The 118,486-nt window shown below is 33.2% G+C and overlaps 9 protein-coding genes, 1 long non-coding RNA gene and 2 pseudogenes across 12 annotated transcripts; 8 read left to right on the top strand and 4 right to left on the bottom strand.

The window, feature by feature from the left end:
* Positions 1 to 6,288: 6,288 nt before the first annotated feature.
* LOC112792070 (DExH-box ATP-dependent RNA helicase DExH3) lies at positions 6,289 to 15,303 on the bottom strand. 2 transcript variants are annotated; one of them, XM_025835154.3, is made up of 19 exons: positions 14,762 to 15,303; positions 14,256 to 14,410; positions 14,092 to 14,179; positions 13,670 to 13,915; positions 13,042 to 13,137; positions 12,316 to 12,504; positions 12,059 to 12,218; positions 11,850 to 11,980; positions 11,464 to 11,637; positions 11,107 to 11,379; positions 10,437 to 10,631; positions 9,818 to 10,021; positions 9,583 to 9,652; positions 9,261 to 9,409; positions 8,592 to 8,900; positions 8,085 to 8,144; positions 7,787 to 7,939; positions 7,548 to 7,658; positions 6,289 to 7,383 (listed from the first exon to the last, which is right to left on the bottom strand). In XM_025835154.3, the coding sequence occupies exons 1-19, from the start codon at positions 15,119 to 15,121 to the stop codon at positions 6,907 to 6,909; spliced, it is 3,600 nt and encodes a 1,199-aa protein (XP_025690939.1). In that variant the 5' UTR covers positions 15,122 to 15,303; the 3' UTR covers positions 6,289 to 6,906. The 2 variants fall into 2 exon arrangements, with proteins under 2 accessions (XP_025690939.1, XP_072068912.1); XM_072212811.1 differs by having other exon boundaries at positions 14,256 to 14,543; positions 14,762 to 15,220.
* A 5,769-nt stretch (positions 15,304 to 21,072) lies between these two features.
* LOC112792067 (T-complex protein 1 subunit delta) lies at positions 21,073 to 23,053 on the top strand. The gene has a single exon (XM_025835152.3). The coding sequence runs from the start codon at positions 21,267 to 21,269 to the stop codon at positions 22,869 to 22,871; it is 1,605 nt and encodes a 534-aa protein (XP_025690937.1). The 5' UTR covers positions 21,073 to 21,266; the 3' UTR covers positions 22,872 to 23,053.
* A 1,126-nt stretch (positions 23,054 to 24,179) lies between these two features.
* Positions 24,180 to 25,956, bottom strand: LOC112792068 (WAT1-related protein At3g18200-like; annotated as a pseudogene).
* Positions 25,957 to 31,048: 5,092 nt separating this feature from the next.
* On the top strand, positions 31,049 to 32,385 carry LOC112792065 (peroxiredoxin-2E, chloroplastic-like). The gene has a single exon (XM_025835151.3). It carries the CDS (start codon positions 31,412 to 31,414, stop codon positions 32,105 to 32,107), a length of 696 nt encoding a protein of 231 aa, XP_025690936.1. The 5' UTR covers positions 31,049 to 31,411; the 3' UTR covers positions 32,108 to 32,385.
* Positions 32,386 to 49,064: 16,679 nt separating this feature from the next.
* LOC112792064 (protein DETOXIFICATION 44, chloroplastic) lies at positions 49,065 to 56,076 on the top strand. The gene is made up of 13 exons (XM_025835149.2): positions 49,065 to 49,422; positions 49,987 to 50,111; positions 50,521 to 50,673; positions 50,794 to 50,936; positions 51,846 to 51,981; positions 52,480 to 52,576; positions 52,682 to 52,782; positions 53,444 to 53,607; positions 53,939 to 54,010; positions 54,130 to 54,246; positions 54,932 to 55,027; positions 55,157 to 55,278; positions 55,600 to 56,076. The coding sequence occupies exons 1-13, from the start codon at positions 49,142 to 49,144 to the stop codon at positions 55,658 to 55,660; spliced, it is 1,668 nt and encodes a 555-aa protein (XP_025690934.1). The 5' UTR covers positions 49,065 to 49,141; the 3' UTR covers positions 55,661 to 56,076.
* A 4,414-nt stretch (positions 56,077 to 60,490) lies between these two features.
* On the bottom strand, positions 60,491 to 64,419 carry LOC112783403 (uncharacterized; annotated as a pseudogene).
* Positions 64,420 to 67,969: 3,550 nt separating this feature from the next.
* Positions 67,970 to 71,971, top strand: LOC112792062 (2-oxoglutarate and iron-dependent oxygenase domain-containing protein CP2). 2 transcript variants are annotated; one of them, XM_072213243.1, is made up of 10 exons: positions 67,970 to 68,101; positions 68,202 to 68,517; positions 69,243 to 69,290; positions 69,681 to 69,857; positions 69,978 to 70,128; positions 70,264 to 70,350; positions 70,591 to 70,715; positions 70,870 to 70,988; positions 71,206 to 71,317; positions 71,631 to 71,971. In XM_072213243.1, exons 2-10 carry the CDS (start codon positions 68,212 to 68,214, stop codon positions 71,664 to 71,666), a joined length of 1,161 nt encoding a protein of 386 aa, XP_072069344.1. In that variant the 5' UTR covers positions 67,970 to 68,101; positions 68,202 to 68,211; the 3' UTR covers positions 71,667 to 71,971. The 2 variants fall into 2 exon arrangements, with proteins under 2 accessions (XP_072069344.1, XP_025690932.1); XM_025835147.3 differs by lacking the exon at positions 67,970 to 68,101 and having other exon boundaries at positions 68,104 to 68,517.
* A 529-nt stretch (positions 71,972 to 72,500) lies between these two features.
* Positions 72,501 to 74,478, top strand: LOC112792063 (uncharacterized). Its single transcript, XM_025835148.3, has 3 exons — positions 72,501 to 73,658; positions 73,741 to 73,926; positions 74,014 to 74,478. Exons 1-3 carry the CDS (start codon positions 73,236 to 73,238, stop codon positions 74,296 to 74,298), a joined length of 894 nt encoding a protein of 297 aa, XP_025690933.1. The 5' UTR covers positions 72,501 to 73,235; the 3' UTR covers positions 74,299 to 74,478.
* An 11,677-nt stretch (positions 74,479 to 86,155) lies between these two features.
* Positions 86,156 to 91,264, top strand: LOC112792061 (nuclear poly(A) polymerase 1). Its single transcript, XM_025835146.3, has 13 exons — positions 86,156 to 86,342; positions 86,469 to 87,139; positions 87,230 to 87,307; positions 87,491 to 87,598; positions 87,890 to 87,952; positions 88,045 to 88,206; positions 88,413 to 88,526; positions 88,619 to 88,681; positions 88,764 to 89,093; positions 89,504 to 89,668; positions 89,813 to 90,760; positions 90,866 to 90,936; positions 91,029 to 91,264. Exons 2-13 carry the CDS (start codon positions 87,017 to 87,019, stop codon positions 91,072 to 91,074), a joined length of 2,271 nt encoding a protein of 756 aa, XP_025690931.1. The 5' UTR covers positions 86,156 to 86,342; positions 86,469 to 87,016; the 3' UTR covers positions 91,075 to 91,264.
* Positions 91,265 to 92,673: 1,409 nt separating this feature from the next.
* LOC112792060 (uncharacterized) lies at positions 92,674 to 94,566 on the top strand. The gene is made up of 2 exons (XM_025835145.3): positions 92,674 to 93,219; positions 93,777 to 94,566. Exons 1-2 carry the CDS (start codon positions 93,046 to 93,048, stop codon positions 94,398 to 94,400), a joined length of 798 nt encoding a protein of 265 aa, XP_025690930.1. The 5' UTR covers positions 92,674 to 93,045; the 3' UTR covers positions 94,401 to 94,566.
* A 1,381-nt stretch (positions 94,567 to 95,947) lies between these two features.
* On the top strand, positions 95,948 to 97,324 carry LOC112792059 (uncharacterized). Its single transcript, XM_025835142.3, has 2 exons — positions 95,948 to 96,245; positions 96,321 to 97,324. The coding sequence occupies exons 1-2, from the start codon at positions 96,084 to 96,086 to the stop codon at positions 96,861 to 96,863; spliced, it is 705 nt and encodes a 234-aa protein (XP_025690927.1). The 5' UTR covers positions 95,948 to 96,083; the 3' UTR covers positions 96,864 to 97,324.
* Positions 97,325 to 103,935: 6,611 nt separating this feature from the next.
* LOC140178033 (uncharacterized) lies at positions 103,936 to 105,637 on the bottom strand. The gene is made up of 3 exons (XR_011870048.1): positions 104,499 to 105,637; positions 104,146 to 104,240; positions 103,936 to 104,051 (listed from the first exon to the last, which is right to left on the bottom strand). It is a non-coding gene; the product is annotated as an uncharacterized lncRNA (long non-coding RNA).
* Positions 105,638 to 118,486: the final 12,849 nt, after the last annotated feature.

Genomic DNA, 118,486 nt, shown 5'->3' with positions numbered 1-118,486 from the left:
CAGGGACAGGCTTGTACTCTTTTTCCTACTACCAAGATTTTATCCCAAAGGGTTTTGTTTGGAGAGGTTTTAACGAGGCTAGCCTACCTGCACCTTTGTATTTAAAAGGTCCAAAAAGACTCCGAGTATACAGGAGACGAATATTATCTTATTCTTTATCAAATAACTATATGGATGATCTTATCAATCAAATATAACTCTATCAATACAGCTCAGACAAGTGCCAATACTCGTCTAAGCTACAAACTACGATTATCAGATAACATCATCAACCACAACGCCAATAAAATCGGAACACTTTCCGAACAATCACAAACAGCTTTTATAAAAAGCATCACATTCAAAATTCAAACAAGTCAATTCAAAAAAGTTCAAAACACACGAACTAACTATTACATATGCAAAACAAATTCAAAAAAGTTTCTAAAAAACACATTAAGCATTATCCGCTTCATCTTCTGCGTCACCATCATCCTCGATCAGCTGACCATCTCGCACTATCTTTCCAGGATCCATACCAGAGAGATCGGCATCTGGTACCAAAAACTTTACTTGCAACCTTGCCTTTCAAAACCTTCAACAAAGGAATCCAATATCTCATCCGCCTTTTTCTTCTCCATATTCTTAAATTGAGCATTGACCTCAATAAGCCGAGTTTGCATGTTCGCCAGATCACTCTCTTTCTTCTTCAAATCTTCCACATCTCTAACATAACTTTCCTTTGTCTCTTTTAATAATTTCTCTATCTCACTAAGCCGATTCTGAAGTCCAGAAGAAACAGCTTTCTCCTTGCTCAGCTCTTCCTTTAACAAAGAAATTTCACTCTTCTCCAGAGAAGCCTTCTTACACTTCAACTCTTGGCTCCGTCCAAGACTGGCAAGACGAAGTCCGACAACCTAAGACAGAACAAACAACATCAATATTACAAAAAATCAGAACATAAATACAGAAACAAATTCGGCAATTACCTGCATATACTGCCCAATAGCCATATCACCAACTTCCTTGGCAAGCGAAATATCAGCAGAAGACTGGCAGTATTCATCAACCACAGCCATGTATGGGTACTCTTTTCCCCACACAAAAGCCCTCACTATGCTCGGAAATCTCATGAAGTTTTTTATGGTTACCCATAAAAGCTTGTATCTCTTCCAAAGGAACTACATGTTCCTTCTCATCAGAATTCTCAGAAAGCTCTACAACATCCGATTTCCTCTTTTCTACAATTACCTTAGTCCGACCACGGGAAGGTTGAGTAACCTCCCCGGTTCCAGCTCCTTTATTAGAATTAGAAGAAGACACCTCTTTGTCCAAATTTTTAGTCTTAAAATGAGACCTTAAAGATGCCGCAGAGACACCAGGATACTTCCCACCTACAAAGAACAATTCATGTTAGATTCTTAAGAAAATAACACAGACATCAACGCAAGCCCTAAACACTCACCCAAATACTCTACAACAGCACCTTTATCCTCCTCCCACTTCAGCAACTCATACATCGATATCAAATTTTTACGATCAACATTCTCCACCAAAAACTCTATCAGACACTCGTTCCTCGGTGATATCACCTCTGGGCCGAGTATATTTTGAGGCTCCGAGCACCAAAACAGGAGAAACTTCTCAGCAAGATTTTCATCAATAAAAAACGGGAAATCCTTCTCCGAACCCTTGACTTTAAAATACATCTCCTTAAAGTCTTTAAAAGAAGACTTGTAAAGTTTGAAAATCCCAAAATCCGGAGTACTATTGAAATTCACCCAACCCCCCTTCACACCCCTTTAGCTTGAAATAAAGAAAAGAATAGATCAACAGACGGCACCTCCTCAAGAAATTCCATCAAAACCTTAAAAGATCGAAGAAAAGCCCACCCATTAGGATGAAGCTGTGATGGAGCACAGTTGAGCTGCTTCAGAATCTGACACTCAAACTCCGTAAACGGTAGCCTAACCTGCAATTTTTCAAGCACACAACTATGCATATAGAAGAACCCAAACCCCCACTCCCGGTGATAAACTCTATCATCAACACTACATGGTAACAACTCTACCTTAACTCCAGAACCCACCCTCACTATTTTATTCACATCAACCTCCCTCACCGCCGCTTCGTCAGAGAACAGTGACACCCGCGATTTCACATCCTCCCCTACCCAATCATAAGACCAATCCACCTTATCCTTTTTCTCTTTCTCAAAATCCATCAGTTCACCAAACAGAATCAGAATAACAGAAACAAGAAGAAACAGAGAGGAAGATGAAGAAACGGATCAGAAATGAAGAAGCAGAATCATACCTCTCTTACTCATTCTTCAAAGAAGCAAACATATAACCAAACGCCAACAACAACCAACAAATATCTCCAAGGATTAAAGCTATTAAAGGAACAAAACGTTCCAAATGATAACTCCCACTCCCAAAGCCACATCAAACAGTGAACCCAACATTGGGAACCAGCAAAAATTAAATAAAACCATTACTTCTCTCTCTCATCAGAAACTAACGGATACGACTCCCCACGTACAAAAATATAAAACACAAAACCCTCTTTTAATGAAGTAAGTTGATCTGGGGGCTCATCTACTAACCCACGCAAGCCGAGTTATAACTCATCCAAAAAAGCTCAATCTGCTTCATTAAAATCCTCCTCAGGCTAAGCTTGGGGGCTGTGATATGGTCATCATTATCTCATAATAATGGTCGTCATTACTGTACGTTATAACTCGGCCCCATAACCATTAGCAACACATAATATACCTCGTCATTTTCTGTTACTATTCGAAATTATGAGCTATAACTCGGAGACATTAACATTTTCATCATAACCGACGTTCCAACGACAAAATAAAGTCGGTTACGATATCACTCAGTCAAACGTTAATACCGAGAATATAACGGACAGGGAACTCATCACATATAAAAGGGAAGTAGACTATTTCTAAAGACCTAAGTTTTTCTAAATAAGCTAGAATATACACTGACTTAAGTTTCGGAGTGCCTTTGCAGGTACACTCCACCCCCTTTGTATTGCTCGTGCTCTCACACCTACAACGAACATAAGGAATTCGGATTCTAAGAGACGGACGTTCAACTTTGCAGCACATAGCTCGGCTGGCTTCGAGGAGTTGAAGCCGATCTATTTCCCAGACAAGATCATTGTGTATTGCTTGGAAGGAGTCTTTGTCCCTTTTCTATGCATGCATGTTCTTATTCCACTTGTCTTCATTGTCTCCTTTATTGTTAGCTTTTGGACTTTTGATCGCCTAAAATATAGCGTATAGTCGAACTTATTTCCAATTTGGTCTTTGAAATTCCCAACTCCCATTAAATAGTTTCAACTTTAAAATATGATTGAATTGGTCACTGAATTTGTAAAATTGTGAATCTCTTACCTCTCTAATTCAACTGTCATCTGTAACAGTAAAGTGACATAGTTTAAAGTTTAAATTTCAATACAATTAAATAGTTGTCCCAAATTAATTAATTGAATTTATTTAGTCTTTCTGTCAAATACCAGTATAAAATCAATTAACTAAAATGGTTTAATTAATCAATTTAGAATACATATTTGAATAATTTGATCATGCTGAAATTTTAGTCATATCACTTTATTGTTGAAACTATCACACAAACATTTTAACGCTACATGTCTACGTTATCGACAATTGAATCAAGGATGAAGGAGATTCATAATTTATAAATTCAGGAGCCAGTTTTTTATTTTCAAAAGTCATAGACTCCTTTAATGACCAAAGTAAGCATTACTTCATTTATACTTCTTAAATTTTATATTTTATTCTTGAATAGTAAATTATTTAACATTCATTTTGTGCACCACAAGGATAGCAACACTAGTTTTGAACTAAAATATGGACATAATGACGTAATTATTTTAACATTAGTGCTCATACAATATAATATACGATTAAAAATTCATATTAGTTCAACGTAATGTTAGTCTGTTACATTGGAGAACGACATGTAAGTGCGATTATACTAAGCTTTGGTTTAAGCAACTATATACTAATTGCCTATTAATCTATTTTCTTTATTTAGGGAATGGTTTAAAAATAACTAACGTATAATAATACTCTCTGAGATTGTCTTTTTCTTCATTTGTTCTTCATCCAAAAGTATAGGGATGGCAACGGGTCCCCATGGGGGCGGGGACATGCCCCCTGCCCCCGCCCCCGCCTCCATTATCCGTCCCCATCCCCGCCCCGTCCCCGCGACGGGTAACGGGGGCCCCGTATCCGCCGGGGATCCGGGTCTCCGTGGATATCCGCGGATTTTTATAAAAAATAATAAAAATTGAAAAAAAATTAGAAAAAAATTAAAAAATAGTGTATTGTATATAATTTAGTATTTTACTTACATCAATATCTACTTTAATATTATGAATTACATGTATAGCACTCAAATACTTAACCAAAAATTCAAAATCAAAGTAAAATAATAAAAATTTCAAAATAATTATAACAAATGCTTAACCAAATCATAATAATTATAACAGAAAAAGCAAACAAAGATAATGAAGATGATAACAAATGCTTAATTATAATCATATAAATTATACTTAACAAAATCACAATACACACAAATGGGGTATTCTAGTCTTTTTACATAAACGGGGTTTAAACGGGTCTCCACGGGGCGGGGACCTCTATCCCCGCCCCCGCCCCGTTTAATATACGGGGCCCCGTCCCCCATCCCCGCGGGTACAAAATCGTCCCCATATCCGCCCCGTGACGGGTAAATCCCCGCGGATACCCGCCCCGCTGGGGATTTTTGCCATCCCTACAAAAGTAAACAGCAATGCCACCTCATTATATTAATAATATGGTATAAGAATTGCATTTTCCCTTTACATTTCTCAGTTCACTACTACATCTTTCAATATAAAGACGAAAGGAATTATAAGTAAAAAATTATTTGTAGGTGTACCAAGTCCCTTAGTATATATACTACATTTCATTCAAATGGACGATCGGCTTACTTGATTAATGTAAACCTGTTTCCTAAGCAGCTACAATATACTTTAAAGAATAGTGGACAGAAATGCCTTCCAACTTCCACATCAAAAACAATGAATTGGAAGAATGCATGATCAGCATAGATTAGTGTCCTTAGTCTGAACGGTAGCTGCTCAGCCTGCCAATCTAGAGCTGTTTTCCGTTTTGCTTTGAAACTCGGTGGATTCTGGATGGAATCACCCCTTACAAGAACAAGGACTCCCAGATCTTAAAAAAGGGCACAAGGCTCAGATTTATAATTAGATTCTAGTTCCCTCATTATTAGTAGCTCCATACACTTACCGTTGAAATTGTGACTGGAAAGACGAAACCAGTGCCTTGAAAATGAACATGTTCTTCCTCGGTGAAAAACCATGTAAAAATGATCTATCCAGGATAGAGATCTATTAATCTTTATCTTGTTGATGGCTATGCTATAGGAAGTTTAGCACCGTCTTTTTTAATAATAATTTTTAAAAATTTTAAAAATTAATTAGGGTACTCATAATTAACTATACTATTACAAGTATATTTATTTTATTGGATTAAATTAAATTAAATTAAATCGTTAATTTAAAGAGCAATGCTAGAAAACCAAAAGGGTATTAGTCAAAAATCAGCCAAATACTTCTGGGTGAATCTAAAATTTCTAAAAGTTAATATATATAGATGTTTCTTTTGCTAAGTATCAGAATGTTTCTTTTTCATACTAAATGAATGTTCTTTAATATATTTTTTAAATTTTTTTGTAATACAAATGTGAATGTCTCTATTTCTTTAATTATTTTTGCTCAAATATAATTGGATGTTTCTTTTGTTAAGTATTAGAATGTTGTTTTTTCATATTAAATGAATATTTTTTTATATTTTTGTAATTGTTCAAGAATTCTTTTTGGCTAAGATTAAGTGTGTAGTTTGCAGTCTTTTTAATCATCAAAACAGAAAGTCTCTGTCGAAGGAACTGCTTCAATTTGCCACAAGGATAGCAACACTAGTTTTGAACTAAAATGTGGACATAATGACGTAATTATTTAACATTAGTGCTCATACAAGATAATATTCGATTAAAAATTCATATTAGTTCAACGTAATGTTAGTCTGTTACATTGGAGAACGACATGTAAGTTCTGCGATTATACTAAGCTTTGGTTTAAGCAACTATAGACTAATTGCCTATTAATCTATTTTCTTTATTTAGGAAATGGTTTAAAAATAACTAATGTATGATAATACTCTCTGAGATTATCTTTTTCTTTATTTGTTCTTCATCCAAAAAGTAAACACCAATGCCACCTCATATTAATAATATGGTATAAGAATTGCATTTTCCCTTTACATTTCTCACTTCACTGCTACATCTTTCAATATAAAGACGAAAGAACTTATAAGTAAAAGTTGTTTGTAGGTGTACCAAGTCCCTTAGTATATATACTACATTTCATTCAAATGGATGATCGGCTAACTTGATTAATGTAAACCTATTTCCTAAGCAGCTACAATATACTTTAAAGAATAGTGGACAGATATGCCTTCCAACTTCCACATCAAAAACAATGAGTTGGAAGAATGCATGATCAGCATAGATTAGTGTCCTTAGTCTGAACAGTAGCTGCTCAGCCTCCCAATCTAGAGCTGTTTTCCATTTTGCATTGAAACTTTCTGGATGGAATCACCCTTTACAAGGACAAGGACTCCCATATCTTAAAAAAAGAGCATAAGGGCTCAGATTTGTAACATTTAGATTCTAGTTCCCTCACCATTAGTAGCTCCATACACTTACTGTTGAAATTGTGACTGGAAAGATGAAACCAGTGCCTTGAAAATGAACATGTTCTTCCTTGGTGAAAAACCATGTAAAAATGATCTATCCAGGATAGAGATCTTGTAGATTTGAGTCAGCTCCATTTAGCACGTTTTGATGAAGTTTTCTTATCTTTCTTGTTGCTCTTTTTCAAAAGCACAGACATATGGCTGGCAACATCACGTGAAGAATGCATATCACCCTTCAGCCATAGAAGAGCCTCGGCAGCAGCAGATTTTTCTGCTTGTTTCTTGTTGCTGCAAGGCTGGCCAACAAAATCCAAGCCATTAAAAATGACAGTGGAACGGAATTGGTTGTTCTTCAGTTGCCTTGTTTTGTAAGTTGGTACTTCATGTCCAGCTCTGTTAAGTAATGACTGAAGCTGGTTTTTAAAATTCTCAGCCTCTACTCCAGCACTACTTTTGGAGTTTGTTGCCTCTTTTACTTTGGGTGCAGGTGTGGCCCGACGACCAAATACGAATCTGCCATCACAGTGGTCCTCAGATATCACCAATCTAACAGCTGAAAGAAGCTCGTCATGCGATTGTGTATCGAACATGGGATCCAGAAGCTGGCAAAACATGCAAAGCGTAAAGTAAATTATAAGTATGTCATGGACTTGGAGATTCTGAAAATTGAACGAAGAATAAGTCTTTACACAAATGAATAATGGCTAGAAGAATTTGAGAAGTGCAGGAATATAATAAAAACTATGATCAATTGGATTGAACATACTTTTTTCTGTATCAGTTCCTCCAGCTCCCCCTTCAACCGCAAGTAAGTGTTAGCTAATTCAGGTTTCATGAAAAATTCCAAATAACCTCCCAACATTTTTAGGTGACCATCCTGTCAAAAGAATCATATGCTCACCAAAAATTGCACCACAATAAATAGTCAAAAGGAAACAATTGGTACATATACGATCAAGAACAACTGATCTGTGAAAAGTGTTGAGGAAATAAGCCATAACTTACCAATCCACCTCTGGATATATTCCCACCAAATAAGAGCAGCACTGAATCAGATATACCAGTCGAATCCCTAAGGAATACAGCATTCACTTTCACCTTTTCATTAAACACCAACCATGGGTATGGAATCTTGGGTACACTACCATTTACAGAGTTCTAGACAGCACAGAACCAAGAGATAAAAGAAACCCAAAATTAAACTATTAGAACTTGGGTGGATTATACTTTAATCCAATAAAAAAACTGGGTTACAAGAAAATGAGAATTGGTAAAACAACATATATTTGAATGAGAAACTTACACCATACAGAAGAACCTGGCCATCCTCCATTGTTTTCAGTGCTATTGACTTATCTTTGTTCTGCAAAACACAATTTGCACAACTTCACGTCAACAACATTTACAAAATAAAATGACAACTAAAATATAAATAAGATAGTATTATTCCACATCACAAGTTTTTGAATTGATGGAATCAACTCCCCGTGCTATTGTCTGTTGTTTATATGTCCTTGAAACAATAGCCCATGTCAACAGGAAAACTGAGTACAAACTAAGGGGAGCACAATTGTAAGGAAGCCCATACGCCTCCTACTTGTGTATGTGTGTGTCACTCAGGCATGTTTGTTTAATGAAATACCATTAGTAGAATTAGAAAATGGATTCTGCAGATGTAGGAGCAGTACAATACACACACTGATGCATATGGATGTACCAAAGTAAACACTGACACACACAGAAAGAGAGGGGGGAAAAAGAAGAGTGAAAATTGGAAACTGAAGTAGAATTAGCATAAACAAAAGATTACCACAACAGATGATACTCCAGGAAACAAACCCGCACAGATGACAGCTCGGACAAGATGCTCCTCCTGACTCCATCTACTGTAGGTCTCAGAATTGTGATCAACCAACCCAATATCTTTAAGCAAGTAAAAAAATTGCTTTCGAAGAGAGTCAATGGCCCTAAGTGTTTGAGAAGAAAGAAAATTTCGCCAACAGTACTCGTAGCCAGCTTGCTGAGCTTCAGCCTCTTTCCAACCCTCATAAGCTCGGACAAGTGCAAGATGATCACTATAGTCACGAGCAGAAAACTGGGCCTTAGCAGACTCTGCAAGCTGTATGAAACATGCATATAAAACAATTAAATACATAGTTAAGCCTTTTCTGCCTCACACATAGCATATTGATTATTTTAATCCTGCTTGATAAATTAGTGATAATATTTGTGCGCTAAAAAGGAATCAATAGAAGCCATTTTTTCTCAACATTAATATGCTCTACCAGAGAGCATGCTTGATACTTGATAGGCCCAACATACTTAATCAGGTGATATTGTTAAACTTTAGTTCCAATATTAATATTCCAAAAAACAAGTGATGTCATCACATGATAACATAAAAAATGATAAAATCCACTATTTTTCTAGCAAGATTTACATCCAATGTCAAGGGAAAACGATAGTCATGGTGACTTACATCCTTCTTGTCAGCCGGCATCACAAAAGGATCCCTTACACTAAGACCAGCAACAACAGTCATTATGGGATCCAAACAGTTGAAGATAGCGCCCAGAATGAGCATTTTGCCGAGTTTGGGCTCCACAGGAAGCATTGACAACTTGCGCCCTGGAAAGTAACAAATCATTATGACAATATCAGCAGTTGTTCTCTCTTATATAGCTAAATGTAATATTGAAAAAGAAGAGCTTGGATAAACCCATGACAGGAGAAACTTTGTTGGAAGAAAAAATGGGAAGGGAAGTTGAGAGCAAGAAACAATAAAGTACTAGTTCTTCTACCTAGAACTGTCAAATTTTCATTGTCATCCAAGGCCCCAATTATCTTCAGATAATCAACAGCATTTTGAACCTGCAGAATCAAATTAATTGACAATACAATTAATTAAATAAAATAAAACTTATATAAGTTGAACATGTGTTAAAATTTAGTGTATACAAGTCACTGGTAACGGACTTAATTAACAACCGTCGTATTTCAGCACAAGTTCCAAAAATATGCACAATGAATTTTTACCGATAGCGCCTCTGGTGGCTGGAGAGCTCTAGCTAAGAATTCAGATATGCTTCCAAGTTGTAAACTTTTGATTTGCAAACATAAGGACTGCAAAGGTGTTCTCAAAAGTTCGGGCAATTGATAATCAGCAAAAGCATCATAAACACATCTGGGATATAGATGGTAGCATTCACCAGGTTGAACACGACCAGCCCTTCCTCTTCTCTAAAGAAAAGAAATTGAAACCTTTGAAGCAACAAAAATAAGCAAATCCATATACTTCATGACAAGAAGTAATTTGGAAAGTATCAAACATTGTGAATCTATATACATCTGTATGTTAGCTAAACTATACAAGAATGTCTGTGCATGTGACAGCAACAATTCCATCTGTTCCAGTTGACACATTATTTACAATCTAAAATTATTAGGTTTTTGTTGTAAAGAAAATACAGCTGATCCTGATCCCATTACCTGATGAAAAACCAAAATTTCAGGAAGAAATTACGGATCAACGGTTTTTCTAACATTGTTCTCAATTTTTCTAGGTCTTCCTTAACCAGTTTAATTTGACAATGTTCAACCTCAAAGGGGTAAATAATCAATATCCACAAAATTAAATAAACAATAAAAAAAATACCTGCCGGGCAGCAGCTTTTGATATCCAAGATGGAAGTAAACAAGGAGTGTTGTTTAGTGCATCATATGATGTCTCTTTAGCTTTACCACAATCAACCACAAAGACAACATCATTGATGGTAATACTAGTCTCAGCCATATTAGTTGCCAGAACAATTTTCCTCACCCCACCTTCAGGGTTTTCAAATATCAACCTCTGCAGAAGAAAAGAAAAAACAGGAAAGCAAACAAAATTTATAAGAAAATACATTGCGATGCGTAAATATGACTAGAAATATAAGGTGAGAAACAGATGTTATTCAGTTAATCGCTTCAATATGACAAGAAATCCAACACTCCCCCATCTTCCGCAGCAAAATAAATGCAAGCGTAACAAAGTAAGTCCCTTAGATACGCAATTGCAGCAGTAAATGGATGAGATTAAATTCATGCTCTACAAGACTCTTGATTCCAAGTTGCATTTTAAAATATCTCCCTTCTACAATCTAATAATCTGAAAAAAAATGTTCCCCGAAGCCAGTAAAAAACAAGCCATTTTTAATACCATATTTACCCTCAATAAGCTTAAGAGGGGAACTATATAGCACTTTGATATCTTGAATTAAATCGCAAACTAGACTGTGGCAACTGTTTTTGCTGGCTTCTTTCCAGCCTATTACTATGAACATTACCTGCTCAGTGCTGGCCATGGATCCATGACATGCAAGAAGCAAGACACGGCTGGGATCTCCTAACAAAGGATGAGTTTGGAGCTTATCCTTCAAGGAGTTTATGTCATCCCACCCAGTCATAAAAACCAAAACAGCACCTGGCCTTTCATTCTTGACAATGTGAGAAAGCACATGTTCAATAAGGTTAAAACCAAGTGAGTCAGGGCACCAGCAGGACAATGACTCCCGAGTGCGTAGACTATATCCATGGAAGTCTGCAACTTCTAGCGCATCCTATACAAACTCATAGAGAAATGAACAGAATTAGACCCAAAAAGAATAGCTATAAAAGCAACAATGTTACAGCAAGTTACGCACCTCAACAGCAGAAGCAATTTGGCTCTTTCTTTTCCGGAAAGCTAGAGCCTGTTTCTGCATTTTCCATGTTTTTTCTTGACCATAGTCATCAATTTGATTATAAGGATTCAACCGATATCCAGTCATTTCCAGAATATCCTCCAGAAAACGTGCTCGGACTGGATATGTAAAACCCTATAATTTCACAGGCCATAAGATCAAACAGAGAAGGGTATTTTTAAAGACAACTATAAGCAAAATGAGAAATCTATGCATGACACTTTGTGAAATATTTAACAAGCAACTACTACTGAGACCTGACTGAAAAAAGAGCTGTCTTTATTTTACAAAAGAAAATTTTTTAGAGAAAGTGAATATGCTATAAGCTGTTTGTGTCTGGAGCTTACAGGAATGTGCATAGTTGGAGCACCATCAAAGTAGGAAGAGAAAAGCTCAGCATTTAAGGTTGCACTCATCAAAATTAATCTCAAATCAGGACGGCGAGGAAGAAGCTCCTTCAGGACAATCAAAAGAAAATCTGACAAAAGTGAAAACCAGTGGTAAGTAAACTTGTATTGCAATCAACAACACTGGAATACATGTTATATATGACTACCTTCATTCATTCCACGTTCATGAATTTCATCAACAACAACATGAGTTACACCATTTAAAGTCCTATCCACTAGTAGTCTCCTCAATAATACACCTGTGGTACAAAAAAGAAGACGAGTATCCCTTCCTTTCATACCCTCCAACCGAACTTTGTAGCCAACCTTCAGAAGGACAAATTAGATAATATAAGTTAATAAGTAGTCATAAGTATAACAGATACTTCAAGAACCAGAAAGCCCAAAAGATTGACAAACTAACAGATTCTCCCAATTTCTCCCCACGTTCTGCTGCAACTCTTTCAGAAACAGACATAGCAGATATTCTTCTAGGCTGAGTACAAATTATGTTACATCCAGCACCACGTCCAGCTTCAATCTCAGATTCTAGTATGTACTGGGGAAGTTGTGTGGTCTTACCACAACCAGTTTCACCTGAGACAACAATGACCTGCAAATTTTCATTAATGACACGAATTAATATAAACTATCATTCAATAAAAGCATATCAGGATTCATAGTCTCAGCAATAAATGGTCCTACATAAGAAAAAAATTTGCAACTTATGCCACGAATTCTGAATTATAGCTTGCTAAGAAATTATAACATGTGCCAATTTGATAACTAACCTCTATAACATTAAAAAAAAAACATGATTCAGAGTATTTTATTGTGGTAAATTTTGCTGATCAGATTGAATATCATCCATTCATGATCTGATTGATAGCACCTTATACAACTAAATTAGTCTCTATTATGTATGTTGTCCAGAAATGTATGTTCCAGTGTCTATGCCTCTCCAAACGTGTCACAGTCATACAATCGATCACGGATAGCTGCATTGTTACAAGTCATTACTCACTTCACATCCCTTAACTAAATTTGTAACTGTGGTTCCAGTGCTAACAAAGCATGAATCTCAGAAAGAATTGTAATATTGACAGTGACAGCATTACATAACACATGGGACACATTTTTCCCTTTTCACCTGATTATTTGAAATGACTTTCAAAAATGCATCTTTCTCTTTGAATGCAGGAAGACTTCTACGAAATTCGAGCATCCTTTGCCCTTCAGGAGACCCCTACAGATAAACCAGCATCTGTTATAAATTTCTAATAGCTAAAATTGTACAAGGACATGTATACACACAAATTTTCACAGATAGAGAAGATCAACAAACATCTCAAATCATAAGTCATCAAGCTCAGAAACCAGATAACATGAATCAAAACTCACAAACATCTAGAATATTCAACTATTGCTGATTACACTCCAGTCAAAAGAACTACAATGAAACAAACAACTTTTTAAATTTGTTAATATAAGAACTATTACTCATTAAAAGTGTATTCAAACATAACAGATATAACTATTACAATAACGATCAGGGCTAGACCAATAAGGTCGTTAATTGTACTTAGATTTCATAAAGTTGCACTCACAATACGAATGAGACTTGAATTGAACCAGCAATAAAAATGTTTTTATTGCCGGAACCCAAAAACCACAAATTAAATACTGGTAGATATTCAAAAAAGAACACGCAACACTCTTTAAATGCCAACTAAGAATATAATGGCAAATAAGATGCAATTTAGATAGGGTTAATAAACCTGCCAATCTTCTTGCTTATTACGCAGTTCCAAACTTCTTCGCTGAAGGATTTTCTCCTTGACAACAGAATTATGGATCCTAGGCACTGGCTTCTCATAAATCCCGTCATTGGTGTGAATACTTCCAGCGTCACTTGATCTATGCAAAGTATCATCAAAAGAACCTAGCCTTTTGGTAGGCTTTTGTGAAAGATGGGCACGGAGATGAGTATCTACTTCTCTATGAATACCAAAGGGTAAGATTACCTGCAAGGGCACAGAAAAATCAGTCAATCAGAGCATGAACATGCAAGGGGATAAAGAATTTACCAACCACCACAATTTTTAAAGTGTTAAAACATTTAATAAGGCTGGTGTTTGTTAATAACTCTTAGTGCAGAAATAAAAGGAAAAGAACAGAAAACATCAATGCAATGTGATACCTCTCTTTGTGGACGCTTATCATCCAAATCAGGGCGGTAATTTGGCAGAGGTGCTTTACTAAAGACAACAACTCTTGCATATTGTCGGCTGCCCAGGGTAATTTTGTTCAGAATTTAACAAACAGAATTGAGAAAACCTATAAATAATGATAACATCAAGGTACCTGTATAGATCCATTCTGGTAGCTAAAGCTGAAAGTTGCTCATAATCACGCCGGTCCTTTTTCTCCCTGGACACAACTTCTTGCTCCTCGTTATTGCGGAGAAGCATGGTCAGCTTCCATCTCCACTCATCAATGTTTTCAAGAGTCGACTCTCCCTAACAACCAGCAAGCAACTTCCTTTGTCAGGCAAAACAATATATCCATAAATTAAAAATTACCCCTTGCAAAGTATCAGATTATCCAAATTGAAGTCCACCAGCAAAGCAAATAGATGCACTCTCTCTCTCTCTGTAAGCATAAAATAAGCTTTTCCATCACTTTGAGAATTGCGGAAAATCTTTGTATTCAACCGAGGAATTTCAAGACTCAAGTACAGAGAATACACACGGCTGCAACAAATTCAATTCACCTGAATTTTTTCTAAAATAAAATATCACAACTCTTATTAAGTGGCTTTCATGTATCGCAATGAAAAACAGATAGTCGCCTTGTGAATGGAAACAAACCATTTGTTGCTGAGCCGGAGAGCGTGGAGAGGCAAGTTCCACGTCGGATTCATCATCACTGGAGAAGTCTTGGTAGGCAAAACGGCCGTAATTGGAGTTGCGTTGACGCCAAAACGGCAGAGCAACGGTCCTCTGCTTGAAGCGCTGCCTGTCGTTCCATTCCAGCTCAACCGCCCCGGTTGGCGCCGCGGAGCATGGGTGGAGACGAAGATGAGAGGCTATGGTGGGGCGGAGGTGAAAGGCCCTGAGGCCAATTAAGTGGGAGGTGGCGGAAGGAAGAGAGGGCCTGAGAGGCCTGAGAGGCCTGAGGGACATGGCGGTTGTGGTTGTGAGTCTGAATCTGAAGTAGCTCTGTAACATGGTTGCAGAGACAGTTGAAGTGAGCTCCGCTGTAACGCCCCCAACTCGCTTCAGGACTTTTTGGGGGTTTTAGCTTCGCCCTTCATCCCTACTACCTTCCGCGATATTTACACATTATTTTTAATATATATTTTAAGAGGTAATGTCTTAAATGGTTCTCAAATTTCTAATTCGTTCCAATTAAGTTTTTTACTTTTTAAAATCACTAAATATACTCCTCATTTTATAAAATGTAAGTCTCTGTTAGTTCAAATGTTATAAGTCATTTTAAAGTTATTAACGTGTATAGTTAAATGTCAATTTAGCAGTTTATTACAAATTGATATAGACAAACAAATGAATTTTATTCAAATTAGTATCTCAAGTCTGATTAAAATGTTTAAATTAGTCTCTACACCATTATAAAATTCTAACTCTCAAATTTTCATCTTCAACATATTTTTCTTTTTCTCATTTTCATCATTTGTTCTTCCTTCTTCTCATTTTTATCATGCATCTCTTCTTTCACTCATTCATTTTTTTATTTCAATTGTTTTCTCACTTTTTTATTTCCATTGTTTTCTCTCTTTTTCTCATTTGGTTGTTGGTGAGGATCTATGATGGCTTCAATAGCCTCGACGCACCAAAGTTCTTGATGGGTCACCTTTACTATTGTTGTTTGAGGGAGCTTCAAGATTTGTTCTGGAAAATCGAATTTCTTACCTTAAATTTTATTATTGATTTTATACATAGGAGTGTTGACTTTCAGAGTGATAATACAACAACTACACAAATTAGCAACTATTTTAATATTATGAACAACAATAACAACAACAACAACAAAGCTTTGTCCCACTAAGTGGGATTGGCTATATGAATCAAACGACATCATTGTGCTCTGTCATGTATCATGTCTACAGAGGGACCGTTTACATGTAGATCTCATTTGACCACCTCATGGATGGTCTTCTTAAGTCTTTCTCTGCCTTTCGTCCTTTGTCCATCTTCCATCTCATCTACCCTCCTAACTGGATGTTCTATCGATCTTCTTCTCACATGTCCAAACCACCTGAGACGCGATTCAACCATCTTTTCCACAATGGGTGCTACTCCAACTCTCTCACTTATATCTTCATTCCTTATTTTATCCAATCGCGTATGACCACTCATCCATCTCAACATCTTCATCTCTGCCACACTCAACTTATGTTCGTACTTCCCTTTAGCCGCCCAACACTCCGTACCATACAGTATAGCCGTTCTTATACCGGTGCGATAGAATTTACCTTTAAGTTTTAAATGCACTTTTTTGTCGCATATAAAACCAGATGCACTCCGCCATTTTGACCAACCTGCTTGGATCCTATGATTTACATCATGTTCAATCTCTCCATTATCATGTATGATGTACCAAGATACTTAAAACTTTTAACTTTTCCTATGATGTTTTCTCCAATCTTCACCTCTATTTTGGGGTTTTCCCTTCTCAGACTGAACTTATATTCTATATATTCCGTCTTGCTACGGCTTATGCGCAGACCATACACTTCTAAAGCTTCTCTTCATAACTCCAACTTCTTATTTAGGTCTTCTCTTGACTCTCCCATAAGGACGATATCATCAGCAAAAAGCATGCACCATGGCACAAGCTCTTGGATGTACTGTGTGAGTACTTCAAAGACTAATGTGAAAATGTATGGACTTAAGGATGATCCCTGGTGTAATCCTATACCAATAGGGAATTCCTCCGTCACACCACCTTGAGTATTCATACTAGTTGTGACCCCATCATACATGTCTTTAATTACCCGAATAAATGCGATCCTTACTCTCCTCTTTTCTAAAACCTTCCATAAGACCTCCCTTGGTACCCTATCATACGCTTTTTCTAAATCAATAAACACCATATGTAGATCCCTTTTATTACTACGATATCTCTCCATCATCCTTCTTAATAGGTATATCGCTTCAGTGGTAGATCTTCCTGGCATAAATCCAAATTGGTTCTCTGTTACTTGTGTATCTTTTTTCAACCTCTGTTCTATCACCCTTTCCCATAACTTTATAGTATGACTCATAAGCTTAATCCCTCTATAGTTTTCGCAACTTGTATATCCCCCTTATTCTTGTAGATAGGTACCAAGGTGCTCTTTCTCCACTCATCAGGCATCTTCTTTGACCTTAAAATCTCATTAAAAAGCTTGGTTAATCAGTTGATGCCTTTTTCTCCAAGACCCTTCCAAACCTCAATCGGGATATTATCAGGTCCTACTGCCCTGCCATTTTTCATCTGCTTTAGAGCCTCTTTTACCTCGAAGTCTCGAATCCTTCGATAGTAGTCAAAATTTTGATCTTCTTCCCTTGTGCATAATCGACCAAGGTTCGGAAGAGTCTTCTGTCCCTCATTAAATAACTCGTAGAAGTAACTATTCCACCTTTCATTAATCTTCTCCTCTTGAGCCAACACATATCCATCCTTATCCTTTATGCACTTAACCTGATCCAAATTTCTCGTTCTTCTTTTCTGACTCTTTGCGATTCTATATATACCTTTTTCTCCTTCTTTCGTGCCCAAAGACTGGTAGAGACCCTCATATGCTCTTGTTTTTGCTTCACTTACTGCCACTTTTGTCTCTTTCTTAGCCACCTTATATTTTTCCAGTTATCTGCATTGCGGCATAAAGACCACTCTTTAAAGCATTCCCTTTTTATCTTTATCTTTTATTGTATACTCGCATTCCACCACTAGGACTCCTTGTCTCTTGGTCCTATTCCTTTAGATTCACCAAAACTTTCTTTTGCTGTTCTTCTAATAACTTCTGCCATCTCCCTCCACATCTCTTCCGTGCTTCCATTCCCATTCCCTTTGCCTCTTTTCCTACCCGTCTTAGGAAGCTTCTTTGTTCCTCATCTTTCATCCTCCACCACCTCGTCCTTGGGTTCTTCGTATGATGTCTTTTCTTCAACTTTTGCTCAACGCGAAAATCCATGACGAGCACCCTATGTTGTGTTGTCAAACTCTCTCCCGGGATAATTTTACAGTTAATGCAAAATTTCCGGTCGACTCTCCTCAACAAGAAGAAGTCGATTTGAGAGCTTGTCATACCACTCTTATAGGTTATAAGATGTTCGTCTCTCTTTTTAAAACATGTATTTGCGATGAGAAGATCAAAGGTTGAGGAAAAGTCCAAAATAGTTTTACCCTCGGCATTGATCACCCCGAAACCATGGCCTCCGTGAATACTCCCATATCCAGTCACTTCTCTCCCAACATGGCCATTTAAATCTCCTCATAAGAAAATCTTATCTCCCAAAGGTATGCCTTGAACCAAACTCTCTAGATCTTCCCAAAACCTTATCTTGTGTTGTTCGTCCGAACCTACTTGCGGTGCATAGGCGCTAATCACATGGAAAACACCTCCCTCCACCACAAGTTTGATAGAGATAATCCGATCTCCCACCCTCTTGACATCCACTACGTCCTTCTTCCACTACTTATCCACAATTATTCCAACTTCATTCCTATTCTTCACCTTTCCTGTATACCAAAGTTTGAAACGAGAAGTATCCAACTCCCTAGCCTTTGCACCAACCCATTTCATTTCTTGTAGGCACATAATATTAATCTTCCTCCTTGTCATGGTGTTCACCACCTCCATGGACTTTCCTGTTAGAGTGCATATGTTCCATGTTCCTGTTAATATTATCAAAGTAAGTTTTTTGCTGCCAACTTCTACATGCAACTTTTAAATTTAGATGTATTTTTTGTGGTTTACCATAATAATTTAGGATAAAATATTATTTTAATTTATAATATTTGGATCAAATTCTAAGTTAATTTTTAACGTTTCAAACATTTTATTTATATATCAAAAAGTTTTTAAATTTGACATGACAAAAATAAGTAATATGAACATTATAACGTTATTAGTTAAGTCATATAATTGTCTGTGTATAAAAAAAATACAATTTAATTTTTTATATAACAATTTTTTTCAATTATTTAAATCTTAACAATCAATTGATTAATGCTCTAAAATTTAAAAAAATCTTTACATTAATGATATTTGGTAAATCAATTTATTTATAAATTAAAATAAAATATTATTAGCTATTTAATATACAAATTGTTCATGTTAAATTTAAAAAAATAAAAAATTAATTACAACATAAATCAACTCAATCCAACTTTTTGTATTTGTAGTTTTGAAATTTAAAAAATTAGATTTGTGGATGGTTATTATTTTTTGGGGAAAATTCTACGTACAAGCGATTAGGGCTTGTAAGTATTACAAGCCAATTAAACTCTAATCCCCAAAATTCGCTACAAGTGCTACGTTCCTTACACGCGCTACATCCCTTCTTCTTCTCCTTCTTTTTCGATCGTTCTTTTCTCCTCCTTTCTCACTGGTTTGTTCTTCGTCGTTGACGTTAGTTCCTCCACATACTGTTACGGTACGTTTTCATTGCACCTTCTTCTTCTTCTTGCTGCACGTTCTTCTTCCTCTTCTTCTTCTTCTTCTTCTTCTTTTCTTTTGTTTCTTGCCTTCTCTTTCTCCTTCTTCATTTACGTGTTTTTCTCTCTGTTTTCTTTTTTCGTTATTCTCGATTTCTATTGTTTGTTGACATCAAGCTCTGAAATCGTTTTTGAAGAAGAAGAAGTAGCAGAAGATGAGGAGGAGAAAGAGAAAGAGTTCTGAATTATGCATGATTTTGGGTGTATTTCTTAAATCCTTTGGGTGTATTTTCTGTAATCTTTTTGGTGTATTTCTATAATCGTTTGAGTGAATTCCTGTAACCGTTTGGGTGTATTTCTGTAATCTCTTGGGTGTATTTTATGTAATCGTTTGGGTGTATTTCTGTAATGCTTGCCATTTTTTCTGAAATGAAAAATACACCCATAGATATCAGTAAGATACACCCATAGATATGAGTTAGATACACCCATAGATATCAGTTAGATATCACTCAAATACACCCAAATGATTACAGAAATGCACCCAAAGGATTACAGAAAATACACCCAAACGATTATAGGAATACACCCAAAGGGTTACAGAAAATACACCCAAAGAATTTTAAAAAATACACCCAAAATTCGTTGAAGTACATCTTATGCATAATTCAGAACTCTTTCTCTTTCTCCTCCTCATCTTCTGCTGCTTCTTCTTCTTCAAAAACGATTTTACCATGAAAAATCGAAAAAAAAGAGAAAACAGAGAGAAAAGATGTAAATGAAGAAGAAGAAGAGGAAAACGAGGAAGAAGAACGTGCAGCAAGAAGAAGAAGAAGAATTTCAAAAACCATGAAAATCGAAAAAAAAACGAAGAAGAAGAGGAAGAGGAAGAGGAAGAGGAAGAGGAAGAGGAAGAGGAAGACGAAGACGAAGACGAAGACGAAGACGAAGACGAAGAAGAAGAAGAAGAGAAGAAGAAAAAAAAAAAGACGAAGAGGAACCGTTTGAGTGGGACGCGTGTAGTTACGCTCCATTCAAAATGAGTTAATGCGCGTGTTAATGAAGTTTGGGCTGATAAGTTGTAAAACTTGTACAGCCTTTTTACTTGTATGTGTAGCAGGCCCCTTATTTTTTTAACTAATTGACTATTTTTATAGTTAGTTCTCTAACAGAGGAGCAGTAAATTTAATAATATGATAATATTAAAATCGTTTAAAATTTTTTAAAATAAAATATAATATCCAAAATATTTTATGATTAAAATAAAATGTTTCAAATATTAAAAACTAAATTAAAATTTAGTCCAAGATCAAATAATATTACACCCTAATCATTTGTTTAATATTAAACATTGAGTTGTCCGAAATTTTTTTACGAGGATAATTTAGCTGAAGTGTTTAGTTTTTACAAAGTTAAAAAAATAGATAGGAAAAAAAATGAAAGAAAAATTAATCAAAGTCTTAAAACTTTTATCCAGATTTTATATATACAATAATCAATATTCAATAATCATTAAAATGATGAAGTGAAACTGAAAGAGTCTAGAAAAAGTGAAAAACCAAATAAATCACGGCTCCCAGAAGAGTGAAGACATAAACCCCGCTCAACAGAAGAAAAAAGAGTCTGAATCCCAAATCTAGGGTTTTCACTTTTTCCCCATTTCATCCCTCTCACACTAGGGTTCCCACTCACTCGCTCGCTCACTCAACAATGGCGGCAGTCACAGCCCCTCAGCAGCACCGTTCCTCCAAGACGGAGTCCTACGTCGACAACAAGCGCAAGGAGGACATCCGACATGCTAACATTGTCGCTGCACGCGCCGTCGCCAGTGCCGTCAGGACCTCCCTTGGCCCCAAAGGCATGGACAAGATGATCTCCACTTCCTCCGATGAGGTGATCATCACCAACGACGGCGCCACCATCCTGAACAAGATGCAGGTCCTCCAGCCCGCCGCGAAGATGCTTGTCGAGCTCTCCAAGTCACAGGACTCTGCCGCCGGAGACGGCACTACCACCGTCGTCGTCATCGCCGGCGCACTCCTTGAGCAGTGTCTAATCCTTCTCTCACACGGCATCCACCCCACGGTCATCTCAGATTCCCTCCACAAGGCCTCGCTGAAGGCCCTCGACGTTCTCTCCGCCATGGCCGTCCCCGTTGAGCTCTCTGACAAGGACTCCCTCGTCAAGTCTGCCAGCACTTCGCTAAACAGTAAGGTCGTCAGCCAGTACTCGACGCTCCTCGCCCCTCTCGCCGTCGACTCCGTGCTCTCCGTTGTAGACCCTGCCACCCCTGACATGGTCGATCTCCGCGACATCAAGATCGTCAAGAAGCTTGGCGGAACAGTCGACGATACTGAACTTGTGAGGGGTCTCGTTTTTGACAAGAAGGTCAGCCATGCTGCCGGTGGACCTACCCGCATGGAGAATGCCAAGATTGCTGTCATTCAGTTCCAGATTTCGCCCCCTAAGACCGACATTGAGCAGAGTATAGTGGTGAGTGATTATTCTCAGATGGATAGGATTCTGAAGGAAGAGAGGAGCTATATTTTGGGCATGATTAAGAAGATTAAGGCCACTGGCTGTAATGTGTTGTTAATTCAGAAGAGTATTCTGAGAGATGCTGTTACTGATTTGTCTTTGCATTACCTTGCTAAAGCTAAGATTTTGGTGATTAAGGATGTTGAGAGGGATGACATTGAGTTTATTACCAAAACTTTGAATTGCTTGCCCATTGCCAACATTGAGCACTTCCGTGCTGAAAAGTTGGGCCATGCTGACCTTGTGGAGGAGGTTTCGCTTGGGGATGGTAAGATTGTGAAGATTACTGGGATTAAGGATATGGGGAAGACCACTACCGTGCTTGTCCGCGGGTCCAACCAGCTGGTGCTGGATGAGGCGGACAGGAGTCTGCATGATGCCTTGTGTGTTGTTAGGTGTTTGGTTGCGAAGAGGTTTCTGATTGCTGGTGGCGGTGCTCCCGAGATTGAGCTTTCAAGGCAACTTGGTGCCTGGGCTAAGGTTTTGCATGGGATGGAGGGTTACTGTGTTAGAGCTTTTGCTGAGGCGCTCGAAGTCATTCCTTATACTTTGGCTGAGAATGCAGGTTTGAACCCCATTGCAATTGTGACTGAGCTGAGGAATCGGCACGCGCAGGGAGAGATCAATGCCGGAATCAATGTGAGGAAGGGTCAGATTACCAACATCTTGGAGGAGAATGTGGTGCAGCCACTGCTGGTAAGCACGAGTGCAATCACCTTGGCTACAGAGTGTGTGCGGATGATTCTGAAGATTGATGATATTGTAACTGTGAGGTAGATTTGAGTGAATAGTTACAGAAATTGAGCCGTCATCCTTTTTTTAAATGATTAAAGAGTCATCATCTTACGCCTTTCTTTGTTTTAATTAAATTCCTAGTGTATGTGCTTGCTAGTGACTTTGATTATGTAATTTCAACTTGCTTTTGCTTCTATATCTAAAATTTTGGATGCCCTTCTGAATTGTGGTGCTTTCTGGTGTCACCAGCAATATTTTTACTTGATGTTATCCATTTAGAGTCTATTAATATTAATTCATTTCTTCTGTTGATGTAGCAAGTCTCTAGGTGTGTTATGTCTAACCATTTTCACTTTCTTTAGTAATCAGAAAATACGATAGGGATGTGTATATATATATATATCATTAGAATGGCTTCTTACAAGAGGGAAGGAGAACTATTTTCAGCATCTACTTCTGAGTAAACTCTTGTAAAACTGGGCTAGGGTTACCAGTGATATTTGGTGTTGCCTTTTTTACTGATGAGGGGGTTGTCCACCCCTTTGATTGCTGCGGTGGGAATAGCAGGTTGGTACTCATGCAGAAACTTTAGATCTCTGCTGCAGTGATGTCATCCACTTGGATATGACGAGACTTTATTGAAAAGCACCAGGAAGGTTTTTTCTCTTGTCAGCCCTTGGATTGAATAGTTTTAGCAGTTGTGTGAATTGTGGATTCGGTTGATGTATCACTGAGTGGTTGATTGGCTGCGGTGGCCATTGAGTGTGCTGACTGCCTCTTAGTTGCTGTTGTTCTCGGTTGGGTTTGAGTTCTGGACCCCTTGTTAATAGTTGCGTGGTAAGTTCTTTCTTTTTGCTGGCATGCTGTTTATAAAATTGTAAAAGGAACGGTAAACTTAACATTCATGTATAGAGAACTCATCTATTTAGACACATCATTCATCTAAAGTGGGTTTTTAAATGTTCATAGTGAGTATGACCTTTCATACATAAATTCAGATGTACATGTCAGTGGGTAAAGGAAAAGCACATGGATTCTAACGGACAGTTTTATCTTGTCGTTTAAACTAACATTAGCCAGGCCTTTTGCCTCAGAGTCCTTGACTCGAATATCTAGTATATGATTTACTAGGTGAAAATAAGCATAAAGATACATTAATGAAAAATAGCTGATTCTTGCACAAGTTGCAATGCTGCAAAGAGCTGGACTACTTCAGTGGTTGTGTTGTGCTGATACCACACCAGAAACTAGATGCCATGGTATGCATGATTGCATGTATTTGTCAATGTCAATGGAACGAGATGTCAAGGTATGCCTTTAGGTGCTGCATCAGTATGTTTATTCTCTTCCTCATCGTTGAGCAAGGCTTCTGTTAGTAATCACTTTTTTGCATTGGTCGCATTTTTCTCTTTGCTCTTGCTCTTCCCCCATAGGACTAAGTAGAGGCCAACGCCGATAATCCTGTCCCCCCCCCCCCCCCCCCCAATATTCAGTGTTAATAAATTGTTCTACATACCCTCCAGAGTATAACTGATCACCAAGAATGAGGGCTGCCATTATAGCAACTAAAAAGGTTTGCAATGGCTGAAAGACAGCAACACATACAGGGCCACCCTTTTTTGAATACACCATGTTTGCAGAGATATTACAACCCCAGACGATACAATTCCCTGGAATCATCAAGACATAAATGAATTCAGTTGACTTACACCAAGTTGCATGATTTGAGATTAGATAAGAATGAATCACATATTCACGTGACTTTTTCAATTAAGATGATCAACATCCGAACTATATTTCTTGATGAAGTGAAGAGTATTACAGCATATAGGATGGTAAGAAGCTCTTCTTTTGATATTATCTTCCAACGTTCCATATCAGTTTCTAAAAAGGCTGCTATAATCAAGAACTGAACTAATCCAAAGAAGAATGTAAAGGAAGTGAGTGATAGTTTTGCTGGATACTTCTTCACCACAGGAGCCTGAAAAAAGGGTTTAACCACTTTGGTTTAACATAAGAAAACAATTAAGCAAATAGAGTCAGTGCAACATTATTAAGAATGAAGCCAGGCGTTCACTAATTTGCAGTTTCATGCATGTAGCTCATGATCAATGATGATTATGACGAAGATACCTGAAAAACCATCCAAGCAGCCCAAGATAAACAATGTCCAAGTAAGTATACGCAACCCCATGTCCAATTCTGAACTTTGGTTGATGACTGATGTATGTAGCTATCGTCTTGCATCTGAGGTGTCTGCAGGTGGAGAAGAGGAGGGCCTTTGTATAGAGTGATCACAGTTGCACCTCCAACACTTGCAATGGTTCCTAGAATTTTTGCCAATCCATCTATTCTTGCAATGTTGACTTCCTCAAGTCTATAAAAAACAACGATCAGATGACAAAAATGTTCAAACTCAGAAGGAGATGTGAAATGAAATACCCTAGAGCTGAGGCCATGACAAAAGTGATTGCAGGAACTGAGTTCTGCATTGCAGAAGCTAAAGTTGGAGAAGCATAATATAATCCCAACAAGTAAAACCCTTGGTTTGCAGTGATGCTAGCACAGCCAATGAAAAATAATGTTAGAAGAATAAAACGGAAACAAATAACTCGAAAATTGCAGGTTTTTTTTTATTGCTTACCCTAGCAATGCTAATAGGAAAAACTGAAACAGCAAAAAAAAGTAAGAGGTGGTCTTTCGTTCCTGTTCATTGTTTCATGTTAAAATCTTGCCAGCATAAAAAGTGACAAGAGACTATAGGAAACTATAATATGCATGTTTAATCATGAAACTTACTTCTCTAAGAAACAAGCAAGTGGACTCAACAAAAGAAGGGCAATTATATTTCGATAAACAGGGTAAACAACTTTACTGACACCAATATTAAGTGCAAGTCTAGAGACAATGTGGTATCCTGCAAAACAAAACTGAAGGGACATTAATGCCACAAGAAGCTTCACTTTTTTTGTCATAACACTTTCCATTCCTGTGTTCTTGTTCAGCAACTTAGACTTGGGTATGGAGATAAAGGAAATACTTAAAGAGATGTGCTTATATAGAGAGGGAACAATCCGAAGGAACGTTCAAAATTGTTCATTTTTTTTATAAAGTGATTATCGGCAGCTACCGATATTATTACAAAGGCATATAAGCGTTTAACATATATGCTAAGTTATCTCTAGATCAGACTACAAAATCTTATTTATATACAATTTGTTGTGCTTGTTGACTTTTAAATGTAATATTTTAGGGAGACAAATTGAAGGTGGATCACGTTAGCCAGGTAGTTAGAGAGTGGCCAACCTCTATGATTTGCATGGAAATGGATTCTCTCCAGTAGAAAAAATACTTGAGAGAATAAAATGTGATTTTTCATCTTTAATTCTATAAGTGAGACCAAAATTAAATAGAAAAGAGAAAGTAATAAAAGATTAGATTAAACACTTGATAGTATCCAATTTTTTTACCATTGGAAATGATCCACTTCCGATTTGCATGACCATGTTCCCACCATCTCCTTTGTAATGATTTTAGTGACATTATTATTTGTATTGATTTTCTATCATCGTAGAGTAATTTCTTCAATTTTTACTATGAATTCAATTTAACGTAGGATTTGGCATGCAATTTAATAACAATAATATGAAATTGTTCTATTCTTAAAAGATAAAATATTTTATTGGTTTTCAAAGAAAATCGATACAAATTATATGGCATGTGAAAATATATTTTGGTGCTTAAAGGATCAAGATAGATAATAAAATTAGTAATAATTTGGGGGTGGAAACTCACGTGCAATCGACTTCACGTGAAGTTGATACTTGAGAGCCTTAGATGATTTGACTGATTTGACTAAATTTTCATTTAACGGCTTTCAGATATCAACTTTACGTAAAGTCGACTTCACCTGAGTTTTCACCTAATTTAGGAGGTTCTTTTGTAAATATAAGTTTTAAGCATATGAACTCATCTCGATCATCATTTGCAATGGCTGTCGAAAATTAAGATAAAACATAACAATAATAAAATATCACTACCAAATTCAACGTTCCCATACCATAAATCAAAGATTTCTTGAAAGGAATTGTTCAAAAATAACATTAAGATCAACCGCAAATTGCAAAAACAAAATAAAAAGATGAAAATGAAAATTGAAATGAGCATGCTCATAAATAAATTGGCACATTTGGAAATGGTCCATTGCTCAGCAAGCTTTTCCAGAGACATTGCTTTCCTCCATGATCTCCAAACACCCCCCTAAAAACCGTTCACGGAGTTAATATGTCGGTGCCTCGGCCTAGCTCCTCCGGCGCTGGTGCTATCGGCGCTTTTGCAATTTATACCCCTTTGTACAACATCAATCAAAGTCACTAGAATAAAATATTCTAGTCTGGTCTTTTAACATCTTGTTACTACTTTCCTCACGATAGACAACACCTAGTAGTATTTTAACATTTTAGTTGCATGTAAAATGAATATTCTAAATGAGTAATTGATGGTGACAATATATTGTTTGGGTGTTGTGCTAGCAAACGAGAGAAAACAAGATTTGTTAACTCAAACTACATAATCATTACTTAATATTGGATTTGATTTCGGGCAATGATCTTAACTCTTAGTTCTATAGTTCTTCAAAAGTTGACTAGAGGCCTATGGGTGTTCAAGATTCAAAACCCCTGAATTGCAATTTTTTATATTCGAATTTGTCATTTTATCTTGTATAATTTTGCATCGGGTTAAGTCATGTTTTAACTTTTAAGTAGATTCGACTCATTCGCAATTTATAGGGGTGTACACGGATCGGATTGGATATGGCCAAACATTCGATTCGATCTGCACAATTTCCATCGGATTGGATCGAATATGATATTCACATCTTTTAGTGTTGAATCCGATCCGATCCGATCTGCAAATATGCAGATCGGATCGGATATCGAATATATCCGCGTAATTGAACATTCTCTTTTTAATTATATTTCTATGTAAAAAATTCAATAAAAATATTTCTTTCATATTTTTAAACTTATTTATTCCTAAAATATTTTTTATCAAATTTTTTCTAAAAACAAAAATAAAATAATACAATATATGAATAATAATTACTAACAAAAACATACAAACAAGTAAATATAATACCAAACATATATATATATATATATATATATATATATATATATATATATATATATATATTATTGTGCGGATCTGCAGATCCGCAAATCGGATATGCGAATGTAGAACAAATTCGATCCATGAACATCCCTAGTACAATTTAATTAAATTATATACTTTACATTGAAATTGATAATAAAATATCATAATTAAATGTCTTTATATTAAGTCATTTTATATCATGTTTTTTTCTTTTTGCCTTTCGGTATCTCTTTTATGTTCTATGGCTAATCTAGTAGGAGTTTTCTTCCTAGAGTGAATTTCATGTAGTTGCTTTGGGTGTTCTTTCACCCCATTGTTTATATAAAAAAAAATACTCTAATAAAAATATCGGATAGCTAGTAAGCATTCTATATTTTACACGTATTTTTAAAGGTAATTTATCAAAATAAAATAAAAGGAAGAAATGCTTATCTAATTACAAAGAATTGTTTATCTCCATGTTCTATTACTATTCTATGTAATTCGTAAAATTCTTTCACATTTTAGCATTATACAAATAAATTGTGGTACCCTACCACGATTTATGAAAAGAGCAGTATAAAAAGAAACTGTGATACCTATCACGATTTATGAAGAAAATATATGCATAATGTGGTATCTCTTTTACAGGTTATGAGTAATAAAAATTTGGGTAGTACTAAAAGACCAATGGTCTAAGCGTACAATGTGTACAATGGGCTAAATCTTTGGTCCATGAATAAAATGAACATCACCCATACTATCCAGAATAACCATCCGGATACCAAGGATAATAAACAAGTTGATTTTAGAGTTCACCAAGAATCAAACCCTTGACCTTTCAGATCTAGAACTCTAATACCATGTCATGAATCCACTCATCCCAACAGCGTAACCTAACAAGACAATGTAGCACTAATGGTCATATCTCTAATACTTCCTAAACCTCCATTGTACACATTGTATACTTAGACCATTGGCTCCCTATACTTTTCCTAAAAATTTTATATATACACTATGAAAATCATTGTGTTAAAGGAGAGCATTTTCACAATGGCAAGTGAGGATAAGAGTTTTATTGTTCTAGAAACTCAAAGAAGTCAGAAATATGGTGTGAAGTATCGTTCATTAACGAAAATATTAATTCGCAAAAAATCAAATTATTTTGATAAGTATCAATTTTTAAAAGTTATGGCTCACTAACGAAAAATTAATTCGCCAAAAATTAAATTTCAACAAACTTTGGTTCTCTAACGAAACAGTCAATTCCATACTTCTCAGTTTTTATATAAACACGATAGATTAACAAAAAGAATAATTTAATACTAATCAAAATTTAACGTACAAATCACTATATAAATTACTTACGAATTGCACAAAACACACGTAACATTCTACAAAATAAATCAACAAAAAAAATTAACTACTTACTAACAAAATTTTAGCATATTAAAAATTAATCTTTTGATTGATGTTTCCAGACATGTGCGCAACGCTATTCAATCAGTACATGCGAACTTCGTTTTTCATGACTCCATCGCGCCATAGTCTTAATGGCCCCGAATTCTCTCTCAACTACTCATCACAAAATCTTTAACCCCCAACAATGAAATCCATCTATAGGTTTCGCACACATTTTATATATATATATATATATAGAGGTACTCATAAACCGTTGGAGACTACCACAATTTATACCCAAAATAATCTCTTCATAAACCGTAGAAAAATTACACGGTTTATGGCTACAGTGTTCACTTCAGTGAAAGTTTTTCCCTATTTATGTTTTTTTATGCTTCTTTTGTAAACCGTTAAAACTTACCACGATTTAGTAATAAAACGTGAAAGGGTTCAACATTTTTTCTATTTATTTTATATAGATAAATTACCCTACTTTTAACATAGTATAAGCAATAAAATCATGTGTTACATAAATAAAATTATGTTGTATCTAGTGCACTTAAAATTCTTCCTATGAATAAAAATAAAAAAGTGGTATATTATGTGTTACATGAACAAAGGAAGGGTGGTTTAAGTAATTTTTAAATTTGAAATACTAATTTAGCAATTTTAATAGGTGAAATTACGCGAATTTTTTATATTAAATAAAAAAAATATTTATTTAAATATGTAATATGTAAATAATTTATTATTTTAAAATTACGTACATATTTGTACTGATGCAAATAACATGTATATCAAATATGTATATTATCGTATTAATTTAACTAAATATTTTTCGTATTATTTTATTTATATGGTTAATTAATTAATTAAATATTTGATTTAAAAAAATAATTTAAATTTTTTAAATAAAAAAATTAACCATTTAAAAAGAATTAGTATAAAAATAATATACAATAATACGAATATAAGTATATTTATTTTATTAGATTAAATTAAATTATTAATCTAAATTATATTCATCTAAATTTTAAATTAAAAATTTTATAATTTTAAAAGTTTAAATTATTTAAAAAATATTGTATGAAATAAAGAACTTAAAATCAAACCGCTATAATACTGTCCAAAATATTATAGCACCGTATAAAAGAAGCTTTGCAGATATATTAGATAATTTTTAAAATTTTAAATGGTTAATTTTTTAATTTAAAAAAATTTAAATTATTATTATTTTTTTAAATCAAATATTTAATTAACCATATAAATACAATAATACGAGTATATAATATTTAATTAAATTAATACATTAATGTACATGTATCTCTAATAACATGTATATAGAATAGGAAAGTTTTTAAATGTCCTGTCGTACCAGTGTTTCAGTAATTTTTAATCGTTTATCTTAATTATATATATTATATATATTTTTTATAATTAAAATCAATAATTAAAAATTAATAAAATACCGGTATCACCATATACTTAAAAATTTTTCTATAAGATACACATTAAGTAGTATCCTTTAGCCTCTGTACGAATATGTACGCATTCTTAAAATGATAAATTGTCTACCAATTACATATTTTGTTTAATATTTTATTTATTTAATTTAAATATAAAAATGCGCATAATTTCATCCTTTAAAATTATTAAATTAGTATTTAAAATTTGGAATTTACTTAAACCACCATTCCTTTATTTATTTTAACATATAATGTACAATTTTTCTTTTATTCATATAATATACTATAGGAAGAATTCTAAATGTACTAAGTATCGTCAATTTAGTACAACAACTACGAAATGAAATCCAAACTTAGGCCCAAACCCGAAAAAAGACAGTAACAGTAACAATTCACAATTGCACACCACACCACGAAGTCACAAACTGAGCCAATCCCTACCACAACCATTCATTCACCCAACTCACTCTCCTAACGACTTTCCTACCTACCTTTTTCGCACTACACACACAAACACCTAACACTAACACATTACACTTCTCGTTTTCTTAGTGCCACGTAGCTCCTCCTCCTTCTTCAATGGCCGCATCTCTCACCTTCTCCAGACTCCTCGCCTCTCCCACCACCACCCACTATCTCTCCTCCACCGCCCTCTTCCCACCCAAATCCCTCTCTTCTAAACTCCCCCTCTCCCCTTTTTCCCTCAAATTCAACCACTCCAAACCCTTCAAACCCTGCACCTTTCACACTCCCTCCTACGCCACCAAATCCACCACAATCTCTGCCACTATCGCCGTCGGCGACAAGCTCCCGGAAGCGACCTTCTCCTACTTAGACGACGCCGGCGAGGTTCAAACCACCACCATCTCCGACCTGACGAAAGGCAAAAAGGCCATCCTCTTCGCAGTCCCGGGAGCCTTCACACCAACCTGCTCGCAGAAGCACGTTCCAGGATTCGTGGAGAAGTCAGCGGAACTGAAGGCGAAAGGCGTGGACACAATCGCATGTATTTCGGTCAACGATGCATTCGTGATGAAGGCATGGAAGAAGGACCTGAAAGTCAACGACGAGGTTCTGTTACTTTCTGACGGTAACGGAACGTTCACGAAGGCCATTGGGTGCGAGTTGGATCTGAGCGATAAGCCCGTTGGGCTTGGTGTTAGGTCAAGGAGGTACGCACTCTTAGCGGAAGACGGTGTCGTTAAGGTCTTCAATTTGGAAGAAGGTGGTGCCTTCACTTTCAGTGGCGCTGATGATTTGCTCAAATTGCTTTGAATTTGTCTTCTTTTTCTGGAATTTTCGACATAACCGAGGGGTTCTGCTGTTTACGAGTTTTTTTTTTTTCTGTTCTTTTCATGATGTGAGTTCTTCCTGTTTCTTAGGATAAAGGCTAATAATGTGAATTGAAACCCCCACCAGACAAATTTTTATCTTTCAACCCTAATACAGGGTGAAAACACAGGGAAATTTTGGGTTTTATCGTTATTTTTGTTTTGTTTCGCAATGTTTGGCTTGTAATTTTGAGTGCGTTTAAAGAACAGTGTTACCCCAAATACGCTGACACGCTGTGGCGACTGCGGAGAAGCCGGAGATGGGTTTAGCCCATAGCGCTTTATGTGATAAAACGTTGATTATACCTGTACATGTTTTAGACAACAACATTAGGGGTGTGTTTGAATTTGCGTTGGGGAAGAGAGAAGCGCGTTCGAGCTTCTTGAACGCTTCATCTTTATGTTTGGCAACATTTTTATCCTCTAAACGCAGAAGTGATTTTTATGTTAAACCCACGTTTACCAAAAGTTATAAAATCTAGTTTTTTCGTTTAGCTTTTTACGTTGGATTAAAAATTATGTTGTATGTACCAATTATATCCTTTATTATTCATATGTTTATTTTTTTTATAATATTTTTTCTAATACTCTCTTATGCGTATTATTATTTTTTATAAAATTTTTGTTTTTTTTATTTATATGAGTTTTTTTATTGTTATTGTTATTTCTTTTTTACATGAAATATTTTTTTATTTTGTATTATGATTCTATTAATCTTATTAAACTACTAAACAATATTAAAAATACTAAAAAAATATTAAAATTTATTTAAATATTTAAAATAAAATTATAAAATAACATAAAATAATTATTTAAATTCATGTCCTTTTCTGTAATTTTTCACCTAAAAGTGATTTTGAATAATGTAATCCAAACAATATTTAGTTTACTATAATCCATTTTGAATAAAAATTACCAAATATAAACCACGTTAACACTAACTCACTTTTGATCAAAATCAATTTTACAAAATCAATTTTATACAAACCCCAATTTACAAACTGTAATCCAAACACACACTAGGTGTGTTTGGCAAACGCCAGAGAAGAGAAAATGTTATATCTTTATGTTTCGCAATTTTTTATTTTTCCAAAGGAAGAAGCGATTCCACCTCCGCCAGGAAGTAATATCACGCGAAGTTAAAATGTGTTGTTTCAGCGTTCATGTTCATGGTGATTGGTTACCGATCAAAAATTAGTTGAAAATTTTTTTTCTTTTACCAATTTTACATTTTATTTTTTTTTATAAAAAGATAACAGTAACTATTACTTAATTTTACAGTAATTATTTCTAATTTTTTGCATTTTTTGTTCTAATTTTTTTAAAATAGGTCAGGAAAATCCAAAGGACTTTAAAAAAGTGAAAGTGTTTGAAGTTTGAAAAAAACCTTCACTGTGAATTATACTTGCCAAAAACATATCTTCTTACCTTCTGCTTATCTTCCCAGAAGTTTTAATTTAAGAATATATAAATTAGTCCATAGAAGAATAATACAGAATAATATCAGTATAAAATATAGAATATTTATTAGACATACAATATTTTTATTAGAGTATGGCTTTTATTAGTCATTTAATATTTGGACTCATTTTAAAAAAAATTAAAAATAATTAAAGTACTCATAATTAATCAAACGAATATAAATATATTTATCTTATTAAATTAAATTAAATCATTAATTTAAAGTATTTAAAAAATTAATATAATAAAAATAATAATTAGATTGCTTGTTATTTTTAAAATATAGGTAGGGATGTCAATGGGGCGGAGCGGGACAGGGCGGGGCAGGGCGGAGGATGCTTTCCTGCTCTTCATCCCTGCCTCTAGATTTACTCCCCGTCCCCACTTCTGTTTTTCACCGTGGGAGAATATTGCTCTCCATCCTCATTCACCGCGGGAACCTTATTCCTCATCTATATGATAGTTCTAACTAATTATTAATTTCTATATGAATAGAGATGTAAGTATCCATTCTATACAAAAATAACAAGATTTTATACAAAAAAATCTAAGCGACAAGATGGTGACTTCTTTCGAAATGACGTAGTGGGGGAACGAGAAGTGGACAAGGTGGGAGACGCGGCAACAGAGAGGAGAATGGACACAACGAGAAAGTTACGGAAAGGAACGCCGCAAATAGAGAGCACAACGCAGTGAGGATCATGGCACAGTGAAGTGCGACGATGCAGTGAGAAGGGAAAGCGGCGAGAGGTGACTGCAGAGAAGTTGGATGGAGAAGTTGGATGGAGTATGGACAGCGCTAGGAATTTCTGAATTGAAAACGAGTTATGCAAACGGGGATTAAGAGTTTTGGGTTTATATATATATATATATATATATATATATATATATATATATATATAGTGTGTATGTGTGTGTGAAATGACTAAAAAATATATATGAGAAATAAATTATTAAGAACAATTCAGTAAATTTATGAATTTCGTCTGCCTCGGAAAAATTTTGTCGCCCATCCTCATTGTCACAGAAAAAATTCTCCATAGTCGGATCCCTATTCGGGACAGTCCGGCAGGGATGTTTACTAGCCATCCAATATCTTTATTAGAGTACATTTATTACTAACGATCTAATATTTAAATTTATTTAAAAAAATTAATTAAACAGTGCTCATAATTAATTATACAAATACAAGTACATTTATTTTATTAGACATTAATTTTATATTATGTTTGATAAATTAAATAGGACAAAAAATTATAAAAAAATTAGTATCTTTCAACATTTGTGTTTTAATATTTTAGAAAAACACAAAATATAATTTTAATTAGTATCTATATATGGCCGTATCTTTCATAATTGTTAATAATATAAATACTCTCGTATAATCTCTTATTTATATTTTAATAGATATATCTACTAAAAACAAACGCTGCGTTATGGCCTTTTTAATGTTAAACAACCTCAATTCTAAACATTAAAATATCACTCGCACAGGCTTATGCATACAATATTTTTAAGTTTTTTTTATCTGGATGCAGTTTTAACTAAAATTTGAAATTAGGTGTAATTACTTGTGAGACAAATGAATTGTCACTATGGTCTTAAATTCTATTTTCTTTTTTAATTTTTTTGTATAGTTGGCATTGATATTAGAATCGAATCATATCTGCCAATAGTAAAGTTGCACATGGATTGGATAATATCGTATATTCGCGGTAATTATCCGTATTCGATCTAAATTTTTGCGGATATTATCTGATCTACAAAATTATCGGATTGGATTGGATCCGATCCACAATATGATAGGATCGGATTGCGGATTTGACAGTGATATCCGCGGATCCGATTTGCAAATTCGTATATCCGCACATCACATATAAATAGCATAATTTAGTCACCAAAAAAAATATAAATAGCATAATTTAAGAAAATAAATCATAATGTGATATGAATTTTAGTGTGTTGTTTTATAAATTTTATGATATCTTGTTTTTTATTTTTTATATTATACTTCGACCTAGAATAATTAAACTTAAATCTTGTGTTATTATTTTTTTATTCAAAAGAACTTTTATTGATAATATTTTAGAATTAAATATACTTAAACGCGTGAAAAATGATTTTTTTTTGTAAAAATAGCCAAATGGAATTTGAAAACATTTTTTCTTAAATTATGCGGATATATCTGATATCCGATCTAATTCGCATATTTACGGATTAGATCGGATCGAATTCGACATAAAATTGCGGATATCGTATCTGATCCGATCCGATGAGTACAGTGCAGATCTAATAGAATTTTAGACTATATTCCATTCGATCCAATACGGCCTATTCTGTGTAAAAGTTATGCGGCACTAAAGTACTAAAGAAACTTCTAGTAGACTAGTATAGTGGTAAAGATTTTGGAATTAATTTCAAAATATCCTTGACAAATGATAAACTTGATTTTTTTGCTATTAAACTAAGTTTACCTTTGCTAATATATATGCTAATTAAATATATATACTTTAAAATTTTTTATTTTTATATTTATTTAATTTTATATTTATATTTATTTCTATTAAATTAATTTAACTTTTTATTATATACTATTCTTAAAATAAATATTAAATTTTATTGAACATTTATAAATTATAAAAACACAAAAATACTTTCATTGGTCATAACGTAGTTTTTCTATTCATCATAGTTATATGATATTTTTAATATCTAAAAGTATGCTTAAAAAATATAATACTAACTAATTAGTAACTTAATCTAACAGATGATCCAATGATTGAGTGTGTGTTTGGATTATGGTTGGTCAAATTGGAGTTTGAATAAAAGTGATTTTATAGAATTGATTTTGGATAGAAGTAAATTTGTATCAACATAATTTATGTTTGGCAACTCTTTACCAAAATTAATTTTGATAAAATAAAAATTGTTTGGATAATATTAATTAAAATCACTTTTAGATAGATAATTACTTAAAAAGACATGATATTAAATTATAATATTATTTTTTTTATACATGTTTAATTTTTTTATATACTTTTTTATATGTTTTTTATATAGTATATTTTTAATACTCTTAATACTCTTTTTTAATACATTATAATTTTTAACTATTATTATTATTTATGATTAATTTTTTTATTTAATTTATTTTACCTAATAAGATTAATAAATTCTATTATAAAAATATAATAATAAATATAATACACAAAAATTATAAATATAAAAATAAAAGAATGTAGAGAAAACATATAGAGTGCATGTAGAGAGTATTAAAATGAGAAAAGAATTTTATTTCTATTAAAAAGTAAAATTCTAATTCTATTTTAAATTCAAATTCATAATTTAGAATAACTTATTGCATGGATAAGATAAATAATTTTGTGTTCTTTGTTGTTTTATTTTTGTGGTTTTTTTATCTGTTTATTAGGAATAATTTAAACATTTTAATTTTTAATAATAATAAAATTGTAAATAAGATTTTTTTATTCTGACTTAGTTTGAACATTAATATAAAAATTAATTTTTTTAAAAAATTAAAAATTACATTTTTATTGTATTTCATGACAATTTTCTTTTGTGTGTGTGAAAATTCTATTCTTATTTCTTAAGGTGTTTCAACATATTTATAGTAATTAGAACCAATTTACCTTTGAAAACAGAAGTGGAAGAAAAACGTAAAATTTTAGAAGCATTGTTAAGCACACACTGTGAGCAGGGATGGCAAGCGGAGAAATCCGTCCCGTCTCGTCCTACCAAAAGTTCACTCCAACTTATTTAACAGTGGATTGGCAGGTTAAGCCCGTCAAATATTATTTTTTTATTATTAAGTATTAAATAATATATATAATTTCACAACTATTTTAATAAATTTATAATTTCTAAAGGCGTAAAAAATTATAATTTCTAAATTCACAAATATTAAAGTCTTTATAATTATAAATATGTAATAAATATAATTATAAACTAAGTCTTTTGAAACAAAATTATAAAACTAACATTGTCAAAGTAAAATAAATATTGTCCAAAATATATATTATTAAAATATCTACAAGTTTAGAATATAATCAACCAAACGTAAAACATAATTCAAAACACTGAATTAGAATATCTTCAAAAAAGCTGAGCTCAGCGAGAAAGCCCGTCCCGCCCTGGCAAAATTCGCGGTTGGGGTGGAAAAAGGTCAGGCAGCCTGTCAGGGGCTTGTAGTCTAGCCTGTGTTTGGCCTGGCCTGGCCTTGTCTGTTATAAAATAGGCATAGGCTTAGGCTCTTATAAAAACCTTATTATGATAATAGGCCAGACCTAAGTTCACTAATTAGCCTTATTGGCCTGTCAAGCCTGCTTGGCTCTGTTAACACATAATTATATATATATAAATAATTTTTTTATTATTAACAAAATTATGAGATATTTTAAATTTATTATATTTAATTATAAATAGTTTTGTATATTTTAAATATTTTAAAATTTAAATTTTTTTATAAATATTAAATATAACATATTACATATAAATATGTTTATTAAAAATAATTTTTTAAATAATATTTTTATTTTTATAAAAAAAATTATCAGGCATTTTAACAAGTTTCAGGCCAGGCCAGACTGAATAACATGCTAGATTTAGTACTTTAAAATAAGCCTAAAACAGGCTGCAACCATGCTCAGGCCAATTGATTACATGATAGGCCAGACCTGTTAGGAGTAAAGTCTGGCCCGATCCAACCTGTTTCCACCTCTACCCACAGTTTAAGTGGTGCGAATTAGGCGAACTTTTGATGTATGACTGTCTTAATTTTCTAGCCCGTCCACCTTTTTAACAAGTTACGCTAGCTGGCCTGACTAGGTCCCTTTATTACCCCTAACTATAAGTTACACACACAGGGACAGATTCACTCCTGGGTGTGGGGGCAAGTGCCCCACTATAATTTGGAATTTTATTAAGTAGTATATAATAATAATATTTATTTGCTCCCATTAAATTATTAAATTTGACCTCACAATAATTTTTTATTCAACTTTCGACACTTGATAGTCAATTTGAGAACTTCGTATTAGAAGTCTATTATAATGATCAATTTTCAAATTTAAATAAGATTGATATTCTTTCTTAGAAATTGACTTGAAAGAATATTATCTATTCATTTGTGTTTTTTCTTTTAAAATTAGCTTTAGTTTTTTTCATAATAACTACACTAATTGAATAAACTTTTTTAACTATGAATATCATCAAGAGCTAATTGTATGAAAGTTGAGTTTTAAATAATTGTTTTACGACATATACAAAAAAAGATATTTTAATTATATTATCAAGGTTTCAAAATATGAAATATAAAAAAATTAAATTTAAATTATATGTTATTATTTAAATTACTATTTTAGTATTTTAATTTGTAATTAGATATTTTGGAACCTAATCATATTTTACAATCACAAAATATAATTATAACAATAATTATGTTATATTTACATAAAATAATCACTTATATAAAATAAATCTTAAAATATAAATTTGGAAATACGAAATACATATTAAAAATAAGTTAAACGATATATGTATTTATACACAAATTTATAATAGATTATTTGATAGCTAATTTTTTATATAAACATAATATTTTTATTATGAAAATTATTATAACATTATATATATTTTGTCCTCATTATCAAAATTTTTTGGTTCTGTCACTATATATATATTGTATGCGCCTACTCCCACAATTTACTACCTAATGTTGACTTATAATCTATAATTATAAAGATCAGAATTGGCATGTGATGTAACAAAATATAGAGGAGCTGCGATATCAAATTAAGTTTTCTCCCTTAAGTTTTTCTTTTCTCTCCTTCGTTAAAGCCTTCTTCTTTTCCTTCTTCTCCAGACTCCCTGCGTGGAAACATTGTTCTTTCTTTTAAGGACTGTAAAGAGCGTGGAGCATTTGGGAAGACTTCTTTGCTGCTCTTACCACGCCGTTATCTTCCTTTGACTCCTTCGAGAAAAGGTTGGATTTCTTACTTTATGTAGTATTTCACTGCCTTAGGAATCATTGTTTGTATGCAAAATTTTTATCAGTGAACCTATGACTGTTGATAGTTTTATGGCGGTTACGGCAATTTCATTGTATTTTTGCCGTGATCTTCTTTGTGTGTTAAGATATCCCTAAATGAGATTGTTGTGGCTTTTTTAGAACAATATCATTTACGTTTCCACAAAGATACTCCCTCTGTGTTTGTTTGTTGTTTTGTTATGTAAAAGGTATTTCTTTTGTTTGAGATTGGTAGTAACGCTTTCTTTTTCTATAATGTAGGTATATCTTTTCCAAATGTCTCGCCCACTATTTTAAAAATGTCTTCGAGGGTTCCTGAGGAGCTGTTGAGATGGGTAGATTCTTCGGTTCTCTGTGCGGTTCCTATGGTAGATAGTGGTTTTGTAGATGAGTTTCACAAGTACCATAGGCTTTGTAGTTGTAATGGTGATGAGGTGAAGTATGAGTTAGTTGCCCCTAACCCTGAAGACCAAGTTTGCTTTGGCCGAGTTGTTAATTCAGAATCACAGTTTATTTTCATGTATGATTGTCTTTTCACCCGACTGAGGGTGACATTTCCTTTTTCCGATTTTGAAACTGAGGTTTTGTCTTGTTGTAAAGTCGCTCTTTCCCAATTGCACCCAAATTTATGGGGCTTTATGAAGACCTACCAGCTTGTGAGTCGCGAGCCTGATTTTCCGATTTCTTTGAAGATCTTTTTCTTTTTATTTCATCTTAACAAACCCTTCAGCGCCACTTCGAATAAAAATAAACAACAGTGGGTTTCCTTCCGAGTTATCCAAGGTTGAAAAGTTTTTTCCATTTTTGACGAGTCATTCTATGATTTTAAGAACTTCTTTTTTAAAGTCCATGCTGTTGAGGGTTACCATCCCTTCTTTCTGAAGGGGAATAATGAACACCATTTCCCATTGTACTGGGTAGAAGCAGCCCCTGTCGAGAAATATAATTTGATAGACTTGAATGAGGTTGAGGAGGCTATAGTTGAGTTCTTCCGAGAGGCTTGGGGACGGGCTCCAAACCTTGATACCAAAAAGTTCCTTCTCGGGACTCCGAGTTATGTTCATACCGAGCTAGGTAGTTTTTATCATTATTTTATGTATACCTTGCTCGTTTTTTCGACTTGTGGGTTGACGTCTATTATTCTTTTTGTAGAAAAAATGAAAAGCTGTTCCAAGGCTTACCAAAAAGTCCAAAAGGCCAAGAGGAACACCCGAGCTCGAGCTGCTCAGCTGCAGGAGAGTGGCAAGTCGGATACCCCTTCCCCAAGCAAGTCCGACACGAGTACTTCTTCTCAGGACAAATCGGAAAACATTCTTCCTCCTCCTCCTCCTTTTGCTTCCACCCCCTGTTCCTCCCTTTTCAAAGCCGAGTTCTAAGAAAAGAAAGACCTCGGAATCTAGTGGCTCCATTGTTTATGATACTGTGTTTGATGGACTAAGCTTTGTAAGAAAAACATCCTTCCTCATAGCTTTGTTGCCATGGATGATGTTTCGATTAAAAACCATCTCCGAGTCTTGATCCGAGGGGGGATCTGAACTGCTTGGGTTTGCTCTACTTTTCTGAAAGAATTGGAGAGGACTCCTTTGAATGCTACTTAGCATTCTTTCGACGCCCTTTAGGCCAAGGTGGCTTCTCTTTGGGAGAGAGAGAAGGGACTGAAGGAGGAGAAGTTGTCCTGGAAACCGAGCTCTCTAAAGCTCGGGAAAAAGAAAAACAATCCTCAGTTTCCTGTGTTCGGGCCGAATGTTTACTGAAGAAGGCCGAACAAAACTATGACTGAATTTTTTGGGAGAACCTGGATTTAAAGGAGGAGGTGAAGCAACTTAGGGAGGACTATGTTGATTTGGAGGAGTCAATTGCTGAGGGAACAGAAGAGGTGTTTGAAATTTCAAAAAAGCATGTTCAGGTTCTTGCTCCCGACTTGGACTTATCCCCTCTTCATCCTGACAAGATCGTAGTTGACGGGAAGATCGTCTCTCCTCCCCATCCACCTACTGACTCCGAGCTGAAGACTGCTGGTCAGCGCTTGGTTGAGTCTCCTCCTCAAGAAGTCGTTGCTCCCGAGGAGGTGATGCTGAGTTCCTCCCTTCAGCCAAAAGCAACTCCAACAGAAGAGAATCCTCCGACTTCCTCCGCCGAACCTGATTCTTCTCCAGCTCATGATCAGAATCCTTTAATTGGCCATGTTTAATATTTCAGTTAAGGCCTGACTTGTGGGTCCTCTTTACGAACACTTCCATTTTGTGTAGTTTTTATATGCTTTTGTTGACTTTGGTCCTTTATAAAAGGACTTTTAACAACAATTTCCCTTTATTTGAGGATATTAGTCCTTTCGGATAGGACTCCAACAACTTTTGTTTTTTGCTCTAAGAAGTCATAATTGTTTCTTTAGAAAAAGGTCCCTATATCTATGAGTTACCTTTTATCTTAGGATTTTTAATATGCTTGATTGCATGTCGAATTTCTCATCTGTTGTTGAGCTGTTCTTGAGGCTTTTGTGGAAGCCTTTAATGAGTATCCTTTACTTTGGGATTTTTAAAGAGAAGTTTTGTTTTCCATTACTTCGGTGCGAACGACCAATTTGTTTTGTTATTGAATTGTTTTCGTAAGTTAGGTTATTTTTGTGATGCATTTTATTCTGCTCGGGTGCTTTTCGACTTATAAGTCGGTTTATTCTCCGAGTTCATATAATCATCCTTCATAGCCTCTTTACACCGACTTGCACCTCGTCACTTTATCTTTGTCGACCATGTAGGTCGGGCAATAGATTTTTGCAATTTTTCGAGCTTAAGTCAGTGTGTACCGTAGAAAAACAGTAATGAAATAAAAAGAGATATTGTTATTGATGACTTGTCATTTACAAGAATGGCTTGCTACTAAGGGATAACTTTCTTGCCCCTAGTCCCCGCTTTAATGCCTCATTAAAACCCCCTTCAGGAAAACCCTTCTCGGAAAAAAATCGTGAAGTCGGAAAAAAGACTACATCAGGGAGCGAGGTGCGCTTCTAGCTGTAATATCTCTTCAAATTGCAAGCATGCCATGACCTTTGGAGCTCAGCTCCATTTAAGTCAGAAACTCTGTAATAGCCTTTTCTCAAGACTTCAGTTATCTTGAAAGGTCCTTTCCAGTTTGCAGCAAGCTTCCCTTTGCCCGACTTGTTTGTCTCAATGTCATTTCTCATCAGGACTAGGTCATTTTTGGCAAAGCTTCTTCGTATGACGTTTCTATTATATCTGGCCGACGTCCTTTGCTTTAGTGTTGCTTTTCTTATCTGGGCTTATTCTCAGATTTTTGGGAAGAGTTCAAATTTTTCTTTGTGGGCCTGAACATTCCCGACCTCATCATAAAATCTTATCCTTGGACTTTGTTCATTGACCTCTACTGGGATCATGGCTTCTATTTTGTATGCAAGTCAGAAGAGTATTTCTCCAGTCATGGAAAGAGGTGTTGTTCGGTAAGCCCATAATACTTGTGGGAGCTCTTCTGTCCGAGCTCCCTTTGCATACTGCAACTTTTTCTTCAACCCAGCTAATATAACTTTATTGGCTGCTTCAACTTGCCCATTATCTTGGGGATGTTCCACTGACATGAACTAGCGCTTGATCTTCATACTTGCCACTAAATTTCTGAATGTAGAGTCGGTGAATTGTGTACCATTATCTGTGGGGATGGAGCAAGGAAATCCAAACCGTGTAATGATATTCTTATATAGGAAGTTAGGAACTTCCGACTTCTTTGTGCTGTGATGGTAGCTAATGGTTCATCTTCTATCCACTTAGTGAAGTAATCCACTCCCACAATTAGGTACTTAACCTGTATAGGGGCTTGAGGAAAATGTTCGAGTAGGTCCAACCTCCATTTTGCAAAAGGCCATGGAGAGGTTACACTGATAAGCTTTTCGGGTGGAGCGATGTCGAAGTTGGCATGCATCTGGCATGACAGACACTTTTTGACAAAGTCAATTGCGTCCTTTTGCAAAGTCGGCCAGAAGAATCCTGCTCGGATTACCTTTCTAGCCAAGGATCGGGCTCCGAGATGGTTTTCGCAAATGCCATTATGTATTTCCTCCAGGTCTTCATCAGTTCTACAAGTCGAAACACATTTCAGTAAGGGTGCAGAAACTCCTCTTCTATAAAGGACATTTTGTACTTTGTGCTTCCCTTCGAATTTTCTTGGCTTCCTTTTATTCCTTGGGAAGGATGTCGAATTTTAGATATTCGACATAAGTAGTCAACTATTCGAGGTTTTAGTCGGAGACGGGTAGAATGTTTGTCTTGTTGTTCGACTTGAAAACTGAAGGCTCCTGGAGAGTTTATTGTATGAGACTTCTATTATTTCCCCCGGATTTAGTACTTGCCAACTTAGGAAGGACATCTTCTCTGCTGTTAAGTTTCCAAGTTATATGTCGAACCTCGGTATCAGGGAATTATTGTAGATGCTCAAGCATTTTTTCTAAGTATCTCCTCATGTTGGAATCTTTTGCCTAGTAATCTCCATTGATTTGGGAAGTTACTATCTGAGAATCACTAAAGACTACTACTTTAGTCGCGCCGACTTCTTTTGTAGTTTCAAGCCTACAATTAGGGCTTCATACTTAGCCTGATTGTTTGAAGCAAAGAACTTAAATTTCAAGGAAACCTCTATTTGAGTTCCTTCTTCATTGACCAGGATGATGCCGGCACCACTGCCGACTTTATTGGAGGACCCATCTACATAGATGTCCCAGGTCGTAGAAGTTTCAGTTTTATCACCTATATATTTTTCTACGAAGTCGGTGAGGCACTGAGCTTTAATGGCTGTCCGAGTTTCATACCTGAGGTCAAACTCGGATAGTTCTATAGGCCACTGTACCATCCGATCCGCTATGTCTGTCTTCTGAAGGATCTATGTTGATGGGTTGATTTGTCTGGACTCTTATAGTGTGTGCCTGGAAGTAAGGTTGGAGTCTTCTAGAGGCCATGATTAAGGCGTATGCAAATTTCTCTATTTTTTTATACCTTAATTCTGGCCCATGTAAGACTTTACTAGTAAAATAAATGTGATGCTGTCTGACCTCATCTTCTCGTATTAGTGCTGATGCTACTGCCTTCTTAGTGACAGCTAGGTACAACACTAGTTCTTAACCCATTTCTGGCCGGGTAAGGATGGGTAGTTGACTTAAGAATTTTTTGAATTCCTGAAAGGCTTCTTCCTATTCAAAAGTCTACTCAAATTGGCATCCTTTTCTAAGTAGTGAAAAAAGTGGCAAGGATCTCAAGGCTGATCCTGCCAAAAAATCTGGATAAGGCTGCAAGTCGGCCATTCAACTGTTGGCCTTCCTTCAAACAAGTCGAACTTCTCATTTCTAAGATTGTTCTACACTTGTCAAGGTTGGCCTCACTTCCCCTCTACGTGAGCATGAACCCTGGAAATTTTCCTGCTTCCATTGCAAAAGTGCATTTGGTGAGATTTAACCTCATCCCATGTCTTCTTATGGTGCTGAAGACATGTGAGAGGTCGGACAAGAGGTTTGCCTTATCCTTGGTTTTCACTAACATGTCGTCCACGTATAACTCCATTAGGTTTCCGAAGTGAGGTGCGAACATCTTATTAATATTTGATATGTGGCTCCTGCATTTTTCAATCCAAATGACATGACCACGTAGCAGTAGTTTACTCTAGCTGTGATGAACGACATTTTCTCCTGGTCCGACTTGTCCATCGGGATTTGATTATATCCCGAGTAGGCGTCCATGAACGATAGGTACTGGGATCATGAAGAGGAATCTACGAAGGCGTCAATATTGGGTAGGGGACATGGGTCCTTTGGACAGCCTTAGTTGAGGTCGGTATAATCAACGCATATCCTTCAGTTCCCATTTTGCTTTTTTACCAGCACCACATTTGCTAACGATGTCAGATACTTGACTTCCCTGATAAATCCAGCCTCTAGGGCTTGAGCCTGTTCTTCAACTACTTGAGCTCGTTCTGGTCCGAGCTTACGTCATCTTTGTTGGATAGATATGATCATTGAAAGTTGGGGCCTGAAATCTGAATTCTGTGAATTCTGCAGAATTTGTGATTTCTGGTTTGTGTGTACACGCACACTCTGTGGATTTTTGAACTTGTGCGCACGCACAGCCTTGAGCGTACGCACGCACAGGGATATGGCTGCTGCTGGGAGCGTTAGCACGCTTTGTGCGCGCACACAACCAACGAAGTTTTGCAAGTTGTGCGCACACACACGTTGGGAAGCATATTCAGTTGAGGGCATTCGCACGCCTTGTGCAAGCGAACAGAATTGGAAAATTTTACTCCTGTGCGTACGCACACTGCCCTGTTTTTTTTAAAACCTTGTTTTTAAATGTTTCACCTTTCCAGCAAGCTTATAATCTTTTGTGACCCTATTTTCAGCAAATATGACTTTTGTGTTTATTAAAACCGAATTTTAAACTTCTAAACCTCCATTTTCATTCGTTTAGTCCTAAATCCTTATAGTATGCCTAGTAATGAGAGGAAGCTAGGAAGAGTGGTAGCTTGAGGGTGAAGTAAGGGGAGAGTTAATGATGAATTATGATTAATGATGATTGTATGAGTTGCTGAGGATGATGATGGAAGTGCGGTGTATGCCATGAGTCGAAGGGCTGTATTTAATAATGATTATTGGCTGGTTATGGATTATGTTATGAGCCAGATGGCTATGATAAATTATGATTTATGGTTGGAAATAAAAATGTGAATGATTATTTTATCTTAAGTTCTCTTTCTCGAAAGTGCGACCCCAGAGAGACGGTGGAAGGTGAGGATCTCCTTCCTTATTCCCCCTGGTATTGTAAAATCTCCCCCAACGAGATGGTGGGAGGTTAGGATCCCCTCCTTGGTTCTTCCTGGGCATATGAGAACGTACCTCCTGGGTAGATGCAAGGATTGTGGTTTCGCCCCACTTGCTCCAGGTTGGTTAGTATAGAGGTTCCCCGGGTGAGCGCAAGAGTTGTGGTTTTGCCCCCACTTGCCCCGGGTTATGATGTGTGATGATATGGTCAGAATGAATGATTATGGAATGTTATGAATGAAAATGTGAAATGATTATCTGAGATACGAGTTTCCCTGGATGAAAGCAGTGACTAGCCACCACGTGCTCCAGGTTGAGACTCGATACTCTGCTGATCCTATGTCACAAGGGTGGCCAGACACTGTGAAAGTTTCGGATGAGCTCGCCCCCATAGATAAACACCAGTGTGGGTGTTGTATGATTATGATTATGATTATGTTTATGATTGAGAATTACTCGAGTTGGGGATGCTCGACCGATGGACAGTCCAATGGTTAGCTACTAGGACTTGTCGGGTTGGCTCTATAACCGACTGATGGGACTCATCAACCACTAGGACAGGCATGCATCATATGCATTTATATGTCTTATTTTTATTGCCTAAGTGATTGCATAACTAAATGCTACTTGATTATTTGCTATATTGAATCCTATTTGTGATTTTTCTGTTTGTAATAATGGTGTTTGTTGCATTTGGTTCCGCAGGCAGTTGGGAGGTTCGGAGGAGTTGGAAAGGGGAGTTTTAGATAGCTCTGAAGACCCTTAGCTAGTTGCATATTTTAATTTCATGGTTTAGTTCTATTTTAAGTTTTAATTATCTGTTGGAAGTTCTAGGATTGTCTTTGACTTTCCCAGGACATTATATGTTAGATATGTGGGTACTGTTACCATTCTGAGAACCTCCGGTTCTCACCCATGCGAATTTTGTGGTTTTCAGATACAGGACGTGAGGCTCCTCGCTGAGGCATGCTGGAAGCTTCTGATGTTGTGAAGATCTTTATCTCTTGGGTTTATTTTGGTTAATTGTATTTGCTTAGATACTTATTATCTCCACCTATTATACATATACATATATATATATATATATATATATATATATATATATATATATATATGTTGTATGGATTCCTTTTAAAGGTTATTTTGGAGAAACAGGTTCTGTAACTTGTCTTTTCTTTTGGGTTCTCCTACTTCATATATGTATGTATACTTCTATGTTCGGACCGGTTATCTTCGCAAACCGAGTCTTGAGTCTTGATATCTGTATTTTTGGCATTTTCTTGTATATCTTCTCGCGCTAGCTTATTCTTTATCTGTTTCGTTTACGTTATCAATCAGAGTATTGTACTTTTTGATTTAACGGTTTTGATTTATCCCTTTTTCCTCAGAGGCTCCTAGTTATAAACCTTTCTCATTATATTATATATTAAATTTTTATTTTTAGAGGTCGTAGCGCCTCGCCACCTCTGTTTTACATTCTAAGTGTAAAGCTCTGTGTGGTAGGGTGTTGCATCTTTGTTGCAATTTTATAAAATTTGATGATGTGAATGGTGATGCTTTTATAAAAGATGGCTTTTCAAATTAAAAAAAGAAGGAGCGATTACAAACACATGTTAAAAACCATGATAGTGCTCATAATCATGTTTAGAATGAAACAATCATTCAACATTTTTAAAATATGAAAACAAGAAGAGACCTTCAATATTTGAAGAGAACAAAGTTAGTGGCTAATGTAATTTTTATTTGATTTTTTCGTATTCGAATAACTAATGTGCACTTTTATTTTTTTATATATATTTTAGATTAATATATCTTTTGAAAGTAATGTGCATTATTTTTTTCTCTTAACATAAATTTTTTGAGTCCATCACTACATCGAAGGTCTTTGAGTGATGATGGAGTAGTACTTGTAAGGGACTCCAATGGTTAAATTAGCTAGAATTTTGAATAGATTTAAGTGAATTGAGATTGAAAAATACCTAAGATTGATGGGATATATTTATACAATAGAAAATATAATTTTGCTATCTTTCTGCAACTTATTCACCTATAATAATGGATAGTTATTTCCTTTTGGTTTAGAAATTTGTTGAGATTCTTTAATGAATTTTAGTCAAATTCATAAATGTAGTTAAGATTCTATACGTAAAGTCAGGCACAGAAACCAATAAATCTATTCTTTATGTAGGTTGGATAGACAAAAAAATATTGTTTGAATCTTTTCTCTTTATAAAATTAGACTTGTCCACTTTAGATCTAACTTTATTATTGAGTTAAAAAATGAACAATAATTAACCCTTAAATGTTTCAAATGATAGTTTATTCTTTATAAAAAAAAAATTTCCCACAAAATTCATATTTTAAATTTGTGATTCATATTTTACCACTACCAATTTGAAAATCTCAGAATATGAGGCCGAAACCATTAACAATCATTTGAGGCCCAAGCAGTACATGGCCCCACCAAATACATATTTATTATTGCTTTTATTTATTTTTTGTGACAGAGTAAAATTACGTGTCCATTAAAATGAAAAAAAAGAAGGAAAATAAATAAAATGAAAATGAAAATAAATATATGGTTATGTTACTTATGCCGTTATTCAGTACGTTACATTTCCGTCACCTTTCATTCTCCACTGTGTGGTGCAGGTGCTTCAATGGCATCTTCTCAATGTCACCGCTTTCTTTGCATTCACTCTCTGCAACTTCAACCTCACCATTGCTGTCATCCACCATTCAAATCTCCTACTTTAATCCCAAAGCCTTATCATTGCTTTTCTCGCATTCGAATCCGAATCGCACCAAAAGCTTCTTTGAAAAACAACGGTGCCACCACCACCACCACCAATGATTCCGTTGAAACTAGCTCCCTTGAAGATGAATCTTCTCGCAATTCGTCTTCTTCGGATGATTCCTTTGCTTTTCTTCGTCGATTCGGGTAATGCTTCAATTGAGTTACTATCAGAGCTGGATTTTTTTCCTTTTCTTTTTTCTATTTTTTTTGGGCTTAGTTTATGCGTAATTGGGGCTTAAAAGTGGGTTTCTTGGGGTTTCAGCTGAAATGTGTGGCTTTAACTTGATCATGATTGAGCTTTGTTTGAATTTAATTTGATGCAGAATTTGGGATTTGAGTTGAAGTTAGTTTCTTCGTTTTTGAAGAGATTTGAGTTGAAGTTAGTTTCTTCGTTTTGAAAGAGATTTAAAATTAATGAAGCTATTGTTAGCTCAATCGTACATGTAAATGGAACTTTTGAAATTAGTCTATGGCTTTATTCTTATGTTATTTATTTGTGATTTGGGATTTTGAAGTTTGTTTCTTCGATTTTAATTAAGATTGAACTTTGAGGATTTAATTTGATAAAGTTTCTGCCTTCTCTTTCTTTGAATCTGATTTAATGTGTGACTGAGAATTTTCAGTTAAAAAGTTTGTCTTTCTTTTCTATTTTTAGGTTATTTGCATGTAAATTGGAGTTTTGAAGTTTAATATACCTGCTTTGAACAGAGATGGGTGGCTTAAATTCGATGAACTGGGGAAGGAAATACTGTCCATTGCACTACCTGCAACTTTGGCATTGGCAGCTGATCCACTTACCTCACTGATCGACACAGCGTTTGTTGGCCACATAGGTACTTATTATTACAGATGGTGAATTAGTTAGTTAGTTATTAGTAACTTTCTGTTAATAGTCACTTAAATCATTAACTCAAACATACTCTTGTATAAAGTAAGCTAATTTGATTAAATTAATTTTATTTATTGGTTTGCATTTTCTTGTTTTAAACTGTTCGAAAGTATGGAATTGTAATTTATCTGCCTGCAGCTTATTTGGCTTAAGTTTATTCTCACCCTGGAAGCCAACCATTCTGAATTGCTAGTTTGTTGTTTATTTAATAGATAGTTGTATTCTTGTAATTGTAGTTGGTGATGATGGTTACAAGTATTTGCTTGTCTTAGGTTCTGTTTGGTTGGACATACATTTGATTGATGATTGTTGTTGTAGTGAGAAATCCCTCTTAATTATATTTATATATGCAGGGCCTGCTGAATTGGCTGCAGTTGGGGTTTCAACTTCTGTGTTTAATTTGGTGTCAAAAATATTTAACATTCCTTTACTTAATATTACCACATCCTTTGTTGCCGAGGAACAGGCACTGATCAGCAAGGATTCCAGTCAAACTGATGAAAGTAGTAAGCTTTATAAGAAAGCTACACCTCTTTAATAATCTGACTAGTTTTCCAGACATGGTCATAGGTTCCCTTCTTTAGATGCCTCTACTGACGGTTTTGTTCCACTTTGGTATCATCTAGATTTTGGTGGCAAATACCAAAGCAAGAGGCGTATTCCTTCAGTATCAACTTCTTTAGCACTTGCTGCTACTCTTGGAATTGCTGAAACTCTGCTTCTTTCCCTTGGTTCTGGCATCATTATGAACATCATGGGTATACCTGCTGTATGTCAACCTTGGCTGATTATTGATCAATAATTACCTTGTATATTTATTTTGTGTCAGCATGTTATTTTCTTCAGAGTCTACACTTGGTTGTCCAAGACAACACCACCCGGCCAACCATATGAATAGGAAAAAAAAGAGAGGGAAGGGAAGGGGGGGAGGGTGGAAGAATGGATTTTTTTTCCATGTAATATAAATCAGTGAATGCTTTTTTACAACTTCTCTGTAGAACTATTGTGTAAAATCTCAGTTGGAAGCAATCTTACTTTAGGTTGAATCATGAAAGTTCAATTTGCTTCTCATAGGCTTGTTCCCTGTTACACAGTTGCAGATTCATTACTTTTCTTTTTCTTAATCTATTTTGAAAAGTAGTCATTGCATTTTTCTTTTAAGCCATTCTTTTTATTCTATATAGTGGTGCATAACTTTTTTGATGAATTAACGTCAATATTGCACAATAATAAAAGGATCTGAATTTCATTTCCAAATCCATGTTCAATTCTAATAGACATGTGATAGTTCTTGTTACTAATTCTTATATTTAAGGGTGAGAACCTTATTATAACACCAATATCATTATGTACTAGTTACCTTTCAGTTAATTAATTATGTTGCCATCCACTTCAAGAAATATATTGACAATTAGTCAATCAATGTAAACTTACTTTTTCTTGCTTCAAATTCTCTGTCATCAATCATTATATGCATAACAAGAGATTTTTCTATGGCCCAGTATTTCTTTTCCCCTTTTAGTTGGTCTGAGCTTAATAGAAATAAACATTGCATTTTTGGAAAACCATTTCACGGAACATTTCATTATCTATAATTGAACCTTACTTCTGTCTCCTTAGACTTGATAAAAATCTTATTAATATCATCTACTCCATAATCCATTTATTTTTTGTACAGGATTCTCCTATGCGTGGACCTGCTGAGAACTTTCTTATGCTAAGGGCCTTTGGCGCTCCAGCAATTGTGATTGCATTAGCTGCTCAAGGCACTTTTCGTGGATTTAAGGATACAAAGACGCCTCTATATGCTGTTGGCAAGTACTGCATCAGCATCCTATACCTTTATCTTTTCTCACTCAAATTTGATTGAAAATTAGAAATATTACCCCCCCCAAAATCCTCCCCGCGTGTGATACTAGAATTCCATCCTCTTCCCGTGGCATTTTCTGTGGTTTACTCCATCCTTTTTAACTCCATGGTTTCTTTTCTTTTTGTAACGGGCCTGTTTTCCTCCTCTTTTCAACAGTCTGCACTCTTAGTAAAGGCTGTGTTTTCCTATTATACTCAATCCAGAAAGAATGGAATCTTACAACACAGGCTAATAAATGAATGACAAAGCAAATAGCTTATATGGAATATCTGTTCTCATTTTCATTCCTTGACTCTTTACTGCATAGAAGAAGCACAAGCAGATTCTCAAATTATTTCTTCGAGTATATTTAGTTTTTGTAGACTTACGTCTGCACTTTAGTCTTGTTGATGTGAAAAATTTGTGGATGTATTGATGGAGATTGCTTCGCTTGAATTTTCAGGTGCTGGCAATGTTCTTAATGCGATATTGGATCCAATATTAATATTCTTTTTTGGTCTTGGCATTAGTGGTGCTGCAGCTGCTACAGTGATCTCTGAGTACGTCAACAATGTGGTAAACTTAGTTTTATCTGTGCATTTTGCACATGCCCCTGAATTTATGTAATCTTCTGCATTTGACGCAATTTTTCTTTTGCTCACCAGATACTTAATTGCTTTTATTCTTCTATGGAAATTGACCGGCAATGTGCTCCTAACGCCTTTTCACATTGATGGGAGAAAAATTTTCAGCTATCTGAAATCTGGTACCTCTTTCTAAATTAAGTCGTAGTGTTGCTAAGTCTGTCCATATACAGAGGAAGCTTTTTGTTTCGGTAATGATAATAAAATTATCAGAGTGGATTGGAAAAATTGTTACTAGTTCTTTCTGTACAAATGCATTGAAAATTTCAAGATGAACTTCAAATTTGCATGATTATTAGCTTTATAACTAATCAGATTAACATGAGTTCAGGGATCAATAGTTTCAGTTTTTCTTGATTTCATGCTTTGAATGGATAGTGTATTCTATTTGTGGTTTTGTATTTATTGCTACTGTTGGCTATAGATTTTACATGTAGCTTCAAGTTGGATTGCGCATTTTAGTAACTAGTAAACTGGAATGAGAATTTCGAGAAACTGGAAGGATTTGCTGATAGGATCAGATATGATTGACTGATTTAAAAATTACGATCCCATAGAGTTCATTTTTCAAGAATATTATGATCGCATTGTTCCTGAAAGGGGAATTTGATTGAATAGATCATTTTAACAGGGCTTTTGTGTCTGTTCACACATTATAATGTGTATTTTGTACTTTTAGTCACGAAATATGGTTTTTGTTTTCTTAACTCTAACTGGGTCGAAGACATAACCTAGCTAATTAGGCAGTTAGTTTTACTTTGACTGTTGCATTTTGTATTGTAGGTGGTCTTCTTATCGGCAGGACTGTGGCTGTGTTTCTGACTTTGACACTGTCAACCTCTATGGCAGCTAAGCAGGGCCCTATACCTATGGCTGGTCATCAAATTTGCATGCAAGTTTGGCTGCCGATATCTTTGCTCACTGATGCTCTGGCACTTGCTGGTCAGGTTAGATCTTGCATTCATAAATGACTATGAAGTAACAAAGTACCGCAGAGAACATGATCAAAACATATCTCTCGTTAGTTTATCATATTCAGTTTCCAAGACACAAATGAATCCAGTCGAATAAAGTTTTATTTTATAATTATGAACTGCATTTGTTTATTTTATGGACATTTGGGGGCTTTCCCGACCAAGTAAACAAGCAGGTTGGGTATGGTCAAGTTTTAAGACTTTTTGCTCATAAGCCAAAGTCTTTTCAAAATTTTAAGTGGGGCTCAAAATGATGTCCTGTTATTGTGTAATATTGTAATGAGTAATGACATTTATTTTACAGACACTTCTTGCCAGCAGTTACTCACAGGGAAATTACGAGCAAGCACGCCTCATTACATATAGAGTATTACAGGTGCTTGATTATTGCCTCCAGTAACTTACTTTGTTCTTACTTTCTTAGTTGAATGATATAACTTGTACACAGATCCATCCAGAATTCGTTTCACCTACTCTCTTTTATGTGTCAAGCAGATTGGTTTAGGAACAGGAATTACTTTGTCCGTGATCTTATTCTTTGGGTTTGGATCATTTTCAAGCTTATTTACCACAGACTTGGACGTTCTTAGTGTTGCTCGGTCAGGCATATTGGTAAGAAATAACAATTCTTGTTGACTTGGATTGATATAAAAGTCAAAGCAACGAGACTGCAGAAGTTGAAGTTTGTGTGTCGGGTCCTTAACACCAACTAAAAATTGAAATCCAGTTCAAGACATTAATTGGAGAGCATCTTTTTCTAGCGACATCATTTTCATGCAAAGCATAAGAATCAACTCTTTTTTGTTTCCCTTCTTTTCCTCCCAAATAATGGAGCGTCACAAACAATTTATCTTTTCAAGGTTACTTAGTGATGATGAATGTATAATCTTATATCTTAGCTAGATTATCTTCAGGAATTTTTTTCTTTTTTCTTTTTGGGAGGTTAGACTTGACATTAACTAACCAGTATAAATTGTTGTGAAGTGTTGAGCTCCATTTAAATAAGCAAATGGTTTACTGTTGGTTGGCTAATAACTGAAGGTTCATTTTGTTGTATGTTTATATATTTGTAACATCAGACTATCGCGACTCTAGTACTGATGAATCATACCTTGCATGACAAAAGCTTCTTGGACTGATTGAAATATAATATCTTATTTTTAGCTAGGCTAAGTTTCAGCGTGGCTATTAAATGTCTACTCAGCTATTATATTATGCATGATCCTCCTTTCTGACTGTGAACGCATGTACGTATCAGTAATGTTTGAAATATCTGAAATTTAATCATATTGTGCAGTTTGTGGCTGGAACTCAACCAGTGAATGCTTTGGCATTTGTCATTGATGGGCTTTACTATGGGGTATCAGACTATGGTTATGCTGCGTACTCAACGGTAATTGTGCAACCTGATGATTAAAAATACTTAAAAAGTCTCATGACTAATTTTGCTTTAATCTTTTTCTCGTCGTTTGTTCCCTCCTTTATCCTTACATTTTGTTTCTTGGGTTTCGTTATTGGGTAGATGCTGGTTGGACTAGTTTCTTCAATGTTCTTGCTGGTAGCTGCTCCAGAACTTGGACTTCCTGGAGTCTGGGCAGGGTTGTTTCTCTTCATGACTATGCGTGTTCTCGCCGGAACATGGAGGTAGATATTTGGCATTGACACATCTAATTCATTATTATGGTGACAACTGGGACACTTTTTGTTGGTTGTTATGACTCACTATACCTTCCATATTGGCAACCTTGCACCAAAAAGAATCCCAGCATGAAACTGGACATGCTTGTCAGCATGTGATATGGCATGCTGTTACATGTATGAAAATGTATTGCAACTTTATTTTGGAGTTAATCTTTTTCATAGTCCTACTCCTATAGCTAGAGCTATAAGCAGACTTGAGAAAACTTTAGAGGGAATTATGGAAAGTGATTTAAATCTACATAATTTAAACACATGTTTTGACAGGTTGAGCAGCAAAAATGGCCCGTGGAGTATGGTCTGGTATAAAGATGGTGGTGGAAACTGACCGACATTATTTTGAAGTCATCCAATAAAGGCAAACTTTTTGAATGGCCAGAGCATGATCAAGAGCTCTATGTTGTGAAAAATAGGCCTGATTTCCATACCCTTGCAATTGGATAGAATACATAACAGTGTAGGACTAGAGCAAGTTATTGGAATGTTGCAGTACTTGCTGCAAACCAGTTTTTCAAAATGAAAATGTTGCTGATACAGCTAGATAGAATTTATATAGTTTCCAAAGAAGTACACAGAGAGGGAGAGAACAAGTCATAGAAGAAATTTGTATTTATTAGGAGATTGCACAGTCTTTTGTTTAGCATTCGTAGGGAAAGGCAACCTTGCATATTTGACAATTTGTGCATTCTTTTTCTTTTGACATGTGATTCTTCTAAATGGAATATAGTCCTTTGCATTGTTCAAGTCAGTAGTTTTCACATTACTAAACAATTCTGGAAATATAGAAGAAAGAAGTGATTTGCAATTTTACATGTTTTATGTTTGAGGTTGAAGTACATACATGTTCAAACTCTCAATTAACACGAGAGATCTCTAATTTTCACATAAAATGGCACCACAGCTCAACATTTATAGCTTAATGCATAGTTTTTACGTAGTATATAATTATATATAGTGATTGAGATGTGAAAAAAGATAATGCAAACTAGGCCTTATTTGAATCATTATAGTGGGGGCAAAAACAACATACTGCAATAACCCCTACCGAAATAAAAAAAAAAAAAAACTAAAAGCAGATCACGCATTAATCCTATCATTATGAAATAGCACATCTCAAGTAACTTCTTCTCTTCCAATAGACCAAAGTCATAGTCTGAACTCAAGAACCTATAATCATAACTTACTTCCATGTCTGCAAACTGTGTATTATTCAAGTGTTAAGGCAAGTAACCACCCAGTGGACTCAAGAAACTATAATCATGACATATTTCCATGCCTGCAAACTGGACTGTATATTATTCAAGTGTTCAGACAAGTTGCTCTTTCACCAACACAGTGATTCAATTCAATCTCCTTTACTGATTAGTTGTTGTTGCTGCTTATTGTACTGAATGTACTCTTTCCACTTCTCAAGAGTACTCTCTGATGAAGTACTTCCTCCACTGCATCAACTTCGGTCAAACAAAATCAAAATTCCGTCAACTTCGTTTAGCTCCTTAAAAGGGTTTGTTAATAAAGCACGGCAATTCATGAAAGATAAAATTCATATACAGAAACATGTAAGAATTATAGAAAGAAAATTCTCCAACCACAACGAAACAACAATTAAAAAGAAGACAAAAAAAGAATGATGGAACAAAAAGCACAGCTAAAATAATTCAACAAAGAGAAGAATTAGTTAAGTGTAATGAAAACATTGCTACTAAAATATATAATTCAAAGGTTTTTTTTGTTGTTGAAGATGCATGACATTCTCATGTAACAGTGTGTAAGGATTTTTGAGGGGTTTTGAGTATTTGTATTGGATGTAGTCGATTTGTATGGGATGATAAGTACGTTCTTAGAATTCAGTGCTGTATTCAGCAACGTCATGAGTAATTTGAAGACTAAAGAGTTTGTTTGATTTAGCCATTCGGTGGTGTAATCAGCAACATCATTGGTGACTTCGAGATTAAGAATTTGCTTAGTTTAACAATTGAGTCAGAAAATGCAGGTTCAATTTTAAACTCTTCAAATTTTTTTTGTTTATTTTTTCTATCTGGATGTATATGTGATATGTATAAATTATCATTCACTTGAAATAGAATTATAATTTTTCTTCCATAGTTAAGTTACGTATAATTATCTTTATATAAAATTGATAATTAAAAATTATAAGATAATTTAAATTTTTTAACTAAATTGATAATTTTTTTAATTATCAATTTCACAATTGTACATCAATTTTCATCAATAATTTATTTTTTTTACTAATTTTATCGTTTAGTCTCATCTATAAAAAAAAAACATAAATAACAATCATTTGAGTATGGAAAGACTATGCCATTTGATCTATAACTCATTGGCTCATATTTGATTTTTTTTATGCTCATGTAAAGTAAAAAAAAATATTTAGATCATTTTACTAATTTTTTATTTTTCTTACTGATATTATGGTTGTTTTTTGTTAGAATTTTTTAAATATTGTCTGATGGATATTGTTATTTTTTTTAATAAAATTTTTAATATTCAATAGTGATATAGAATTTTTTAATCTAGGAAGACCAAATTACATAAGAAAGAGTACCAAAAAGTGTTAACAAATGATTTTAAGTAATATTAATTTATAACTTTTTAAATAATTTTTTGAGAAAATTTCACTTTTCTCTCCTAAAAGATGTTAAAATGATATTTTCTTTTCTGTATATGTAAAATGTACGTTCCATTCTCATATAACTTTTTAAAAATCCCCTCTTTACTCCATTTTAAATTTTGTGTTAACTAATGTTAACTTTATCTATTTTTCAAGAAAAAATAATTTTTTTTTATAAAAATACCCTTTAGCAAAAATTTTATTTTATTGTGAATAAATTTTACTTACCAAAATACCCTTTAATAAATTATTTTTACCAAAATATTTTTTAAAAAATTTAATAATTAAATTAATTTTTTCTAAGATACCTTTCAATAATTTTTTAATTATTAAATTGTGATTTTATTAAAATTTTTGTTAACAATTATAGTTATATTTTACTATTAATTTTTCGATATCAATATATATTATTTTAACAAAAATTTTGATAAAATCAGAATTTAATAATTAAAAAATTATTGAAGGATATCTTAAAAAAATAATTTAATTATTAAATTTTTTTAAAAAATATTTTGATAAAAATATAATTTAATCAATAAAAAAATAATTTATTAAAGGATATTTTGATAAGTAAAATTTAATGACAAAAAATATAATTTTTGTTAAAGGGTATTTTTGTAAAAAATAATTTATTTTTTCTTGAAAAATAGATAAGATTAACATTAGTTAATACAAAATTTAAAATGGATTAAAGAGAAAGTTTTTTAAAAATTATAAGGAAGGAGAATGTATATTTTACAAATAAAAAATAAAAGAGTATCATTTTAGCATCTCTAAGGAGAGAAGAGAATAATTTTCTCTAATTTTTTTAATCTAAATATGATTTTAAATAATATAATTCAAATAATATTCATTTTATTATAATTTAGTTTAATATAAAATTATCAAACATAAATAATAGTAACACTAACTCAATCTTAATATAAATTAAGTTTGTAAAATTAATTGATATCAATTTTTATTTATAAATTTTAATCAAAATACACGCTAAAAAACATTCAAATTTGGTTCCACAACAAACATCAAAACATAAATATACGAGCAATGCTAGGAGCCAGCAATATTTGTGATTGATAGCCATCAACTAGCCATCAATAATGATTTGATGGTATGAGATTAGTGTGAGATTTTATCCAATGGCTTACATTTCTCTGCTGGTTACATGCTGGCCAAAATGCACTAAAATTGCTGGCCCCCTAGACTTTTCCTAAATATAAAAATAAAGTAAATTTTTTATAAAATTTATTTTAATACATATTATTTTATATATTTTTTAAATTGAGATATTTTTATTATTATCCTTATATTTATATCTGAGCCTTAGAAGTAAATATAGACCAGGTTTATATGATATATGAGAGGTTCTTCTGGTTAACCCTTTAAAAGAAGGAAGGGACAAAGACCCAAAAGACATTGATAAAATTTGGATAAGGCCATTTATCTGACTAGTTTTGATAATCTATGAAAATATTGTTGATACAGCTAGTTAGATTATATATAGTTTTCTTTTGTATCTATCTGTTTTATGCTCAACTCTCATGTGTCGAGCTTCCTTTGTTTCAAAATAGAATATATATAGTTTCCAAAGAAGTACACCGAGAGGGAACAAGTAATAGAAAAAATTTATATTCATTAGGAAATTGCACAGTCTTTGTTTAGTATTCGCAGGAAAAGGTAACCTTGCATATTTGTAACAATTTATTCATTCTTTTTCTTTAGATATATGATTCTTCTAAATGGAATATAATCCTTTGTATTGTTCAAGTCAGTAATTTTCATATTACTAAACAATTCTGAAAATATAGAAAAAAGGTGTGGTTTGCAATTTTATGTGTTTTATGTTTGAGGTTGAAGTACATACATGTTCAAAACCTCAATTAACATGAGAAATCTCTAATTTTTACATAAAATGGCACCACAGTTCAACATTTATAGCTTAATGCATAGTTCTTACACAGTATATAATTATATATAGTAATTGAGATGTGGAAAAAGATAACAAACTAGGCCTTATTTGAATAATTAGTGGGGCAAAAACAACATACTGCCCCACCGAAATGAAAAAATAAACAAAAACTAAAAGCACATCACGCATTAACCCTATCATTATAAATTACAGAAAACAAATATGAGGAACTAGACCCTCTACGTGAAACGCACACATCAAGTAACTTCTTCTCTTCTAATAGACCAAAGTCATAGTATGGATTCTAGAAACTATAATCATGACCTATTTTCATGTCGGCAAATGGTATATTGTTCAAGTATTTAGACAAGTGACCACCCAGATTTTGCAACTGTTGCGAAATATCAGAACATCTCCTACTCTATCCAGTGCTACATTCGGACTCTGAATTTTCATGTTTTTTTCTCTTGCAATTTAGAATTTCTACTAGTATTATTAATATTCAAAGCCTCATTTTCTGACACTTTTGCAATTGATCCAAAAGTACTACTCGTAATTAAATGATTTTTTTAATCTCCTATTATATTGGCTACTTCATTCTTGCAATCACTAACATCATATTACTTATATGTGAATGGACCAATTTGTGACTGAACATTACTCACCTTGGAGCACTTGCTTGCAAAACTGTAGAATTTCTGCAAGTACTTTCTCCATATCTTTTGTCGGAATAGCTACCTCGGAGCTACCTCGGATTTGAGATTGCTGAACTGCTCATACTTTGGATTACCATTTGGTATCATAGGATTACTGTTTGGAATCATATTATGCAAGTATCCAAAGCAATGGTTTGTGCAGCTCAACTCATTACAGGATTTGTAACTTTCCACTTCACTCTTTTCCATAATCCCTTGTTCAGCAGTATCACAAGAGTTATAATCAGCTCCTGTATTCATAGCCATGCACATAGAATCCTCTAGCATGTAATTATTACACTCTTCAACTAAACCAGAGTTCTTCAAAACCTCCTCTAACTCTCTTTCAAGTCCTTCACTTCTTCCAGCAACTTCGTCAGTTACATACTTAAAAGGTCCTTGAAGAATTCCTCCCTCACATTCCATTTCCAATAATTCATTTATCTCAGAAAACTTGAATTGTTCTTTCGAGACCTATATCAAGATTTCCCTCCAATCCGTCAACTTTTGCAACATCACCACCATTCAAAGTATCTATATAGGTTCCACTTGGTGATTTTTGATCAAATACTGGACTAGTAGATGATCCATTAGAATCTACTAATTCTATGCTATGATGTTGAGGGAAGTTCAAACGAGCGTCAGGGCCATACACGGTACTTGCTGTTTCATCATAAGCAAGAGCAGCTTCAAGTGCAGTAGAAAAGGTTCCAAGCCAAAGCCTGTTTGCTTCTTCACCAACATGCTTGCTATTGATAGGTTTGCAAATTTCCGTAACCCATTTGCCCCAAATCCTCTGCCTCACACCCCTGAACATAATTCTGTGGTCCACCTTTACATTTCATACACCCTTTTTTTGATCCCTTTGCAGGAACCTTGTGAATTATTTTAACCTCATCTCCTTCACTGATTAGTTGTTGTTGCTGTTTATTGTACTCCTTCCACTTCTCAAGAGTACTCTCTACTGAATCATTTCCTCCACTGCGTCTCCTGCACGATCTTCTTTTTCTACATCAAACAAAATCAAAATTCTGTCAACTTTGTTCAACTCCTTAAAATGGTTTGTTAATAAAGCATGAGAATTCAAAAAATATAGTAATTCATATATAGAAACATATAAGAATTATAGAAAGAAAATTCTCCTACCACAATGAAACATCAATTGAAAGCTACTAAGAAGACAAAAGAAATGATGAAAAAAAAAACAGAGCTAAAATAATTTAACAAAGAGAAGAAACTAGTTAAATGTAATGAAAACATTGAAAAATTAGAAGAAACTACTCGCCTAGGAATAGTTTCAGTCTTCACGTGCTTTGAAATTGCTACTGAAATATGTAGTTCAAGATTTTTTGGTGCTGAGAATGCGTGACATTCCAATGTAATAGTGTGTAAGAATTTTTGAGGGATTTTGAGTATTTGTATTGCATGTAGTCAGTTTATACGGGATGATAGGCACGTACATATAACTCAGTGCTGTAATCAGCAACATCATGAATAATTTCGAAACTAAAAAGTTTGTTTGATTTAGCAATTCTGTACTCAGTGGTATAATCAACAACGTTACTTAGAGATTAAGAATTTGTTTGATTTATCAACAGAGTCTGAAAATACAGGTTCAATTTTTAACTCTTCAAATTTTTGTTTTTTATTTTTTTTTATTTTTAGATGTATATGTGATTTTATGTATAAATTCTCATTCACTTGAAACAAAAGAAAAATTATAATTTTTGTTTCTGTTATTAAGTTAGTGCAGTTGTCTTCATATAAATTGATAATTAAAAATTATTAGATGATTTATTTAATAATTTTAGCTAAATTGATAATATTTTTAACTATTAAACAAGTAGATATCAATTTTTATCTATAATTTTTTTTACCAACTTTATCTTTCAGTCTCATCTATAGAAACATATATAACAATTATTAGAATTTTTATATTTGATTTTTTTATGCTTATGCCAAGCAAAAATATTATTTTTTATTTATATCATTTTACTAATTTTTTTTCTATTTATATTATGGTTGTTGTTATTTTTTTAAAAAAAATTTTAAATGTTGTATGATGTATATTATTATTTTTTTAATTTTTAATATTCATTATTGATATAAAATTTTTTAATCTAAGATCATTTGTACCAAAAAAAATATTAAAAATTCTGACAAAAAATATAATAAATACTAATACATAAATTAAGTTCTTTTTAAAAAATTTATAGCAAAAAAAAAGAGTTAACAAATGATTTTAAGTAATATAAATTTATATATTTTTTAATCTAAATATGATTTTAAATAATATAATCTAAATAATATTTATTTTATTATAATTTAGTTTAATATAAAATTATCAAACATAAATAATAGTAATACTTACTCACTTTTAATATAAATTAAGTTTGTAAAATCAACTGATATTAACTTTTATTTATAAATTTTAATCAAAATACATACTAAAAAAAATACTAAAATTTGGTTTTACAACAAAAATTAAAACATAAATATAAAAATAAAATAATTTTATATTTTTTTTAGATTGAGATATTTTTATTATTATCTTTGTATTTATATCTCAGTATAAAAAGTAAAAATAGATCAAGTATATATAACATATAAAACGTTATTCTGGTTAATTCTTGAAAGGAGGAAAGAAATAAAGACTCAAAAGATACTTTTAAAATTTGGATAAGGCCATTTATATGACTAACTTTAATGATCTATAACGTAGATTTTGATCATGTCACTTATCAGGTAGAGATACATGACAATAGTAGGTGGTATAACGTGACAAATGGCAAGTACTTGTAATGGTCACGTATAGGTCAAAGACAATAGTAAATTAATGATAAATGGCAGTAATCATGTGTAGGTTAAGGGCCTTTCTTCATTTTAAAGTAGTTCATTGCTAAGTACTAGTAGTACTTCTTTAGTACTAGCTGCTCTTCTTGCATTGTATTGCATTGTAGCTACTCCTAAATTTCATTTGTTTTTCTGTCTATAAATTTTTTCTTAAACCATTTTTCATTTATAACCATAATAAAGTTAGTATTAGTTTTTAACCATATTAAGTATATAAAAAATTCAATTATCAAACTAATTAAATATATATAATATATATTAAAAATATATAACATATTAAAATTTAATAAATATATAATATCAGTTATTGTCATTTTGATTATTTACTTAAAATGATTGAAAATTATTTTTAAATAAAAATATACAAATATATTTTTAATTATTTAATTTTATTTTAAAATTTATAATTAAAATTTTAACATTAAGAATTTATAATTTAAAATGTATAACTAAAAAATGTTGTTTCGCGCACTATTACCATCGGATTATTCTTACCGTAATTTTGACAGTAATGTCAATTTTTTTTTTACACAATTAGTGTTCTATTCATAAATAGTGAAAAAAATTATTTAAAATAAATAATACAATGTTCAAATAAATTAAAAGTCAAGTACATCAAATAAATACAACAAAACAATAAAACAAAAAATCAAAAAATGTTGTTTCGGGCACTATTACCACTGAATTATTCTTACGGTAATTTCGATGGTAATGTCAAAATTTTTTGACACAATTAGTGCTCTATTCATAAATAGTGAAAAAAATATTTAAAATAAATAATACAATGTTCAAATAAATTAAAAGTCAAATACATCAAATAAATACAATAAAACAATAAAATAAAAAACTAATAACTACAGATCCATGTAGTTGTCGTCGTCGGTCCCGTGGCCCTGAGTCGGTGCCGCAGAAAGCGATGATGTCCGTCTGCCACTAGAAGGACCGCTGCCACCAGCAAAGTCGATGCCAGCGGCGCACATCTGTGCCTGGTAAACCTCCATCCGAGTCTCCATACGCTGCATCCGCTCCAGCGACTCCCCCTACTCCAACCTAAGGTCATCCGTAGATGTCACACAGTTGAAGATCTCCTGATACATCTCCCGATAATCGTTAAACTAGAGCCTGCTGCTGAAGGTTGCATTGGAGCTCCTGCACCTGTAGCATCAAATTGACGCCTTCCTCGGGCTCGACTGGTGGTGGATCCTGACGACGGCCTCAACATGGTCACGTGGATGTGTGGAGGCTACTGGCAAAGAACGACCCCATCTTGTATACGCGGTTCTTGTACGGTGCTGAGGCGGTCTCGTGCCAAACTGCATTGGAATTAACGAATGAAGCTGCAGAGCCATCGGTGGCGTCCTCCCCACCTTGCTGAGATTGTTGAGTCGTGGCCTCTAGTCTCTGTGTGTAGGACTTCTGTGTAAGGAACGCAAGTTATTGTGATTAGTATGACAGATATACGGTTAATCTCTAATAGTTTTATAGCAGAAGATAACTAGATGTATGTTTACTCACATAATGGTACTAAGACTGCTGATCAGCAAATGTCTCTTTGATCTCCTTCAGTGTGTAGGTGTACTTGAACGTCTCCACCAACGTCGTCTTGGAATTCAACGACTCCGACTACATATGTTGCATTGAAACAATATGATTAAGATGCCTAGTAATGATATACAAGAGAATATTACTAAGTTATTAACAAAATTAAAGTTACTTTATATACCAACCTAGCCTTGGTCTTCATGAAGGTCACTGTGCCGCCAGTATACTTGGACGACTTGGTTAAGGCCCTATTTGCTCTTTTGGTGAGATGCCGATGCCGGAACCCTTCATTGATTTCCTAATGAACAAATAGAGCCTTTTTTATGTCTAGTCTTAGCCAGGTCATCCGGTGGTCCCACCCCTGACGAACATCATCCAGCATCTGCTAGAGCCGCCGATGCATTCTATGGTCGAATATCTTCGTGATGGTGAGGTCGTGTTCTGCGTCCCACCTAAAGTACAGCTGCAACAAAGAAACTTTAAAATTAGTTAAGTAAGATAAAAGATATAAACAAGTTTAAAAGATTTGAAACTTAAAAAAATAATTACCGCCCATTTCTGAAACCATCGCTCCCTGGTCTCAGCGGGAATCTTCGTATAGCTGGACCAGGGATGGTTGTACACAGCTTGATGATATTAGTCATCTCTTGATTACACGTGTTGTTGTTCGGCGCAAACTTAACAACTTACAAACATGAATAATCAACCTAAATCCACTAAATAGGAATCATAATAATTGAAACTTAAAACAATAAGCAGGCAACCAAATCAACTAGACAGGAATCTATTTTCGCTAAATTTCAGCCACTAAGTTAATCATGATCGTTGAAACTTAAAAACACTAACCAACCAAATCAACCTAAATCCACTAGACAGTAATAAATTTTCACTAAATTTCAACAACAAAATTAATCATAATCGTTAAAACATAAAAACACTAACAGCCAACCAAATAAACTTAAATCCACTAGACAGAAATCAATTTTCACTAAATTTCAGCAACAAAGTTAATCATAATTATTGAAACTTAAAAACACTAACCAACATTCAAACCTAAATCCGCTAAACTATAATAAATTTTTAGGCACTTTCAGCGATAACCATAAACAGAAAATACATGAGATTCAATGTGATACTTACCTCGTGCTGTCATTAGGCCAAATATTTAATCGTATGATGGGAGGTGGTGGAGAGGCATCAGCTGCTACCTCACTTATGTGGCTAGACTCTAGGGCCGCAGTATCCATCGCTGGAGGCGGTGTCGATGTGGTTGCGGGATGTTGAGCAATAGGAGGCGGGGTCGTTGCTGTAGACGGAGGCATGTAGTTGGGGTTAGGGACCATGATGAACTGCTGATCTGCTAAATCTGCAATCTGTGGCGTCACCGTGGTGGTTGGAGTAGAGAGAGAGAATCCAGAAGTCCCGAAGGTACCAAAAGAAACTCGACCATGGCTATGACCACGACCAGTAGCCTGATCCGCAGCATGTCTACATGTAGACATGTCTGCAAATATCAAATTATCAAACAATTCAGCAATAATATCTCAGCAAAACAATCATCAGCGTAGCAATTAACATAATTAGACAATTCTAAACGCTTCAACAATTCAAAACCTAATATATCGATTCTAACCTAACTCAATCAACCTAAATTCACTAAGATTAGAAAATTAAAGTGAACTAGCTTTGAAACTGATTTAAAATTAAAATTGAAATTCTAATCAAACCTAAACTAAAGTTAAAAAATTATCAAACAATCTGAGTAATAATTTCTCAGCAAAATAGTACTCAATGCAGAAAATAACAAAATTAGAGAATTTCAAACACTTCAACAATTCAAAATCTAATGTATTGAATTTAATCTAAATTAATCAACCTAAATCTACTAAGATTAGAAAACTAAACTAAACTAACTTTGAAACTGATTTAAAATTAAAATTGAAATTCAACTCAAACCTAAACTAAATTGAACTAAAATTAAAGGAATTGGAAAAGAGTTGCTTAAGAACCTGTAATGAAGAACAGAGCAAGAAATAAGAAAAGAAGTGGATGTTGCAGTCTTGGTCCCAAAGTTGCGGTGGCGGCAGATGGTGGTGACGACAAAGGAGAGAGAGAGAGAGAGAGAGAGAGAGAGAGAGAGAGAGAGAGAGAGAGAGAGAGAGAGAGAGAGAGAGAGAGAGAGAGAGAGAGAGAGAGGAGGAGGAGGAGGAGGAGGAGGAGGAGAAGGAGGAGAAGGAGGAGAGAGAGAGAGAAGAAGAAGAAGAAGAAGAAGAAGGAGAGAGAGAAGAAGAAGAAGGAGGCGTCGGCGTAAAGGGTTGACAGCGACAGAGAAAGGTGGCGACGGCGGTGGTCTCAGTGCCGTGGCAGACGATGGTGATGGTAGTTGGAACGCCAGAGAGAGGGATGATGGTGATGGCGGTGAGGGTTCGAATGAGGGACAAGAGGTTCATGATTTGAATTTACGCCCTTTTTACTGTCAGAAATTTTTTACGGTAAACCATTGTGGGTCACCAAAACGCATCGTTTCACTAAATTCAGTTACCGTCGGATTTTTTCGAAAATAAAGAATGCGCCAATCTAATTTATTTTCTTTCCAAATATTATAGACGAATTTACTGTTAGAAAAAAAAGAATCGAACGGTAATTACTTAACCTTACGAATTTGACGTAATTATCGTCGGTAAATCTGCCACTAATCTACAACACTAAATCTAGGTACTCAGTATTTTTCTTGTAGTGTGGTGGTGGCGCAGTGATGATAATAACGTTGAAGGGAGAGGAGAAAGAACGAGATTCAAGAATAAAATTAGATAACGAAGACTTTTTTTTTTAAGGAGGATTTTAAAGATTAACTCATGCATAAAAACAATACGCAAGGCTTTATTCAACCATAGCTTCTTTTTTTTTTTTTTAAATCACCTATATTAACATCTACTACTTGCAAAACTATCTTGTGATCTAGTCTCGTTTTTTGGTATTGCTGTCTATTTTTTTTATAATCAAACTTCTTATAAACAGAAAAATTCAATAATGCCTTACTTAAAAAATAAGATGAACGGCATTCACAAATCACAATCACAAGTAAGAGTTGACAAAAGAAAAATAAAAATAAAAATAAAAATAAAAGAAAAACGAAAAAAGGTACAGGCATTTTCACCAAAAACCCTAATCTCCCCTAAAGTATTTCCTTTGGCACCATGAATGCTATGTTAAGAGAAAAACGCTGATTGTTGCAATGCAGGGTTCGAACCATGTCCCTCCGCAGCGAATCGACTGACCACTGGAGGGTGGCGTCCCCGGCATTGAGGGGTGCCGAAAACGCCGTCCCCGGGTGCGCATACGGTGGCGCGGTTTCGAGCCAGAGACTGAGGGTGAACCCGATCAGAGACCACGTATCGGAATCGTACGATGAATTGGAGTTGGATTTCAGCCCTTCGATTTTCAGCTCTCTGGAGAAGCACCTTCCGATGAATATGCTCAATGCACCTCGCGGGGACAAGCTCAAGTACCTCAGAACCATTCTCCTGGACTATCTTCCTCCTGCCGCTCGCATTAGGGTCTCTCTCTCTCTCTCTCTCTCTCTCTCTCTCTCTCTCTCTCTCTCTCTCTCTCGTTCATGGTCTGGTCGCTCTTGCTAGCATGTTTTGTGTTCTTGAATGTTTTTCATTTCGTTGTCCTTACCTGAAAGGCTTGTTTCCTGGTCATTCTTGCTTGTTTCTTGAAGCTTATTGCTGGAAAGGATTGTGTGTTTTAATATTGGTAGTGTTGTGGTAGGGTAAATTGCATACCTTGTGTCACAAGAAATTTTGTTAATTAGCATAAGACAGGATAGACAACTGGTGATGCTTCTGCTTCAGGTTTAAGGGTTTAAATTGGGTGTCATTGTAAAATTAATTTACAACACCTGGATAGAATGAAAGCAGAGGATTTAGGGTTGTTCTGCATGATTTTTTTGGGGGAGAGAGAGGGGGGGGGGGGGGGAGGGGGTTGTTGGTTCTCTATGCTTGTCAGTTTGTGAGAAATATTTGATATTGTACTGTAGCATTATGGACTGTGTTGCGATATATGGTGAGTTTCTGTTTTTCCCCGAAAAAAGTCAACTTAAGAATGTGTGATTTTTAACTTGTGGCATTTGATGGTGTTTAACAGATGTACATAGGGCTTTTTTTTCTGTTTATCTTTTATAAAATGATTATGATTTCGAATTTACTATTATCAATGTTGTTTTTGCTTTTATTATTCTATCACTTGTTTTCATGATGGTTGTGATGTTATTTGGCAGGACCAAAAGTATAGAGAATACACACAGATGATACTATCAAATTATAAGGTATGCAATATCTAAGCTGTTAAGTACTTGCACCTTTTATATATATATATATATATATATATATATATATATATATATATATATATATATATATATATATATATATATAATGGAAGTGCATTTTATGGATATCATAGATTCTATGATTCAGTTTTTCTCAGTCCCCTACTAAATATTAAACGTGAGCTCAAATATTCAATTTTCTTGGGCATCTGTTTGTCTATGTTTCAACCTAATTTATCCAGCTGCTAAAAGAAGCTATTTTCCAATTCAAAACAACAGATATGATTAAGATTAAGGTGTGCTGAAGTTTAATGATAAACTTCACATATCCTCTTTTGTGATTCATTTTAACTAGACTTACCGGTTTTTTCGTATCACAATTTTCAGCCTCTCAATAAAGAGTTGTACGCTATGAATCCTACAGCATTCTTTGTCCCAGCATTCCTGAAAGCAATTAGTGATAATAATGAAGACAGCTTTAGAAGTATAGTTTCTGAGCCCTTCCCTGGCATTTTTACATTTGAAATGCTTCAGCCACACTTTTGTGAATTGCTGTTATCTGAGGTAATTTATAATTTTAACTAGCGGTATTCTGTTCCTTTAATTTAGACCTTGGAAGCAGAAGCATGTACTTGTATTTATTCATATCTTGTACATGTTGAAATTTATCTCTGGCCTCCCCAGGTTGAAAGCTTTGAGAGGTGGGCTTTCAAAACAAAATTTCAGATTATACGTCCCAATACAATGAATAAGTATGGTACTGTACTTGATGACTTTGGCCTTCAAACTATGCTTGCCAAGCTTAGAGAAAATTTCATTAGTCCTTTGTCTAAAGGTGAATAAAGTCTCAATGATTAGATTTAACACATGCTGATTTGACCAATTACATAATTTTTTTGCCACAAGAGATTAAGATTTTCATTTTCATTTCTCATAGGACATGTTCATCAATTAATCACTTTTTGTGCAGTGTTTTTTGCAGAACTTGGTGGATCAACCTTGGATGCTCATCATGGGTTTATTGTGGAATATGGCAAAGATAGAGATATTGACTTAGGTACAAGTTCTACTTGGGTAGAGTTTCTCTGCAGTTCACTTATATCATATGTTGCATTCGAGTTTGTCTTAAAACTAGTGAGTTACTCTTGTCTTGCATATGTTACAAACAACCATATCAGCATGCTATATAAGCTATTGGCATATAGATTTTTCAATAACGTAGGAAGTAGGATTCTTTTACTATTTAATATTTCCTGAACTTTCCTTTAATATCTAATGCATACTCTTACATTTGTAGGTTTCCATGTGGATGATGCAGACATAACCTTGAATGTTTGCTTGGGCAAGCAATTTTCTGGAGGGGAATTGTTTTTTCGGGGCATGCGTTGTGATAAACATATAAATACAGAAAGTATTGCAGAGGTAAGTCACGGAGATGGAATAACATAAAGATTGGATGGTTGATTGTGGTGATGTAAAAAATAAAATAAAATTGTTGTGATAAAATTTTTCTTATTTAGTAAACAGTTCTTTATCACTTAAATTCTCTTTAATGGAGTTCAATATTTCAAAGCAGGAGATCTTTGATTATTCGCATGTCCCTGGACAAGCTGTCCTTCATCATGGTCGTCATCGCCATGGTGCTAGAGCCACTACATGGGGTCATCGGGTTAACCTAGTTCTTTGGTGCCGAAGGTATTTTCACTTGCACTACAAATTATATCATTGTAATTTTTCTTGCACGGAAATTTCTACATCTCTGCAATTTTTGTGAGAATGCTACTATTATTTACTCAATACTCAAATATTAGATCTGATTGTAAGAATAATGTTCTTCATATATTTCAACAATCTAGACTGGTTTTTGTTGTTCTCCAAATTAAAGATTGAAAGTTGCATTGTTTCTGTGCAGTTCTGCTTTTAGAGAGCTGCAAAGGTATAAATCAGATTTCTCTAGCTGGTGTAATGTGTGCACTCGTCAGAAGAAAGAACGGCAGCGCAAAACAATAGATATTACCAGCTTGGTAAATCTTTATGCAATCATTCTTCATGTGCATGCATTACATTCTTAGTGTTCTTGACTTCTTGATTGCTCAGTACTCAGTAGTCAGTATAAATTAACCGGTAGAACCCAATGGGCAATGCTGATGATTATGTGACCAAGCTGGTTGGATAAAGTTTGTTTGTTGACTTCTTGTATACCCTTATTACTCTGGCCTGTTTTATGTTGCTGTTTAATTAGAGGTGCTTCCCAATCTAGGTTTTTTCTTGTACTGCACGTTTAGAAATGCATTATGGTTGTTTTGCGGAACATAACCATATGAATTTGTCGTACAGGATTTGTTCAAATGGAAAGGTGAAGCAACTGCATGATCTGTTTGTTTAATGGATCAGGGGTTGGTTGTAAATCCATGCAGGAACAGGCCTAATGTGAAGGGGACAATTTTTATAAATTAGCTAGAAATTTTTCCTGTAATAATGCTGCTGTCCATTCCCCTCTCTCTTTGTGGATATTCTGTTAGCTTTTTTCTTAGTTCATTTGTATCTTAGATTTGATTGAGGTTAGGTGCATGGTGTGCACAATGATTGTCGTCATCTTGCGATGCACTTTTGATTAACATGGTTAACCATTTTAGATTTTAGATATCAATTCAATTTCTGATTATGTTGGAGGTTTATTGCGAATCTAGTTTAATATTAATCTGTATTTAATTTCTCAACTTAGGGTAATGTTAATTGACTGAACTCAAGCATGGCGTGTGTGGGCTCCACCGGCCGCACGCGAAGCATGTGATGTAGTAGTGGACCAATTTCGCACTTCTAATTTTTTGCTATTTAAGAAAGGATGGTTCTCTTTTTCGAACAAGTACCAATATTATGGTTTTTGCATAATAAGTTATTAAGGTGGGTACTCCCATGAAGATATTATAATTGTCTTCATGTGATGATTTTTCTTTTTGACCTTTAGATGATGGATTGTAGAGTTAGATTTTGATATGTTATAAAAGTGTTGTTTTTATTTGAAGTGTGGCCAAATTAATAAATCACACTTTTATACAAAGCATCTTCATAAAAAGATGTTTTTTACATCTTCATTTGAGTAGCTCCCAGTTATTAAAGTATTACTTTATTTGATTTCTTAGAAGTTAACATACGCTATTAAATTACAAAGCAATATGAATGCGTTTTAAAATAAAATAGAATCATAAATAATGTATTAAATATGGGAATAAAAAGTCAGACAAAGAATAAAAGGTTTCACGTTTTTATACTGATTTCTCGAGGCTGTTAGCCTAGTCTGATATATTTTTTCTTTTCTTAATCAGGAATGGATAGTACATGAAATGGGAAAATGACTTTCGCAGAAAAAGAACTGACGTGGAAATAACAGTAACAGTAGTCATATAAATTCCAGAAACCCATGTCAGCTGGCTTGATGGGTTACGACAGATCCGAGAGGTACCGACATTCGCATCTCAATTAAAGATAATGAAGGTAGAAGTGTCTAAACACATTGGTTTAAAAGATGTGATTATTATAGTACAGTAGAAGAGAGTGAGGTGTTATGAAGAAGGCGGGCATGTGGTGGCGCTTTAAATTGATATTATCCCAATTTGCGATCCATTTTGAAGAAGATTGATTGATGGAGTGTGTAGCAGATTCGTGTTTGTTTTACTGTTGGGTAGTGACAACTGTAACGAAGCTAGCTGTCGGCTCATTACTTGTTCATCTTCCTCAACCGTTCCCATTTTCACTTTCAATTTCCACTCCGTGTCGTGTTGTGTAGTTGTGTCCCTTTATTTAACTTTACTGCCTGCACTATCTTTTCTTCCCTTTGAAGCTTAAAAAATCTTACTCTAAGCCACAATGATATATTTATAGTAGATATTGGAGCTTCAATTTGTGCAAACACTTGCTTAATAATTACCACGGGGGCCGGAAATGCATGCAAAAACAGATTCGGAAGTGACAAGCGTAGATGCGTCGTCATCTCCGAGGAGGGCAGTGTACTACGTTCAGAGTCCATCACACGATGGCGAGAAGACAACGACGTCGTTCCAATCGACGCCGGTGCTCAGCCCAATGGGATCCCCACCGCACTCCCAGTCGTCCATGGGCCGCCACTCTCGCCAGTCCTCGTCGAGCCGCTTCTCCGCTTCCCGCAAGCTCATCAACAAGAAGAAGGATCAGATCGACTCCATCATCGAAGAAGAAGGCCTTCTCCAATCCGAACATGACGCGCGTGTCCACACTCGCCGCTACTATTTTCTCGCTTTCCTCCTCTCCTTCTTCCTTCTCTTCACCCTCTTCTCTCTCATCCTCTGGGGTGCCAGCAGGCCCATGAAGCCCAACATCTTCGTCAAGGTTTCCTTTAATTTCATTTCATTCAATTTAATTTTCACTCCTCCTCCATATCCCCCTTTAACTTGTTCTGTGTCTACGGCAGAGCATCAAGTTTGACCATCTGAGAGTTCAAGCTGGTTCTGATGCTACGGGTGTGAACACTGACATGATCACCATGAATTCTACCGTCAAATTCACTTACCGTAACACTGGCACATTCTTCGGGGTCCATGTGGCATCAACACCTTTAGATCTATCATATTCGGAAATCGTAATTGCTTCCGGCGATGTAAGAATACGACAGCAAGCTAAGCATAAATATACATTTTTTGTTTTCATTACTTGGTTAATTTGTTGGTTCTTAAATGAATAACAGATGAGGAAGTTCTACCAGTCAAGGAAGAGTCAAAGGGTGGTGAGCGTGGCAGTGATGGGGAACAAGATCCCCTTGTATGGAAGCGGCGCAAGCCTTAGCAGCTCAACGGGGATGCCAACGGTGCCGGTGCCATTGAAACTCAGCTTTGTGGTTAGATCCAAGGCCTACGTTCTTGGCAAATTGGTGAAGCCCAAATATTACAAGAGGATTGATTGTTCCATCACTTTGGATCCCAACAAGATCACTCTCCCTCTTTCCCTCAAGAAATCTTGCACATATCATTGACCTTCCCACTTTTTGCCTCAACTGTAGTATGAGATCACCATCACCTTTGATTTTTTTCTTTCGAAAAAGAATTCAGTTTTATCCACCATTTTAAAGCTAAGGAATAATAATGTATTCAACTCTGAATTGTTCTAGTTTATTTTTCAGGTAATTATAGCCCAATAATATTCACTTTATTTATATTTCAGACCAAGATTATTCTTGATTGAATATGTCAGCTGTGTAGAATAAATTAAATAGATTATTATTCTTGATCGATATAGAAATTTCAAGATTAATTTGCAAGCAAGGAATATTATCCACTTGAACGAAAAAATTAAAACAGTTTAAAATAGTTAATAATTTTCTATAAAAATAATTGATAAAAATAAGAAAAGATAAAAATTTAATTTTTAAATTATAAAAATGATATAATTTATCAACAATATATTCATATATATATATATATATATATATATATATATATATATATATATATTGGTATTATATTATTTTTGGTATTATATTATGTAACACAACCCATCTTTTTTTTTTTGTGACAAAAAGGGGCTATGGCTCGGAGAAAAGAAACACTAAATAAATTATTTTAAGTATGGGATCTAAGGTTCAATCTAAATGTAATCTTTTTCAACTTTAATATGCACTTTTTGATTCACAGATTAGGATTAAAAAATATTACATTTGAATTGGACCTCAGATCCTACGCCACCGCATGGAGTCGGCGAACCTCATCAGTAGCCAAATGTTGTGACTGTCTAAAATTTCAGAAAAATGATTGAATTTCAGTTTTTTGAAGGAAGCAAAACCAATCAATTTATGTCTCCCAATTTAAATAATAGAACAGCAAAAGGTTTACTTACTTGAAGAAGATAGTCTCTTTCTCAAAAAGTGAATTCACCTACGTCTATCTGCAACGACAAAAGAAGGAAGTAATTTGAAGTTAATTATATGTGGTAGTAGTTAAATTATAAAAAATAATATAATTTATCAATGTATTCGTATATTTATTTATATATTATGTGGGTGAGTCTTCACTCTTCACATTCATTTATTATGTAACCCAAGTCCCAACCCATCTTTAGTAATTAATCCTTTTAATCGTGGATCTGAGAGTCAATTTAAATACAATCTTTTTCTAACCCCTAATCTGCACGCTGGACCCACATCAGCAAGTGCTGAATTGATGTCATCGTTGGCTTATTTTGTGGGAAAAAAAATCAGAGATAAAATTCATTTTAGTTCTTAAAATTTTTATTCGGTTTTAACTTTGAGAGTATGTCTAAAATGTACTCAATAATTATGTATTTATTAAATAAATTATATTTATATAGATTATTAAATTTTATTTGATAAAAATTAAAGATTAATATAAGAAAAATATTAATGAATTCTAATAAATAATATAAAATATTTTAATATATAAATAAATATTTTAAATAAAAATATTTTAATATATAATATTTTAAACAATAACAGAACCTTTTACTTTTAAATAATTAAATATAAAATATATAAATAATTAAATACAAAATATATGAGTATTTTTTATTTATTAAAAATTTAAAACTAATTATTATGCAACTTTTTTTATAATATTAAAATAATATTTTAAATTATTTTATTATAATTGATTTAATATATTTTCTGATTTCAATATTATTATACGATTATAATTATTTAATATATAAAAAAATTAATAGATAGTATATATATATATATATATTAAAAATATTATCATATATTTTATTATATAAAAATAAAAAAATTTGTTCTAAAAAATATAAAATAAATAAATATAAAAAATATAAATTTTTTTATTCATTAAAATTAATTATTATACAAATTTTTTTATAATATTAAAAAATTATATTAAAATAATATTTTAAACTACAACATAAAAATATAAAATAATTAAAATTTATTTTATATTATTAGATAAATAATTAAATTATTATATTTAAAATATATTAATTAATTATTTTCTTAAATATATTACTATATAATATAATTTTTTATCAAAATATTTGTAAAAGAAAAAGTTATTTAAAAAATTATATATAATACATAAAAATATTAATTTTTTCATTAATATTTTTATGTATTATATATAATATTTTAAATAAATTATATTTTTAAAATATTTTTATGAAAAATTATATTATATAATAATATTTTTAATAAAAATAGTTAGTTAATAAATTTTAAATATAATAATCTAATTATTTTTCAAGTAATATAAAATAAAATTTTAATTATTTTATATTTTTATCTTACAGTTTAAAATATTATTTTAATATAATTTTTTAATATTATAAAAAAATTTTGCATAATAATTAATTATAATAAATAAAAAATACTCACATATTTTGTTTTTATATATTTTATATTTAATTATTTAAAAATAAAAGATTCTGTTGCCATTTAAAGTATTGTGTATTAAAATATTGCTATTTAAAGTATTTATTTATGTACTATGATATTTTGTATTTATTAGAGTCTATCAATGCTCTTCTTTTATATTAACCTTTAATTTTTCATCTAATAAAATCTAATGGTTTATATAAGTGTGGCTCATTCAATAAACACATAATTGTTGAGCTCAATTTAGACATACCTAATTTTGACTCCTAAATTTTAAATTATCCAATTAAGATTCTAAATATTAGATTGTGATTTACATTTGTTTTTAGAGTTATCTCCGTTAGCGAAAATATGGTGTGACACGTTAAGTTATCAAGGTATGTTTCCACGTGGCACTCAGTTTATCAAGGTGGATGTATAATGGTTGAAGATGTGGCAAAAATTGATTCTACTCAATTCAACACTTTCAAAGATGTTAAAGCCCAAATTTACAGTCCTCTTTTTTTTTAAAAAACGTTTGAAACTCTGCTAGAGACATGATGAATTCAGGAAGCCAAGTTTCAAGGAGCTCTATGCGATTACGTTCTCGTGGATCATAGCGCTTCTGTGAGAAACCTTAATTGTGGGAGAAACCTTAATTGTGGGAGATTGAGAAAGATTCTTGATTGGTGTAGTTGTGGAATGCGTTTAGTGCTTCGGCAGTCTGAGATGAGTGTCAATCCTGAGAGATCCTTTTATAGGTATCCAAATTATAATGTAAATTCAATATCTTCTTTTTCAATGTGTTGCTATTGGTACTTTTGTTGATGGGTATGCTAACATTTTTTTCTTTTTCTTAGTTGTTGAGAAATTGACAGAATTTTGGGAGAATGTGACGTAGTTTTTTTATATGGACAGATGTTAAAGAAAAAGAGAGTTTAATGGGTAAAGCACAACCTGTAAGTAATGATGATAGTTGGAAAATAAATTTATTACGGAGAATTAATACAGTAAAAATTAAAATTAGGTATTTAAAACTATGGATTAGTATTTTAAATTCGGTTATTTGTTTAGGTATGTCTCGAAATGTTGTGTATGGTAAAAGTATAGTTAAAATTTGATTAACAATGTGTAACTAATGGTGTATATATTTAGTATGAATAAAAGCATGGTAGAAAACAAATATAAAAAAAAAGCATGTCTTAGCTCTTCTGCTACATATGTAATGTTATAACAATAAAAAATAAAGCTAAATATTAATTAAATATGCTAGTACCATTCATCAACTTTAAATCATGTCTCTACATTTAGGATAAAAAAAAGGGCATGCATAGCCAATATCCAAAAATATTGTTTGTTATTAAATAAACAAAATAAACTAATCAAAATAAACATAATGGAATATCAACAAAATACCTCCAAAAAGTCATGAATAGTCAAGTATCCAGACACACACATAACTATATTCTAGTGACACAAGATAAACATAATTAAGAAAGCAATTATTCTAATTATAATAATTCATCACTGCTGAAGATCAATCACTTCTTCTTATGAAAATTCAATCATCTTTAAAGATGTTCTAGAATTTACTCCCTGCATTAGGTTAATACTTGCTGATCCTGAGACTGAAGATGTTTTTTATTTAGTTTATAGTTTATTGGGTTTTGTTGCAGGAATTATCTATAGTAGCATGAGTAGAATACAAATCCGTATCATTTTGAAACATAACTAAACAAAACAGATAATTAAAATTATAGTTATCATGTAGCGATCCTCAGTTTTAAAAATATAAATATAAATAAGTTATAATTTATTTTTATAAAATTAGAATTCCTTATTCTTTTAAAAATTATTTTTATTATCAGTAATTGAACTAATAATTTTAATTTAATCAAATTCATATTATTATTATTATTGTTGTTATTATTGTCGTAAGTATTAAATTGCATTATAAGTTTATATATTATATTCATTGTATTACTATTATTAGTACTATTATTACGTTTATTATTATTATTATTACATGATCATTATTACTATCTCTAGTATTATTATTACTATTATTAATTATGAAGCATGGAAATCAAAGTCGGTTTTGATTTTACATTGTTACATATATATTAGTAATATCATTATGCATTAGGATATATATATATATATATATCTCGTAAGCCATATATATTATAAAGAAAGTGAAAGCCAAGACGGCGTATTTAACATATATATATATATATATATATATATATATATATATATATATGATTAGCGTATGCGAGAGGAAAAAAAAAGGAAAAGAAATGGCGAGAGAGAAGAGCGTGATCGACGTAAATCCTTTCGAACTTCTGGCTTCGATTTCTTACAATCCGTAACTCCAATCAAAAATCTAATCTGGTAAGAGTATTCGTAATCTTTTCCTCTACACGTTGGCACCATTTTTGATTAGTGAAAGTTGACAGTAACGTAACTCCTCTTTTCTTTGGGTTTGGCTAACGGGAGTTTTAGGAGGCATAAACGATTCTGGACATTTTCTTTTTCGATAGCTCAGTCAAAAAGCTTCTCCGGAGCTTTGAATATTTTGATTCCGTACGAAGGTATGGTTTTGGTTTCTCGTAGTTAATGTTTAATGTCGCTTGAAAAGTTAGGCTAGAAGACCTTAAGATAGGAATGAAATGAATGAATAATTGATGGATTGTGTATATGGTATAAATGTGAGGTTTAGTTGTTGTTAATAATTTGATGTTGAAGTTGGTTGGTTTTAGGAAAAGATTTAATATTGGTATTTGTTTGATTTTGAAATAATCTGTTACCGAAAATGATTTGAAGGACTGAGAGGTGTTTGATTTGATAGTTGGGACCCTTGAAGGGTGGCAGAAATTTGAACTTTAGAGGAGATACTGCCAAAACTTCTATAAGAATTGGAGTTTGATTTGAGGTGGTACTTTAAAAAAAAAAGAGATTATTATGTGGCTTGTGTATTTGAGACTATTTGTTGACCCTCTGTCACAAGATGTGACCGGGCACTTTAACTCCCCGGATTCCCCCATGGGCATGCATATATATATAAATATTGAATATTATATTTGAGCTTGAGTTCGTCTCCATGGAATACTATATTATTGAGCTTGGAGTTCGACTCCATGGAATACTATATTATTGAGTTTGGAGTTTAACTCCATGGAATACTATATTATTAAGCTTGGAGTGTGACTCCATGGAATATTATATTTGAGCTTGGAGTTTAACTCCATGGAATATTATTGAGCTTGGGGATGCGCGCACAGAGGGACTGTCCAATGGTTAACTACCAGGACTTGTCGGGTTGGCTGTATAACCGACAGATGAGACTCATCAGCCATAGGACAGGCATGTATCATATGCATTTGTTTGCTTTGTTTGAGTGTGTGCCGTTTTAGTTTGCCTAACTGCTAAATTTTGCTTATCTGCTCCTTGTTCTACTTGCTGCAAATGCTTCTCTATCTGTGTTTTCCTTGCTTGAATTATATGTGAATGTTTTCTGAGAAACCCCTCTTGGCGGAGGTGTGAAGAAGGTTGTCCTACGGGAGATTTAGAGGATTAGAAGCGACAGAAAGTAGAATATTAGGTTAAATTTAGCTTCAGAACTTGAATACCTTAGATAACCTACCTAATTCTGGTTTAGTTGAATCATTAAGATGAAGTCTGAGTGTCGAAGTTCTAGGAATGCCTCTGGCTTTTTCGAGACCTTTTATATTAACTATGCGGGCACCTTTACCATACTGAGAACCTCTGGTTCTCATCCCATACTATGTTGTTGTTTTTCAGATGCAGGTCGAGAGACACCTCGTTAAGCGTCTGGATATCCTCCTCCTTTCAAGCGAAGAACTACCTTTTTGACTGTCATATCTTGATTTTGGGCTATGTATACATGTTTATAGAATCTCCACATGTACATTTTGTGTTTTGTCCCTCCTAGAGACCGACTTGGAGATACAGGAGTTTACTTTGTGGTTTGAGTTTTACTTTGGGTTGTATATATATATATATATATATATATATATATATATATATATATATATATATATATATATATATATATATATATATATATATATATATATATATAATCATATACTCTGGCCGGCCTTAGCTTCGCAGGTCGAGTCTGGAGCTTGCTACCTAAGTTTTGGAACTCTGACATGTATATATGCTTTCAGCTTCCTTCTGATTTTTCCTGTCCGTTTTACAAATATCCATGCGAGTGTGACACGATTTTCTGTTTATCATTTTTGATTAGCTTATCTTTCAAGGCTACTAGATATGATTTCATCCAACTATATATATGTACATATCCTTTTCTTTTAGAAGTCGTAATACCTTGCCACCTCTGCTTTACGACTTAAGCGTAAGGCTCTATGTGGTAGGGTGTTACATATCAAAACCGAACTAGTAATCAATTCGGTCAGACTACTGGGACACCGAATTATTAGTTTAACCGGTGAATCATAAATTGAACCGGTTGACTCGGTTATAATTAAATAATTATATAAAATTTAATTTTTTATAATAATTTTTTTTATACAAAATTAAGTTATTTTAATATTTTAAAAATTTATTAATTAATTATATTAATCAAATATATGTTAAAAAAGAGTTAATATTAATAAATATTATATAATTATCAATAACAAAAATATGATATGATTAATAAAATTTTTCTGTTTATCTTTTTAATTTATATATTTAACAACATTTAATTTTTTAATAATTATGTAAAATTAAAAAATAATTAATTTAAATGAGTAAATATAAAATAAAAAATTCAATTAAACTAAATATAAAAATTAGGGCAAATCACCAAATAAAATATTTGGGCTTCAAATTTAACGAAATGCAACTTTTGCATATTGCATACGGAAATGCAATTTTTTACTAAACTATGTAAACTGCGAGAAGGTCCCACGAATTCTAAATGAACATAAACTGCTACATCCCTCCAGCGGTTTATGTTAAGATGCGAAATGGTCAGAAACTGCAGTAGGGGTCTCGCAGTTTCTGTGTAAATAGCAAATATGCATAAACCGCGACAGAGGTCCAGCGGTTTATGGTTTAGTATAAATACGCGATAGGGGAGTCGCAAATTATTTAGTTTGAGCCACTTTCATATTCTTAGAGTGAGGAAGACATTATGACTTTGTTGGGGCCGGGACTATGGCGGACGAATGCAGTCTTTACCAGCTCAACGGCGTTGCACACGTTGCCGACAGCATAAATGAAGAGGTAAATTTATTTTCTTTTAGTTATTGTATTTCATATAACATAAAATGTAGTATTCGGGTGCAGTAGTTAGACACATAATTTAGGATTGACCAGTTTATGTTTTCAAAGTTAAGATGTAAAATTTAAAGGTAGGATCAAATGTTTAAGTAGAATGATGATTCTCTTGTATTTGAGATATAGGGTTCAAATTGTAAGGTTTGTAGAGTTGTTGATTAAGTATCGTATTTAAAAACTAAGATTTAAAATTTTAGGTTTTAAATATGTAAGTTTAAATTCTAATATTATAATTTTGGTTGTTTAGAGTTTTAAATTTATTTAAAAATTAAATTTTGTAAATAGAACGCAATGGTTGTATTTTATATTCTCAAATTTTAAAGTTATAAGTTTTGTTGTTTAGATTTTTAAATTTAAGATTTAAATTTTAAAATTATAAATTTAGTATTTGATTATTTTAAATTAAATATTTGAGTCTTATATTTAAGTTTTATTAAATTTAATTTAAAATTATAAGTTTAGTATCTCTTCCGATTATAATCTATGGGTGAAACTTGTTAGTAATGGAATTTCATTTGGTTTGGTTATTTTTCTCACATGCTATAGTCAAATAGGTGTATTTATAGTGTCAGAAAATAATAGAGCATGCCTCTGCATGACAGGATCATACCCTATCTAGAGAGGGTTGATTTGTATCACCTGGCGAGGCTCAACACGAGGTTGTTCTGGTTGGATGAGCCCCTAGTCAGCGCATTCATTGAGAGATGGCATCCTGAGACGCACACCTTTCATATGCCATTCGGGGAGTGTACCATAATGCTGCAGGATGTTGCATACCAGCTAGGGATGCCCATGGATGGTTTACCTGTATCCGGTGCCTTACAGATTTTGAGAAGCTAATGGATGACGGCAAACCCACATGGAATTGGTTTCAGGAACTATTTGGCGAGCTTTCCCTGTGGAATAAGGTAAAGTAGTTTACGGTCCACTTCACCTGGTTCCATTAGAGATTCAGGGTGCTGCAGGAGTATGCTACTGAGGTAAGTTTGTCCCCAGAATTGTCGACACCATCTTCCAACTTGACATACAGCTCGTGTATTCTCACCTCCGGAAAACTGCGCCGACAATGAAACAAAACCTTCATGTCTTCGTCCGACCTTATCACAAATGTTTCATACTGCACACCAGGTGACACAACCGCAATTGAAATCTTGTAGAACACCTTGTTCACCCACTTGGACCCACACAACCCTGTCTTTTGTAATATGCTCGTTTTTAGCTCTGACAAAGTATTTGTTGAACGGATAAAAACACTCACCGGTTCTTTATCAGCGAACTTAACACCGTACCTTTTGCTTTTTCTTTTTTTTACCAGAGCAGTGAACTAGAACCAAAAAACTCTCGTCACTATCCATTTGTGAAGGTGTGAAAATGACTCTCTACCATCACACAACTCCCTCTTAGTTGGTATATATAGGCGAATTTGGTGCAAGCATAAACAGCTGGACCCTTATCGCAGTTTATGCATATTTGCTATTTACACAGAAACCGCGAGACCCCTACCGTGGTTTCTGGCCATTTCGCGTTTCAACATAAACCGCTAGAGGAGTGTAGCGGTTTATGTTCATTTAGAATCCATAGGACCCCTCTCGCAGTTTATATAGTTTAATGAAAAATTACATTTTGTATGCAATATGCAAAAGTTGTATTTTGGTAAATTTAAAGCTCAAATATTTTATTTTCGTGATTTTTCCTAAAAATTACTCATTAGAATAAAAAGACAAAAGTATAAGGAGATTTTAAATTTTGCATGACTAAAAGAGTTAATAAGATAAGGTTATTAATAAGGATATGTCTTAAAAGTTATAATATATTTAGAAAAAGGTAACTATATTGTTAAAGAGCATCTTAGCCTGGTGGTTACTAGGTTTTTTTTACTCCAATAGTGTCAGGTTTAAACCCCAGCCCTAGCAGTAATGCCAACGAATTTTTTGAAATTGGTATTTGCGGGCTGACCAGTTCGGTCTGGTCCACGGTTTAGACCGATTTTGACCGAATTTTTTGAGTTTGATCGGTTCGTTTACTTGTACGATTTGAATGCTAGCTCGAACTGATTAAGGATATGGTTCACTAAATTTTTGGTCGAACCGACCGGTCCGATCTAGGTTTGATAACTATGATTAAAATAATTCTTAAATCTACAAATGTAAGTACAAATTGGATGGTTACTTGTTATCCATCTTCTGATTATGAAAAAGGTGGCTGTAATAGTACAATCTCTAAAGGAACAATAGCATTTGTTAGGACCTCAGAGATAGCAACATCAGTGGCTGGATTAGGGTCACCCTCTTATTCTCCGTCTTGTGCAGACTCATCCTCTATGTTTCATTTGCATTAGAAGCCCCTTTTTTCTTCTTAGAAATTATAGTTAATGCAACAGCAAGGGCAGCTGCAACATCATTAGTTTTTTTTTTTTTTTGTAGGAGCAGCTCTCTTCGTGCGACATTTTATCCCACAATAAATACAAGTAAACTTCTTGTACTTTTATTTAGTTTTGTTGCTCCAACCTTACTCTTCTTACTTCTTGAAGGTTCTTCATCTGTGTCCTTCCGTCTTTTCTTCTTCAAAGGACTTGGCTTCCTCCGAATGTTAGAAACTTGAGGCCTACTATATTGACACTTCTCCTACATAGGCCTACTATATAAATTCATGGTCAACCAAGTATGACAATAGTCTTTAGAATTTCCATTCAGTCTAGCTATTGCAGCACATGCATGAACACATGGCATGCCTAAAATAGTTTACATCCAATCAAAATTTGTTCCAACTTAAAATACATGCCTAACAATTATTTTAGGCTGCGGCTTCACTCCTATTTTCACAGTTGAGTCAGGATTACTTTTTAGAAGAGTCTGTACATAGTCTCTAACGAGCATGTATTGTGCTGTCACATCCCATAAACAATATTTCTTGCATCACTTAATGCTTTAATCAGAAAGAACTTATTCAAGTCAAGATCACACTTCCTCTTAAGATAATCAAATGCTTTTCCATGTTTTAGATTAGAATATTTTTTTATTTTTTTGACCAACTTTGAGTCTATCTACTTCCTGTTTTCTATTATATTCTTAGTCCTCCTAGCATATATGTGGTCATTGTTAAATGTCTTCATTTATCACCAAGTCTTCTCATGATCCATAAAAATATAGATAATCTAACTACAACCTTATTTTTTGTACTTGCAAACAATTCTCGCTCTATAACTCTCATTCTTTCTAAAATTGATTTGCCTCTCTTTTTATATAGTAAATTTTTTTATTGTCTCGATAAAATTATGTTTTATATTGAACTTCATTCTGACTTTTAACTTTAGCTCTCTTAATAAACATTGAAAATGTATCATCATCATCCACATCAAATTCTTCATCCAAATTAAGTGAATTTTTCATCTCTTCAAAATATTATGAATCATTTCTATCAGAATCATCTTGACAGGTATCAAAGCTGGACCTCATTGGCTTTTCCTACTAGCACTTGACACCCAAGTCAACTTCTGCATTAGAATTTTGAACTATCAGTTCATTCTCATCCACAAGTCTTCAAGGCATATCTTAAATTTTTTTTTTTTTTTACACTCCTTGATTCTTACTGCACCTCAAAATTAGAATTATCCTCACTTTAATTCTTAAAAGTTTCTGGTTCAGGCTTATAGAACTCATTTTCCACACTGTGTACGAATCACCTCACCAACAACTTTTTTGTTTTGGTAACTTGAAATTTAGGAACAAAATTGAGATCAAGTAAAAATTTTGATGGGCCAAAATGAATTTTAACTCCAAAAATCTTGATTAAAAATAATTAAAATATATAATTATATTAATAATAATTATAATTTTATACGTGAATATTAAAAAATTTAATATATATAAATAATATTATTGAACGAAATATAACGTTTTATCGTCATATATCTAATTACGATGAATTACGTCGTGTCCAAAAAAAAATTATAGGACTTATTTATTTATGCAATTGATAAAAATATTTTAAAAATAAAAATAAAAATAAAAATAAACATAGAATAAAAATATTTTATATAATTATTTAATTATATTAATTTTAAATAATTATACACTAAACAGATGTAAATAATTGTTATTAATAAGACAATAAATAATTAAAGTTACGCATAAACTTTTTTATATTAAAATAAAATGTATAATATTATATGAATTTAATTTTGTATATGACGTATTACATTGTCGTGTTGCGGATGTTCTAATTTAATTTTGTGTAAAACGTATTATAAAATAGATATTTTATATTTTTCTACCCAAATTCTTATTTACCCTAATTTATCATCTCTTTTTTTTATTCTGTGCTGCGGATGTTCGTCATTATTCCGAAGTGTTGCACCAAACTGTAACTGTTATCGACGATGAAACACGAATGTACGAAGCTTTTACTCAAATTCTCTCTCTCTCTCTCTCTCTCTCTCTCTCTGTGCGTATGCTTTTTCTTTCTATAATCTTTATCCATCCACTCTCTCTAACCATTTCCATCGTCGTTGTTCCCAGGTTTCTTCTTCGTTTATTTATGTGGTTGCAAGATTCGGGGGTTCAACAGCAGCTCCGCTCAACGGTCACCAAGGCGCCGCAGCTTCTCCGCTTCTGATAATCTCTTTATGGCTTTTGTCCTTTCTTTCTGCTGATTTAGCTCTTTAGGGTTTTCAATTTGTACTCTTTTCTCTTTTTCCTTTTCTTTTTGTTGTTGGGGAAATCTTTGTTGTGGGTACTTTTTGTAATTGTTATATCCTTTGTCAAAGTTCATAGCTTTGAGTTGTTTCTCCCCTCAATACTGTACAATCAACAATTATCATCTCATCTCATTCTTGCAGTCTTTTTCGTTTCCGTTTCTTTGATAATTTTTCTTAACTCATGTTGTGTTCTTTGATTTTATTGGGAGAATACTGTGTAATATCGTGGATTACTTTTAAACCTCACGTCTCTCCTGTTGTTGAAGAAAATAAAAAAAAGATAAATTATTGAAATAATAATTCAAAAAAAAAAGGGAAGAAAGAAAATAGAGGGGAAAAAGAAGAAAGAACCTTATCATCTATTCATTGATGGGGAGCCCGGGACTGAGCAATCGAAATAATGGACAGCAGCAACGATTAGGCATTACTGAGCCCATTTCATTGGGCGGACCAACTGAGTATGATGTGATCAAGACTCGGGAACTCGAAAAGGTTCTGTTTCAGGCTATTCTAAATCATTGCTAGTTAGTTCTTGAGGTTTTTCAAGTGTTAATTTACTGATTCGGGATTGTGGATGTTCAGTACTTGCAAGATGCTGGCTTGTACGAGAATCAAGAGGAGGCAGTTAGTAGGGAGGAAGTTCTTGGCAGGCTAGATCAGGTTGAATAAATCTTCTTGAATGAGCATGTTTAAATTCTTGAGAAATATTCTTTAGTTGAGAGTAGCTGTTTGACTTAATCTTTTGATTGTATTGTTACATTTTCATTAAGTACTGTCTTTGAATTTTGGTGGTGTTCCTTATGAGGTTGCTGATCTTTTATTTTCTGTTTTGATACGAACTAGATTGTGAAGATTTGGGTCAAAACCATTAGCCGTGCAAAGGGACTCAATGACCAACTGGTGCAAGAAGCAAATGCCAAGATTTTCACCTTTGGCTCCTATCGATTAGGGGTATAACTCTGTTTCTGTTTTTATCTTCCATTTTTTCTTTTTGTGCCTGTATTTTGTTCATCTTTAAATTGCAATTCAAGCTTGGACATCCTTCTGGAGAAAGGATTGGAGAGGGTGAGTAAGGGTAGCACTGTCATATGTTATAAGCTTGAATATAATGTACAGAATTTTGGACTGGAAAAAGTGATAATACTGATAATCACTGTAATACATTTATTGTCATCTCTCTCTTTTTATTTCTCTCCTCTTTCAGATTGTGTTATTTTACCAGTTCGCACCCAAATTTTGTAGGTCCATGGCCCTGGAGCTGATATAGACACGCTTTGTGTGGCACCTAGGCATGTATCCAGAGAAGTATGATAATTATTACCATTTCTTGTTGCAAATATATCATTTGCAGGTTTTATCTTTGATATGCTAAAATAGTTATTTGAATTGACCTTTAGGAAGATTTCTTTGGTGAACTACATAGGATGCTGTCTGAGATGCCAGAAGTAACAGAGTTGCACCCTGTGCCTGATGCTCATGTTCCAGTGATGGGGTTCAAGTTCAATGGTGTTTCTATTGATCTCCTTTATGCAAGATTGTCTTTGTGGGTTATTCCTGAGGTAAGTATTTTATGCAAGATTAAAGATTAAAGATTAATATGCCTAAGGTGTTCCATTTGATATGTATGAAATTGAATCATGCTGAGTGACAAACAGTTCTTGTCTACCTTGTGTTATGTTTGTCTGCATGTTGCTTGTATAGGCAAAGTTAATCATATTTAACCTTTTATTACTGCTTAGTAATGCTGGCTGATTTTGTGTGACAGGACTTGGATATATCACAGGAGTCAATATTACAAAATGCAGATGAACAAACTGTTCGTAGTCTTAATGGTTGTAGAGTGACTGATCAAATCCTGCGTTTGGTTCCAAATATTCAGGTAGTGGATATGAAATCCTAAACATGGTTGGAGATTTATGCACCAAGGTTTCCTGTCACATTAATCATTGTATGTCTGTTTTTGAGGTGCAGAATTTTCGCACAACATTGAGATGCATGAGATTTTGGGCAAAGCGACGTGGTGTCTATTCAAATGTATAGCAAATCTCCTTCTCTTCCTATCTCAATTATAATTATATTACTCTGATTTACCTAAAACATGATATGTTGTCGGCAGGTTTCTGGTTTTTTGGGTGGTATAAACTGGGCATTGCTGGTTGCTCGAATATGTCAGTTATTTCCAAATGCACTTCCAAATATGTTAGTGTCTAGGTTCTTTAGGGTGTATACTCAGTGGCGTTGGCCGAACCCTGTCCTGCTTTGTGCTATTGAAGAAGGATCTCTTGGACTCCAAGTTTGGGATCCTAGAAGATATCCCAAGGATAGATTCCATCTAATGCCGATAATTACTCCTGCTTATCCTTGCATGAACTCTAGCTACAATGTTTCATCAAGTACATTGCGTATTATGACAGAGGAGTTTCAGAGGGGAAATGAAATATGTGAGGTATGATGGATTGCTCCAGAAATATTGGCTTTTGGGAAAATTCAAGGAAATAGTCTTAGTCAAGCTATATGAAGTTTGAAAAATGAAACAAAATTTGGTTCAATTTTCTCTTTTTCTTTTTTCCCTTCCAGTCAATGAGATTTAATTGTTAATGGTTTAGACACTAATATGTTTTAAGATAAAATATTGCGGCATTGTCTTATCTAGGCCAACTCCACCTAGTGGGACAAGGCTTGGTTGTTGCAGCTGGTTTTATGTTAAGCCAAAATAATTTTTTATCTGCAATGATCTCTTTTATGACTTTCTTATTATGGAACTAAGTTTCTTCTAGGGTGGTTTACTTATTAGTTAAGATTATATTTCAATGATATTTGAGTTGCATAATTCTGAGTTTCTGTCATTCTGCGCAGGCAATGGAGGCGAACAATGCCAATTGGGATGCGCTTTTTGAGCCTTATCCATTTTTTGAAGCTTATAAGAATTATCTGCAGATAGATGTTTCAGCAGAGAATGCTGATGATCTTAGAAAATGGAAGGGCTGGGTTGAGTCCCGCCTCCGCCACTTGACATTGAAGGTATAGCACTGTTACTGTATTTGTGCTTGTTATGACATCTAATTTACTTTCTTTCTTACTTAGCTCTTATCTTCTTCTATGAGAAAGGGGGGTAGGAACACTTCCATTTTCATTATTTATTTGCTTTTACCTTTAAACATTCAGATTGAGCGGCACACATATGGCATGCTTCAGTGCCATCCACATCCTGGTGATTTTTCAGACAAATCTAAGCCTTTCCACTGTTCCTACTTCATGGGTCTGCAACGTAAGCAAGGAGTTCCCGTGAATGAAGGCGAACAATTTGATATAAGACATACCGTTGAAGAATTTAAGCATTCTGTCAACATGTATACTTTGTGGAAACCAGGAATGGCTATCCAGGTATCCCATGTGAAACGGCGTAGCATACCGAACTTTGTTTTTCCTGGTGGCGTTCGACCTTCCCGGCCAACTAAAGCGACTTGGGACAGTAAGCGAAGTTCAGAATTAAGGGATTCCGTACATGGTCAGACAGAGAAGTCTCAAGAAGGACAAGCAGTTGCCTTGAGAGAAGCCGATGAAAGGAAGAGAAAGCGAGCGGAGGACAGCATTGATAACTTAAGAACTTCCAAGTCTTTTGCATCTTTACCTCCCTCCAGCGGGGATGTTCATGATGACTCGAGAAATCCTGTTAGCATTGCTAGTTCTTGTTCTATGAAATGCGATGAATCAGAAGTCAACAGTGTGAATGAGAAGCCTGATTTGAAATCTTTAACGGGAAGTCCTTCCAGGCATGGCGAGACCAATGGATCAGCAAGAAGTATCCAACAAGTCAACCATATGCTTACTGGCATTAATACATGTAATTCTAAAGAAGCAGAAAATCTAGCCATTGAGAAGATCATATCTGGTCCATATGATACACATCAAGCCTTACCAGAAGAACCTGACGAGCTTGAAGATGATGTTGAGTACAGAAATCAATTTAAAAATTTAGGTGGGAACATAAACAAGAGCAACTTGGACTCTTCACATTCAGAGCTGGCAGTGGTAGGCGAACCAGTTATTACTGAGAAGGAAACCTCTTGTTCAAATCATTTACTCCCCAATGAGAGCTTGGAGGAGCTAGAGGTTACCCTCTTAATCTTGTTCAAACCATTTTATGGTGCAGTTCTTCTTAAATAAGAAATTGAAGAGTTTCTGACTATTTGTTTTTGTTTTGTTTGTCCCTGAAAGCCTGCTGAGCTGACAGCTCCATTCATAAGTTCTACAGCTGCACCTCTGCCCCAGAGGAAGCCTCTTATCAGGTAAACTACTTTGAATGAGAGTGAGTTTATATGGGAATTGATAGTTTAATGTTGGTTGGCCAACCATTCATTTTCCATCTTGTTCTCTTCAGGTTGAACTTCACCTCTCTAGGAAAAGCTGCTGACAAAAGTTCCTAGATGCTGTAATAGATACACCACTTCAAATGTCTTGGAAATGCTCTTTTCCAATTCCTTCTTTCCTTCTGTAATCATAATGAAGTTTTGACGCCTACTTATAGAAGGGAGATACCAGCCCTCTAAAATTCAAGCTTTTTTTTTTATCTGCAATAAAATATAGTCCATAGTCCCATGTTTTGTCTCTATTTAATTGTGGGATTTGTAACTAATTTATATATTATTTCTTTGGCATAGTTTTATACATTTTAAAATTGGATTTTGCTATCCTATGTCTTTAGGATATAAGTTAAGCATATAATAAAAAAAATATTTTAATGCTATTTATTACAAAATAAGTTTTTATACATTGTTAATACATAAAAGCAATAAATAACATTTAAATATTTTTTTAATGGTATATTTAATTTATGCCTTTAGGGTTTAGGATAGTAATTTAGCAAAACCCTTTAAAATTAAAAAATAAAAGAAATGTAAGTTGATAGTGAATTTATTATCGATAACTCGTATTTTGCAGTTTTTTTTAGTAGACACAAAATGGAGAACAATTATAGTTTAGTGGTTAACGATTTATAGTTAATTAATTTAAAAGAATAGTGTAATTATATGACTGTGTCAAATATTTTATGAGTAATTTTTTATATCTAAGCAATTTTATATATAAGTGATTTGAGTTACGTATTTTTTTTTTGCCGTTTTTGTCATTGGTCTTCTTCTTCATTGTTTCGGTTGCTACATCTTCTTCTCCTTCTTTTCTATTATTTTTTAATTTTGTTATCATCGTTAACAGCAACACCTCTTCCTTCTCCTCCTATTGGAATTTCGTCTCCTCCTTCTTTTTTATCCTTTTCCTTCCATTATCATCATCATTATCGTTATCGTTATTGTCTTCTTCTAATACGTATCGTTGGTTTATTTGGTATTATATAATGGTTTCGTTTTGATAATAACTTTGCTTCATTCGATCACCACAGAGAATTAGAATCAATAAAAATGTTAGCAAAATGTTGATGTATGTTGTTGGTGATGATATGATGATGGATGAGGAAGAAGAAAAAGAAAAAATATCAAAGAAATTCAAATAAAAAAGAATCAGGAGGAGGAGCAGATGGTATGATGGTGGTGACGATGACGATAATGAAAAAAAGATGAAAAAAATGTAGAAGAAGAAGAAGAACAAGGAAAAGGAGAAAGAAGAAGAAGACAAAGTTCGGCTAAACTAAATGACTTGGATGTAAAATTGTTTGGATATGTAGCGAAGCTCATATTTTATATGCATCCAAATTTACTAAAATTATTTTATTAATATAATTACACGGATGACAAAATTTTATTAGTTTTCTATCAAAGTGATATAATAACTATAAAAGGATATCGATTTTATTCCATAAATCAATTCTAATATAAATTTTAATTTTAAATCAGTTTATTTTTTAAAAATATTAAAAATAATATTTTAAAAATATTCCAAGATGCTAGAAGTTAAACACAAAACTATGAAAAATGACAAAGTTATCATTCCTCTATTATCTGTAAATCAATCTAACTAGTATAGATTCTTTACTATAATCATTTTGTATTTACTTGTGGCAATAAGAGCTAAAAAATCTAAGTATGTGGATGATGATGATTTAAAATTTAGAAATAATCCTGGGCGGGGAAGTTCACGTGGTGTAGAAGAGTCGAGACATGTGAGTTGTGGCAGAAAAGTTGGAAGGGCGGTGGGGTCATCACTCAACACAATCAATTAATAATCTTACACTTGACAGTGTAATTATTGTCGCTAAGCACTTGATTGAATCTTTCAGTCCTAAGATCATCTTAACAACCTTATTGTGTGTGTCTGACATATCCGCATCCATATGGCTAATATTATACAAGTATTATTGCAACTTGTGAAAGTGACTTGCAAATATTCAACATAACATAAAGAGGACTTGGATGGACAATCATTCACAATAAGTGGGTGTGGGGATGGGGATGTGGATAGAGAAGGAGGAGCTTGAGTATGTGTTGGTTCCGTTGGGTATGTTGGTGTTCGTGATGTACCATGTTTGGCTTCTCTACACTATTCTCCGCACTCCTCTCCGAACTGTCATTGGCCTCAACGCCCACTCTCGCCACCAGTGGGTTCTATGCATGATGAGTGTCTGTATTCCTTCTTCCTCCTCCTTATTTATTTATATCATTTGTTTCGTTTGGGATTTTAGAATCATTAATTGTTTGTTTTGGAACACAAATGGATAGAAACAGGTCAACGTATGTATGTCTATCTCAAAAGAGGAACGCATTCATTACTTGTTGGCTAGTGTAGTCATAGTATGTTCGATTGAATATAAACGAGTAAATAATCATTTAAGATTCTGATTTTGATAAAATGAATCTCAATCTTTGTTTTTGATAAAATAAACTCTAAAATAAACCTTAAGATTGTATTTGATATAAAGTGAGAGTCAGACACAGAATTAATAATGAAGTTCTAATTTAATTTGCACAAAGAATAAAATTAAAAAAATTTCAATTTGTTTTGTCTCTATTTTTTGAAAATACTAAAAAATTTAAAATTTTGGACACAAAAACTGAAATTTTAATATCAATTTGTGAATCAACAAATATGATATTAAGTCTCAGTCTCTCAATCTCTCGTACCTCAAAACAAACGCTACTTAAATATGAGTTAAATATGAGTTGTATTTGACATACAGGATCCGCTGAAGAATGGGGTTTTGGCAGTTCAAACCATACGCAACAACATAATGGCATCCACTCTTCTTGCCACAACAGCAATCACACTGAGTTCTCTGATTGGAATCTTTGCTACCAGCACTGGCGCTTCAGAGGGCATGCCTTTTATACCTTACACAGCCACTTCCATCAAACAAATCTGCATCACAATTTGCTTCCTTATTGCATTTCTATGCAATGTGCAATCCATAAGATACTATGCCCATGTCAGCTTCCTAATCACGGCGCCTACGGTGGGAGACCAAAGGGAGCATATGGAATACATTGGCAAGATCCTCAACCGGGGAAGCCATTCTTGGTCCCTCGGATTGCGGGCCTTTTACCTCTCATTTCCTCTCTTCCTATGGATTTATGGTCCCATACCTATGTTTGCTTGTTGTTGCTTCACCTCATTTAGTTTGTACTTCTTGGACACTACAGCTAAAGTTACAAGGGATCTTCACAGTAACTCATTCAGGAAAGAGACCCCATCAACTCATCATGATGATGATGATGATGCACACTCTGCACTCCATTCTCCTTATTATTCCTTACCCGGTAACAACAACTCGTCTCCAAATTTAGCTGCGGATCATCATGTATAACTATGTAACAGTTTTGACCCTATTATTATGTAATGTCAATGCTTGTGGAATGCCATTAACTTGGTGCATCATCATGCACCAGGATAGTAATGCATTGGATTTTGCAGAGTTGATCTCTGTGACATCAATAATCATACAAGAGTTGATCACACATTAAGGATCATAATTCATGTGAGCATATGAAATGTTTGCGCAATCTTGGATTAATTGGGACCGCATGAGCTTTTATGCAAGATCTATTTCCGTTTGAAAGTCATTATTGAACAGCTTTTTTAACATAAAACCTGACATATGGTTAATCTTTGAGCACTGGCAAGTGGCAACAACAGCAAAATCAGCATTGGATTCCTGGGGATACCAATGATGCTTAGACACTTCATTGTTGAATGAACATCGTTGTTGTTTCTTGATTTGGTGTAATCGTTCAATTCTTATATTTTTAGGGTTTTTTTTTTGTTTAACAGGTTCAGTTCAGTGCACACATTTAAATTTCATTGTTAGAAAACTCAAATGACATTTATCATATAGAACAAGAAAATAAATAAATATTTCATATGATGAATTATTGCTGAGAATAATTACAAATTTTAATTAGTGAGAATTTTAACAAGTTGAAACAAAATTATCTAAATTTCTTCTTCTGTTTCAAGATTTACACACATGTGTTGCACTATTTTGAGATCCCCTTTATTCCTCTTGGAAAAAATCTGAATATATATATATATATATATATATATATATATATTTAAATTTGTAAAAATTTTCACGAAAAAAAATTCACTCATTATATTTTCTTTATAGATTTGAGTGGATTTGCACCACCATGCCAGAATTTACACCACGAAATGAGAGACATAAATTATAAGAGGGTTATTAAATTTGAAATTAGGACATAAAACAAAGACCAAAAAAGATAAACGAAGGATTGAGAGAGGAAAAAAGGAGAAAGAAAAGAGAAGTGAGGAGAAGAGTGAGATGATAAATCGGCCGACTTAATTTGCATTCGGTCACTACGCACCCCAATGAGATGTTAGGTTGGGCCTCGTTAATCCGCAAAAAAACGTTGAATAGATTTTTGTTTTGCATTTTCAATAAAACTTCATCAACTTGATTTCAATTTCTCCCATGACCAGAATTGCTAAGACAATTGTTTGTTTAAACCTTTTTGGTATATATTTTGTCCAAAAATAAAAAATAAATGGATCAGCCCATATATAACTTGTGGGGTTAGCCATAAATAATCCGAACCTAAAAATCGAGACTGATGAATGCTTGAAAAATAAAATGGTCATATAATCTATAGATTTAGGCACATACACTGGCCTAAATGGGTCAAATTAGCCCCCTCAGTGTGTTGTGTGGGTGTCTGGTGCATGGATAATATTTAGAATTAAGAGCTCTCTAATTCACTTAACAAAAACAAAATACAAACCCTCTAACCAAAAAAAAAAAAAAAAAGTACAACCCTGAGGCTTGATGGTTAAGGGGAATTTTATATTTTATTTCGTAAAGGTATTTACGTGTGAAAATTATAATGAAAAGAGGGAGGTGGAGAATGTGCAGGAACAGCTGAAAGAGCAAGACTTTAGGTAAAGTAAAGTGGGATCCATCAAAGAGTGACAGAAAAGTGCAATATATAGCAGTGATAGAAGCGGAGTAAGAGAAGATAGATGAAAGTGAGAGATGGAAATAGCAGAGCTGGATTATGTGTTGGTCCCAGTTGGGGTGCTGGTGCTTGGAATATATCACGCGTGGCTTCTCTACACCATAATCAGGCACCCTTCTCGCACCGTCATTGGCTTGAACGCTCAGTCTCGTTATCAATGGGTTCTGTCTCTCATGGCTGTCAGTTTTACTCACTCCATAATCTGTTTAAGTTTAAATCTTTTAACAAACAATTAAATAAGAAAGTTGGTGCAGGATCCCCTGAAGAATGGAGTTCTGGCGGTTCAAACAATCCGCAACAACATCATGGCATCAACGCTTCTGGCAACAACAGCAATCACACTCAGTTCACTAATCGGCGTTTTCGCCAACACCGACTCCGAAACCGAATTGGTTTATGGTAACAAAAGTTCCCTTAACTCTGCTATCAAGAGGCTCTCCATATCGTTGTGCTTCCTTGTTGCATTCCTCTGTAACATGCAGTCTATCAGATACTACGCGCACGTGAGCTTCTTGATCACTTCACCCGCACTCAAAGGGAAGACGGATTTCATTGAGTATGTTGCAAAGACATTGAACCGTGGAAGTGTTTCTTGGTCCCTTGGACTCAGGGCTTTCTACTTGTCTATTCCTCTTGTCCTTTGGATCTATGGCCCCATTCCCATGTTTGCTTGTTCCTGCTTCACCTCTTTCGCCTTGTACTTCTTGGACACTACCACTCAGATCACCAGAGATCTTCACATTAAGTCCTTCAAACACACCGACATTGACATCCACCACATGCAACCTGCACCCTAACCCTACCTCCAACTTATTAATACTCTACACAAAATTTGTCAACGAAGATATATCAGTCAGAAATGTTAGAGGATTATCAAAATTGGTGAATACTCAGGTGAAGTCGACTTCAAGTGAAGTTGATAGTCGTTAGATAAAAATTTAGTCAAATCAGTCAAATCATCTCACGGCTCTCTCTCAGATATCAACTTCATATGAAAGTCGACTGCACTTGAGTTTACACCATCAAAATTTATTATTTTAATTTTTCAGTTAATTATTAATATTTAAAAATATGGTATTAGAATATTAGATTAAAGAAACTATACTAAAAAAATTAAATTAATAATTAAATAATAATAAAAAATAATAAATTCTGATATTTTAAATATTTTTGGTAAGATACATCCAATTATATATACATTGGTGGTTGTAACTTTGTAGTCATTTCAACATAAAGCAAAAGCTTGGTTACCAATCAGATACCATGCACACATCTTTAACTTTAGTCTTGTTACAAGTAGTGCTCACCATATGCTTTTTGACTTTATGTAAAATGATATTTTGTGCTCCAAGTTTACAGCCTAAGAATAAGTGAAATGCTTATATATGGATGATGATGATGATGACAATATTAATATTGTGATCATGAGAAAGAAAGAAAGAAGAATATGGATATTCAAAACCTTGATATATATCGGTATAGGTGTGAATTGGGGGTATTTACATGTAATAATTTTGTGTACATCTTTTTTATACTTTCTACATTGGTATTCAAATAATTGATAAACAAAATGAGATAAAATAAAAATATGCAAAAACTTGTATAATATAGTGGTACAAATATCATTTTTCTAATATTTTTAACATGACCCAAGTTGGCCATCCACAAAGAAAAGATGCATGTGATAAGTGATAACTACCAATAATGGGCCACAAATTAAAGCATTATGCACACCGACGAGCCAATCTCCAACCGAAACATACAAATTCTAGTCTAGTAGGTATTTCATTTCATACAAACATAGAAAGGGAAAAATGCTTCTCTCGCACTACTGTACTTTTATCACATCAATTTATCAGCCGTCCATCTTTGTGATTCTCTATCTCAAGTGGATTTGATATTTTTAGTTTGAGGTTATCCAAATTTATTAGGAACTAATTTGTCTAAATTAAAAATCAATTTCGCTCAATAATTAATAGAAGTTTAATCAATAACAAATCAATAAATATTTTTAAATTATACTCTATATTAATTAATTATTATTAATTAGTAATTATTTAAAGTTTGTTTTTTAAAAAATATATAATTAATTATTATTAATTATAATTATTTAAAATTTACTGATTAAAAATTATATACCTATACTTTTCTATTAAAAATTCATAAATATTACTACCAATTAGAAAGTTTACTCAATGTTTCTTTTCTAACTTGAGCAAGTATATATCCATGATTTCTTCAAAGGAAAAATATATGGAACTAATAATCAGCCAAAAATGAAATAACATAATTAATTATAATTAGTTTTATTAATTTATAATTTAATTTTTTTTAAATTATTATTGACCACGTTTAAAACATGAGAGAAGATACGCTAGTGATAGGAGAGAATCACATAACAGATGCTTTGATCATTCATTAGTTGATTCCATATAATTAATTATGTTTTATTAATGCGTAACACATGAAACATAGAAATCATATCCAAAATCATCCAATTTATAAGAAAAAGAAACATCCGTATGCCTATCAGTAACAACATCCGGTTAAAATCACCGATACCTCTAATTTACCAGTTGGTTGATTCTTAGCTTATATAAAATTGGTTCTCTAGCATTGTTGTTCATCAAAATGTTTCCAAAGAATGATAGAGAGATAGTTCATTTAGCAAAAGAAGTTATAATAACCGATGAAAAACTAGGCCATCATCAGTCATCATTTATAATGTCAAATTCGTTTTAATTATAATTTAAGTTTTAGTCATGGTATAAAATAATTGGAATAATATAAAAATTAATTTTGTATAAAAAATTAATCACTAAATTATCTATTTATATTATATATGTTAAAATATATATTATATATATTTACATACAAATACATAATACTAATTTAATAATTAATTTTTAGTGGGTACATAATATTTGTGAGAACTTTTTATATTTATATTAGTAACCAAAAAATACATTTAAAATGTTAATATGAGAACTTTCCAAATTTTAACGGTATAAAATCAAAAATGCTATATACTCATAAAAAATTTATTACTAATATATTTGTGTGTAAATATGTATAGTTTAATTTATTTTTAATGTGTATTTTTTAGTTTAATATATATTTTATATTGATAACTGATTTTAGTAGCTGCTTTTTAAAGAGTGAATACAAATCAAATTAGATCGAATATGAACAAAATTTTGATCCGATCCGCACTAAAATCTAGGGATGGTCATGGATTGGATCGTATCCATAGATCCGTGATAAATATCCGCATCCGAAAATTGCGGATACGATCCGATCATCGGATCGGGGATATCTACTTTGTATCCGCAGATCCACGCAATAATAATTAAAAAACAAATGTATATGTTTGGTATTATATTTACTTATTTATATGTTTTAGTTAGTAATTATTATTCATATATTGTATTATTTTATTTTTGTTATTAAGAACAAGTTTAATTAAAAATATTTTAGGAATAAATAAGTTTAAAAGTGTGAAAAAATATTTTTATTCAATTTTTTACATAAAAATATAATTAAAAAAAGAAGGTTCAATTACGCGGATATATTCGATATCCAATATCCGATCTGATTCGCAAATGTGTGGATCGGATCGAATCTGACACTAAAAAACGCGATATGATATCCGATCTGATTCGATGGAGATCGAATTGTGCGGATCAGATCGAATTTTCGGTCATATCTAATCCAATCTAATCCGCGTACACCTCTATAAAATTATCGGAAATAATATCTAAATTTTTTATATTAAAATTTAGGGGTTTCTTTCTAAAACACTAAGTTAACTACTATATATTTTTTTTATTCTTTATTTATTTATTATCTGTGCGGATCCATAAATTTGTGAGTCTGCTCTATGAATACATGTATAATATCTTTGATCCATTTTTTTCGAAATGCAGATCGAATTTTATCCTATCTAAAAACAGTACGGATCGGATTATATCTGTAATTTGCAAATTTAATATCGATAAATGCTACAGATATACATATATTATCCTATTTATGTTGACCACTACTAATTTTAATATATAACTAGCAGAGTTGAAAACGTCTTAAATCTAAGGTGTTTATTACGGTACGATGATAAATTCATACGTACCGATATGTTTAAAATATGAACAAGTAGTAACAAGTCACGTGGAATTTATTTTCCACGTCAGCATTTAATTTTTTCTTTTTAAATATATATTATATCACCACTTTTACTAATATACCCCTTTAATTAAATAAAAATAAAAATATATTTTTTATTTAATTTTATAAAAAGTCTTAAACATCCTTACTTTATTTGATTAGATAAAAAATACCCTTTTAAATCAATCAAATTTTAGAATTCAATTAATCCTAATTTTATAGTTTCAATTAATTTAAACAACAAAACAAAAATATATTAAAAAAACAAAAATCAATCGTTCTTCGTCTTCTCCAATTCCCCTAATCATTCATCCCTCTTTAAAACAAAGAAAAATATATCAAAAAAATAAAAAATTAACATGTTCTTCATCTTCTCCTAATATCATTCGTACCCCGCTCCCCTCTGAAGTACACCAAAACGGCAAAACCCTAACAATAATTGACTAAACCACGGAATTTAAAGAACATAAAGGAGAAAGAAGGCTAAACCACTCAACTCGACAAACACTGCGTCTTTCTCCTCTATGGAAGTTCTTTAAATGCCCCTTCGCCCTCCATCGTCGAGCCCCGTCCAGCCGTCGTCGTCCAGCGCCTCTCCCTTTCTGGCGCCTCTCCCAGAGTGTCTGGTTCTGCCACTCAACAAACTTATTCCCATATGGCCAACAAGAGTAGAATGAATGAAAGGCAGATATTGAGTAAAAACCATAAAGGTATTGAAGAGATGTGGTTAGAGGTTCTTGAGAGGATTCAAGTTATTAGACTGAGACAATTTTTGTATAAAGAAGGCAAGCTGATCTCTGTCAGTTTTGGAGCAGGTAAACATCAATTCCTCGCTGTTCATTTTTGCATGTTGCTTTGTGAAGAATTAGGTAAACTGGTTTATGTATTTGATTACACTTAATGTTAGTCAACTGAAGGGTCTTGTAGCAAAATGCATTGAAAACTTGCTTTTGGGTTCGTCATAAAGTTAACAGTGATTTTTAATCCAGTTATGCAGCTTTTTATTTGCTTTCATAAGTAGCTTTCTTTTTTGTTTAATGTGTTGATATTGTTGTTATTATTATGGTAGGTTGCTTATGTGTCTCCATCCTATTTTTGTTGTTTATATTGACAATTAGTTACCATTTATCTAATGATAGAGGATGCAATATTGTGCAGCTCCAACTGTGCAGCTAATGTTTAGTTCTCAAATAACCAAATCCACGGCTGAGAAGTTCACAGGTCACATTTTACAAGCATTTGAATCTGTCTTTGGAACATCTGTAACGATAGAAATTAGATGCGAGTCAACTAGAGATGCAGGCTTAGGTGTTCAACTTCCTCTTACATTGCATGCTACTGATGATAGTTCGTCACACATTAGAGAATTAAGTGGTGTCGGTGTCGGTGTTGCTCGAGCTCATCCAAGGGGTGAAATCATAGAAGAAGCAGCTTCTCTAACAGAGCACAAGAATGATGCACAGCAAGTTGATGCTCATGAAACATCTTACAGAAGTGTAGAAGGTTCAAGTATAGCGCAAGCATCAGATTCCCAAAGAAATCCAATAGTTAAGTCTCACTTGGACTACAGAAAGCTTAGGGAACAAGGTCAAAGTAAAAATATTGTAAAAAGTAAGGTATCTCTTGCTCATGTAATCCAGCAGGCAGAAAGTAAGCGAAGTGGGTAGTCGAAACGCAAAGCAGTTTCCATTGCTGAAAAGCTTGAACTAGAGAATATGTATGTTGCTTCTTTATCCATTTTCTTTCGATGTGTACACTTTATAATTCAAGGATGGTAGCTTGCTTAGAATCTCCATTAGTCTGGGTACTAGTAGTGTTTTTCTGTTTCAGTAAACTAGTAGTGTCTCTTTTGTAACTGCCTATTGATTCTAAAATTCTTACTTTGCAGAAAACTGGAACCAAGATCAAGGAGCTTACTTTGCTGGAAAGCATCAAGAGCAACCCGTTAGAAGGTAATCATATTTTGCATGATCTAAATTTAATGTTAGAATTCATACATGAACCTTTTTTCTTTGAAGTAAATAAAAATAATAATATTTTATCCACCATCAATAATATATTCAAACTTTTCAGGCAAGACTATTAACTAGAAATACAGCAGTGTTGATGCATATGTTTGTAGTTTTTTTATGCTTCAACTTCATATGTTGTGATTGTGTTGGTGAAAATGTATATTTTTAGATTTTGCTTTGATTACTATACATATTATTGATTTATTTGATTGCATTGGCAGCTGTCCCTCTTGAAAATTCGAACCCGAAAACCAAGAGCATTGCTGAAGTTAGTCTCATGTGGGAGATGTCTCTCTTCAAAATCTCCAAGATAGTTTTGGGAATCTCTCAGAGGATCCATCCCACTGCCATTGTAATTTGTATTTGCCTGTATTTAGGCCGTTTTTTTTCATCCTCATGTTATAGGGTCCAATTTCATAAGGCCAATCCTTATTTTCATTTAGTCTAATAAAAAGCATGTAGTTATATATCTAATGAAGAAAAATTAGGAATGTAGTTGATGTAGTTATCCCATTTTAGCGATAAGATGTTGTATATTTTTCCTTCCAGGCATAAATTTGATGAGAAATTTAAATTTAGATTCAATTCAAAATTTTATTAACTACTGTGGCAGTATCTTTTGTTGGAGCTCTATTAACTGGTCTCAATTATTGCTTTGGTTGTTCTGTTGAACAAAAAATGTAAGCAAGAACTTGTCTTATTTCAAGACAAATCTGTGAGTTCAGTCTTGTGTCTTGAACCCATTTTTCTTAATTTGGTTTTATATCATATTGAGTAATGATATAGGACTATAAAAGCGTGCATATAAATAGTAGAGTTAGATGACTCAAAATTACCCACTGAGTTTTTTACACACTGAGTGTTTTTCAGAATCTATACTCCTCTTTCATAAGATTGAACATGACTCAGAATTAGATGAACAAAATCAGAGTTACATTTATTACATAAGAACGAAAAATAGTAACATGTAACTCGATACATTAAAACAAAAATGAACATTTGATCTATTACACCCTGCTGCCTTAATCTACAAAATATATCTTGACAATTCAAGTCAGGAATACCAAAATTTGTGCTACCGATGAAATACTAACAGAATACAAGATATTCAATTACAAAATTTTAAAATGGAAGTGATGAATGATTGGGCTTAAATGTTGATCATTGCCGGGCGATTTGTTTCCTCCGGTCTGATAAACTTGGAAAGCACCTTCACATCACAAATCCAATGGAAGCATCAAGAGGTAACTGCTGAAAACGTGACATGAAGTCGGTCAGCAGGCGAGTCGTAGGAGCTACACAAATATAGCAATTGAGAGATCTTATATGCACTACTTAGTAGTTAGTATACACTTTTCTTATATACCTATTAAAAGTGATTGATAAAAAGTGAGAGAAGATAAAAAAAATTATCTTTTATATCATAAACGAAAGGTGTACAAGAAAGGTGCACAATAAAAGTGGTACATTTCTTCATTGAAAAAGTATTAATGACTAATGAGTACCATATAGCAGTAGTAGTTGATAACATCAACATTCAAGCCCTGAGATGACCAAGACAAGCACTAATGATCTTATGATTAAAAGGGAAAGTCAATTTATATATATCTATAGATAAATAAGTTATTATAGCTTCATGCATCACTTAACAACAGTCCAACTGAGGGACTTACTTTGAAGATGTTGCTATGAAGGTTTCAGATATCCTGTTAATCCATCTCCTCAAGAATAACATATTTGTCAGCAGAATCTGTTGTGTGAAGCACTGTCACCTCGCTTTCACCAAAATAGCCCTTCTGAAGCTTCAGATATCTAAAATAGAAAAATAGACCGAAAAAACATATAAACAAGCATAATAGAATTAAAGGAAAAAGAATTTCGGAAGATAAGCTTGCTGATGACTTACTTGTACTAGTTGAATAAACTGACACCAAACAGAATAGTGCAGAGACCGGGTCCTTTCACCCATGTAAATTTATCATGAAAGTACAATACCGCAACCTACACATAAACAGCATATAATCAGAAAGCGCAAGTAAATCTACAATCAGTAACCGTAACACTAAGAAACCTCTATCCTATTCAAACATAATATGCAATAGTTATATTAAATATAGTATTAAATTAATTCATATACTGAAGCAATGTAATCTTGACAAAATGATACTGAAAGGATCTGGTAATAAACATACAATATTAAGAGAAACCACTGGATATTCATATCAAAAGATAAGAACAATATTGAAGCGTAGTTCATACCAATATGGTGACGGCCTCCTTGACTACCCCTGCTATTGTGACTGTGGCAGCACCGGTTACTGAGACCAAAAAATATTCGGTTAACACTTGGAACAAGAAAAAATATCATATAGTTGCCTGTTGAGACTATAAGTTTTAAGTAGAAGAGAAAGAAAAGAGAAGAAGAAAGATTATTAAACAAGGATTAGTGTGTCAAAGTAAAAGCAAGAAAAATGCCATGTTATTTGCTAACTATTATGTGTTTTAAGGGAAGGTTTATTGTTGAGGAAATTGCAAGTCTTTTCTTTTTGTTCAACTTTGTTTACTTCTTATTTTTAATTAAATAAAGTAAACACACAACATCGAATGTAAATTGGTCAATGTCTTAACAATAATAAAATGTAAGTAAAGCCAGGTCATAGTTATAGTTCAGTGATGAAAAGGCTATACACCGAAGAAACATGCAATATATTGGACAAAACACAATTCTCAAGTAATCATAGAAGATACTTCACATCCAATGTGAACCCAATTTGCAATGGAAACTCAAAATCTACAGTTGCATATGCAACTTCTGTCAAGGAATTGATATTGCCAGTATCAGGAGCTTCTTCATGTAAGAGAAGAAGCGGTAGAAGATTAATTCTCTTGTGATCATGCATGTTGTGAATCCGAACGTGGCTACAAACTTGCATTATATATATATATATGTCTCAGTTTTTCTTTCTCCTTCTGTTTGTACAATTAAAAAAAGCATGACTCTTGGCACATATTATATTGATACTCTACCATTTAAATTGAGTTGCTTCATATGATTGTAGATATTATACGACAATTGCAGCCATATGACACAGCATGTATACTATGAAGGCAAAATCTAATCTTAAAGTGTACCACTTCAATAACTAATAAAATTTTGGTTAAATTATTACTTTACTTGGCTTATGATGAAAATAATAAAACAATTTTAGACTAATAAAGACCCTACTAAATTAACTGGTCAAGAACATTTGTATCCTAGGATAACTCTTTTGTTCAACAGAAAATATCATAATTCAATCTTTCAATTTTGTCAAGTCATTGTGAAAAGAAAAGTACACCATTGGCAAGCAAGTTCTCACCCATGCAGCGTTTCCATCAATGGAACTCTCTGTATCCAAACTGATCATATTATCATTATAAACTTAGTTATCCATTGGAAACTCATAAAAATACCAACTTATTGACTAGTCTTAGCTTCTAGATAAGGGATAAAATTAGAGTTCAATCCCACTAAAGAATGTATGATTTCCCCTCCATCACCCCAAAACATAACAAGTTAAAAAATAAATTAAAATTTTGTTGTTGTTGTTGCCAAAATTTATATAAAAAGGAAACAGACTACCAAACCTATGATAGCTCACTTTCGGTTCTAAGCTCTGCAGTATCAATGTGGCCATTTCCAATTGACATTGCAAGCCCATCAAACACTTCCAATTTCTTGATCAAACCTTGATCATAAATATTCGAATTATCTAGGTACACAAACAGCTTTCTCTTTCACTAGATACACATTAAATACTCACTCTCCAAGTAAGGAACATAGAAAAGTAAATAGAAAAGGAAGCAATAAGAAAGATGTAATTCTTTGTACTAATATTATCAGTGATGTGTTTCTTACAAGGGAAAAGAAGTAGAGCCAATTGGGTCTTAATTGCTCAAGTAAGTAGGGAGAAAAGAAATCGAAGTATTGAAGAAAAATAAGAGGGAAAGGGCGACCATTTACATCAACTAAACACACCCTTCCTGATATCTTACTCTCCTATTAATACCATCAACCTATTACAAAATCATCATGTCCTGGGTAGGATCCTCAAATCCTAGCACCGTGGCGGATCTCCTTGATTTCAACTTCTTTCTCCACGTGTCCACCAATAGAGAATAGTCCAATATTAACGAGTATTTTCAGCTCCTGAGTTACAGAGAGGTGTGACGCTATCCAATTGAGAATAGCCTTGAGCAATTACACTTCACATACATATCACAATGATATTCTAAGTGTATCATATTTATAATCCAATGATACTCTTACTTCTAATTTGACAAACATTACAATTGCATATCTTACTTATTGGTTTTTAACACAAGAACAAAATCAGAATACAGAACATAATAACTCAACAATTATATGAAAATTAAAAAAGGAACAAAAGAACAAAACTATCCTCATACATTAACACCAAAAATAATTTCAGTTCTCAATCAATTGATTCAGCGCAAAATTAGCTTCTTAAGAGAATAAAATTAACTCAAGAGTAGAACAGAAAAACAAATAGAAGCAGTGAAAAATCAGACCAAAAAAATCAAGAACCACCTGAGTCAGAGGCTCCATTCTTGATGATGCAGACAGAGAATGGCAGAGTGCAGGGAAGAGTGGAGGAAGACGCGGTGGTTGCCAGAAAGGGAGAGGCGCTGGACGACGACGGTTGGACGGGGCTCGACGATGGAGGGCGAAGGGGCATTCAAAGAACTTCCATAGAGGAGAAAGACGCAGCGTTTGCCGAGTTGAGTGGTTTTGCCTTCCTTCTCCTTTAGGTTCTTTAAATTCTGTGGGTGGCTAGCTATCGAGATCAATGCAGTCAATTATTGCTAGGGTTTTGCTGTTTTGGTGTGCTTCAGAGGGGAGGGGGTACGAATGATATTAGGAGAAGATGAAGAACAGATTGATTTTTTATTTTTTTTGATATGTTTTCCTTTGCTTCAGAAGGAGATGAATGATTAGGGGAATTGGAGAAGACGAAGAACAATTGATTTTTGTTTTTTTAATATGTTTTTGTTTTGTTGTTTAAATTAATTGAAACTATAAAATTAAGATTAATTGAATTCTAAAATTTGATTGATTTAAAAGGATATTTTTGTCTAATCAAATAAAATAAAATTATTTAAGATTTTTTATAAAATTAAATAAAAAATATATTTTTATTTTTATTTAATTAAAGAGGTATATTAATAAAAGTGGTGATATAATATATATTAAAAAAATAAATCCTAACGTGAAAAATAAATTTTACATAACTTATTATTATTTGTTTATATTTTAAACGTATCGGTACGGATGAATTTATCATCGTACCGTAACAAACACCTAAATCTAATAATGGGTTGATTATGTACCTAGCTAACGTTAGTGATAATAAAGTGAAAAGAATGACATAAAAACTATGTCACGTGAAGAAAGGGATTAACTAAAGTTATCAAGTAATTAAAGAAAAATCACTCTAGCTATATATGTCTATACTGTGCGTCAGATAAACCCCCAATCAATAAAGTAAATATCATAGTGAAATATCTTGAGGGTCGGATATATATATGTGCATGTAATTTCACTGGGGTTGAACCATGCATGTTGCTTCCGTTTCTTTTCTTGCTTACGTAGTCTTCCATCTATTATACCATTTCAGGTCAAATTGCATCCGTATAAAAAGTAACATTCGATAGTAAGTACTAGCTAGGTGTTACATTTCAGGACAAGAATTATATTGCATGGGAATCTAAGGATTTCAATCTAGAAGAGAATCATATATTCCTAATAATTACTCTACATATAAGAAAGTAGGGCTATCAGATATGAATCATTCAGTCAGAGGGCAGACCGCACACATGAACACGTTTCGCCTTCAAATTATGATTGGAATACTTGCACAGTGCGATGCTCATCAAGTCATCATGCTAAACATACACGCATTATATTGCTTTGTTGATGATGGAATGTCTCCTCAAGAATCCCCACCACAGTATGCATGTCATGGATGACCCATAAATTTTCTTTAATTTCTTCAAATTAAATTTAGAATTAGATAGCTAGCTGCTTCTGCAATAATCCCTTAATAAAGAGAAACTTTTGGGAGCAGTAACTTTTAATGTTTTTTTATTATTATTGGCCAATACAATATTAAATTATCTTTAACGAATAAATTTTATTAATTTATGTCTATAAATTCTAAAAAATTTAAATACAAAATATATTAATTTATATATATAAAAATTTTAATAAGTAGATACAAATTATATATTTTTTATGTATAAAATATCTAAAAATATAAATACAAATTATTATTGTTCAAATATTAACTAAAAATAATAATATTTACTAATTATATAATATTGTTCTATAATAAATCACGTTATTATTGCTGCTACAACTTAAATCCTGTTTGCTTGCACGTGTGGTCCGATCCTCCTTCCACTAAACCATGTGGTTTGCTAAAATATTAAGAGAACATCATATATATACTGCATGCTCATCCTCATAACAAATTAAAAAGGAATGAAGCCAGAAATGTTTCCATAATTTAGTGATTAAGTATTTGATGAAGTATGAAATTTGGGAAAAATACCTATGATATAGTCCCCAATAATAAAATTTATTATTTTTAGTTATTAATTAACCATTAATATTTAAAAGTGTAGGTTAAAATATATTATTAGATTATTAAACTATAAAAATTAAATTAAAAACAACTAATTCTAATGGTATTATTATTCTATCATTTTTTTTATAATACTATTGTAAAATTTTGTAAATAATATATATAAAATATATATTAAAATATAAATATAAATTAAAAATAAATTAAATCGTATATGTATTTCTATATAAATATATTGGTAGTTAATTTTAAAATACGAATAACATTTTTAATATATATATAAGTAAAGAATCAACATCACCTTTTTATATAAATGTTATGCCACATTCATGAGTAAAGAGATCCGTGATCTTCGATCACAGCAGCTAGCCAGTCGTCTCCATCGTCGTCTAACTGCAACATACTAATTATTAATTAGGTTACGGCGTTAATGCCAAGGACAAAGATTATTGCTGTAACTACTAGCTACTTCAATATAATTCATTCAGATGGGGAAAATAAAAGAGCTGGGAGGAAGAGAGATGAAAGAATGAAAGGTTGGTTGAGGGCGCGGAAGTAAAGAGGAGAACGAAGGTGATGACAGAAGAATAGAGAGCACAAAAGAGTGAGATGCAGAATTTATGCATATCATCGTCTGTGCTCTCTATCTTCTGTCAAAACCCCTCTGCCATTCTTCCCCTTCAATTCTTCCTTTCCCTTCCCCTCCCTCGGTTTCATCGGTTCTATGTATGTTAGGTTAGGTTTCTCAATTCTTAGTTCTTATAATGAAACCCCTATTTATAAAGTAAGACGACATGGAACAATAATATTCAAAAGAAGCAAAGAATAATATATGATATGGCTGGGTTCACTTATTCCATGCCGTCCCTTTAGTTCTTTCGGTACATCTTCAACTCTATCCACCTATTTTATTTTCTGCATAAAAATATTTAAAAAAACTAAAATAATATAAAATTAATTTATTTTATATTTTTAAGTATTTATTTATTTTATATTATTTAATTATTATTAAAATAATTCGATAATATTAAATATATATTACATACATAAAATTATATATATAAATCCTTACATTAAATCAAATAATATTACGCACGTTAGTTTTTTTCTCTAGCATTTTCGTTTCCGCATTACGCATTTCAGGTAACAATAACACTTCAATTTTCACACATTCACACAATACTACGGGAAAGGATAACAATGTGATAGATTGACATATAAATATAGTTATATAGGTGATAAAGCTAGCAAGACTGTATTGAAAAATTAAAAGTTTTAAGAGTATTAATTGTATACGAAATATATAAAAGTTATCTAAAATTCACATTTTAATATTAAATAAATAAATGAAGTCAAATTTTAATAATAAATTTAAAAAATTAAAGATGCGTGACATTTTGAAATTTTTGTCTAATAACACAATTTTGACAACTCTATTAATTTTGGTAGCGTGGTTGCAATGACAGTTAGTTTTTACTTTTTAAGTAGGGGTGAACGCAAATCTAATATGGCCAAATTTTCGATTCGATTCGTATTAAATTATCGGATCGGATTGGATCTAATATCTGTAATTCTTAAATTTGAATTCGAAAACACAAAAATATTTTTAAAAATTTATTTTTATTAAAAAATATCAATAAAATTTATTCTTCTATTCTTTTAAATATGTTTGCTTTTAAAATAATATTAAATATACTTTTTTTAAATAATAAATTAAAATAATACAACATATATGATAATTATTAGTTGAAATAAAATATAAAAAGAATATTTATTTATTACTTTATTTTTGCGGATACGCGGATATACGGATACCTACACAAAATCCGCAATCCGATCTGATTAGTGTATAGATCATAACCTTGCGAATCGAATTCATATCCACAATTTTTTGATCGAATTCGAATAAATACCACAGATATACGAATCAAATCCAGTTCATGAACATCCGTATTTTTAAGTGTATTATTCTTATTTTTTATTTCTAATAAATATATATTATTATTTATATTTTAGTATAGTCTATATTTAAAGTGTAGTAGTATCTTTTAAATTAAAATTGTCAAATTATAATAAGTTACCCAAGCAATACATGTAATTATACAAATATATATATAGTTACTGCTTTTTGGTGCTCGCTTACATACCATTTTTATACAATGATAACATTATAACGCATACAAAATTGACTCAATTCTCTTTCTTCTTCTTCTTTTCTTTTCTTTTTTTTTAAATATGATAACAATATATCAAATTAAAATTCATATAATTTCCAGATAAATATCAAATTTCTATGTAATACTTCAAACCATACTAATTTACTACAAAGTTGATGTTTTGTATGTTTAGTTATTTATAATTGTATTCCCAATGTTCTTATTAGCATATATTTAGGATTGAAAATAGGTTAGACGTACGATATATCAAGTGTCTATAATCTGATTTGTATTTAGTTTAGTCTGATTTATTATAAAAGTTTTGGTTTAGATTTATTAATTAGTCTTGTTAGTTTATCAGATTTGGTGTTAAAATATAAATAAATATATAAATAAAATTTTTATTATTAATATAATTATTAAATATTTTAAATTTATTATATTTTATTATAAATATTTTTATATATTTTAAATATTTTAAATTTAAATATTCTTGTAAACATTAAATTTAACATATTATAGTTAAATATTTTTTATAAATAATATTTTTAAATTTTTTATTTTTATAAAAAAAATTATCAGATTTTGTTATAGATTTTAAATCAGATCAAATTCAATAACAAGTCAAATTTAATATTTTAAAAACTATATATAATAATAATATGGACATCAAATTTAAGCAAATTAACTACATAAAAAATTTGAATTGTTAAAACTAAAGTTTGATTTGTTATGATCTATTTCCATCTCTATATACATTATCTTATGAGCTAATAACTACTCCGATTAAAATGACAACAAAGTCTATATATAATTTGTTTAATAGCCATTAACTTAATTTTTTTAATTTAATAATTTAATAATATATTTTTAATTTATATTTTTAAAATGAGTAACTAACTAACCACTAAAACAATATATAAATTTTAATAACGTGTAGCATTCTTCCTAAAAATAACTCATTATATATTCACACGTAAAAGATCAGATGCAGGCAACAGACAGACACAAATTGATTCTGTAATATATATAGATAAAAGCTCATATGAAGTCGATTTTACGTAAAGTTAATATTTGAGAGTCGTTAGATAAAAATTTAGTTAAATCAATTAAATTATATAACAACTAATATATCAATTTTACATGAAATTAATTGCACCTGAATTTTCACGGTATATATAACATTTGAATCTGTAACTGATAATTGATAATTCCTACCTCTGCTACTTGTATCAGGAAATGTAGTACTACTAACTGATGAGATGAGAATATGAGATGCATGCTACACAATACATACATACGTATAGAGTTGTTGACCCTGTTATAATGATGTGATTAATTCTTTATCACTTTAATTTACTGCTATCCATCAACTACCAACGACGAGAAGCAGTATACAATTCAGGTAGTACTCTTGTTATTATCCTATTTGACGTTGTTGAACACCTGTCAGCACCCCATACCTGTTTTCCACATTTGTATAATAGGCCCATCTCATCATCTACACATACAGATGCTCCCATCCCCCAATACAATGTCGACAACGTAGCTATGCATGGCTTTTAAGTTTTGATTTGATTGGTTCTGGTTATGATAATGGTATCTTTGAAAAAGAATGTAATCCATCAAAATGGGTAGCGTTTAGACCACGATAGACGATGACCTGACCTGATCTTCAACACATGGATTTACATATATCCGAATATGGTAATATTAGAAAAACAAAATTAAAAAAAAAACTAAAAATTTATTTTATTTAATATTTATTGATTGTCATAATTATTAATAAATATTAAATAAATTTTTTTTATTATTTTTAACTAATTTATTTTAGTTATTAAATATTTCCGATACGAATATAGATCATCACAGTGCATGTGCATATCAATTAAAGTCAGAGTATTATTCCATAATCTTAATGATGATGAGATTGGAGTGTATCCAAAAAAAATTCCATGAGTGATAAATGATAAATGATTGTTATAATATTTAAAAAGTGGTATGTAACTTATTAAAAAAGAATTAAAATTATTATTTATTTTTAAAATATAAAATAAATAATTTTTAAATTTAAAATTTATCAAAAAAATAAATTAAATAAAAATTAGACGCTAAATTATAAATATAATGAATTCACCAAAATGATATAAGGGAATTAGTTCCATTTTGGTGCCTGGGTGGGGTCACCCCACTCGCTAAATCCGACAACCAATATAGTGTGATGGCAAATCACTCAATTCATATCTTGAATGCAACTATGTAAGGAAGGGTTTTCCAGTATATGCCACAGTAACCGCTTAGCTATAGCAACCTTGCCAAAAGAATATGGTTCCATATATTATGTTATGTTCAAAACAACATGCACTCAAGAATCATTGAATCAAACCTCTTTGTAGTAACACACTTTTGCGGCTGATGCTATTATGCTTTGCCGTATGATCGCATATAGCAGCACTGTAATCGGTAACATTACTCGATTACGTACATTATTAGCTTGATTCTTTTGTTATATATGGAAACAGTAGCGAAGCTTAAAGAGAGATTTTTTGAGACAAAAAGTTTTTATATAAAATTATATAACAGTTATTCATGTACTTGCTCACAATTTAGCTAGATTTAAAATGATTAAAAGCTTAGTTTATATAGCAAGAGTCTAGATCATACACTCTGAAATCTATCCAACTTATTTGACTTCATAAAGATCGTCTCACGCGGTGCTAGTTTGACTCGATTTATTCAAATAAGATAAATTTCAATTAACTACTATAATCTTTTCTATTCATCTAGAAAGAAATTTTAACAATTTTTCTAACAAAAAAGAGTAACGAATCCACCACTAAAGATGGAATTACTCAAAGGGTAATTATTGACTCTACATCTACACTTATAAATACTCTGACAATTTCAGGTATTCTTTGATCTCAATCTACTAAAAATATACTCAAATCCTTGCTAACTTAAGTTTCGGAGTTTCATGTTGGTACCGCCTCTACCTCTCTACGAAAAACTCGGACAGCGACACCTACTCGATATCAATAGACGTTTGACGCTGCCCCAAAAAGAGTCTGAACCTCACGTTCAGACCCAAAGCAACTCAGTTTCAAGTAATTCTCGGAACATTAGCATCGTTGCCAGGGACTTGGAGATCAAGATCGTATGATGGCAAATGATAACCCTGAGGATCGGACGGACACACAACTTACGATTCGGACACTTGAAAATAAGAATAGCACAACGACGAACGGGGGTCAATTATACCTCACCAAGATGATAGAGGGAGAGGTGCGGCCAGAGATACACACACGTCAAATTCGGAAGGACATAGGATAAGTTCAGAAATACACCAACTTAAAACATCTAGGCCAAGAGATCCGACAGAGATTATGGGACTTGTCCGTGAACATCAAGGTCGGCTGGAACAATTCGAGTAGGAGCTGGAGCGACAACGAAAAAGTAAAAGAGCCCTGAAGAGGGAAGTTCGATGACAGAGGAAATCAAAAGAAAAGGTCTCAAAATTGGTGTCTGACTTCAAAGGTAGAAAAACTCGACCTGCTCGAGAAGAAACACCTCTGACAGACAAAGATTCATTCATAAAACAAATCATGCAGCCTAAAGTTCTTAGAAATTTTAAAATTTCGGACATAGATCTTTATGATGGAACCACCAACCCGAGGTATCATCTGAACAATTTCAAGAGCTGTATGTACTTGGTAGTAGCGTCGGATGCAACTCGCTGTAAAGCTTTCCCAACAACGTTAACCAAAACGGCCATGAAATCGTTTGATAGTTTACCACCTAAATCGGTCACATGCTTCGATGATTTGGCAAGAAGCTTCCTTACTCGATTCTCCATCCAAAAGGATAAGATCAAGTATGTGGCAAGCCTCTTAGGAGTAAAGTAAGAAACCAAAAAATTCCTACGAGCTTATATAAAAAGATTCAACAAAATGTGTTTGGAGATTCAGAACCTACCTATTGAAGCAATCATCACGGGGATAGTCAACAGTCTCAGAGAAGGATCTTTCTCCCAATCCATATCAAAGAGGCACCCAACTTCTTTGTACAAAGTACATACAAGAGCGAGTCGAGAAGTAAATCAACATAGAAGAAACTACTCGGTTGAGAGAGCTTGCCCCGAGGCAACACAACCGATATCCAGCCTGAGACAAAGAGAAAGAACCAAAGAAAAAAGAGGAAAACAGCACGGAAAAAAATTCGAAGATTACTGTGAATACCATTGAGTCTATGGTCACTCTACCAATGAGTGCTATGATTGAAAAAATGTGATTATTAAAAAATTGACTAGAAAAAGCCAGTCGAGCAGATACATTGCTACAATGACGCTGGCCGTAAAAGAAATAGGAGTGCAAAGGCAGAGAAAGATCGCCAAAAGCCTGTAAGCATTATAGATCGGCATGTCCACATTATCACAAGAGGATTTGCTGAAGCCAAAGTAGCTCTAGCTTTGTCCTACTACAAAAAAGGCAGGACTTCATATGGATCCAAGAATGCAAGCAAGTCTTTTAACACTTTAAAAAATTCTTGAGCCAACCACCAATTCTAACTTGTCCCGAAGATGGAGAAGAACTTGTGCTGTACTTAACTGTTGCAGATAAGGCCATAGCCTCGGCCCTTATCCGAGAAGATAAGGAGGGGCAACAACCTGATTGTTTCACGAGCAGGGCATGACAGGAGCAGAATTGAACTACCAAAAAATTTAAAAAATCGTTTATGCCCTCGTCCTAGCCTCCAGAAGACTCCGATCTTACTTCCAAACTCACACTATCAAAGTCCGAACTAACCAGCCTATGAAGCATATTCTCCAAAAGACGGATATTGCAGGTCGGATGCTACACTGAGATGTGAAATTATCCGAATTCAACTTCAAATAAGAAACTCGTACAACAATAAAATCTTAATATTTGGTCGACTTCTTGGCCGAATACACAGGAGAACAATAAGAAAATCCAACAACTTGGCATTTGTATGTGGATGGATCCTCAAACAAAGCTAGTAGTGGAGTAGGAATCATTCTTGAGAATGTATAAAGAAGGAACTCGAGTAGAGCTCTCATTAAAATTCGAGTTTTCAGCCTCCAACAACTAAGTTGAGTGCTAAGCTATGATTGCTGGCTTAAGACTAGCTAAAGAAGCTGGAACATCAAAAGTCACAGTGTTTAGTGACTCTCAAGTGATAACCTCCAAAATAAATGAGGATTACCAAACTAAAGATCCTAACATAAATAGGTATTTGGAGAAAATACTAGAGCAACTCGAACAATTTCAGGAAACAGAGGTGAGACACATAACTCGAAAATTCAGTTATCAAGCTAATGCTATCTCCAAATTGGCTAGCACTAAGTCAGGGGACAACAATAAAAGTCTGATCTAAAAAACTCTCCACACACCATCAGTTGCTAAGGAAGTTGACAAGTCGGACGCACTACCAATTTCCAATGTAAACTTAGGATGAATGACTTCTATTATCAAATATCTCAAATTCGACATTATTCCTAAAGAAGAAAGGGAAGCAACTAGACTCATATGGGAAGTACAAAACTATACTACCCTGACATCCTTAGAAATTTTTTGAATCCAATATACTAAAAATCCACTTAAATGAATCCTTGTTAACTTAAGTATTGGAGTCCTTTGTAGGTATTATCTCCCACCTCCCCACGAAAAACTCGAACGGCAGCACCTCAATACCAATAGACGTCGGATGCTACCCTAAAAGAAGTTTGAACCTCACATTTAGTCCCAAAACAATTCAATTTCAGATAATTCTCGGAACAATAATATTTATATAATTTACAAAATTTATAAATATTCGTATTTTTTAAATTTATTATTAATATGACAATAAATAAATAATTATATAGACAAAGCTTATAAAATATTTTAAAACTTTAGTATTAAAATTGTAAAATAAATAACTATGTAAATATTAAATAATTATATAAATAAAAGTAATGTCATTGCACTTAATTTTAATATTAAAATTATAAAATTTTGTTGATAATAAAAATAATAAATAATAATGAGAATAAAATTTTTATTTATACGAATAAACAAATAAAATTTTTAATTTATGAAAATTTATTGAAGTCCAAATCTAAAATATTGACATTTAGAATTAAAAATAATTAAGTAAATGAAAGAAGTGAGAGTTGATCACAATAAACTAGCCTAATGTAGGAGGGTAAGATTGAAGTCAATTGAACTATATTCATTCATTTCATTGTTTTATAACAATACTACTAATTTTTTAATAAAAAAATTAGGGATGGCGGTTCCCCATTATCAAAGCTAAGTTCCACTGCTCTATGGAAATATCTTACTCTTAGAGCATTTTTTTTTTGTCAATAAATTGGACAACTCCTAATTTTAAGTACACAATACACTTATACATTTTTAGGTATACAATACATCCATATATTTTTTACATATCTATCATATTTTTTCTTTTAAATACATCTTTTAGAATTTAAACTCTAGATTTTAGTAATGGAAAGAGAATAAAATGCCACATGAGCTAATGCTCTTCGGCACTCTTAGAGCATTCTGTGTTACGTTTAGTTCAATTTGGGCCAGGTGAGCAGATCTGATCCATCCATGGTCCATTGCTGAAGACTTGTGACAGAGAGGTTCAGGGAGGTTAGTTATGTGAGAGTAGGAGCAGTGATTGAGCTTCTAACTGACGCCTGTCAATTGATAGTTGAAAACTATTTCTCTCAAGTAATCTGGTTTGGCCCATGGCCCAGCATTTTGAGAAATTTTCGAAGGGCTCCCTCACTTGTCATGCTACAAATAATAGGCAAAAGCATATGTATGCCAAAGTTTTGTACAACAATTTAGGTTGGTGTAGTAGTCAATTCATTTTTTTTTAAGTTAAGTGTTAAGAGTTTAAATTTGGTGACAGATTAGTTCTTAATTTGTGAGATTAATTATAGGTGAGTATTGCTGTGCAAATCTCTTATTAATGGAGGACAGGAGGAGTGTATGCACCCTTGTGTATTGCCTTTAATTTGTGCGTATATGACGTTACGCTCATGTGTATTGCCATTGGGATGTGAAGCAACACCAAGCTCGTGCGCCAACCAACACACTACACTCGCGTTTCTAAATTCTAAGTTCTAATCACTCATCACTTGTAGCCCTACTTTTGCAACATAACGCTACTTCCAACCTTCGCCACATGACATGATGCTTCTCCCCTTTCTCATCCTTTCATGCCCTCTCCCGTAACTTATGTATCAAACTAAGGACGACCAACATTCATATAAAGACACAGTTTTATGAAAAGCCCACGATGACTATTAGGTTGCATTTATTTTCGCAAAATGGAATTGATCGATCAAGTACAAAATTTCAATTTTTTCAGTATTTTTTAAAAATAAAAATACATAAGGCTAAAATTTGCAAGAACAAAAATTAAAATTTTA

Source organism: Arachis hypogaea, chromosome 13, assembly GCF_003086295.3.
Source record: "Arachis hypogaea cultivar Tifrunner chromosome 13, arahy.Tifrunner.gnm2.J5K5, whole genome shotgun sequence".
NCBI lineage: Eukaryota > Viridiplantae > Streptophyta > Magnoliopsida > Fabales > Fabaceae > Arachis > Arachis hypogaea.
This window is presented reverse-complemented; position numbering and strand designations above follow the sequence as displayed.

Bases quoted from the DNA above. Each gene is read 5' to 3' on its own strand.
- LOC112792070 (XM_025835154.3), bottom strand. From the start codon at position 15,121: ATGTTACAGAGCTACTTCAGATTCAGACTCACAACCACAACCGCCATG. The intron at 14,411-14,761 runs GTTTGTTTCCAT...GCTGGTTGTTAG, and splicing joins CTCCGGCTCAGCAACAAATG to GGAGAGTCGACTCTTGAAAA. The intron at 12,505-13,041 runs GTGAAAAGGGAA...GAAAATTTGCAG, and splicing joins AAGTCATTTCAAATAATCAG to GTCATTGTTGTCTCAGGTGA.
- LOC112792067 (XM_025835152.3), top strand. From the start codon at position 21,267: ATGGCGGCAGTCACAGCCCCTCAGCAGCACCGTTCCTCCAAGACGGAG.
- LOC112792065 (XM_025835151.3), top strand. From the start codon at position 31,412: ATGGCCGCATCTCTCACCTTCTCCAGACTCCTCGCCTCTCCCACCACC.
- LOC112792064 (XM_025835149.2), top strand. From the start codon at position 49,142: ATGGCATCTTCTCAATGTCACCGCTTTCTTTGCATTCACTCTCTGCAA. The intron at 52,577-52,681 runs GTACGTCAACAA...TTTGCTCACCAG, and splicing joins GCTGCTACAGTGATCTCTGA to ATACTTAATTGCTTTTATTC. The intron at 55,028-55,156 runs GTAATTGTGCAA...GTTATTGGGTAG, and splicing joins GTTATGCTGCGTACTCAACG to ATGCTGGTTGGACTAGTTTC.
- LOC112792062 (XM_072213243.1), top strand. From the start codon at position 68,212: ATGTCCCTCCGCAGCGAATCGACTGACCACTGGAGGGTGGCGTCCCCG. The intron at 70,716-70,869 runs GTAAGTCACGGA...ATTTCAAAGCAG, and splicing joins ATACAGAAAGTATTGCAGAG to GAGATCTTTGATTATTCGCA. The intron at 71,318-71,630 runs GTAAATCTTTAT...TTTGTCGTACAG, and splicing joins CAATAGATATTACCAGCTTG to GATTTGTTCAAATGGAAAGG.
- LOC112792063 (XM_025835148.3), top strand. From the start codon at position 73,236: ATGCATGCAAAAACAGATTCGGAAGTGACAAGCGTAGATGCGTCGTCA. The intron at 73,659-73,740 runs GTTTCCTTTAAT...TGTCTACGGCAG, and splicing joins AGCCCAACATCTTCGTCAAG to AGCATCAAGTTTGACCATCT. The intron at 73,927-74,013 runs GTAAGAATACGA...AATGAATAACAG, and splicing joins TCGTAATTGCTTCCGGCGAT to ATGAGGAAGTTCTACCAGTC.
- LOC112792061 (XM_025835146.3), top strand. From the start codon at position 87,017: ATGGGGAGCCCGGGACTGAGCAATCGAAATAATGGACAGCAGCAACGA. The intron at 87,599-87,889 runs GTATAACTCTGT...CAAATTTTGTAG, and splicing joins TTGGCTCCTATCGATTAGGG to GTCCATGGCCCTGGAGCTGA. The intron at 88,207-88,412 runs GTAAGTATTTTA...TTTGTGTGACAG, and splicing joins CTTTGTGGGTTATTCCTGAG to GACTTGGATATATCACAGGA.
- LOC112792060 (XM_025835145.3), top strand. From the start codon at position 93,046: ATGGGGATGTGGATAGAGAAGGAGGAGCTTGAGTATGTGTTGGTTCCG. The intron at 93,220-93,776 runs GTCTGTATTCCT...TTTGACATACAG, and splicing joins GGGTTCTATGCATGATGAGT to GATCCGCTGAAGAATGGGGT.
- LOC112792059 (XM_025835142.3), top strand. From the start codon at position 96,084: ATGGAAATAGCAGAGCTGGATTATGTGTTGGTCCCAGTTGGGGTGCTG. The intron at 96,246-96,320 runs GTCAGTTTTACT...AAGTTGGTGCAG, and splicing joins GGGTTCTGTCTCTCATGGCT to GATCCCCTGAAGAATGGAGT.